Genomic DNA, 144,179 nt, shown 5'->3' with positions numbered 1-144,179 from the left:
TCAGGTGTGATTAAGTATACTTATTAACAGTCCTACGAGGAAATTCTTCACTTTCTTCATCAAGATAACAAATTGAATAATTTGTTTTAGATAGCTTTCAACCTTTTTTTTAAGTAATGAGCACTTTTATGATTTTCATAATTAAATTTAATAATGAGCATTTGCTGAAGAAAAAACCCTAAACAACAGAAAAAGTATCTTTCTGGTGCATTTCATGGATAATGCTAGAAATCATTGGCAACTCAAAAGAATAAATAGTAGTGTATTGATAAAACCCTTAACGTAATTTATGAATATATTAAAAAGGGTCATCCCTAAATTAACATTCTGCATCTGAAAAAAACCCTATTTTAAATGAAAGCCCTGCTTAAATATTTAAGTTTCATTGGATACTATGTAAGTTAAGTTACCCTCACAGATAGATGTAATTAATTTTTAGTAGGCAGTATTTTTCTTATTATGTAATAAGGGCTTATACTGCAGAGAGAGAGGAAGAACTGGGGGAGATTAATCTAGTTGTATTAATCAAGTTCTTTCCTTCATGTAGATAGAAGAGACTGCATGAACTGTACTCCATTTTATAGAATGCAGAGGGTGGTCCACATAAATATTTATTTTATCAGCTGTATAACAGATGTGAATGAGATCAACAATCTTGTATGGAAGCATGCTTGATTTGTTTTGTCTTGCTGGATAGCTCTTTTTAAATCCTGTTAGGATAAGATTTCAAGAAGGTATCATAAACTTTTCAGCAATCTGTTTAACCCATTTAACCCATGAAAAGTTTGAATAGTAGGTAAAAAATTAAATCTCTAAAGTGTAGCAACTTAAGTAAGTATATTAATGTTTCTAGCAGATCATATTGATCTTTCCAGCAAATGAATGACTGGGTTGCTTAATTGTGCTGTGATACGATTTGTATTAATGAGATACATGAACCAAGCTTTTTTCCCTAATTATTGTTCATTTAAGGATCTGAGAAGACATAAAATAACAATAAGTAAATGTTTATCTATTATTTTTCATCTGCATTTGTCTTATTCTGAGATTAGAGACAGGTGTGTCCATAATTTCTAAGGTTTTTCTCAGGAATTGGGTATTACCAAAGTTCTTTTGGGGGGAGGGGCCATAACATTAAGCGGCAGGCTTTAAAGGGTAAGCCAAGTGGAAACAGTTAATTAAATCAGGAGCATTAACGTGGCAAGCAGGCACCCATTCAGGATGAGGAAAGTGTTTCCAGCAGATCAGGTACTGGAAGGTGCCTCGAAGCTTCCGAGAATCAACTACCTCCTTGACTTCAAAGTGCTGTTGGCCGTCAATCATGATTGGAGCAGGAGGAGGAGGTTGGGGATGCCAGCGGGAAGAGTGGTGGACAGGCTTGAGCAGGCTGCAATGGAAAACAGAGTGCAAGCATTTCAAATTGTGAGGCAGGTCCAACTTAACAGTAACTGGATTGATAAGACCAACAATAGGGAAAGGACCAATGAACTTGGGAGCAAGTTTCTTAGAGGGCTGTGGGGACTTGATGAATGTGGTAGAAAGATATACTTGATCCCCAATTTTGAAATCGTGTTGCAAAGAATGATGTTTATTGACTTGAAACTTGTAAGCAGCCTGGGCATCAGCCAAAGCCTGTTGAATCACCGGCCAGGAATCAGCCAGCTTAACAGCCCAGTCAGAGGCAGAACAGGATTGGGGAGGGGTTTGTGGCAGCTCAGGGATGGGAACAAAGTCGTGACCAGAAACCACACGAAAAGGGGTTTGCCCGGTGCTTTGATGGACAGCATTGTTGTAAGCCACTTCAGCAAAAGGCAGCAAGTCCACCCAATTGTCCTGATGGTAATTTATGTATGCTCTAAGGAATTGTTCAAGGGCAGAGTTCAAAACCTCAGTAGATCCATCAGTCTCAGGATGCGACAATGTGGACAGCGCCTGTTTGGTGCCAATCAATTTTAAAAATGATTTCCAAAACTGGGAAGTGAACTGTGTCCTGTGGTCGCTGACCAAACAGGAGGGGCTACCGTGGAGACGGTAGATGTGGATGAGAAATAGGCGGGCCAATTGCGGGGCCGACGGGATGGACGCACATGGAATGAAATGGGCTTGTTTGGAGAAAAAGTCTTTTACAACCCAAATGACAGTTTTCTTCTGACGGGGAGCTAAGTCCACAATAAAATCCATAGAAATCTCATCCCAGGGACGGGATGGGCTGGCCACTGGCTGTAGAAGCCCCTGTGGTTTACCTCCTTTACGCTTTGACATGGCACAAACAGGACAGGAAGCAACATAGTCTTTTACATCACGCCTTAAGGTTGGCCACCAAAATTGATGGCGAACCAAATGCAAGGTTTTGACAACACCAAAGTGTCCAGCAAGTTTGTCAACATGGGAACCCTGCAAAACATCAGCTCTTAAAGTTTCAGGCACATAAAGGCGGTGTTCCACCCACGCCAGACCGTTTTCAAAAGAAACATTGTCTCTATTAGCTAGCAACCAAGTGTCAGATTTCAGCGCCTGGAGAAAGTCCTTCTGTAACTGACAAGGAACTTGCATTTTCCGCTTCCCAGACGGGGCTGGGGGTGGGGTTGCCTGCGCACGGGTCTGGCTCCGAGTGACGGCAACCAAGCCCAGTTGTGGTTCAGTGAGAACAGTCCCAACTATATCTGCCACGTGGTCAGAGTCCTGAGGTAAACGTGACAAAGCATCGGCCAGAAAGTTTTTCTTTCCTGGAATAAATTTTAACTGGAAGTTAAAGCGACTAAAAAAATGAGCCCAGTGAATTTGTTTAGGACTGAGACGCCGGGGGGTGCGGAGGGCTTCCAAATTCTGGTGATCAGTCCAAACCTCGAAAGGGCATTTAGCGCCTTACAGGAGGTGATGCCAGGCTTCCAAAGCGGCTTTTACAGCAAAAGCCTCTTTTTCCCAAACATGCCACCGGCGCTCAGTTTCAGAAAATTTTCTGGACAAATAAGCGCAGGGTTTCAAGTGATTTTCAGAATCTCTCTATAACAATATAGCCCCAACTGAGGAGTCAGAAGCATCAACTTGGACCACAAAGGGGCGTTCAGGATCGGGGTGCTGTAAAATAGGCTCAGCAGTGAGAGGGGTTTTAACTTCTTGAATGCTGCCTGGCATTCAGGTGTCCAATTCAGCACTGCGCCAGGGTTTTTTACCTTGCGTGTCTCCCCCAAACCCTTGGTACGTAGCAAGTCAGTAAGGGGCAAAGCAATCTCAGCAAACCCCTGGATAAATTGCCGATAATAATTACTGAACCCTAGGAAACTTTGCAATTGCCTCTGGGTGTGGGGACGTTCCCAACTTAAAATTGCCTGAATTTTTTCAGGGTCCATTTCAATGCCCTTGTCGGATACCCTATAGCCTAGATAGTCAAGTTGGGTTTTGTGAAACTCACATTTGGAAAGCTTGGCATAAAGCTTGGCATCTCTAAGCTTACTTAACACCTGTTTGAGAAGGCGTTTGTGTTCCTCCTCAGATTCAGTGTAAATGAAAACATCGTCTAAATAAACCAGGACCCCTTTAAACAAATGATCATGTAATACTTCATTAATCAATTGCATGAAGACTCCGGGCACCCCTGCTAACCCAAAAGGGAGGACTTTGTACTGAAATGAACCCAGTGGACAATTAAAAGCAGTTTTCCACTTGTCTCCAGCTCGTATGTGGATACGAAAATAGGCTTCACAAAGATCGAGCTTGGAGAAAATCTTCCCCTTTGACAAATAAGCTAACATGTCCTTCATGAGTGGCAGAGGGTATTTGTTGCAGATTGAGACGGAATTTAACCCCCGATAGTCCGTACAGAGTCTAAGCGTGCCATCTTTCTTTTCCCGGAATAGCACAGGGGCCCCAACTGGGGAATTTGCAGGTTCAGTAAACCCCCTTGACAGATTTTTGTCAATGAAGTCCCGTAATGCCCCAATTTCCTTCTGAGTCATTGGATAAATTTTTGGCTTGGGCAATTGAGCGTTAGGAATCAACTTTATGGCACAATCAGTTTTCCGATGGGGGGGTAGCTGATCTGCTTCCATTTCCCCAAAGATGTCTGCAAAATCTTGGTATCAATCGGGCAAGCCTTCTAAATGTGCCAAACTAGGGCGCAGCGTGGCAATTGCAGCCCTTCCAACCCCCGTGCTTGAAGCCCTCTCCGCGGTAGGGGCTTGGTAAAACCCATCCTTACAAGTCAGAGTTCTGTGTTCCCAATTTATATGTGGGCTTTGATAGGTCAACCAGGGAATCCCCAGAATTACCAAGGGGTTGCCAACAGGTGCTACTATAAATTTTAAAGTCTCACAGTGGCTGCCCATTTGCATTGCGACAGTTCCAGTGAAATGGGTCGCCGCCCCCCCCCCCCGCCGTTGAACCATCCAACTGTGTGAAGATCAAAGGCTGTTGGAGGGGAAAGCTAGGCAGGTCCAAAGCAGCAACCAGATCAGGGTGAATCAGACACCTGGAACACCCAGAGTCAACTAAAGCCCAGACCTCTGTAGTCTTTGTGCGGGAGCCCAATTTCACTTTCACTGCTAGAGTGGGACAGTCAGCACTCACCATAGCATCCTCGCACCCATCCTCCTCCACCTGCCCACAGGCGCTCTTCATGGCAGGTGGCTGGAGTTTCCCGCCAGCTCCTTAGAGTCGTCTTCAGCGTTGGCTGGTCCCTTGGCTGCTGTCATCCACCGCGAGGGGGGCGGCGATTTGGCCAGCAGCTTGCCCACTCAGTCTCCAGCCTTGGCTTTTGGGCAATCAGCTGCTCGATGCCCTTCCTTTCCGCATCGGAGACACTGACCCTTCACAAAGTGCCAATCTCTCTCCTCTTCCCAGGCTCTATAGCCTGGCCGGGTAGCAGTTGCGGCACTTCTGGGTCCCCTCATGGTGGCTGGTTGTTTTTCAGGTCGTTTGGTTTGCATGTAGGTATGCTGGGCATGCTCAGCTTTGCCGGCCAGACAGATCCATTCATACAATGTCTCTGGGTCGTCTCTACACAATGCCCACCGCAGGACGTCCCTGTTGAGTCCCTCTTTAAACCGTTCTATTAAGGTTGACTGAGACCAGTCAGGGATTTTCCCAGCTAAAGCCTTAAACTCCAGGGCGTAATCAGCTACAGACAGTTGGCCCTGGGTAAGATCCTTCAGTGCCTTTTTAGCTCTTGCCTTGGCTAGAGGATCCTCAAAATGCAGCTTTAACGCCCACATGAATTCCTGAAAATCCTTCAGCTCAGGGGAGTCAGCCTCACTTAATTGAACATACCAGTCAGCCGCTCGTCCCTTCAGCTTGGTGGTAATGGCAGTTATTTTAGCCTCTTCAGAAGGGAAGTATGGTCCAAACTGCCTCATATAACTTTTAGCATTAGTGAGAAAGAAAGACAACTTAGTTGGATCCCCATCAAACTTGCAGAAAAGTCTTTCACCCCCGCTCCTGTTGGAGCTGAATTAGCGGCTGCTTGAGTGGTTGGGCCCCAGGTTACAGTAGTTCTCCCTCCTCGGGGTGGGGACATTGATGGTTGAACTCTGCGGGGTGGAGATTCATCCCGGCACCGTCTCTGGCCCCGCTCCTCCGGCGGTCCGGGTGAGGGAATGGAGGATGATTGCGTGGAGCTGGAATCTCCTTCGCGCCTCGGCTGCCCCCCCCCCCATGACAGAGACAGGTTTTTTAGCACGTACTCCATTGATTCTAATTTGGCCTCTACCACTCTTAGCCTTTCAGGGGGTTGAGATTCCTCCCTCCCTTGCATGTTAGGCTGTCTCCCTGCTGATACCGTGGTAGATTCTACGTTTGGGGTCAGCGGGAACCGATACTTCCAGGACGCCTGGGACATCCCTGGCTGGGGTTCTCCCATTTCATCCCAAGTGATCAACTCTGCGTGTGATTCGCTGGCTGCCGGTTGCTCTGGTGCTCTCCCATCGTCGGATTCCTCTACCTCAGGGCTGGAACTCGAATCCTGCCCGAAACCTGAAGGTTCTGGGGTGAGGCTCAGTTCTCCGCTCCTGACCGTTGACTCGGGCATCAAGCCAGTCAGCTCCTCAAGTCTCTCGGTCGTGAGCTTGGATTCGGCCATCGTTAACTGTTTTCCCTCACAAGACACTAATCTTGGTAGGAGCTAATGGTACAACTTTGTTGATTTTCAGCTTTATGTAAGGATTGCCTATTCTAAAACACCATCAGACTCATAAGCAGATCACAAAGATATCTGATTTATTAAAGAATAGTATGCAGGATCACAAAGAAAGCTGAGAATGGAAAAAGCGCGCCAAATGCAAACTAAAAACCCTCGGTACAAATGACATCCCTCCCCCCGTAGAATCTTCCCAGGCTCACAATCCCAGGTGCTCCTAACGGCTTCTGATGGTCCGTGGGAAAAGTCCTTGAGCAGAGCACATAACCCAAACACATTCCATTGAAATGAACATAGATACAGAGCTTGGCACAAGGTTTCACAGCAGCTCCCTCCCAACAGAAACGCGCGTCAGCACCATGGCATGTGAAACGTTACGATGTACAGTGCACATTGAAACAGTGAACATGACAGTAGGATGTAGACATAAAATCAGTAAGGCACAATACACAAAAATGAGTAAAAGACAGGCGTAGGTTAATAATGCAACACATCTTCATGTAACAGAACATTTGGAATTTGAAACTTCAGTTGAATAAACAGCCATTTAAAGTCAGGTAAAGTAAAGGCTTGCTGCTTGGCCATAAATGCATCAAAATTATAAATGTTCTCTGAGAACAGAGGTTGTTAGAGTATTTTGATCCTGTGTTAAATGTAATAAATTGCAAATTACAAGCTTGGAAGGAACTTTGCTTTTTGTGGCATAATCACTTGTAGTCAAGGAGGTAGTTCTTCTGGCTTCCTGTTCTTGTTGATAGTGTAGTAAATAGCCTATAGGAAGGGTATGCTGGAAGACTATGATAACATCCAGATTCAGCAAGCACCCTAAAAACAATCTAAAACAAAGATAAAGGGCACTTGACTTGCCCAACCTTACGTTTTATTATGGGTTGATCTATTTAAAATAACTAGTATATATTATCAGAAATGTTGGTTAAGATCCCATGGGTTAATGTGGAGTTCAGTCCCCAGGTTTCCTCATCTATGGATACTTGTATTCAGATCGTTAAAACCAAACTTTTTTAGCCTTTATTAAAATTCATTCTTAAATGTACAGAAGGATTGCATAAAAACTTTGGAGTTGCCTGTGTCCCCTGTTCTGAAAACAAAGAACCAACAATTTGCTAAGATGGGGAAATTTTCAGAAATTATATGCATGTCTCACACCCTGCGGGTCACATATTACGAACATTCACTTGATTTCAGCCAGACTGAGGGGTTTCTCTGTTAAGGCACTCACTTGCCAGATGACTGCTCAGAAATAAAATATGACCAGTTTTATCAGGATTTAGGTTTGTGTTGAAGAGTTAGTAATTGTGAACTGATGATGGTGCTGTTGTACTGTTTATGGCTATGAATTTATTCTTTTTTTTTAGGGCTGGGTAAAGCATTCGAAAGGGGCATTTCATGAAGTACATTGGTGTAACTGAAGCAGCCCTCTTTAAAGCATTTAAGTTTGGTGTGGCTATTTTGAAGGCTTTTTCTGGTATCTCTACATGTGGTACATTTGCAACAGCTCACTGGCAGTATTGTCTGTTCATGCTTTGCACAGCCCTATTAATTTAGGTGTTTTATTGGGTACTATATTTTTACATTAAGTATTTTTAATTTTATAGTCTGAGAGTTCTAGTCCTGCCTTAGTCATGAAAGCCAGCTGGGTGACCTTGGGCCAGCCACTCTCTCTTAGCCCAACTCATCTCATAGGGTCGTTGTGGGGAAAATAGGAGGAGGATGGAGCATTAGGTATGTTTGCCGCCTTGAGTTATTTATAAAAACAATAAAGGCGGGATAGAAAATAAAATAAATAAATAGATATAGAAGATATAAAATATTTATTTTTGAATTTTTAATTTACTTTCTGATCTTAAAAAAATCTCATTCAAAAATGCTCGATTTTGTGGTATAACATTAATTATCTCAATAATTGTCAGAAATTGTACTATTTTATTCATGAAACCTTTAAATAAATTTGATTGTATTCTTCCCCCAACCAACAGTGTCAATACTGTTGCAAATTAAATATCATCTGTGCATCTTGAGTAACTCTGAAAAAAAATCTGATTATTATTTCTTTTACTGGGTATAGAATTAAAATCAAATCACGTATAACAACTGTTTTCCTATCTCTCTTTCCAAAATAGGTTTTCTCCCTACTTCCCCAGATGCACATAATCATCCAATTGCAAACCACATTTCCAACATGTGCAACATTTCCATAAATTTCATTAATTGTTTTTGGTGTCAAATAATAAACAATAAACCTGTAATTTACACCATCACCATCCACTATACTGCTTCATATGTTTTTTAAATTTTTTAAGCCATTGTTGCTCCCACCATATCCGTACCCCACTTCATACATTCCTTCTCAGTTTTTAAATCTCATCAAGTCCATCCAACTATAACTTTCTCATTCATCCTTTTCCCCTCAGTCCATTCACTTTTCATATTTTTTGTTTGATCCTTGTTCATTCTCTCTGTGTGATCAAATAACCTTAATCTCTTTTTTTGATACTGGTACTTACTTTTGTATTCAGTCCACATTCATACTTAAAACATTTACCAGGGACCCCATATCCACTGCATTCAGCTTACTTTTGTGGTTCTCCTGAGATAACTCAACTCTCATTTCCAAGTGGGAAAAAACAACACATTCATTCCTCACAACAGATCGCATTCTACCCATGACAGTTTTACCAGAATTTGTGTGTCTTAAAGTTTCTCCATCTATTTCCCATCCTTGGTATACATTCTATCAATGTGAAGAAATTCATCTATTTGCTTTAACTGTATGTATAACATGGTATTGTTCGCTCTGTTTCCGTTGTCAAATACAACTACATTTAAGGGAGACAGATTTAAGGGAGACAGACTGCGGAAGGGAAGTATTTTTCCTGTTCAATTTCATGGAAAAAAATTAAGGGTCTTCTTTAGATTATCCCTCTTCGTTTGATTGCTATTGCTACCTGTCTATGTCTACTATTTACTACCAGATCAAGGAAGGAATTTTATAATTGGCTATTTGATCCTCAGGATTGTTGCCTTTCTGTACTGGATGGAATTAATGTTCATTATATTTTTATCCAGTTTGTTTTCCAAGGCGCTAGAATGAAGGTTACTGGGGCTTGGAGACTCCACATCCAAACGCTGGCCGGGCTAATCTTATAAGGGATCAAGGTGGGAAGTTTATAAATTCGGCCAGGACAGGGGCTTACATTCTGGCACCTCCTGTTGGTAGGGAAGTTCCCATGATTGCCTCATGCGGAGATTGATTATTTAACAGCCATAATTACAAATCGTAATCTTTCATTGATTCTGCACATACAGAAAGATCTAATGTAATGTGGTATGTTTCTTTCTTTCTTTCTTTCTTTCTTTCTTTCTTTCTTTCTTTCTTTCTTTCTTTCTTTTTCTATCTATCTATCTATCTATCTATCTATCATCTATCTATCACATTATCCAGGAGCTGTGTCAGTGCCGACCTGGTGAAGGAAACTGTTCTTGCTGTAAAGAGTGCATGCTTTGTCTAGGCACACTTTGGGATGAATGCTGTGACTGTGTTGGTAAGTTCATTCTTTTTCGCCTATATTCAAAAAGCTACTTCCAGTGGTAATTTTCAATAGCTTAACAGCTTTTAAAGTTCATGCCAAAAGTAGCACTGAAGCTGGATAGAATAATGGCTATTTTGTATTTAATCCAGTGTATAAATGAGTTTAAGATTAACCATTTATTAGGGAGGAAGTGATTTATGAAGTAACTCTTGTTGGTGCTTTGAGCCAAAATTCATGAAATGTATACCTCATCCTACATAGGAGGAAGAAACTTTTGTTAGAAATGAGAAAAGAGTGTATGCTGCAAGTCTTTTTGAGAAACATTGTTTTGACTAGGCTTTTTCAGTTGGAAAAGTGGTTGTTCACAATATATAGCTTGGGTAAACACAACACACTTGACTAGACTCAAATGGGGTTGGTTGGTTTGCTATTCAACATGTAGGAACCCAATTGTTGTAGAATGTTGTATGAACAATGCAAACACCTTAAACTTTAATATGATTTATTTGTTTGGGTGTAATATACAGGGCCACAACTAGGGTCTGTGTCACCCGGGGCAAACATGGATTCCATGCCCATTTTGGTGCCCCCCCCCAGCACTCATTTTGGCACCCCACCAGTGTGGAGCCCAGGGCACATGCCCCGCTTGCCCCCCCCCCGGTTGTGGCCCTGGTAATATATTATGCAGACAGAGGAATTAATGTTTTGTTAACCCAACCATGGCATGTTGTGTGACCCCCAGCTATCATTGTAGTCTGAAGTTCTTAATGCATCTTTCTTCGATTTTCCAATGCTATTAAATGTTCATGAATGGCATGTGCACAGCTGTCTGCGTACGGGAATATACCCATAGCAGTGTACAACAACTTCAGAGCAAAGGTGGAGATTTAATAATGTTGATTTATGATTTCAGCTTGGTTCTTTCAGCTAATATGAAAAGCTAAATTCCCAACTGTAAAGAATTACATTGAGGCCTTAAGGGAAGCTAAGTCTTCATTTTCTAATGTTATTTGGGGGAAAGATGATGCTTTCCACATATTTTACGGTTGCATCACGCTGTGATAATGTTGACCTGCTTGATGTTGTGACCGAGCTCATTCTTGCTGTAATGCCAGGCTAATCTGAGAGAATTGAATTGTTTGTTTTATGAAGACTCATTGAGACAGAGTTGGGATTCATCACAAGCCAGATTTGTTTGGAAAGAGAATGAGGAATCTCTGTTTTTAAGTGTCTCTAGGCCAGTTCATAAATTTTGGGAGAAATTAGATTGCTGCTTTCCTATGATTTGAGGTATATGCCGTTCCAATAATTATCAGTAAGAAGGAACTATAGAATAAAGGGAAATGTTATAATTACTTGCCACATAAAAAACAGTTGCTCTCTAGGAAAGTAATGGTCAACACTGGTATGGAAAAAACTGTGCTAACCATCCCCCCTGTTGCTTGTAATTGATGTTAATATAAGGATTTAGCTGGAGTGAGTTATCCTGTTCCAATAATTACTGTAAGTGGATTCCTGCTTGGAAGAACTTGTTGGATAGGACAGCTTCCCTTCCTGTAAGAATTACATTGGAAGCCCGAGCTTCCCAGACAAAGAATGGAAGGTGCAAAAAAGAAGTGCCAGATTTAAACTGCAGTGAGAATTAAAGGGTATTGTACCGTCAGGTTGACAGAGGGCAGTCAACTGCTCAAAAAGCTAGTATGCAGTAACCAATTCTTATCTAGCCTCACTGTCTCAAGTGCTAGTGTAGATACTTCTGAGCTCAAGCAGGGAGCTTTAGATGACCCTGCTGACTTATAATTTCATTTTCAGTAGGTATAAGTTGCAGCGCTTATCATACTCCCACTTACCTCAAACTTATAACACAGGCTACACTGTGTTTACTAACAGTATTATTTTAGGTATTGTTACATTTTTGAGTCCTAGATTTACACAGCTGTTAGTTGTTCTGGCCAACTGTCTCTGTTAAGGAGAAAGAATTGTTTTTCTATTCATCTAAATTGTAGTGTTTTGTTTTGTTTTTAAATTGCAAAATCACAGTTGCTCTGAACCATCTTCCAAAAACAGGCTATGCATTTATGCAGATCAACAAAATAAAGTTGGTCTGGGTGTACAATTGTCTTCTGCTGTACAAAATGGGAAAGGGAAGGAGTGTACAACAATGCTGTAGCCATGATTAGCTAGGAACACCACAGGGAACAATGGATCGGAATGGTGTTTGCGTCTGATGTATTTTTCCTTTTAGATTGGTACTTTTTTCTGTTTATGCCAAAGTTCAATAGGTGATTATTTATTATAAAGTTCAGTGGTAGTTAATGTTATTTGAATCTTATGTTGCTGCTTACAGGTTATTAAAAGACATGTGGGAAACCATAGCAAACTGAACACATGCATTCTTAATGTATCTGTTAATGTTCAGTGTTTCTTTACTAACATAGTAGACCATTAGTGGACATAGTATAACAAAAGCAAAAAGATATTTGAACTCTGTAAAAGAATAAGTGTTTTCCCTGTATCCCAGGGAAAGTGTAATGCTAAATAAATCTCATGGTGCAAATTAAACATTCCATTATATACGATTATATGCTTAAGCCAGCTGGAACAAACAAAAGTAGATATGTACTGATATTTGTTTGTGTAGATACTATAAACAGGCATATATCTACAATATATTTTCAGTTCAGTTGACATTACTTAAGGTAATGATATGTTCTGTTGAAACTTTATTTTAGTGGGTGCATTTTATTTTTATAGTCAGCAGAATAGATTAGGGATTGTATTGAGTACTTCAGAAATCAAATGCAGTGAAGCAATTTTTCAGACTATAGTTTCATGTTTGATTACTTTTAAATTGTGCTAAATGATAATCCATATGCCCTTATTGTCTTTAGGGAAAAGTAAGATTCTGGTGTAGTAGCTCAGGTACTAGTGAATTAGCACATTCTTTTTTAAATATGCAAAATAAGAAGTTATAAATGCAAAATCTTCCAGGAATATAATAGGCAATTGCCATGAAATGGATGTACTGGCAAGTCTGAAAACATGAATGTGGGCTTGTCTTTGATTTGTGGTCCCAATCTTGTAATCTGGTAAAGGATTGCATTTATTGGTTGAAGCAAACGGCTCTTGAATTGTGATCAAATAAGGTGTTGTATGAATATTGTCTTAATATATTATGCTGTTAAATTCAAATTTTTATTTGGATAAAGGAGACTTAGAGCTGAGCCTTCTGTCATTAGAATTCAGACTTCAGTGTCTGTATGTTTGGAGCAGGAAGTACAGATATAGATTCTGAGGTTCACTCTATGCCATCTCCGTGACTTCCTATCCTTTTTTTTTCCTTTTTGGTCAGGTTATATTGGTAGTGTGGTATTATTTGTTGCAATTACTGTTTAAAAATGGATGGAAGATCCAGATAGTTATACAATATAAACAGGACTTATACTCTTTGGTCTTTTCTTCCCCCGCCTAATAAGTATCCCAGGAAACAGGATGAAAAGCTCCTTTGGTCTCACGGAAAGTCTCTTAACTCATTAAAATGCAGTTTGTGGAATATAGATTTCTGTGCATATTGCATAGGATAAATTTTATGGCATCACTAAAATGTTCTCTATTTTAAAAGAAGGAGAAAAAAGAGAAAACTTTTTTTTAATTTTTGTTACAGCAAAATTTCATCCCAGAAGCAGCTTTTTAAAATGCCTATAAAGTTGTTAATGTCAACAATTCTAATGTTGTTTCTCAAATATACTTAAGGGCCCCTGTTGTTGAACAACTTATCAAATTGTCTACAGGTATGTGTAATCCTCGGAATTATAGTGACACACCGCCCACTTCGAAAAGTACTGTGGAGGAGCTGCATGAACCAATCCCTTCCCTTTTCCGGGCACTTACAGAAGGTGAAACTCAGCTGAGCTGGAAAATTGTGTCCTTTCCCGTTGCAGAAGAACTGTCACATCATGAGAATTTAGTTTCAATTTTAGAAACAGTGAACCATCCCCAGCATCAGAATGTTTCTGTTTCAAACAACAACGTCCATGCTTCATATTCTAGTGAAAAAGGTAAAATATTGTGATTGAAAGATTGAAATTTTATGTTGTGTTTGCAAGTTTAAGCTTTTAAAACGAGGTATGGTGATTTTCATGTTTTTTTTTCCCCTGTTCAATTGTGTCCGATTCTTGGACACTGCCTGGACAAGTCCCTGCAGTTTTCTTGGCAAAGTTTTTCAGAAGTGGTTTGCCATTCCTAGGGCTGAGAGAAAGTGACTGGCCCAAGGTCACCCAGCTGGCTTTGTGCCTAAGGTGGGACTAGAACTCACGGTCTCCCGGTTTCTAGCCTAATGCCTTAACCACTACACCAAACTAGCTCTAAGATAAGCTCATCTTATTTTAAAATCAGATAAATATGGCCTCTATTCCAAAATATGGAAAACATACTAAATATGAGCAGTGATCCAAAATGTTGTTATAGGAAAAGAGAGATGGTGCATGAGAACAGTAATGCTATAGACTTAGGAGTTTAGCAAAAGCTTTATTTGAATGATCTATGATTTAGACTTCAGTCAAAAAACTAAAATCTGTCTTCTGGTTTGGTCACTTAGAACGCGTGTGTACGGTGGTTTACTTTGATGACTGCATGTCAATACACCAGTGCAAGATCTCTTGTGAATCTATGGGTGCTTCCAAATACCGATGGTTTCACAACGCCTGCTGTGAATGTATTGGACCTGAATGTGTCGACTACGGGAGTAAAACTGTAAGATGCGCAAATTGTATGTTCTGAAGTTAAACCATTCAGTTTTAATATTGCAGATGCCAAAGAATATGTGTGTGGGGGGAGGGGGATATATCTTGCATGTATTACTTTGGATGGTACAACTGCAGCACAACTGAAGGGACTAGAGATGTGTAATATTTTAAATGTGTTTTTTTACACTTTAAATCATTGGAACAATTAATTAATGTTTAGATTTTTTTTTTATTGGACAACGTAAGAAGTTTCATTAATTGAATTTTATGTCAGTTGTTGACTAATCTGCATGTATGACTTTGAGAAGATGATCATGAAGCTTCACCAGAATCATAATTTGGAGTTCTAAATTAAACATTGTTATATTTTTGAGCTTCTCACATGTCCCCGCTTTGAACTGTGAATTGCTTTTATGGACCACACAGATTATACATTAAAGAGCTCTCCAGCAATAGCCACTTGTTTGTAAGAAAGAAAAGAAATTTATACTGCTTTTTTGTTTTAAGAGCTTACTCTTCTTATGAATAGCCCTTTATAAAAAGATTTGATAAACTTAATTATGTCCTTTTCATTGCACCCTTCTTTTCTTTGCTTCCCTAATTCTTAACCTCAGCTAGGCTGTTTTGAACAAAATGGAAGCAGCTTTGGAAATTAAATTATAAATCATAGTAGATTCAGAAAATATAGATATATAAAAACAATATGGGGTTTAGATTAAATAGGAAATTATTTTTAAAGACATAGTCAATACTATCTACTAAAATTGACATACTTGACTGTCTGTTTTCCCATTTCCAATTATAGATTCTCATAATGCACTGTTTAATTGTTACTGTTAACAAATTGCCTAGTTTACTACTGTGATTTGCCATTTATGGAAACCATTCCTTTATACAAAGATATGGATGCATTTAGAAATGGATACATTTATGGTTTTTATAAGAAATTGCATCCAATATCTGGACTGAGATTGGCAGAGAAATGGTTACTGTTCTCAAAGATTAGAGCAGGGCTTTTCAAACTTTTTCAGGGTGTGGAACCTGTTAGTTAAGAGAAAAATTTCCCAGAAGCGCTGATCAAAATGCAAAGCACTCATGATTAAAAATTGGCTGGTTCAAGTGTACACACAATCAGTTTTTTTCCACGGAACAGAATTTAAATAAATTCTGGATTAGAGCACCAGTCAGTCACTAAATAGGGTCTTGTAATGCCTCTTCCCACCTCTAACAGATGTTGGAGATATAGTTAAAGTGGTTTCTACCACTATGCATTTATCAGGTGAGATAACATCATGCAGCATCAAATGCAACACTTGTGTTCTAGGAGTTCAGTGCCCAATTGAAAGTATTGCATATTTCTAAATATGAGCTACAGTTAACCTTTTGTATATTTTATCTAACTTAAGACAGTCTGGGTGGTAAACCTCAATACTTTTCATTCAGAACTAATATACAGTTGTAACACTGGATTTCCATTAAGAAAAGAAATATAACTGCTTAAAGGATGAATCTGTATATGAAATGTTTCTCCTGCCTTTGAATATTATAATTCATTTCTTTTGCAATAAATGGTCTTATAGACCATTGCTGGCTGGGGAATTCTGGGAGTTGAAGTCCATACATCTGAAAGTTGCCAAGGCTGAGAAACACTGTTATAAACCAAGATTCCATTGTATTATTTTTAATTTCTCCAGAAGTTCAGGGCAACCAGTTAGACCTTGTGGGCTGTGTCTTACAGAACTATAGTGAGAGATGGAAGTCAGGAACTTGTGCAAGCAATGCAAGTTCCTCCAAATTTGGAGGGAGTGGGGGTGAGATTTACTCTTCCCAACTACAGCTCCATTAAGACACAGGTGACCACATTCAGCAGCTCCCCCAGCTCCCTGTAGAATCCTTTGAAACACTGGAGCAGAGACAAGAGGAGAGGAAGGGAAACATCTATTGCATCCATATGCTGGTGATCCACTGAAGCATTGAACTACATGGTTTTCTGTTTAACTTAGTGACTTTATGTATTTTATAATACAGTATTCACAATGTATATCTTCTTACAGTCTTGCTTCCTGGTAACAATCCTATGTAATTTAAGTTGATCTATCTAGAACAGAAAATTACACCTTCAAAGGAGGACAAGTTTAACAAGTTCTGTAACCTGATAAGCATTTAGTCAATTGGCAATGTATTGCAATATGAATTCTGTTCTATGAAATGACATAGAAAATTGTTCAGTTAAACTAATTTAATACCTCTCAAGCACTCAAAAATCTTCATGATTTTGAATGCTCAGCCTGCAAAATGCATAATTCTGATTATTATTTTCTCATTCTGTTACCATGGATTTATAAGATTATCCTAATAGTTTAAAAACTATTGCAAGAAATAATTGGATTCAGAATGACTCTTTGTTGTTTATGATAGAAATTCTTTAACCTTGAAATATATATTAGCAAGAGTGTTTCTGTTAATCTGTAATATAATTCATAATACAGTTAAAAATCGTCTTCTGGATACTCATTATACATGCAGTTACAATAGTAGTTTACAGCAACATTAAGTATTTTCTTACTTTTTATATTGTTCAAGAATGTTTTAATAAACAACACCCTGTTTATCTATTTCATTCATAGTTTCTGTTTTAATACGAAGATGAATTAGTATTAGTTTGCTTCTAGGGGTTTTTTTGTATTGAACATGGCAAGTCTGTATCATTGCCAAGAAAACTACATGGATGTCTTAATGAAGTCATCAAGGGTAAAGTTGACTAAAAGGAAACTTTACCTTTAGCCAGTTTGAATGTCTTTAGTGCAGCAAACTGGGATAAAAATAATTTAAATAAATGGATACAGATTTAATAGAATTAGGTATAAGTAGATAAGAAGATTATATTCAGAGGTCAGGCCCAGGCATGGATGGAAACTGTATTGTTAATCTTGCTGATTATCATTGTCAGGACCTAGGCAGAGGAAGTGAGCCCTTTCTGTCTTCTTAAACCTCTCAGCAGCCTTTATTTTATTTTTATCCTGCCTTTTATCCTGAGAATCAATTGGGGCTTAGGCTAAGAGCCCCTAATCCAAATATATTTTCCCAGGGAAACTGTCCGCTTAGCCATGAAACATTTAGAAGGCCAAGGAATGCTGATAAGCTAGGAAAAGATACTGGGAGGTGAGCAGAGCTCTGGGAAAGCAAAAGAAAGTAACTCTCTAGAAAGAAACTATGTTTATAGAATAATCCCTCTCTATTATTTCAGAACCCCATTGTCTTTGTAATTCTGCCCATTACCATTTAGTTACATCCTAAATTCACTGACCTCACTAGGCACATGATGTGTTAATACCAAATCAAATACTTTGCTGCTGTATACAATCACATATATAATTTGCATAAGTCTGTAAAGATGGACTATAACCCCACGCTTCCTTAGGCCTGTTTTTGACTCTAGCACTGTCAAGAAAGCAATTTGTTCTTCAGTGTAATGTGTCCTGATCTTCAGTTCAGATGTACACCTGGGAAAGTAATAGTCTTATCTTTGTGCCTAGTGGCGATAAGGATCTGGCAGGAAAAAAGCAAGCTGAAGTTGATCCCCAGCTAGACCAATTTGCTCTTTGTTCATTGAGGCTGAACTTAAGGAACAGTTCTGTAACTTGTGGTCCTCCTGGTCTCATAGCTACTGTTGGAGGGCAAGTGGAAATTATAACTAGAAGGACCTTTGCCAAGCTCTGGCTGGTATGCTGGTTGTAACCAGACCCTACCTGGAGTAGGAGGACCTTGCAACATTAATGCACACTGTCACATGACACTTTCAAAGACCATTCAGAAGCTCGGCACAAAATACAATTGCATGCTTGTTAACTGGCACTGGCTGCAGTGACCACATTACATATATGCTGTGGTCCCTGCACTAGTTACCGGTCAGTTTATTAAATACTGTTTTTGACCTATTAAGCCCTATTTGGCCTGACAGGTATCTTCAGGACCACCTCCTCCAAGGAAAAATTGCTTGTGATCCTTCATTTCCATGAATTTGTGGGGGAGCAGAGGCTGAGACCAAAGAACATATTTGTCCATCATGGCTCCCTTTTGATTTTTTTCCCTGAAAGTCTGACTTCCCCCAACGCTGATGGCAGCTTATTTAACTTAATTAAGATAATGGAAGTTTGTAAATTTTCTTGTTGCTGTTCCATTTTCAGACTCTATGTTGGCTGTTCTTAGATTTTTATTATTTTTGTACCATGGACATTTTATTTTTGACATGGATGTTTTATACTTGTCTTTATATACCTCTGATGGTCTTTTGATTTCAGTGGTATAGATGTTTAGAAAATAACTACGTATAGATAAAAGAGACCAGTATTATACAGCAGCACCCACACTGATAAAGGAATTGTCAAATAACAATTGTAGAACACTACAGTCTTTCTTGATAACTTTCATTTTCTGTCTCTGAAAATCTGTCTTAGACCAGAAATCATCTATTGATACCACTCTGTTCACATAGATTTAATTTAGAATTAGGCTACAGATTCTAAGTAAATCTTTCTGAATATAAATGTTGAGTTGAAATTAATTGGACCTTCAAGTAAATGCATTTAAGATTAGGCATGAAAATAATTACACAATCACTGAGATCAGATCATTCTACTTTTTGTGCTACCAGGTATTACAGAAAATGTCAGAATACTGCTAAAATGAAATCCTATATAAATAAAAAATCAAGAATAATTTTTGAATAGTTACTAAAGCTCTTAAATTTTAATTGCTACTTTGTGTTTTTCAGTATTTAGATCTAAAACAAGTCTACTGCATTTATTTATCAAATTTGTATGCTGCCTGACTCCCGTCACAACAACTAAAACAGAAATACAGTTAATAACAAGTGAAATTAATAAAAGCTGGCAGGAACAACAAACCAGACAGGAACAAAGTAAAGGGTTTCACTTTCCCTCTCCAAAGACCCTTCTAAACAGCAGGGTGGGGTCCATCTGGATCTTTGGAAGAGCCTCATTCCAGAGGGCAGATGCTGCTACAGAGAAGGCAAGCTTCCAGGCAACCTGAATACTACTTAATCTATTTTTTTATTGGATTAACATCCCAGTTGGTAAATGTGGGGAAGGAATTGACAAACCCACGGTCTTCCCAGTCTGAGGTACCACAGGGCTCCACCCTCTTCCCTATGCTATTTAGTATCTACATGAAAACACTGGGAGAAGTCATCCTTTGTTTGGGGCATGATATTATCAGTATGCAGATAACATTAAGTTGTACATTGCCACCTCAGGCTAGACTGGGAATTTTGGGGAAATCTTGGTCTGGTGCTTGAAGGTTGTGAGGGCCTGAATGGGTTAAAATAAGCTCATTAAATCCCTGCAAGACAGAATTTCTGTTCTTGGTGATAGATCTGGCTCTATCCCAGTTACAACTTTGGTTTTGGACAGGGTTATACTTCCCCTAAAAGAGTAGCTCTACAGTTTGGTGGGATCCTCTTGGACTCCCAGTTCCTATCAGAACAGCAGGTGAAGGCTGGGGCTGGGGAGCCTTTGTCCAGCTTCACCTATGTACCACTTGTGGATCTTTTTGGACCAGGAAGCAACAGTGACTCATGTGCTCATCACCTTAAGTCTAAATTACAGCAACTCACTACACATGGAGCTGCCCTTGAAGGTGATTCAGAAGCTTCAGTTTATCTAAATAGCAGTGGTCCTGGAGGGGGTAGATTCAGGCCTGTAATACCAACGCTATAGTCATTATACTGGCTACCAATTTGTTTCTGGACTCAAAGTGCTGTTTATTACATTGGAGTCCTACATGGCTCTGCTCCTAGGCATTTACAGGACTCTTTCAGCAGGACTTTGTCTGTATCATGCATTCTTATACAGATGTTATGCTGGGGCATCCCACTCCATGTGAATTGAAGGGGATGGGGCACAACAGTGGAACAGTGTATTTGTAAACCAGTTTAATACAATTATTAAAATTAATGTATATCATTTCCACTAAGTCAGTACCCATAAGTACTTCTGTGATTTTATAGGATAAAAACTAGGTTAAAAAGCAACATCCTTTTTTAGGGTAATTTTAACTTTGTGGTAATAGCCTTTCATCTGAGCCCTGTATATGTGTGTTTGTGTTTATATTTACAGTACTGAGATATGAGATAGTGGAAAAGCACGAGCGAATTAAATGTAAAAACAAAATCTCATATACACACAGACACGTGCACAAGTTTCTGTGAATAAACACGGTGATTGTATAGTTAACAGCTTTATCACAGGGTTAGAAATTTCTGCACTTTTAAAAGACATGAAAATTACAGACAAAATACAGGCAACAATTATTTTATTTTAACATGATTTACATGCCCTGTAAACAAAGCACAGCTATTCAGAATAACATCTAGTGTGGAAGAAACACAGCAAAGTTTAAAAAGCAGTACATTGACTCTAATTATGTTAAACATAACAAATGGCAGAACTATTCCGAGTCCAAACATTCTACCCTTGTGCACAATCAAAAGAGTTAATAAAAATAACTAGCTAAGGAAGTTTGTAATGTTAATAAAACAAGATGGAACTAAATTGAGGGAAGTCTTCATACAGAATTTCTGAGGCTTCCAAAAAGCATTCCATCAGCTGGGTTACAGCATCTTCCTCTGGAGCAGGAGGCACAGTCCAATTTTGTAGATAGGTTCCAGGGAAGGCCTACCTGGCTCTCAGTGACCCCTAGTCTAGTCATCATGATGCAGGATTTTAATTCAGCTTTCCAGACATTGCTCTTCAATAATAATTCTGAAACATTCTAATAATTTAGAAAACATTAAGAGTGACTGCTGACTATCCACTGCTGAACATGGCAAGGAGCCCAGGAAGGGGCCTAGAGATGTATTGATTACCAGAGCCACATAAGGCCGCTAAAACAGCATTGGATTTTGCCTCACCTGCCAACAGACTGTATGCTCAGCGATCTGTTCCTTGGAGCAAGGGAGGAGGATGAAAAGCTACAGAGATAGGAGCTGCCCCACAGTGACAGCCCCAAATAAAAGGAGCAAAAGTGGCAGCCAAACAGAAGGAAGTTCTCAGTGCAAAATGGAAAACAACCAGCGCTGAATCCGATTGGTGAGCACTCATTGTTACTCAGCTGCATTCCTTCTCTTACCTCTCTGACTTCAGACCTGGGAGTAAGATGTGAAGAGCCAGTGTGATTTACAAGTGAGACTCAGGGTTCCAGGCTGTGTGAAATCAGTGACATAATCACTGCTTCAGTTGCAGTCTGAAGTTCATCTCAACCATCTTCTTATATATTTGTTTTTAAGTATTTTCTTGATTTATATATCTCACTTTTATGTGACTCTTGGTGGCTTACAATAAAACAAATAAAAACACAAAATACATAATATAAAACAAAAATAAAAGCACCTAGCAGCTGGGCTTGATCTAACCTATCATCCATACAACCCACGCTCAGGGCCCCAGGCTGGAGCACAAAGCCAAGTTTTCAAGGCTTATGAAAGGCCAACAGAGATGGGGCTAATCAGGGGGAATGATGTTCCAAAGGACGGGTGCCACAGCAGAAAAGGCTTTCCTTCTGGACCCTGCCAGCTGACACTCCCTAGCTGATGGTATCCGGAGCATGCCCTTCCTGCCTGATCAGATAGGACAGGTAGAAACAAATGGGGAGAGACGGTTGTGTAAGTAACCTGGTCCTTAACCATGAAGGGCTTTAAAGGTGACAACCAACACATTGAATTGCACCCGGAAGCACACCGGAAGCCAATGCAGCTCACAGAGCAGTGGTGTCACATGCGAGTAACTGGCATAAGTAACTGCACCACCACATTTTGCACCAGTTGAAGCTTCCAAATACCCCTCCAGGGCAGCCCCACATAAAGTGCATTGCAGTACTCCCATCTGGAGGTCGTGAGGGCATGAGTGACTGAGCAGGGCCCCCGGTCTAAGAATGGGTGCAATTGACACACAGCCCTAAGCTGTGCAAAGGCCCCCTTAGCCACAGCTGCCACCTGCTTTAAGCAGGAGCTGCAAGCCCAGGAGGACCTCCAGATTGTGCACCAGGTCTGTCTGGGGCAGTGCCACCCCATCCAGAACCAAAGATGGAAGGTCCCCAGAGCCAGGAGGTCCAAAAACCCAGAGCCACTCGATCTTGTTTGGATTGAGCTGAATATTAATCACAACTTAAACAACAAAAGACTAAAAGGATGGAAGTATTTATAAACATGAATAAATATGTGAGCAGGTTAATTAACTAATGATTCATCATTAACTTCTACAACTTTTCCTGCAACCTGTTCCCATAACAAATTTGTAAACATTGGCCGGGAGTCCATGTGTAGCAATATGAAGCTAGTTGAACATTCTGTGAATGTTCTGCTAGTTTAGCAATAACTGGGAAATAGGGAGGAGGATGGTTTTAGATCCAAATTAAAGAACACCTGAAAGGGAAAAAGAAACATCTCAACACATTGAATTGCAAAAGAAACCAGGTCAGATCAACATGTCCTCACCTGTTTTGCTTAGGTCATACGGAGAGGTGCCTTGCTGTATGTTTGCCAGTTAAAGGAACTACGGTACGACTGACTCCTACAAAAGGACTCCCATCCCCTGAAAATTAAACAAGGTCCAAGGAAATAACCTCTATGCACCTGAAGCATTGTACTTCCAGGACTCCCATTTGGAGGACTATCCAGAATTTTGGACTTCATATGCTGGTTTATAGGTTTAATTTCCCCTTTTTTTCTTTTGTTAAATAAACTGATATGAATATTAATAATGTATGTAATGTGATATGCATGTCTAGTTTTGTTGAATATGTTTCAGAAACATACGTTTCTGGGGCTTTTTTCTACACATATAATAAAAAATAGATTGAAAAGTTATTTACTGCTTTCCCTAAGAGGAAGCAGCTTCTCCTGAGTTGATTCAAGAGCGACCTCTTAGAGAAATACAGTTTTTAAAGTTGTCTTTCATATGCTTGCAGACATGGTGGGAAAAGTGCAACATACGATATCCATTTGGACCTGTTGGCATTCAATTTTTCTTGCCTTCAAACACAGCAAGTGAAATGGAAGTATATAATTATATAACATGCTGCAAAGATGAGGCCACTTATGAACACCAAGCTGAGTAGAAGAGTACAAATTCCCAGGATGAACTTTTTTCATTACCAGAATAATTACAACAAAGGACTCATTCTTTAAGAATTGAATAAAGCTGCTATCTGTCATGAATAGACAAAGCAGTTGGCCATCTGCCATACAAATAAAGTATTCAAAAGTTCAAGATAATGCTTGAATCCTGTGCGTGTGAATTAAAACACTTCTAACTGAATTGTATTCTCATGCTTATTAAGAAAATAGGGGAAAATAATAAACTAAGCAGCTATTGATTTTTTTTCCAAACTATTTTTTAACCAAAATGTGGTCAAAAGCAAGAAAAAACAGAGATCTAAAATAAGTGCAAGCTGTCTGAAATAATATGAGAGTGGGGTGAGAGAAGAAAGAGAAAGACAAACCCTGTTTAGAGTGACCCATTCCCTGCTGGGGGGAGATGGGCTACATAACCATCCACAGGATCATGGTGAGAAGTATTCATGCTATCTGGCAGATAAAGTCACTTGGATTCACTCAGACTTGAAATCTGACTGGGCAGGAGCAAGTGAGTTGCCTAGTTCAGACTATGAAATGGCCAGACAGAATTACTATTAAATTCTTTATTTACAATAACTATTTACAACAGTAAAAAGTCTTTAAATTAGGCAATGAAATTCATTCAAGTACACCCAGGCAGTAGAGGATGACCAGGCAAGGCTGCAGGTTCAGACTGTGGCAAGCAGCAAGGCAGAACTCAGCTAATTCTCTTATTAAAGCTGCAAGACTTGGTGAAGCTAGAGCGCGTGGCAAAGAGGAGGCTTGAGGCACAAGTCTGCAAACGGGTGCACAGGTTGGACTAGGCTGGAGCATCTAGGCAAGGCTCGGATCTGAAGACGTGGCTGGACTGGGCTGGAGCGTCTAAGCAAGGCTCTGAACTGGAAAAAAGGCTGGACTTGGCTGAAGTGTCAAGGCAAGACTCGGATCTGGAAACTGTGACTCAGTTATGATTTGGAAACAAGTGACTCAGCAGAGCAAGAGAAATTGCAGACGCTGCTTGGACAAACTCTGGAGGGAGATTTGAAGCCTCTTATCAGTGCTTGAGAGAGGAGAGGAGAGCAGAGAATCGCGCAAAAGAGAAAGAAGCCCGATTGGCTGCTAAAGAAAAATGGTGCGAAAAGGAGCGAATAAAAAGGCAGGCACCAAGAGCAAGCTGCCAGAGACAACCGATCCTTCAAGCTCACAGTACTGCAGAAGGTCCTTACTCGCATCAGAAGCTTTGCCTGTAGCCAGCGTGGAACCAGAGTCAACGCCTTCTGCCATTGTGGACCTGCTTCCTGCACAAGTCACTCCAGTTGAGCCTCTCTTTGCTGTCCCTGCTGAGCACAGCCTCGCATCCAGCTACAAGCCTTGCTGCATTGTTCCAGCACGATCTAGGTGTGCTTCCAGATCTCAGCCTTGCCTAGATGCTTCAGTCCAGCCTTGCCTCCAGATTCGAGCCTTGCTTAGATGCTCCAGTCCAGCCTTTCCTCCAGATCCGAGCCTTGCCTAGACTCTCCAGTCCAGTCCAGCCTTGCCTGCAGATCCGAGCCTTGCCTAGATGCTCCAGTCCAGTCCAGCCTTGCCTGCAGATCCGAGCCTTGCCTAGACGCTCCAGTCCAGTCCAGTCCAGCTTTGCCTGAAGATCCGAGCCTTGCCTAGACGCTCCAGTCCAGTCCAGCCTTGCCTCCACATCCGAGCCTTGCCTAGACGCTCCAGTCCAGTCCAGCCTTGCCTCCACATCCGAGCCTTGCCTAGACGCTCCAGTCCAGTCCAGCCTTGCCTCCAGATCCGAGCCTTGCCTAGACGCTCCAGTCCAGTCCAGTCTTATCTCCAGAACCAAGCCTTGCCTAGATTTTCCAGCCCAGTCTTGTCTAGCCTCCATGGCCAGGGCACAAATCTGAGTGTTCAGCCTCTCCTTTGCCATGCAGTCTAGCTCCTTCCAGTCTTGCAGCTTCAATCAGAGGATTAACCGAGTCCTGCCTCACTGTCTCTGGCCATGGTCTGACCCTGCAGTGTTGCCTGAGTGTCGCTTGCCACCTGGGTGGACTTGATTGATTTATACAGTCTAATCTACTGCAAGAACTTTTGCTATTGTAAATAGTTAATTCAGTGAAGAATTTTAGTAGTAAATCTGCTAGCCTGCCTTAGCTATTGTAAATAGTTAATTCAATAAAGAGTTTTATTAGTAAATCTGCTAGTCTGAACAGGACAGAAACAAGGCTGGACTTGGCTGGAGCGTCAAGGCAAGGCTCGGATCTGAAGACAAGGCTGGACTTGGCTGGGGCATCAAGGCAAGGCTCGGATCTGAAGACAAGGCTGGACTTGGCTGGAATGTCAAGGCAAGGTGTGGAGCTGAAAACAAAACCAGATTTGACTGGAGCAACAAGGCAAGGCTTGGAACTGGAAAGGAGGCCAGACTTGGCAGGAACTTCACAATGAAGCTTGAAGCTGGAGGCAATTGTGCTGGAGCAATGAGAGAGGCTTGGAACTGGATGCAAGGCTGTGCTCAGCAGGGATGGCAAGAAGAGGCTTGACAGGAGTGGTGTGTGCAGGAAGCAGGTCTGCGATGACAGAAAGGGCTGGCTCTGGTTCCACACTAGCTACAGGCAAGGCTTCTGACTTGGATAAGGAATCTTCCACAGATGCTGTGAGCTCAAAGGATTGGTTGTCTCTGGCAGCTTTCTCTTGGCACGCCTGCCTTTAAAACGATCCTTTCTGTGCCTTTTCTCATCTGCAGCCAATCGGGCTGCCTTTTGATTTGCGCACTTCTCTGCTCTTCTCTCGAGCGCTGATTGGAGGATTCAAACCTTCCTCCGAAGTTTGTCCAATCAGCGCCTCCGATTTCTCCCACTTTGTTGAGTCACTTCCCAGTTTTGATTCTCCAAATCCTGCCTGATAAGTTTCGTTTTCCCCTTCTGACTCAAGATAAGTTTTGTTTTCAGAGTCAGAAGCAGACTCAAACCTCGCACCTAATGCACAGTCTTGTGAGGTTATCTGGATTGATTTTGATTCTGTGACTCCTGAGGAAATGGACAAGGTCCTCTAAACTATCAGTTTGGCCACCTGCTTCTTAGACCCTGGCCCCTCCTGGGTTGTCAGGGCAGCCCAGGAAGTGACCAGAGAGGTCCATGTGATGGTATCATTCTCTTTGAGGTAGGGGGTGGCCTCTCTAGCCTTGAAGGAAGTGGTGATGCAGTCCCTTCTCAAAAGGGCATTGCTGGAACCCTTCATCCTGGATGTTTACCATCCAGTTTCCAATCTTTCCTTTGGGGGGAAGATTGTGGAGAAGGTGGTCAGATGGCAACTATAGAGGATTTTGGAGGAAACAGATTATTTGCACCTGTTTCAGTTGGCTTTCAAGTCAAGGCATAGTACGGAGACAGAGCTTGTTGCACTTGTTGATGACCTGTGGTGGAGCTGGGATGGGGGAGATACGTCCATCCTTGTTCTCCTTGATTTCATAATGGTTTTCAATACTGTCAACCACAGTATCCTACTGGGTTAGGAATAGGGGACAGCAGCTTGCCTCCTTCCTCAATGATTGTTTCAGGCCCATATTGAGGGGAGGGGTGTCACTTATGGAATACTGCAGGACTTGATGCTTCCCCCCCCTGTATAATATCTACATGAAGCCTTTGGGTGAAGACATCCATCAGTTTGGGGTTTGGGCTGCACAGTTGAAGTTGACAATGTATACTACTAACCCAATGTCTGGAGGCTGTTTGGGTTTGGCTGGAGAGGATCAGACTTTGGCTCAATCCTAACAAGACTGAGGGGCTGTGGCTGTTTGGGCCCCAGGTTAGGGCTGTTTTCACTGTTGGTTTTGGATGGGGTTGCCCTTCCCTATTTGAGAATGGTACTCAACCTGGGGATCCTCCTAAACTTGCGGCTACTGGTCAATGAGCAGGTGGCAGCTGTGGCCAGGAAGGCCTTTGCGCAGGTTCATCTTGTGGACCAGCTGTGCCCTTTCTTTGACCAAGAGATCCTTCAGATTGTTACTCACTCCCTGGTCACCTTGCAGCTGGACTACTGCAATGCAATCTACATAGAGTTGCCCTTGAAGATCACTCGGAAGCTACAGCTGGTCCAAAATGCAGTGGCATTAGCAGTAATGGGCACTTCTCATTGTGCCCATGTGCTACATGAGCTGCATTGACTTCCAGTTGGCTTCTGGGTGCAATTCAAGGTGCTGGTCATCACCTATAAAGCTCTTCATGGCATAGGACCTGGTTATCTGAGGGAACGTCTGTCTCTGATTGTTTCTGCCTGTCCAGTATGCTCAGGCAGAGTGGGTGCACTCCAAGTCCCCTTAATTAAAGGCTGTCATCTTGAGGGACTGAAGAAGTGTGCCCTCTCTGTCATGGCCCCTGCCCTCTGGGATAGCATCCCCTCAGAGATCTATATGGCACCCACTCTCCTAGAGTTCTAGAAGGCCCTTAAGACCTGACTCAGTTCCCAGGCCTGGGGTTAGTATGTTATTGGAGCCCGTATAGAGCTCTTTCACCTGTTTTCTTGACTGGGCTGTTATGTTTTGTTTTTACATTTTAAATTATTTTAATTGTATATTTGTTAAGCAGTAAGCTGCCCAGACTTTTTTGGTGGCTATGCTAACTCTTATTATTATTATTAATGATGATGTACGCATATATGTATATTTTGAGCTGTTTGGAAGACAAGGCAGGAAAAGGTATACTTCCTTCAGCACTTATCTTTTTACTCATAGGGGAAACAAGGACGTATTCATTTGTATGGAAGCTGTTGTAGCACTACTATTCCTGTGTATCACCAAGACAGTCTTTCCCAATTAATGCCATCCATATGTGCTGGACTACCACAGAGCTGACTGGAGATGATGCCAGGCTGTTTCACTGTTTATGGAGACTGCCCAGGACCTTGGCCAATGAAGAAAAACAACAATGTTAAAATTTTAATTTTGAAATACAAGTAGACTGTGTTCTGAATTCTGAGCCTTCTTATTTTGCATCAATTTCAGTCCCTACACTGAACATTTTGTTCATCATAGTGTGCTACTGCTGATTCACACCGAACATATTTATTTATTTATTTATTATTTTTATAATATGATACCAATGAGTTAGGTTTGCTAAACATATTTGATAGCCAGAATAAGAAATAGTGAAGCAAAAAGCGCATTACGTTTTTACTTCTAGCAGCCAAATTAGTTATTGCTAAAACAATGGAAATACCTCGATGATATTTCAATGTACTGCTGGAATAATAAGATTTAGTCTATAGCTCTACTTAAAAAAGTATCTGATGAAATCCATTGCATGACAAACCAAAGTAGTGAATTGTTGTTTTACAAGGAATGGTGGAATTTAATTGTTTATAAAAGAGATAAGCATCATGGAACAACCTGTAACAAACACTATGGACATGTTAAAATGAACCATTACTATGTAAATTGTTTTAAAAAATCAAATAAAAAAATAATTGTGAGTTCCACCCAACTAAAGTCACTCTAACCTCTTTTCCTAAATTGCAAAAATACAGAAACTAAAGGATTATGTTTCCTTCCTTCCTTCAGTAAGAGACAAGGAACGTATAGCAATTAGGCTCCTTCATGGATATGAAGCATGAGCTAAGGGACAAAATCATTTGGTGAAACTGAACTCTTTACAAAAGAAAAAAAAATTAAACCATTTGGGCTTAATGATGAAATACTGGTCTAGGACTACAGACATCTGGGTTCATATTCCCTTGGGCTGATCACCTTGGTCCTTAGGCTGATCACCTCTAACCTATTTTACAGATAACACTGGGTGATTGGCTCCATAAAGCAGAGAAAGATAACCTGTGGCCTTTCCCGAATAGCTAAGCTGCAGCTATCAGCATCGCTCTTATTTAGTCATGCCGACCAGGACTGTATTCTGCAATAACTACAGGCTGCCCACTCCTACCCTTGTAAGTAGTAGGTAGAAATTAATAAAAAGAGACAGGGTTAAGGTAAGAGGCCGGTGTTTTCTGAGGCCTTAGGCAGCTGAGTGTAGGGTTTTCTTGCATACTGAATTGTCCCTGTTCAATCTCAGGAGAGGAATGGCTGAAAGACCCCTCTCTTTCTGCGCTCCCAAGCAGCCACTGCCTGCAAAGGAGATAAATCGGAGTCAAACAGTCTGAGAGTTTCTTGGATTTTGCTGTATTCTGACCAAACCTATCATGCTGGCAACCAGGGCTGCAACTAGGGTCACCCGGGGCAAACATGGATTCCGCACCCATTTTGGCACCCCCCCCAGCACTCATTTTGGCGCCCCACCAGCATGGTGCCTGGGGCACATGCCCTGGTTGCCCCCTCTAGTTGCTGCCCTGCTGGCAACAACCTAGTAGGCTACTTCTGAATCAAAGCTCAGGCCGCTTTATTCTTTTTGGAGTGAAATGCTACTGCAGATTGGATATCGGTGCGTAGTATCTGGCTTAGGCACTGGCAGCAAGGATGAATGGGCCAACAGGGGATGCAGTAGTTTAAACCAGTGTTTTTCAAACATGGCAACTTTAAGACGTGTGGACTTCAACTCCCAGAATTCCTCAGCCAGCATCAAAATACTGCAACCATAAAATGGTAACATTCATAATTACAGCATCAGATGAAGAAATTTTTTTAAAAAGAAATAATTATATATCAAAAACCAGTTGGAACAGATAAGTTTTTCTAGCCTATCCGTGAAGAGAGAGAACTGCACTTTGGGAAGAGGGTGGCACCGTAGAGCCTTTAGTACAATCATTGAAAAGATTCAGTTTAATTATATTAGAACAGAAAGCAAGGCCTCTAAGACAAATAACAAGCTTCAGACAGGATTATGGAAGGCATAATTCCCAGCATGCTGTTTTAGGAATTCTGGGAGTTGAAATCCACACATTTTACAGTTGCCAAGTTTGAAAAACACCGGTTTAAATGCACGTTCAATCAGGAGTACTGCCCAATAAGGGAGCGCAGCACACCGCTTAACCACTAGGTAGGCGGGCCCAGGATGTGCGGCAGTATTCTGAACGAATCCTCGCCCTCCTCAAACGAGATTGCCACGCATAGATCTGGCGCACGAGTACTCCCAATTCAAAATTCCCTCGTCCCCCCTCCCTGGATTTAGAAGACTACATTTCCCGAAATGCATCACAAGCGGGAGGGCGCGAGCCTGACTTCAGGCTATTCTATAAACCAACACAGGGAGCGAGAATGAATGCGCAGGCGCAACCCTTCCGCCTTCATTCTTCGCTCCTCCAGAGAAGCTCGGTCGCTCAGCCACTATGACGGCCCCTCCCTGTGCGTCATGCGCGTGCGCGCTTAATTCCGACCTCTACCCTCCGTAGCCGATGGGCTGGAAGAAACAGAACCGAGAAAGACGGGGGAAAAGGGCGACCGCGCATGCGCCTCCATCTGTTTCCTATATCCGACCTTGCAAGCAGACAACGGCGGGCTGGGGGTGCAGAGCGGGGTGTGAATGATGCTGGGTAGAAGGTGAAGTTAGCGCAGCCGTCCTGCGAGCGGCAGGATACGTCTCCCCATTCCTCAGGTCAGTGTTAAGGGCGCGCACGGCCTTCCCATATTCCGGTTTCTCTTCCACCAAAGGTCCATTGCCGACAAGGGAGGCCGCCCCTCGGTGACCACGGTGGGGATGGGCAGTAGCTGACGCGTGCTGTGGAATGCGCATGCGTACTCAGATCCGTACAGCGCCCTGAGTTCTGGTTGGAACTTGCGCTGTCAGTTCCCGCGCACCCTGCTTGCTCAGGTGCTTGGCTGTCGTGGGGTGCCCTCCGGAGATGCGACGCGGCTGCCCTCAGTGCTTTCAGGTTGTATTCCTACTTGGGAATCAGACCTTTAATGAATGCGCTGCAGTCTGCCTGCCATTTACCATTGTTCACTCGGATTTCTCTGCCCATTGCTCGAAGACACGAGACTTCGACGCTGAATTCGTAGAAAGCCTTTTTGTGGCTCTGGTCAGAAGGGCCAGGTTGCCTCCAGATGCATGGGGACTGTAACTTCCAGAATCCCTTACTAGATGTGAATTTTGAGACTTGCCATCCCAACTAATCTGAAGAGTAGTAGGCTGGGGAAGTCTGGTGTGTGGTAATTAATTCATGGTCATCAGAGGTGGTTCATATGACCTGCTGAGCCCTGAGCAACAGTAAGGCTTGTTGGGTTGTAATCCAAAACATCTACAGTAGTTGCTTTCTCTGTTTACTGCTTCTGGTTGATTTCTGTGAATAACCAGGCATGCAAGCAGACTATGTCTGGATTGTTGGGAGAATTCCAGTGGCAACTTCAATTATTAGATATATTTAAAGATATATGTTTTGTAATTATACGTATCTCTGTTAAGATCTTTTGTATGCTATATTTAAGATAATTATATGTTCTAAACAAAAGGAATATTCTTAAACTGACCTTTGTAAATGTTCATGAGTATGCATTTACACTCACTGTGCCAGCAGCTGCTGTTAATTGAGAATTGGTATGGAAATGTGCAAAGCAAGCTGTATGTAGATGTATGAATATCAAGCTTCACAGGTGTGTGTGTGTGTGTGTTAGCGGCCTGCAAATTAGAACTGCTGGTTCCAAAATGTCTCCCCCCACAATGCAGCTTGTCCCACTCTTTTTCTCTCTGTCATGGAGTGTGCAATTGAAATAAATAATGTAGTCAATTCTGCCTAAACCAATCTTTGTGTTTATTATGAGGAAGAAGTCCTCTGGCTAGATTGAGAGGAAATCAATAGGCTGGGAAGAAATTAATAGGTAAAAATGCTGGTAATATGTACTAGTTAGCTTGTGAAATTTCATGATGTTACAATGGAGAATGCTTTGTTCTTCACTCTTTTCTTTTTAATCCTCTCTGTCCTTCCTACATCTTTTGCTTAAACCTTTCACTACTTTCCCAGCCTTTCCCACTTTATTGGTATATAAATATGTACCTCACCTGTGATCTTTGGTTCCTTTGATACACTCTGATACAACTGGCCATTTGTATTTATTATAGACCTACAGTCTCAGACAGATCATTTTTTTTGTGTTGAAGCTTCTATTAACATAAAAGTTTCATTTCGCAGTCTTCCCATTGTAATTTGCAGCAGATACGGAATAGTATATTTATCTGTCTTCTCCATTTGTTTTAGCATACAAAATGCCATCACTGTTCTCTGTGACCCTTAATATGATCAGTTGATAATAATCAACTGATATATCTTGTGCTTTCCCTGGATACATAAGCAGCTGTGGCCTGGATACTGTTTTTTTAAATTATTTTGACTGATTCATAAATATGTTGAACTTGGTTTCAATTACTCACTCTCTGACTATATCTAGGTTAGATTACTGCAAAACTCTTTTGAAAAAATTCAACATAAATTGGAAAAAATGTGGCTTGCCATATGTTGATTGGACCATATTGTCAGTCCTAAACACATTTGTCTGTTTAGCTTAGTTTAAAACTCTAAGTGGTCTAGAACAAGGTTATTTCAATAATAGTAATCTCTTCCTCAATCCTATCTGAAGCTTGTTATTTGTCTTAGAGGCTTTGCTTTCTGTTCTAATATAATTAGACAGAATCTTTTCAATGATTGTACTAAAGGCTCTGGGCTGCCATCCTCTTCCCAAAATGGAGTTCTCTCTCTTCACAGATAGGCTAGAAAAACATCTATTCCAACAGCTTTTTGATCTATAATTATTTCTTTTTTTAAAATTATCTTCATCTGATGCTGTAATTGCAATTATTACCATTTTATGGTTGCAGTATTTTTATAATTATTGTTTTATATTTGCTCTTTAGATTTTCCAATCTGCTAAATTTAAGTCCATTTAGAAAAATAAGATACAGATAAGTTGGGAAGTGTCCTGCAGGAGCAGTATTCTTTATAGATGGCTTTTAATACAGTATGTTTGGGTTTTCATTAAATTATGTAACCTTGTGATTTTTAATGGGTATTCTAGATTTTACCTATGCTAATTATCAGCAGCATAATACATGTAAAAGTCCACAGTATTTTTATTAAAACTGGAACTCATGCGAGGTCCAGAAAAGTTGCTAACATTACTTGTGCTACTTTAGACATATTGTTGTTTTAGCTTAGAATTAGTAAAGGTAAAGGTTTCCCTTGACATTAAGTCCAGTCGTGTCCGACTCTAGGGGGCGGTGCTCATCTCCGTTTCAAAGCCGAAGAGCCGGCATTTGTCCGTAGACGCTTCCGTGGTCATGTGGCCAGCATGACAGTCACAGAATGCCATTACCTGCCCGCCGAAGCAGTACCTATTAATCTACTCACATTTGCATGTTTTCGAACTGCTAGGTTGGCAGGAGCTGGGACTAGCAACGGGAGCTCACCCCGTCATGTGGATTCGAACTGCCGACCTTCCGATCGGCAAGCTCAGCAGCTCAGCGGTTTAACCTGCAGCGCCACCGCATCCCTTAGCTTAGAATTAGGCTGTTCCATATAGCCATTAATACCATGAAGAATTTGATAAGGAAAGGGAATTTTACATATGTTTATATTTATATAATTCTGCTTGATTTTGTTGTCAGCTGTCCCCTCCCTGGGAAATCATAATTGCTCTGGTTGCACTGAGTGAGCATATTCTAAGTAGCAGCAGCTTTCCTAAAGTTTTGTACATCAAACTTTAGCCTGGTTAATACATTATCAAAGTTTCCGGGTTGCTGCAGCCTCATGGTTGGATTTCTTTCTTACAGCTCTAATGATATCTGAATTTCAGTCAAGAAAGATCATTCCTATTCTAATACTGTTTAAATCAGGTTTCTACCTATATATAGTATGCGTTGTGCAAACACTTTGAATTGTTATACCCTATTGAGGGGGAACATATGCACGTTCAGTTTTACATGTAATTTTGGCTGCCATTAAAATACTTCTTACTCTTTCAAGCTGAAGCAGATGTGAAAGTTCTATGTTTAAAGTCCCATCCTACTTTTGTGTTGCGTGTCATGGTTAGAGTGATAGCTGCTGTTAAAACAGAGATATCAGAGCATGATTTTAAAATAAAATACAAAGAAAAATTTCTGTCAAGCATTTTCAGTTGTTTTGTGTGCCTTTGCTGAGTATTGGGCAAAATTAGCATGATTATTTCCATTTTCTTCAAGAGGAAAGGTTGCTGCTACATAGAACTTCACCTTAGCCAAGTGGGCAGGAAAAGGGCAGGAACAGGAACTTGGCAGTCACAATATGTGTCTTGGCTATGAAATAAAATAATACATATTTCCCTCTCCAGATACTGGCACAATCTACTTTTAGGTTTCATTGTGGTAGATATCTATGTGCCACACTTCCTATAGGATTACTTGAATCTTCAGAAGTACTGAACTGTGGCTGGTTGGGTCCTTTGGTATTCTCTGTCATAGATAGATTTATTATATCAAATTGTTTGTCTACCTAGATGTCATAAGAACAGCATTGTTGGATCAGTCCAAGGCACATCTCATTCCAACATTTTGTTTCTCTCAAAGGCCAACCAGCTGTTGCTGAAGTTAACACAAGCAGGATATAGAGTTATATCTTTTCTCATACACTGTTGTCCTGGAACTACTATTTGGAGGTACAGTATGCTTCCTCAGCCACGAGATAACTTGGTTCTTCAATACCAAAAGTCCTTGATAGACCTATTTTCTATTAATATATCTATTCCTCTTTTAAACCTATCCAAATCAGTAGCCATCATCACAGCTTGTGGAAATGAATTCCATAGATTAATTATGTGTAGAATAGAGGTAACATACTATCAAAAGCAAGCATCTCTGAATGCAAGGAATGGTTGAAGCTGAATAACTGGGAAAATTGAAAAGAGTAATAACGTTTCCAAACAGTTCAGCCCCAGAGAAGTAGAAAATGCAATATTTATTTATTTTTCTTCTGAAATAACATTTGAAGTAGACTTCTAATGATAAATTGAATTATCTGAAGCTTTGCTGGCAAACTGCATGAAAAGTAAATTGTTGGTAACCTTCTGAGTGTTACTGCAACTGTTTAATAACAAATTGGGAATGTGAAATAGGTCAGAGGAAGTTTTTGTGTGGAGGTGTGTATGTGTATGTATCTACAGTGAAACCTTTTATCGGGCCATTTGGGGGAAGGAGTGTGCGTTACTCCCAAATGTCCTAAATGTTAAAATATGATCTTGCAATGATTTATGTCATCTGCAACACTTTGCTAAAAATGTCATAATTTGTATCAGTTTACTATGCAAAATGACATCATTGGCATAATGATCTTATTATGCAAATGACATAAATTGCTGCCAGTGTCGTAACATTAAGGTAAATTAATAAAATTAACTCCCTTGTCTGGACTACTTCAGATGCAGGGGACTTGTCTGTTTTATCTGGGAGATATCTGATGAAAATTTGGTCTGTTACCTCCAAAATGCATTAAATAAGGATCCATTACATCAATATAATGGATCACTATTTAGCAGACTTGGACAAAATAAGTTCAGTCTGGTAGTGTATTTGTTTTTTAGTGTTTCAGGAATTTTTAGAGTATAAAATAGACGTGTTAAATCTTGCAATGCTTTAACATGGGGGCAGGGTCCTCATAGCAGTTGGCTCAGCCACCTGTGCCAAGTACCCATGCCTCTCCTGGTTGAACAAGGCCTTCCAGAATGTGTCATGTGATTGGGTCGAAGGGGTGGTTGATGCCTCTTTGTGGGAGGGGGTTGTACTGCCTGCCTTGAAGTAGACAGTTGTATGCCCCCTTCTCCAGAGACTATCCTTGGATCCAATAGACTTTTGTCCAGTCCCCAACCTTCCCTTTTTAGAGAAGGTTGTTAAGAGGGTGGCTGCCTTTCAACTGCAGATGGACTTACTTGAATCAGATTATCTGGACCCCTTCCAGTCTGGGTTCAAGCTGGGTTACAGTATGCAGATGGCATTAGTCATGCTTGTAGATGTCCTCTGGAGGGTTTTAGACAGAGGTGGTGCAACTGTCCTGACCCTCCTGGTTCTCTTGGTGGCTTTGGATACCACTGACAGTAGTATCCTTCTGGACCAGCTTCAGGGACTGGGAGGCACTGTTTTGCAGTGGTTTGTCTCCTTCCTTTGTGGCCAGTTCCATTTGGTGTTGTGGGGGAGAAGTCTAGCCTTAGGCCCCTGCGATGTGGGATGCCTCAGGGGTCTCACCATTCCTCTTTAAAATCTACATGAAACTGCTGGGGTGAGGTCACTTGATGGCATGAGATTCAATTGAAAGGATAAAATGTCTCAAGTGTACACTCTGTGCTGGTAGAACAAGTTTTCATTTCAAAAACCAGCATCATGGGATAAAGATTATCAGGGCAATTCATTGTTCCCACATGAATCACTCTACAATTACTTTTAGCAAAAGGATCTCTAATGAAGTTTCACAGGCAAAGCAAATACCAAGCCGCACATGATGCAAGAGGTATCTCTGTAATCCTCCTAGCCTCAGGGCTAGTGACAGCTTGTTAGAGAAATTCAGATGGGGAAAAAGTGTGAAGTAAATGTATTAAACTTTCCCTCCACTGGCACTACTATTCCAACCTATTCTGAAGACCTGTTTGGCTATTTTAAAATGAAATAAACAAAAACAGGAGGTCAAATCCAAATTTCTCCTGTATTTTATGCAGTCTCAAAGGTTTCTGCATTTCCAGCCCAGCCAGGCTGGACAGATTGCCAGACCCTCTCTTACTTCTAAGGTAGGTGCACTACCACCACTTGTCTTTATCATTACTAAACCTCAGCTGGACAACCCAAGAATCCAAGCCTAGAGTTACATGCCTAGAGCAGATGTTTTCCACACCTTTCCTTTTCTCTCTTTAAGATCTGGGTTAACATGTTCCCCCAGTAGTGTGGCACATGGAGAAGAGTCCCAGGCTGGGCAAAAGTGCTAAGATCAACTCCAGCTGAGTAAATGTCAGAGGTCAGTGAAGATCACAAGCAGCAGCCTCCTTCAATTTCATGACCCAAATATCACCACCACGTAGAGCTTTTTTTTTTTTTTTTTTTGCAACATTACTTTTTGTGGGGCTTTTTTTCTGATAAAAACATTCAAAACTTATTATGGTATATTTGTTTATTTAAAAGACTTATATGGCTACCCATCTAAGGAAACACAACTCTAGGTGGCTCATAACAATAATAAAAATCAAAAGACAGTAAAATCAAAAACCTGGAGCCTCAGCCAGTATTTTCTGGTACATCTAACAGGGCAATCCCCCTGAGTTCAAACTGACCCTGTTCCAACACTCGGGGGGGAAAGCCAGCTCTTTGTGGCTTTCCAGGAAGCTAAAATGGTAGGAGCCTACCAGATCCCTGGGGGTGCTCCACAGGGCAGTGGCTGCTATGGAAATGGCACCCTTCCTAGGTCCCGCTGGATGGCAACACTTAAGGGATGGAACCTGGAACATATCCACCCTCTAGCCTGGTGGGGAACAGGCAGATACCCTCAGAGGTGGTCCCACAAATAACCTGGCTCTGCACCATGTAGGACTTTAAAAGTGATACCAGTACCTTGAACTGCACCTGGAAAGAAAGAGCCAGTGCAGTTCGTGCAACAACAGTGTGATATGGGCAAACCAAGGGGCACCCAACAGTCTTCACGGCACCACATGCTGGACCAGATGTAACTTCTGGGTGGTCTCCAAGGGCAGCCCCATGTAGAACGCATTGCAGTAGTCCAAGTAAGAAGTGACAGAGGCATGAGTGACCATAAGCAAAGCCTCCTGGTCCAGGAATGGGGGTAAATTTCACACTATCCTGCATGGATATAAAGTAATTATAACCAAAGCAAGACCTTCCTATGTAAGTCATAGTTTGCCCTAAAACAAGCACCATATTCTGCAGTTCAAGTAAACAGGCTGAAAATTAAAGATCTACATTATAGTTGTGTATTATTATATTGCTTCATGAATCCCGCAACCCTGCCTTAAACTTGACATGCAGGGAAAGGATGGATTGGAGCGTAGGACAGTCTTTGAACTCTCTAGAAAAGTTAGTGAAAAAAATTGTTGAACATCTGCTGAGATTATTTTTGGCTTTAGCAGACATTTTGAAAGATGTTTTTAAGTAGATGTTCTGTCTTCTGCCAGTTGCAATAGTTGTACTGAATTTCAGATTCCTGTTTCGTAGATACAAGTTCTACCTACAAAATGGGGAAACTGGGAAGATAAATGTGGCCAGGATTTTGGCTGCCTGATGTGCACCATTACTAGTTTGCTGTGATGTCATTGTATGGGAATTAATTATCTAATATAAGCATTTGTACTCTGCTTTCCAGGTTTGCTAAAGGCAGCCTCCAACAATGCACATTCAAAATACATTTTAAAGTACCTATGAAGCTTTTACACAAATATTAAATGTACATTGAGGATATATTTTCTCAAGTAGATGTCACGGATCTGCTTTCAGAAGCAGTCGCTGCCTAGTATATTTGGTGTGCTGCACTACATTTCATAACGTTTTTAGATGCCTGGCATCAATTACATTTGGGGATATTGGATTTCATTTATTTATTATGTTTATTTATTTAAAAATCTGTATACAAATATTCATCCAGCTAAGGTATGACCACTGAAAAACACTTGGGAAGCGCCTCTGTTTCTTATCACACCAAAGAATCTCAGAAGAGGAAGGAGAGACATGGTGGTGAAGTGTTATTCTTTACATTAACATTTGTTCCTGAGATTTTACCAGTGGCTTAAATCCAGAGTAGAGATAAGGTAAAGAGGCAGGTCCTCATGTTTTCTCTTGCAGCTGCCCATACCTTCTGAAAAACTGCTATGGAGGGCTGGGAAACTTTCTGGGGCAGCAAGGCAATATAAGGAAGGGAAAACTACCAAGAAAATCCCTTCGATCGCTTTCTCCAACCCTTGCTGGATCCCGGTTCTGGCATCTTTGCTGGATTCTGTTAGAGCAGGACCAAGGTGGATCTGGCTTATTGTTTTCATTGTGGAAACAATTTGGAGAACTAGATGATGGTATTTTGGAGGGTGGAGGGAAGGATGATTGTATTTGGGAACTTGTGCCCATTAATTGCTTACCTACATACCAAAGGAACTGTAGAATTACCCCATACTCAACATAACATCTTGTTATTAGCGTAAAGAATAGCTCTGGGTTAAGAGGTCTTTAATTTCAAGACTATTTAAAGAAATTAACACAAGGGGATTGCCTGGAAAAGAATAAAATGCTTGGGAAATGGTGGAAGGATATATTTGGATTGTAGTAAGTACAGTACAAATAACCTTAACATATTTATCCTGTCAGTATCATCAGAAGTGCCATTATACTTTCCTTTTCTGATTAAAGCTGTTGATTAGGTTTAGTGTATTACGTAAACTGAGAATTTCCATGGATGAATCCTGAGAATCTGCCAGGAGGTAATTAAATTAAATTTATGAGCTGATGGAGTTAAGTTGTTTTCCCAGATGTGTCTTCCTGATATATTAAATAAAAAGTAGTGGGAAAAAAAGTCGTTGGAGTTTCTGCTCATTTTTGACAAACGGCAGCTTTTAGCTCACATGGTGAATGTGCCTTGTAAAGTCCAATTTTCTAGCCTGCTAACAAATCCCAAACTGGGTCTATTCCCATCAGGAAATCCTTCTGATTATAGTCATCCCACAGCAAAGCAAGGCCACTTTATGGCTTTCCATCATTATCACATGTTGTAAGCTCAGGATGGTGCTTGTCTTTGGTTGTGGTACAAGAAACAAATCTATGTCAAACCAAAACATGAAAAGACAATATTGCAGCACTTATACCAGTCAGGATGTTATACAAACCTGCTTTCTGCAAATTGAAAGTTTGTTGCTTAGGGTGGTAGTTAAATTACAGTTGTCTAAATTTGCAGCTTGATGCAAGTACTGTTGTCCTGTGTGGCACTGAAAACATCTATTTGTCCCTGAGAATATTTTTGGGGTTTCAGCTTGTGTTCTTGTTGCAGGAGTAATGGACAGGTAACAGGATACTGTTCTGCTGTGGTGCAAGAGAGTAAGAATGACAGAGTGCTTCCTGCCTCCTACAAGCAGTCCCAGCGAACACCGCAGGGTAGAGCATGGTGGAAGTCTGGCCAGGACCCCAAGCTCTGAAGAAATCAGCCCAACCAAATTCCCTGGCTTATATCGCACGGGTGAGGCTTCCCCACCTCATGACAGCCTCCACGAACCTCCTGATATTGTGTCTGATGATGAGAAAGAACATGGGAAGAAGAAAGGAAAATTTAAGAAAAAGGAGAAAAGAAGTAGGTAACTTTAAGAAAAGTTGTATACTACCAGTGTGTTGATTGTCTTTTCTTCATGACCCAGTTTCTTTGTCAAATGTTTTTTATTTATTTATTTGAAGTTTGAATGTTGATGATATCCATGTTTTAAAATAACCTTCATGCTCTTTAAGGCATGAAGAAATTCATAACATACCTTTTGGTTTTTTTTTTAACCATGAGAACCCCCATCATTCTGGAGCTGTCAGACATCTGGAAAATGGAAAAGTTTTCATAATTTCTGAATGAAGACTATAAAAGTATTTCCACGTGGTAATGCTAATATGATGTCTTCTTCCATTTTCAAAGTAATATCTATCATTCCTTTTTATGATAATGGCTAGTTTTATACATACCTATTTGACCAGTTAGTCTAATAACCTTTAAATAGCTACAGTACAATATCACTTTTATTAATGAGTACATTGTTAGCATTTTCTTAAGTATGAAAACAAATTTGAATATTAAAACAATGAAAAAGATTTAATTCTTAAATTATTTTTATTCTGGTTTCTGAAAATAAGTATACAGAATTTGAGATATGTAGAAAACAATTGTGTGTATCTTTATTTGGAACTAATAATCAGCTTCTAGGGAAATTTAATTAGTGTTGCATCCTGGGGTTGTACTTCTTTGTTGTTGTTATTGCCCCTTTTGGTTTCACACTTTGTAACTAGAGTCTGTTGTAGTTAGGCAGCTAAGAAATTCAAATAAATAAGAAAGAAGGTCCCAGTGAAAACAGCTGGCCAGCTTGGATGGAGGGTTGGAATTTATGTTGGAGCTGAACTTTTAAATTCACAGAGTATTATTTTCATCTGTCTTGGACAGCATGATCAGTAGTAAAAGATTCCAAGAGTTGTAGTCCAAGAATTTCTGGGGGTCCCGCTGTAGGAGAATATTTGGTAGCCAGAAGCAAGCTTAGTGGATCCATATAAAGCGGACAGAAGTATTTGTGAATCATGGGTTGGATTGAATTCAAGTAGAAGACAATTGGAAGTAGTTCCCAAGCCTATATGTGAAGGACTAGAACATTGGCAGGATCTTGGCACAACAATTTGAAAATCTGTATGTATTTAAAAATCATAATTTTTACTTTCATCCAGCTGTGCTTTCTGAACAGTGCTATCACTTCTCAGTCATGCTGTCATGAGTAAGGATGGCGAGCAGGGGGCTCCCACCCAGACTGTCAAGCGCATGCGTAGCACTGAGGAACTGTTCAGCCATTCAAAGAGACACAGATCGGGACCGCCTTAACCTTTGGGGTTTATATGGCTGGGTTTTCCCACGCCTTCTCAGTTTGTTAGGATTCTTGTTAAGTACTACTAATAAATATTAGAGACCAAGTCCTCGTCTCAGTGTGTTTCCTGGTAATCAGGACACATGCACTCAGTTCTTATTTCTAGGCTGGACTGTATCTATAGGACATACAGTTTTACTCAAGCTTCAGGAATACAGCAAAACCATGACTTAGTAGACTTTGGTACAACTTACCCAGGTGATCTAGGTAATTTGTGCAATGGTATAATCATTCAGATAATATGAATTGCTACATTGACATGCTGTTTGATTTAATCTCAGTCAGGAATAATGGACTCCTCCCCCCTGGTTAGTCCGCTAAATTGAGGTTTCACTGTACATCAACTGTATTGGAAATTCCACTGGCAGTCTAATTATTATCAAGTTTTGCTGCCTGAAAACTTTAATTGCATTCAGACTTTTCCTTGATCTTTCCTGATATCATAATATTTGTGTTGCAATTAATTATAGGTGTATGTGTTTATTTGCTTAAAACTGATTTTCCTATTCCTACCTACAGACTAGGCAGGGCTAGTTATGGAAGAGGTGTAGTTTATTAGATGCCTGTGCATATATTTCAAAGGCTGTAAAGAACTTGTAATTTGCAGTAAGAGCTAAATTCATTTTATGCCTGTGGAATTGAAATCACATGTGCAGCTTGTATAACCCACTTCAGCAGGAGTAGTTCATAAAGAGACAGGATGCTTGGAATGACTTTGCCAACTGAGTTGAAAAATAAGTTTTCTTTCTTTTTAGAAAATGGGCCTAAGGACATTAATACATCTATATTCTAGAATATCTGGTTTAGTGTTTTGAAAAAGAAAGAAAAATTAAGTGATTGAATGAGTCAGGTTGGGATTATATTCTTTGCCATTTTTAACAACTTTTTAAATGTACTTTTAAAGTACTGATTTAGGATCATGACAATTATTTACTGTGGGTACACAGAGTTTTGTTTAAAAACTACTTTCCGCATTCCCTGATTTCTGAAATAAACTAAGAACTGAAAAATAATCTGGCATTGTTTTTTTAAGGTTTTAAACTGAGATTATGTGCCATTTAAATTGGTTATGACTTTATAGATCAATTCTGTATTCACTTTGATACAAGATTTTGTTCTGTGATAGAGTTACAATTCTTAGCCTAATCCCATTAGACTCAGTGGGACATTTTCAGAATAATCATGTAAACAGTTGCATTGCTACTTGTAATGAATTCAGACTGCACATAGCAATAAAATTCCATGTTTAGTAGCCAGTAAGTAGTCAAGATCTGATTTTTCTAAGGAAGGAGAATATGTCCTGAAAAGCTCCTAATGTTTGGCCTATTTAGTTGTGCAAAACAAAGTGTGTGTTTTGAATAAGAGCACATTAGAGTTCAGCACTAGCTTTTTTCTTACATATAGATTAAACATTTTATTTTATTTCTGTTCTTCCTTTTTCCCCCAACAGCGGAAGGTTACGCAGCTTTTCAGGAAGATAGCTCAGGGGATGAAGCTGAAAGTCCTTCCAAGCTAAAACGCTCTAAAGGGATTCATGTTTTTAAGAAGCCAAGTTTTTCCAAAAAGAAGGAAAAGGACTTTAAGATAAAAGAAAAACCCAAAGATGAAAAGCATAAAGATGACAAGCACAAGGAAGAGAAGCATAAAGAGAAGAAATCAAAAGACTTGACAGCAGCAGATGTTGTTAAACAATGGAAAGAGAAGAAGAAAAAGAAAAAAACAGTTCAAGAGGTAGAAATGCCACCGGTGGATGTTCCCAGGCACAGGCCTGTGTTTGGAGTCCCTTTGAGTGATGCAGCAGAAAGGACCATGTTGTATGATGGCATCCGCCTACCAGCAGTTTTCCGGGAATGTATAGATTATGTAGAGAAATACGGCATGAAATGCGAAGGCATCTACAGAGTTTCAGGTACAGTGGCTCACCTGAAGGTAGATTTCATGTGCCTGATGAGGTTTTGTTGCCTCATGATTTTTTAAATTCAATCATATTTCTGTCTTCAGGATGCTTCCGTAAAATCTAAAGGGGTTAACACTTATCTGGAATGTATTATTAGTTCTGAATTAGTTGTGATTGGAAGAATCACAGACATGTTTGTATATTTTAAAAAGCTTCAGTGATTTATTTAATAGACGTGTTTTGAAAGTTAGTTTGGTTAACACAATGTCCTGCAGATGAGGGTAAAGAATTCTTTATTGCCAGGGATGCTTTTGATTTCCAAACAGTGTCCTTTGCCATCTGCCACCTCCTTGATAAGCCCAGTTCAGACTTTTAAATTGGCACAGGACACTTTGCAGCTGCACTGGGCACTTTGTTCTGGATGTCAATAGGACTGTGTTGGTGTAAAATGTTCAGAGTTGGCATGGTGATGTATTATTATCTGTAGTTCATGGAGAAGGACTGTAGCTCAATTATAATGTATGTTTTTTCTATGCAGAAAGTTCCATGCAAAACAGTATAAAGGCCAATAGTATAAATGTATAGAAGAAGCTTCCTATGTTTTTATGTAAGTTTTGCATCCTATGTCTGCTAGGTTCTGTCATTGCTGCTGTTTTCCTGGGGCCCTGTGTGAGTGAGGGAGCCCATCTCCTGGCTATGCTAATGGTTGTTATGGTTTTTCTTGGCTGCTGTGTATTTTTTAATTTTTATATATGAATCTGTTTTTATTTTCTTTTAATATTGTTAGCTGCCCAAAGTCATTTATTGAGCTGGGCGGCCATATAAATTGACTAAATAAATAAGTAATATTTTTATTTACTTTGGGTAAGAAGGTACAGTGCTAATAAGTAGTGATTTGTCAAAAAGTGCAGCAGGCAGGGAACATACATTAATTTGTTTCTTCTTCCCACACTTTCATTTTGGTTTTCTTCCAAAAGGAATTTAAATACCAAGTTCTCATTTGTAGGTGTCCTCAAACAGAGAAAGTGCCAAGCAGCAGTTAAAATTTTTAGCTTAGATCTGAAGAAAGCATGCTGATAGTAATGCCAAGATGATTAGCATTCATAGTACTTGTATAACTTTGACCCACTTAAAATTAACAATGATTTGAGTCATGTATTTAATTATACAGCCCTACTTTAAACTGTGAATGCCACCTGTGAAAGACATGATGCCAGCAATATTCATGTAATGCACAGACTGTTTTGACAAGGAATGCAAATTCAGAAGTAGAGATTAAAGACAAAACTGCACAGAAAATAAATATTTTGCAAGTAGAGTATCTTACATGCAGAGCTTTTACGCTTAAGTCCCACAAATTTGAAAGCCACTTCCACTGTGGCATCCTAGTACTTGGCAGAAGGATAGGAATGGTTGGGGGGGGCGGGGGAAGCTTGGTCTTCTGCTTTTAGGATAGCAGTTTATATGCTGCGTGAGCATAGCAGAAAGCACGTGTCTCTTAGTAACAGCTTAGGGTTGCTCTGTGTCTAGGCTTGAAGAAAAATCTATATAAGAATCAGGAAGTGCATAAGCAGAAGTCCAAATAACACAAGGAAGCCAATTTGTTTGTTTATCATAATCTTTCAGTTAAGTCCATACAAGTTAGTAGACTGCTAAGAGACTAAAGCCTTTGAGAAGGATTAGCGTGACCTATTCCCTCTCTGCCAGCCTACCATTTTACTATGCTGGTCATAGAGGAAGAGACTCTCTTCTTTGATAATCTGATAGGTGCAGAGAGTCTTTTTAGGCATAGTTTTTAATCTAAAGGAATGGAGAGAATGCCTAAATCTATAAATTATAATCCTGTCTCTCTTTATTTTCCTGCTGCCTCTTCTGTCATTGAGAGATGGCCAGATCTTTTCTTCTGTTGCATGTTTTCATTTGCCCTCATTTGCAATCCCTGTGTACTATTATTATTTCTGAGTTTGGGCCCAGTGATTTGTTACTGTACAGAAGGAAGATAGGATGGAAAACCAATGTGGAGTATTTTTCAGGAAGAGCTTTTAATAGCAACTAAAGATAGAATCCCATAAGTAAAGTAGTATTTCTGATTAAGTGTGTTTCTCTGAATTTTGGTAGGATTTAGGTTGGTTTTTCAGTTATTTGCCTTTCCTAAGGCTGTCACCAATCTTACGCTATCTTTTGCGGATAGAATAGCTGGTGAAATAGTCAGCTTCAAATTCCCATCTAACGACTTTTCTTAGGGAGAGATTCTGGTCCAGTCATTCTCTCGCATCTCAGCCCATCTCATAGATTGTTACTTAGAAGGACACATCCTGAATTCCTTGGAATTCTTAGGTGAAAGGTGAAATGAAACAAGTGAGTGATACTGTTCATTGAAGTGATAGAAAAATATTGTAACTATGATTCATTTTTATTTTCAAAGGGTTTAAAAATCATTCTAAATGTTTTTAAGGAATTAAATCAAAGGTGGATGAGCTAAAAGCTGCGTATGACCGAGAAGAATCCCCCAATCTAGAGGAGTATGAGCCCAATACAGTAGCTAGCTTGTTGAAACAGTACCTGCGTGAACTTCCTGAAAACTTGCTTACCAAAGAGCTGATGCCTCGCTTTGAAGATGCTTGTGGGAAGAGCCTGGAGGCTGAGAAACGGCAGGAGTGCCAGCGCCTCCTGAAAGAGCTACCAGAATGTAACTTCCTTTTGATTTCCTGGCTGATTGTGCACATGGACCACGTCATTGCAAAGGAGCTAGAAACAAAGATGAATATCCAGAACATTTCCATAGTGCTCAGCCCAACTGTCCAGGTATGTGTGCCAGCCAGCTGTTATTTCAAACTGTTTTTAAATATATTTCCAGAAGCAACCTTACTGCTTGTTCTGCACAGGGTCATGTAGTGTACATGTAATGAGTAATAGGCCGTATCAGTGGAAGAGTTGGTAGAACCCACAAGACAAATTTCAGTACTGTCCTAGCTTCTGATAATCCAAACCTCTGTGCTACCCTTTGAAGCAGAGCGCATGTCTGAAATGTAATTACAGAGCACATGCTCCAGATGGAACTAAGCAAGTGAGCTAAGCCATGAATACTCTTGTAGGAACTTCAAGATCTCTAAATTAGAGGACTGCTGCTTAGCCAAGCTGAGTCTAGTTCCATGCTTCCAGTTCTCTTGAGTTCTTAGAATTTAAAATGGCCTTTATTATATAGATTTAGCATTTTTAATATTTTAAGACAACTTTGATATTAGGACCACTGTGACTGGTATCTTACAACAGGTTTGGTTGGAAGTTTTAGTTTAGGTAATGCCTTCTCTTAATTTTTTTAAAGCATACAGGGATTTCACTGTTAAGTTACCTGACAAGGCATTGCTAAATAATTGACTCATAATTAAAATAGACTTTCAGTTGGCATTTGATTCAGTATTTGTGCTGAGGATTGAGGACATAACCAGTCTCCTGCTTTTCGTATGCCACCAGAAGTCCCAGTTTAAGTCATTTTGGAGTGTGATCAGATGTCTTTAGCACCAAACCAATATTGGACTGGCTATAGTATTCAAAAGCAGATGATCAGATTTTAAACATACTTAATTAAATGGTTTCTTATATGAGCTAGATGCATTATGTGTTAGGTGATTAGTACCAATAATATGCCATATAGGAAATACTGGTGTGTCACAAGTTTTATATGGTTTAATGAAACAAGCTATTAACTGAGTTCAGATATTATGGTCCTTCCATCTTTAATTAGCACTTCATTTAAGGTAAGGTAAGGTAATAAAAAATTCATTGCTCAATAAGTGAAAGTTTAGTTCAGTGGCAATCATTTCATATCCTACCTGGACTTAGGTTGGCATGAAGGAGTTCATCATTAGTACAAAAGGTGGTAAGTATCTCTCTCTGCAGGAATTTGAAGAGAAGGTGATTTATGGATTTGCTGTTTAAAAGAGCTGGAATATGGGAAGAAGGCAACCATGTAACGTAATCTTAAAGAGGGAGGAGGGTTAATAAGTTTGTTTGTAACTTAACTGCTGTAAAGAAAATTGGAAGTTGCTTCTTTATATTTCTTTTTCTATCTGTACTGCTTCCTGCACTTTTTCTTTTATCTTTTTTCTATTTCTTAATTTTTCTTTATATATTAAAATATATAAAAATCTCTAATAAAAATTAGATATAAAAAATGGAATTTGAAGAGAAAATGATTGGTGGTAGTTCCAAGTGCCCCTGAAAGTATGTATTTATTATTTGTAAGATTATATTCTAGATTATATTTCTAGATAAAAAGATATCCACAGGTTTTCCAACTCATGGTGCAATAAATCATGAGTTGGAAAACAAGGACATTGGACAGTTTAAAAACTTGTTTCTATAATTTGTTGGTAACATTTATTGTCACATTGTTCAAATCTGTTCCTGAAATTGAACATGCCAGAGATTCAAATAAAAGAATAAGAGTAATTCAAAACTTTTGAATCAAAGAGAAAGTCTGAATGAGCAAAGAAAAGGAGCATCCACAATATAATGAAGTTACTTGTGCGGATGTTTTACCGTAGTCATTGCAGCTAAGCACATCCTATTCTTATGTGAAATAGGCACAAGCCCTTGGCCTTGTTCCTGAGTGAGAAGTTGCAGCAATAATAGCCTACTTGTAATTTTATTACTTAAGTTATTACTAATGTTGTCAGACTAGTCGGTAGAGTCTCTGCAGTGTCTTCTAAATGAAATAGTTGTTTTATGCAAGTAGTGTTAATAATATAAAAATTAGGATAAAAAAATCAAATAATTTGAAAGTGATATTTTACTGATTTTATTTAAATATATTCCAAGAATTTAAATTATAACTAGATCAGGACTGGAGTCTAGGTATTGTATTTCTTTAATATGATTCATTAGTGGTGAGGTCTGCTCTGTGTGAGGATTAGTTAAATTGTTCGTGCCTTTGCTCTGCACTTAAACCCTACTCCACCTTTTTAACAGGAGCACCTTAAATGAGTGCAGTGTGGCCATATGCTCTTCAGTCTGTTTTTTTAGCTAGAGTTTCGAAATTGTGAAATTGAAGTCAGGCCTTTTTGGAATTTGGAGTTTTTCCAGATATTAATGTGACAACTTGTTAACAAAGTTGTTAATATTTAAGGACCTTTTGTCATGTTCCCCATTGCAAGGCATAAGTGCATCACAACGGGGAACATGCACATCAGGAAAGAGGAAGGGATAACCATTATCCTTTAAACACACACATCATCCCTTAAGCACCCAAACCCATAAAATCAATCACCAGGACAATAGGAGCGCACCTCGGACAGGACCTGGAAACCATTAACAGATTGGGGGAACTCCCACCCATTACCCTGGGGGACGCACCTGCACCGGACGAAGGCAAAGAGACAAAGGGGAACATCGGAGATCGCCCGAATCGCCCATCGTCAGACCCATACCAACTCTAATCACCCATCCGGACCCGGCTTGGGGGACAATGGGGGGTGGAGGAGGACAAGGTCCACCACCGGGGTATAAACAGGACACCCTGCTACCACACCCGCATTCCCGTCTTTTTTTCCGTATGCATTCTGCTTCAATAAACCCGGAAATCCTTAGACCCTCTAAGTGAGTCCGTGTCTTATTCGAAGTAAGGCTACCCCGACATAAAGACGGGAATCGAAAAAAAATTTTTTCCACTAGCACCAGTCCAGATCAAGTCGGTGAGGGAACCAAGCTAGTGATGGAAGATTTCATCTCACAGCGCGGAGGCTACCCGGTGACCGGCAACGGAACTCCCATCCCCACGAACGGAAGGTGCCCGAGGCCCCGACGGCGCAAGGTCCAGGAGAGCGCGGAATCGAGTTCGGAGGGGGAAGCAACGACGAATGCCACCCGTGAGTCCCAAGGCACATGGGCCACCATCGACGAGACGGGGGGATCCTCACCCGGATCGCCCAGAACCCCAGAAGAACCGTGGGATGTCCCATCATCCATGGTGTCAGGAACCGAAGGAGAGCGGAGGGGCAACCGCACCAAGAAGGGCTCACGAACGGCGGCAAGGCTGAGCGTGGTCGAGGAAAAGCTGGAGGCAATGCAGCAGCTGCTCCAGAGGTTAGCAGAGGCGTACGAATCCCACAGCTGGGGCGCGGAGGGACCAGGCACCAGATGCCCGATGCCCCTTACCCCCCCCCCTTGGAGACGCACCAGCTGGAGAGACGGAGGAGAGGTCCAGAGGACAATGCAGCACCAGGCAGAGTCTGCTTCCAGGAACCCGCCAGATGGGCTGCGCCCCCCCCTCCCACCCCGATGGCGAGACGACCGGAACGAAGCAGGAGCCGGCAAGAGATAGCACCAACGCCACCCGACGCCCGGCGGAGGGAATCCCCACGTCAAGACCAAGGAGCCCCGACTGCCCAAAGCACACCTAGACGCCCAGATGCGGCTTGGAGCCCACCGAGAGCGGCGATTAAGGACTTCGGCATTAAGTTCGATGGAGACCCCACAAAATTCTCCTTTTTCCTCACCAACGCGAGGAACTATATGGAGGAATGGGGTCCCTACTTCCGAACGGAAAAAGGCAAAGTAAATGCCTTAGCAATCAAATTAAAAGGACGGGCCGCCGACTGGTATGTCCAGTTATGCCAGGCAGGCGCCCCGGAACTCGAGGACTGCAATGAGTTCCTCGGGCAGTAGAACTGCACTTCAGGGACCCCCTGGAAAGGGAGAGGGCGAAAAGAGCCCTGAAAACCCTCAAACAAGGACAGCACTCCATGGCAGATTATGCCATGGAGTTCCAAGCCCTGGCCGGTAAGGTTGAAGTATGGTCCCAGTCCACCCTCATTGAACGGTTCAAGGAGGGTCTAAACCTGAACATACTCAGGTGGGCACTGTGCAAGAATAACCCCAACACTCTGGTGGAGTGGATCCGGCTGGCAGGAGAGGCAGAGGACGCCCAGGACACTTTCCTCCAAGCAAAGAGGGACGCGCAGCACGCCGAGGCAGTGAGAGGACCCCGTACAGCTGCAGGACCTGCGAAGTCGAGACCCCAGCCTTGGAAGGAAGGAAGAGACCGACGGTTCGCCAAGGGTCAGTGCCTTAGGTGCGGGAAGGAGGACCACAAGGCGGCGGCCTGCCCGAAAGCAAAGGCGAGGGACAGCTCGTGGAAGGCACCAACCAAGCCAACCCCAGCACCCAGGAAAATGCCAGTCGCGACGGGTGAAACCGCAGCAAAGGATTCCCCTTACTTCACCGAAGAAGAGGAAAGCGACAAAGACGAACCAGCAGGAAACGCCAGCCACCTGCCCTAAGGAGCGCCAGAGGACAGGTGGAAAGAAACAAGAGGCGCGACAACTTCGGGGTGAGTGAAAATTGTCCCACCCTGTATGTGAAAGTCACCCTAACCCACGGTGGAGAGATGGAAAAAGTCTGGGCACTAATTGACTCTGGCTGCTCGAAGTGCCTTATGCACCCGGACCTGGCGGCCGCGCTAAACCTCCGCTGCTATCCACTTCAGCACCATATTGTGCTTACACAGTTGGATGGATCAGCAGCGGGAGGGGGCCCGGTCACCCAATACACGGCCAAAGTTGAGCTGCAGCTCGGAAGCCACAAGGAAAGACTGCCATTCATCATGGCACCGGTGGGCCAACCCCTAATCATCCTAGGGATCCCGTGGCTAGTGCAACACAACCCACAAATAAACTGGACAACCAGGGAAATCACATTTTCGGATGGGCGCTATCAAGCACCCACAGGGGATCGGGTTCCCCGTGCTGCAATGGGGAGGGCGGCGACTACCTCAATGCACCTGGAGGCAGCAACCCTGGAGGGCCTGCCAGCCAGATATGCAGAGTTTGCCGATGTGTTTGGCGAAAAGGAGGCTGACAAACTCCCACCCCATAGAAAAACAGACTGCACCATAGAACTGGTCCCTGGCGCAACCCTACCAAAGCCCAAAATCTATGCGATGACCCAGAAGGAGCTGGCAGCATTAAGGGAGTTTGTCGATAAAAATTTAGCGCGGGGTTTTATTGAGCCCACAAACTCACCAGTCGGAGCCCCAGTCCTCTTTCCGGAAAAAAAGGACGAGTCACTGAGGCTCTGTACTGACTACCACGGTTTGAACGCCGCGTCCATCTCAAATAAATACCGCCTACCCATAATAAAGGACATTCTTGCCCACCTGGCAAAGGGCAAGATATTCTCAAAACTGGACCTGAGGGAAGCCTACTTCCGAATACGAATACGGGAGGGGGATGAATGGAAGATGGCTTTCAACTGCCCGCTGGGGTCGTTCCAATATAAAGTTTTACCATTTGGGTTGGCGGGGGCACCAGGAGTGTTTATGCAGTTAATTAATGAGGTGTTGCACGACCATTTATTTAAGGGGGTGCTTGTCTATCTCGACGATGTTTTAATATATTCAGAGACCGAAGAAGAGCACGAACGCTTAGTAAAGCAAGTGCTCAGGAAACTCCGCAAGGCAGAGCTATACGCCAAGCTCTCCAAGTGTGAGTTTCATAAAGAACAAATTGACTACCTGGGATATAGAATCTCGGCGAGGGGAATCGAGATGGACCAAAGTAAGGTCCAAGCCATACTAGTGTGGGAGCAGCCACGCACGAGGAGGCAACTCCAAAGTTTCCTCGGTTTCACGAATTTCTACAGGGGTTTTATCCAGGGGCTGGCAGAAATTGTGCTGCCTCTAACCAACCTACTCCGGACAAAGGGCCTGGGAGACACACGTAAATCATGGAACCCGGGGGCACTCCTGAACTGGACAGCTGATTGTCAAAGGGCTTTTGAATGCCTCAAAAGCCTCTTTACAGCAGAGCCAGTACTGCAACACCCCAACCCCACCAGACCCTTCGTCGTACAAGTCAACGCATCCGACTTCTCCATCGGGGCACTCCTGCTTCAGCGGGATTTTGACAATCAGCTGAAGCCCTGCGCGTACCTTTCCCGCAAGTTCTCCGAAACGGAACGGAGTTGGCACATGTGGGAAAAGGAGGCGTTCGCAGTCAAGGCAGTCCTAGAGACATGGAGGCACCTCCTGGAAGGGGCCTCCTGCCCTTTCGAGGTCTGGACAGACCACAAAAACCTAGAGGCCCTCAGCACTCCAAAACGGCTCAGCCCAAAGCAAGTACGCTGGGCACAATTCTTCAGCCGGTTTAACTTTAAATTAAAGTTCATACCGGGGAGGAAGAACTTCCTAGCAGATGCTCTTTCCCGACGGCCTCAGGATGCCAGCCAGGCATCGGACATTGTGGGTACTGTGTGGACCGACACACAGCTGGGCTGCCCTGCTGTCACGCGCAGCCAAACAAGAACCCAACGTACCCCAGCACAAACACCCGCGAACGGAGGGAGACACAAGTCAATTTCACCGAACTGGCAACAACGGCTCGTTCAAGCCCTCAAGACAGATACATGGTTGCAAACCAACCAACACCATGTATCTTTTACGGACGGTCTAGCCTGGAGACAGAAGAACCTGTACGTGCCAGAGACATTGTGAGCGGAAGTTTTAAACCGCTCCCACGATGACAAGACGGCCAGGCACTTTGGGTTCGTCAAAACATTACATTTAATCAGGCAACAATTCTGGTGGCCTACTCTCAGAAAGGACGTTAAAGAATATGTCGCTGCTTGCCCCACATGTGCCATGTCAAAACGAAAGGTGGGGAAGCCCCAAGGACTGCTGCAGCAAGTAGCAAGCCCCTCCCGTCCCTGGGAGGAAATTTCCATGGACTTCATTGTAGACCTACCACCCAGCCAAAGAAAAACAGTCATCTGGGTGGTAAAAGACTATTTTTCCAAGCAGGCACACTTCATGCCCTGCGCGTCCATCCCCTCCGCGCAACAGCTGGCACATCTATTCCTTAACCACATCTATAAACTCCACGCACCCCCTCCCATTTGGTGACTGATAGGGCACACAATTTACCTCCAGGTTCTGGAAAGAATTTTTAAAACTTATTGGTACCAAGCAGGCACTATCCATGGCTTGGCACCCCCACACAGATGGCTCTATGGAGATTCTTAAGTCCACCCTGGAGCAATTCCTACGATCATTCATAAACTATCAACAGGACAATTGGGTGGACCTGCTACCTTTTGCAGAGGTAGCCTACAACAATGCAGTGCACCAGAGCACAGGTCACACCCCATTCAAAGTGGTTTATGGCAGAGACTTCGTGCCAATCCTGGAACTGCCCCAACCAGACACCCCGCCCTGTTCCCCAGATGACTGGGCGGCACAACTGGCCACGGTTTGGCCCGTCATCCAGCTGGCTCTCGCAGACGCGCAAGCTACATACAAAAAGTTTGCAGACAACCACAGGGCAGCACAACCGAACTACAAAGTGGGAGATAGGGTCTACCTCTCCACTAAGTTCATCAAGTCCCCACAGCCCTCAAAGAAATTGGCACCCAAATTCATTGGACCGTTCCCAATCATAGAAATTATCAACCCAGTGACCTTCAAGTTGGAGCTACCCCACAATTTGCGACGCATACACCCAGTATTCCACTGTGCCCTACTGAAACCGGCCACCCTTTCAAAATGGCACAATGAAACCCCCCGCCCCCACCCATCATGATAGATGGGCACCAACATTTTGAAATTAAGGAGGTACTACACTCCAGGAGGCTAAGGGGCACCCTACAGTACCTCGTAAAATGGAGACATTTTCCACACCCGGAGTGGGTCCAAGCGCAAAATGTTTCAGCAAAACGGCTTGTCAAAAGCTTCCACGAAGCATACCCGGACAAACCGGCACCTTAGAATTCTCTTAGGGGGGCAGCATGTCATGTTCCCCGTTGCAAGGCATAAGTGCATCACAACGGGGAACATGCACATCAGGAAAGAGGAAGGGATAACCATTATCCTTTAAACACATCATCCCTTAAGCACCCAAACCCATAAAATCAATCACCAGGACAATAGGAGCGCACCTCGGACAGGACCTGGAAACCATTAACAGATCGGGGGAACTCCCACCCATTACCCCGGGGGACGCACCTGCACCGGACGAAGGCAAAGAGACAAAGGGGAACATCGGAGATCGCCCGAATCGCCCATCGTCAGACCCATACCAACTCTAATCACCCATCCGGACCCGGCTTGGGGGACAATGGGGGGTGGAGGAGGACAAGGTCCACCACCGGGGTATAAACAGGACACCCTGCTACCACACCCGCATTCCCGTCTTTTTCTCCGTATGCATTCTGCTTCAATAAACCCGGAAATCCTTAGACCCTCTAAGTGAGTCCGTGTCTTATTCGAAGTAAGGCTACCCCGACACCTTTGTGGCCAACTTCATTACATTTTAAAATTCCTGAGAAGTAAAGATAGCTGAGGATCATTGGAATATGTTTTGGTAGGGAAAGGATTAAAATATGTATTTGAAACAATTGCTATATTAATTTATAAATACATAATATAATACTTCTGGACTTTTTAAAGAAGATTGCATTGGATTAAAATGTTAACAGAAGATTTTGAAATGACTAAGATCAGTTTGCCAAACTGAAACACGTGACTGACCTTAACCAGATTTAGTTTGGGTCAGTCCGGCTTTGTTAATAATGATTTGAACCTGTCTCAGCCAGACTAGTCATAGTAAATATTAAGTAGTGTTTTTCCAAATTTGGGTGACATGGCAAGCTACACAGAAGCAAAATCAGGAACAGAACTCCATTCTGCTGGATAGAAGAGGCTTTTTTAGACTGCTATGGTGTTGCACACCACTCTAAGGAGCCTATTGCACAGTTTTCCTCAACTGGTATTCAGGGCCACATACCCAACAAGGCAGGAGTGTTGAGAAGATTGCTGCTCTAAATGAAAAAGGGCTGCTATGCAGAGACCAATCATTCAGTTCGTCTTTGATCATATCACAGACTCTTCCCACATCACGTGGACATTTCACATCTTCTCCATTACAAGATGGGAGAAAGTGTGCTGAGGAAAGGTGCGTGTAGGAGAGAGTATTGTATGTTGTTCTTACAGGTACAGTAGGTCAAGCTAAATAGCCTTTGTAAGGCTCACAAAAGCTGTCTCACAGCTTCAGAAGCTGTCTCCTCTTGTCTGTGGGCATAGATGCTTGCACACCCAGACATTTCTGCTTGGACTGCCACCAAGATGGCTGCGGTGCAGGACAGCTTTCTAAGCAGCTCTGGAAGCCTTGCAAAGGATCCAGTTGCTTTAATAATCTAAAGCAGTGTTTCCCAATCATGGCAACTTGAAAATACTATACTATAAGTGTGTTTAGAAAGCAATACGTTATTATTTTGCAAATATCTACACAATGAATAACAATTCTAAAGTGGTACCGTGTCTTCTCAGATCAGCAACCGTGTCCTTTATGTGTTTTTCACCCACGTACAAGAGTTCTTTGGAAGTGTGGTCCTCAAACCAGTAACAAAGCCTCTTCGCTGGTCTAACATGGCAACCATGCCAGCATTGCCAGAAACACAGGAAAACATTAAAGAAGAGATCCGAAGACAGGTTGGTCATCTTTGAATGGTTAGAACTTTCCCTGTCTAAAAACTTGACTGAGGCAATTGTTATTTCCAATCTTTTTATCACTGATTTATGGTCCTTTTAATTGAGCAAAGTGCTAGATTTATTATATGATGGTGAAGAAAAAAAACTTTCCAACCTTTATATTTAAAAGAAGAGCTGGAGTTCTTACAAGTTCACTTATACTTCAGGTAGCCTGGACATTTTAAGTTAAAGCTTAAATATATAATTTTGTCTTACATACTATCCTCATTTACAATTTAATTCTCCCTTGTCCATGTTTTTTCAGCCCCAGTTGTGTTCTTTTGTAGATTGAGGTCAGATCTCACAGTGTTGCAACAAATGGTCTAATTTTCAGATTTGGGGTCTAATGAAAAATATATATATTAACTAAGATACTTTTCCTGCACCTCCACTAATAATCAAATAGACAGAAGATGATCTTCAGGAAAATTGACTCAGTAGCTGAAATTAACATATTCCATTGGTGGAGATATAGTTAGACCTCACTTACCGACTGCCTTGTACAGTGGCTGTTCAAAGTTACGAAGGTGCTGAAAAAATAATTTTGCAACCAAGGTGTGCATTTACGACCCCTGCAGAGTCTCTCTCTCAGTCACATGTTTGCTATTATGGTCAGTTACTATGTGTTGTCCTGTGCCTGACCCTTTTTTTTTTTTTAATTTCCTTCCTCATCACTGAGTGGAAAGAGTGGAGAGGAAAGGATTACAAGAGAGTAAGCAGGCACACAGTGGGGAATACACATTGAAAGGAATGTGCTAGTGCTGGTTGTTTGCCTCGCATGATTGCGGTCCCTGAGTGCTCTAGGCAAACAGCCAGCACTAGCGTGTTCCTTCCAGTGTGTATTCCCAGTTGTGTGCCTGCTTACTCTCTTGTAATCCCTTCTTCTCCAATGAATGTAAATACAAACATTAATTCCCTTTTTGCTAATTATCCCAACACTGGGGTGAGCATTCCAAAGGGCAGGGGAGTGGGGAAAAAGGAAAGCTGAAGTAAAATCATAACCACAGTCGTGGTCATGTGATTTTTCCACTTAGCACCGAGTTGCCAGTCCCACTTGTGGTAGCTAAATGAGGACTACCTGTATATGTAAGAATGTGTTTGTTTTTTAAACCTAGGAGTTTCTTTTGAACTGTTTGCACCGAGACCTTCAGGTAGGGATTAAAGATTTATCCAAAGAAGAAAGATTATGGGAAGTGCAAAGGATTTTGACGGCTCTCAAAAGGAAGCTAAGAGAAGCTAAAAGACAAGTACGTTTGTGCTTTTCTCTTATAAGTCATGTGGATGGAATGTTGTCTGTCTAGTTTACATCAGTATAGTTAAATACCAGGCCCTGGCAAGATAAGTAGAACCACGAAGCTTTGCTTTCAGTCTTTTTCCTGAGCACAGTGCAGAATTGTGGGGCTTTTAATAGTTCTAATGCCGCTTTCTCTTTTATTAGATTCTCAGTTTCACTCTGGCAGTACAACAGTAGTGCTTTGATTGCATTAGAAAAAAATTGAAACAGCACTTTGGCAGGGCTTCTATGCCAGGACCAAAGTGACCCTACCTGTGATGTTCACATCATTTGTTGATGCTACTCTTTTTCACAAATGTTTAGTTTTCTGTTTAGAATAGATCTATTGCACTACTAACCGTTCTTCCTTTGAGGAAACATTAGATCTCTGGATTTGATTTCAGTGTCGGAGTTAGATTTTTTTGATCTTTGGCTATAGCTACCTTATAGCATTTACCTTTTATTTTATCAGGCATTGCCTAACTCTGCTTAATCAAATTATGTTCAGGTGTGCAAGAATCTAAATCTGCTGATGTGCCAGCAAAAATTCAAGGTCTGTCAGTTCTCGGAAAGTCAAAACAGCTGTTCTCATTCAACCACCGTTTGCCCTATAAGAATGAGTGATTTATCTGACTGACAAATACTGCTTTAGGATGATTGAAATAATATATGTATTTTCCCAATATTGCTGCAGGCAAAAACCCCGTAGAAACGGCAATTTAAATATTGTTGCATGTCAATGTATGATTCTGTGTAGCAAGAGCCATTAGTCAAGATTCTTCTCAATGCAGGAATGTGAAACAAAGATTGCACGAGAAATTGCTAGTCTTTCAAAGGAGGATGTTTCCAAAGAAGAAATGAATGAAAATGAAGAAGTTATAAATATTTTGCTGGCTCAGGTAGTGCCTGTTTTTTACCTTATTTTAATTTTATTCTCAACATTTAACCTGTACATTGTGAAAATAAGTTGGGGAGAAGTAACTCTCTGTATTCAAAAGAGATCATTTCTTTTTGCAGGCATAATGTATTTTATATGCTTCTTAATCGATAGCTGCAATTGTGTGGTGTTCCTTGAGTCAAATAAAAAACAGTGAAGTGATTAGAGAGCTACCAAGTATAATGCTAGTTCTAAGTGTCCAGGGGGACTTGATAAAGGTTTTGTGGTTGACTCAGAAAGTAGCTGATCTTTAGAGATCAGGCTTGGAAGAGGAAGACTCTAAAGAAGCTTGTGTGTTTCACCACTGGCGTATAACTGAAAAAGCTGATCCTTGTAAGTAAATCGGGACAATTGTCAATTCAGAATTTCAAGACCGTTTGAAATAATAAATTGGGTGCACTGATTGAATTCCTTACTGACTAGCATCATTTGCCAGCCCTGCTAGTTCTTCACCTCCCTGCAGCAAGTCCTTTCTGTTCCTCTGTTTACCATAGGTGTTCCAGTTACATGTCCTAACCCAAGTCCTGAAGTACTGCAGCAAGTAGCCACATCACCATTCATTCCCAGTTTTTCCAGCTGTAATAGATGAAACTATGTCACAGAGTTTCACCTACTGCCCCAAACTTCCTAATTAGGGTTCCCATGTGCTTCAGTTTTTGATAGACTCTGACAGCTTTCAAGAGATTGTTACTTTGGAAATGAAAATAAAACTATATGAGAAGGGTACCTGCAATATTATGGATTGATGCACTATATAACAGCTGGAAAAAGTTATTTCTGTGCCAATGTGCAATAAATGTCTCAGTCTAGAAAAATGTATTGAGAGGACATTGTATATACAGTGGGCATTATATTTCCCTCTATCCCTCCAGAGAGCAACCCAGTCTTCCTTTCTGCACTATTTTCTACTCAGGTACATAAGAAGCTACGTTTTACGATTATGCCAAGAAAGAAAATAACATCCTGAATGGTTTATCATTTCAGCAAAATTGCTCACATAATTTAATTATGTTTGATAGGAGAATGAGATTTTGACAGAACAGGAAGAGCTGCTAACAATGGAACAGTTCTTGCGTCGGCAAATTGCATCCGAAAAGGAGGAAATAGATCGTCTCCGAGCAGAAATAGCAGAAATTCAGAGGTAACCCAGCTTCTGCTTGAGGACTAACCAGTGGGTGGAAATTGCAAGGAAGATAATTCCAGCCAAACATTAGAAGAAAGTTCCTTACAGTGAATGTTCTGGTTGGTAGTGACTGCCTAGGGAAGTGGTGGGTTCTCCTTCCCTGAAGATATTAAAACTGAGCCTGAAAAGTTGTTTGTCAGGGAATGTTGCTGCACAGCCTTTCCCATCTTGGCACCTTTCAGATGCATTGGGATTGCAAGTTTGAGGCTAAATCTGTGTTGTGTGGAAGTTCTAAGAGTCATGGTAGTAGCAATGCATCTGGAGGACATCCAGTGGGAGAAAGCTGTTACAGTAGCCTATTGTGGATCCTGAAAGTGTAAGGAGTTGGACTAGATGGTCTTCATAGTCCTTTTCAGCCAAAGTTCTGTGATGCTAAACTTACTGAATTTAAGTAGTATTTTAAACGTCGTTGTTTCACCAGAACAGTTACAGTGGATAAACTTTTATGTTACATTGCAACTCTTCTCAGTGTGCATGTGAATTCATGAAATTGTGTTTTGGTGTATGTTCGTTGTGTGAGCGTGAACGTGCTTGAAAAATGTTGTATAGAAAACCAACCCAATAGTGATAAAGGTTCAGAAATCTTTACTTGCGTATCTAGTCGCCAGCATGGTCGCAGTGAGACCGAAGAGTATTCTTCTGAGAGTGAGAGTGAGAGTGAAGATGAAGAAGAGCTACAGATAATCTTAGAAGATTTGCAACGGCAGAATGAAGAATTAGAGGTGAGATGGCACTCTGTGCAGTAGACGTTCACTGAGTTTTTTATTCAGGCATGGGAAAATACGATGGAGCATATGACAAAAAGAAATTTCAATTAAATAGGAAGAACTTCCTAATACTAAAAGTTACTGAACTAGGGAGTAGCATATCTTAGAAGTAGCGGACCCTCCTTTGTTAGGAGTCATCTACCAGATGCTGTAACAGCAGCATCCCACTTTGTCGTTGGGTTGGATTAGATGAGTTTTGTGGTATTTTCCAGATTTATAGTTCTGTGACCAATGTGTGGTAGAGAACATAGTATTCTGTCTTAGATCAAGTCAGACCATTCATCTATCCTGCCTAGACCTAGCTCTGTATTTTGATACTAGCTAAACTTATCTAGAGCAGTGCTGGCTGGGGAATTCTGGGAGTTGAAGTCCAGACATCTTACAGTTCCTAAGGTTGAGAAAAATTAATCTAGAATGTAGATTGAACTTTCCCAGGCTTGGGAAATGAACTATTTGAGATGGCATCGCCTCCACCTGGATCTTGTGCATTCAAAACACACGCTCTGCCACTGAGCTTTGGCTGTCTGAGTGCAGTGTAGAAACGAACAGGGCTTCTTCCTGCAAACCTCTTTTACTCGTTCCTTTGGAGTAGAGCCCACTGAATTCCCTACCAGTTAAGTCTAAGTAGTCTTAATGCAGAATTGCATTGTTCTTGTCACCTCTGCTAATCCTTTTCTGGCTGATTAAAATCCTTAGGAAACAAGGATGAAAGAGTTAGAAGTTGAAGGAATATATAATACTTAGGGTAAACATTACAATCTTTTCTAAGCAGGCAAAGGTTTATTTTTATTAAAAATGTTACGAATAAATAGTTTGTGTTAAGAAATCTTCAGTGGGTACCACTCAATCTTATATTTGTAGATGTACTTATGTAGTGGAATTTATTTCCTGCCTCTCCCTCTATCAGAAGATTTGCAGGGGAGAAACAGCTGCAGCAGGAAGGGAAGGGAAACCAGTTTGGTTAGCAGATGCTTTTGTAAGCAGACTGTTAAATGCAAGCTAGGACCAAATCATTGTGGATAATTTTAAAGCAAAAAGAGAAAACAATAGTAAAAACTCCTCTATATGAGATTTTGTTATGACATAACAGCACTTAAACTGAATGAGCACCAGTAGTACAGCAAAGAGAGAAATGATATTTTAAAGTGTTGAGTAAGAAGTGATTTTTTTACATTTAATAAAACAGTGAAATAAGAAATTTTAAAATGGGGAAAGATGGTCAATTGAAACTAAAACACTGAATTGTATTATTTTTACATAAATGTAGCAAATTAATTACTCGCAATTTAGGCAGTCTTTATTATATTTGCCCTGATGCAATCATTTTATAAATAAAAAATTTATGAGTTAGTGTGAGTGTGACATCCTCATGATCCTCAATGATTTTTGGTAGAGATGTCATCTAGACACAGATGCTTCATGGAAAAGTTCACTGCTAGGACTAAGACTGGCCCCTGTAATATTTTCCATGCAATTTATCATTTTATTTAAGAACCAAAATATGTTTCTCAGCACTCTGGCTTTGAAGTTCACATTTTAAAAATAATACCAGAGCTGAGCTGTGTTTAACCCACCTCAGTCTTCCATGTAATAGAATTTTCTTTCACTGTAGTTTTTTTTTTTAAGGACATTTTGGGGGAAAATGCAACACTGATCCATGTCACCCCATCCAGGAAGTTTTACCAGTTTTCTGTGGGTTTCCTGGTTAACCCTCAGATTAAAGAAGCTTTCTTGTCTTTCCAATGAAGGCATTCCATGTTGCTTCTCTCCTGTTTAATAAACTCTCCCAATTAGATGAAATATAGAATATTGTAAGCTTCCTGTTTCAGTTAAAGCATGTTACTGAAATAGTTCTTTTCTTTGATTCTTAGAATGGATCAAGTGTCTCAGAAAATTGACCAATGTGAAGGGTTGCCCAAAAATATACTGTGCAATTTAACTCCTTAAAATTGGCAGTAAAATTAATACATAGCAATACATAATACACAAAACCACTGATACCACTTTGCAGAATGCTTAATTTATTTCAACAATCTTTACAACAGCCTGAAAAATTGGCCAATATTATTGCCCCCTCATTACAGCTGGAAAGAAAGCTAGGAGAGAGTGGTTTAATTAAGCCTATGTAGTCTGCTCTTGTGCCTTTCCTTCCATAAGAGTCAACCCCTCTGACCTCAGTAAACCTTGGGGTAGACAAGGATGCATCAGTGAAAGCTTCTGAGTTAATGGCCAGGGTGTGATATGAACTGGGGAGCCACTTCATATCCTATTAATCAGATCTCTCTTAACCTCTGTTGAGGGATAAATCCCCCAACTAAAGTGTAAATAAAGGAATTCCTTTTTAAGCATAATATTTCAAAAATGGGTATTTATGAATCGTTTTTAATATTTAACAATTCCCAAGATCTGTGAGGAAGGCTGGGGGGAGGAAGGAGTGTATCTTACATTGCTTTTGAATCTGCCATTGTAAATTGCTCGTTTTTGCTGGGGCTGGATTTTCCAAGTGCCTCCTTTCTTGTTTTGTTCTGTCCGATGAGACCCCGGTTGTCTCCCTTCCCAGAGAGAGCTGCAGTGAGGAATACCTTATTAATGATTCATTAGCTCCATCAGCAGCTGGCTGTGTAAAGCTCAAGTGACCCTTTTTCCCCTTTTGCTGGATCAAGGTTAAGAATAACCATCTGAACCAAGCAATTCATGAGGAGCGCGAGGCCATCATTGAACTGCGAGTGCAGCTTCGCCTGTTGCAGATACAGCGAGCCAAAACGGAGCAGCAGGTGCAGGAAGAGGAAGAGCCGGAGAAACGAGGGGGCCCAGTGCAGCAGCAGCAGCCGCCCCTGCCAAGAGACAGCGTCCTGGAGACAAAAGCTACGAAAGAGCAGCCAAAGGCAGTCCAGGAACCAATGAAGCCATCTCCCAGCAAGGACAGAAAGGAAACTCCAATTTAATTGGGTTTCTGAGCATTCGGATTCTTACCTGTGCAAAGCCAGGACTGTGCAACTTACTGTAAATCTGTGGCTTGTATATTCTGTAAATATTTTCTCTTTTACATTCTGGGGATATTTTGTCTCCGTCCTTTGTGTGGCTTCTGCCTATCAGGCTCAGGTTACTTGGAAAGATAAAGCAGTTAGAGAGAGAGACATGGCAGGAGAGGGCAGCTCCTTAGTTACTCAGCCTGTCAGACATCAGCTTTGGCTGATCTTTGTGAACTGAGGGGGTGATGGTGTATTTTAAAATGATTATGTACTCACTCTGGAGCAGACAGATTTCAGTTTCTCTCATGCATTATCTGTCCAAGGGCTACTTCATATGAGATACTTCATAGCACAGATGTAGGAAAAAGTGCATACACTGCTGGGCATTTAACAATGTATCTGATAGTTCTTGACCACCAGAAATTTCAGGTAGAGGTAGAGAAGGTTGGGATAGAGGGACATATTCCCTCCTCCCGTCTGTTCCTTTGGTCATCTTTCTGGACACACAATATGCAGAAGACCCTATTTCTCTCTGACCAGCACCAAAATCAACAGGTTGGCAGAAGGGGAGAGCACTCCATGGCCACTCTCTGTGCCATTTGGTGGTAATCTAATTTAAAAGGAAGTTTGGTAAGAAGCATTTCCTCTTTGGTTTGAAAAGGGACTTCCTCTTAGCATAGAAATGGCTTTTGTGAGGTTATTTACAAGGCTGATATACCTCTGTTGGTGCAGATGTCTGTTAAGTGTTTAAGAGAAGCTGCAGTTGGCACAGCAAAATAGATGTTTGCAAGGGTGTCCCACAATGGTCCATGCTTTTCTGTGTCAGGGTGAAGAAACTGTATGAAAAGTGGCTGTTGGCTAAGAACGGGGAGATCCATATCCCATTCATCTCCCTGCTTTGTAACTTTTTGCTCTCATTCCTCGTAATTGTTTTTATTCACTCTTACTTGTGCCTTTCAGTAACAAAGGAGCTTTACAAATAGATGTACCCAAACAGTGGAAGGTCTTCAAATGCAAAACTTTAGTATTATGTAACATGTTCTTTTCATCTGACTTTTTTAAAGCTTCATGAAAGTACATGTAAAACTAAGCTGAAAAGATTGATAAGCACATATCTGTAAGTCAGAGCTATCCACTAAGAACTCTCAAACCCTGTCAATGCACTTAAATATAGAGCTGATTAATGGGGAATGCCAATTAATTAGAAGTGAGAATGGAAGCAGTGTATAGGTTTATAGCAAACCTCATAATGCTGACATTTCCTTCTTTCAATAATTTAAAGAAATGAGTGAATATTGCTGATAGCCAGCTTAAAATCTTTAATTATCAAGGGCCTAGTTTAGGAAAAGGAGTTGGGGGTGATTTTTGTTGCACACTTTCTTGGATGGATTAAGAGCACTTTGAAGTACAGTGCAACGCAGAAGTACACCAGTCTCCATCTGGATCTTGGAACTGGAGTGAATGATAAGAAACCATCTTGACCATTTTAGTGAGCTTGAAAGAAACATTATATTCAGAAAGGGCTCCAAAATGGTTCTAGAACTTGTGCTGGTTTCTGGTACACTTTTGAAAGTGTGGCATAAGCGCTTTGGAGGTCCACTCAAGCACAGTGCAATGGAGGGGAGAAGGTCCATCTTCCAAGCTATCCCTTGTGTTTCCTAAAAGGCAGTAGGGGAGCATATTTGTGAACATTTGTGTGCTTAAAGAGGGTGATTCCCCCCCAAAATAAAATTGTCATCCTAAAGCTGGTAATATATATTCATAAATTTGTAATGGAAAGGTTTAGCTGCCTTATGCTTAATTAGAACCATTGCCAGCAGTGAATTTTAAATTGTGGCTTCTCAGAGCCACATCATTTAAAATCCCAATTCAATTTGAAATGGTTGATGTTAATTGAACTTCACAGGGTGCTTGTAGCTTATTTAGTTTCTGTCTGTAATATTTATTTTTTATGTGGTGGTTTTCTTTGCTTATTGCACTGTTGTGAATCATTGGCCATGATTTAATGTTTGTACAAATAACACTGAGATGCATTCTAAAGAACGGCTTATTTTTTTTAAAACTTAAAGTAAATTTATGGAAGTTGGTCAGATGACAGTTGTATGTGCATAATTTTTTTTGGTCTGTTACATACATTTTATATTTTCTGACAGTATTTAAACCTTTTTGTTTTCAATTCATAACTAATTTCTATTAAATTGTCAAACTTTTATAATCAATGTTCATCAAATACCTTGATATTGGTTAAGTTTTGTCTTTCAGGAACATGTTAATCAAGGAAATAAATTCAACAGCCATATGCCAATGGTTTTATTGAATTAAAAAATGGTAAGATGCACAAATAAATTGTTTCTCTGGCCCACTTTCAAAGCCCTGATGCAGTAATAACTGGCTGAATCTATAATGAAATATGTTTGTATTAAATAAATGCAATTCTACAAAACAAAGCTACAAGGAGCAGCAAAAGATTACTAGTTGTGGTTCTTTCTGGTCCATATTTCTGGATTGTAGTGTGGGATTCTTCAGTCTAATCAAAAATCAGTCACACACTCTGACAAAAAATGGTTAACTAATGAGGAAAGGCAGTTTGAAAGGATCCTTTTTGGATACAAAATACCTGTTTGCAAATTTGAAACTTGTTTTGAGTGCAAAGCATTTCTGGAATGGTCACAGAAACCTGATTTGAACTTGACTCAAAACGTTGAGAGCTCAAAATGTTCTGAATTCCAAGTGTTTTGTGCACCCCAATGAAGAGAAAGCTCAGCAATGAGCCTTAAATTTGTATTCATTCCCACTTCCATCTTTCATTTATGAATTTTCTGATGTAGATCAGTAGATGTGAAGTTTACCTTATCTACACTGCAAAATTGAGTTCCCTGCTAGTTTCTTCTGCTACCATAAACTGGTTTATGTTGTCCAAGGCTGACAGCAGAATCCCCGTTTTCCATATTTCAAATTTTGATGTGCTGCTTTTGTCATGGCAGAATCATCTGGAATAGAACAACAATCTTGTTGCTGTTTCTTCCAGTTTCTGAAGGTAGCCCCATGTTTTCATTAGGGACTTAATGTAGCATGGAAAATAATTATTTCCCCCATGTCATTCTTGTATACGGTGTTCTGTGTTCTAAACAGGTATGTATTAAATGAGCAAACAAGTTTACTATTTTTAAAGAAAGGAGTGATTTGCTCATCCAATTCCGCAGTATCTTTTCCCACTAAGGAAAGGAAATGAGTTTGATATGTTTCCTATATAATGCTGCACATGGAAAACACCAGCTCACACATAGGAATTACTTAAGTTTCATTAAGAAAGTTAAGAGTTCAATTCGTTCAAAAACAAAATTGAAAGCAAAGTTTAATGCATGTCATATGATTATTTAATACAGGTGTGATTAGCAATGCTGTACAATGTTCCAAATTAAGCTTATAACTTTCACATATTCACGCTTGCTGTTGGTCCTTCCGTTCCAACTTGAGATGAAGCTATGAAACTTGCAAACAATTTTTGCTTACACAATCCTTACCTTTTTTTGTTAAACCAAAAATAAATGCCAGCCCCTGCACTAGAAAACTGGGAAGAAACCTATGTTATGCTAACTTAAAAAAAAAAGCCACAGCAGGGAGGAGAAAAAATTTAAAAAGGCAGAATTTTAACACCAGTTTTGGTTGAATTGGTAAAAAATTGCCAAAATTGTAAGTTACATAGGAGGAAACCTGCTGCAGAAGAATCATGGTTTCTGCAGAGGAATTATTTTGCTAAAATGTTTTAAGGAAGTGGATGCGATGAGCTAGTAGAAAGTGTTTGCTTACAGTTTTAAGACACTTTTGAAAGTAAGGATTCCTGAGGACTAGGTATTCATGAGCTAAATTGTCTGATAAAGTAAATGTAATACATAATATAAAGCAGACTACATTCTCACAACAGGGATGTGCAATTATGGGGTCCAGTAAGACTCTATTATAAGGTGATGTTTCAGATTGTGTATAAAAGATGTATAGCAAAGAGCTCCAAAACAACAAAAATTAAACTCTGTTTGATGTAGGCTGACTCACATTTGGGGGGAAAAATCCCCAATTTAATTAATAAGCTGATAAAACTTGGATTGATAACCCCTGAGTGGAAACTGTTTCTGTCCATTGTGATTTAGCTTGAGAAAACTGCAAATTCCATGTTAGGAGGAGGGCTGTGCTAAGTATTCAACGGAGCTTCTTCATAAATCCATATCTGAAATGTTAAAATAGGCAGGCTCCTTGCCAAGCTTATCAGCTGCTTTAAAAGTGGTCTCTGCACATGCACAGCCTCTTTGCTTCACTAGTGGTCCCAGGGGAAGCATGGCCTGTGCATCCCCATGTAGACAGCTGGGGTCAGCCTTTGAAGCATGGCTTCTTCAACATACCAAAGAGAGGGGCTTCATTCATGCTGGCACTTAGGAACACCTGTTCAATTGCTTTGCACAGCCCTAATAAAACTATAGTGTACTTTGTGATAGTTAACAATAGGTTAACTCCAATAATGTAACATCAATTTAAAAGGAAACTTGGACCTATCACAAATTGACGGTATCTGAAGATAAACTACTGTAAAATAATGCCAAACAGTATTTCACAATGAACTAATTTGTACGTTGCTGGAATAGTGGAAATTCCTGGTGGGGGAGAAAATATATCCAAAGATCAATATATATCTCACCTTTCAACTTCATCACATTTGTTGAGTTTGCTGAATACAGAGCACTCATTTTAGTTGCCAGCCCTTTGAGTTCTCTTACAGACACACACTAGTCTACATTATACAGATTAAGGAATCATATGCTCAATGGCCAGTTTGCAATTTGAGAATGCTCTCTTGAGCTGTAGTCCAGCAGTGTGTGTGAAAAGCAGAACAGCCTCTTTCCAGATAGCACAACGCTGAGCATGTTTCTCTCTCCCCTACGTTATTGCCTCATCAACTGGAGAATGAAAGTAGAGAAAAGCTCACAGTGGGGGAAGGTAAAGAGCTCACCTTTCCACTCACCTGAGCATCTACTGAGAAAATGTGGCTTCTCCAGGGAGTGCCCCTTCAAAGCATGTCAGAGAGGTGGTTTCATCAAGAATGGCAGAGCCATTTTTTTCTTAGTCATTGCTCAGCTTTCTTCTAGAACTGAGGGGAGAATGTTTGAAGACAACACTTTTAACTTCTCCTTGCCCAATTGTCCAGTGAACTAGGAAACAGCAATGGTATGGGGAGTCCCAATGTAATATATTGAGTGAACATGCATCATATCTGTTTTCCCAAATCCCACTTTGACTTAAAAGGTCTATTACACCATTCATTTAAAAAAAAAGAAAAAGAAAAAGTGCTGAAACTGGTTGTTGGGGATGGATGTTAGAAGATGAGTAAAGCACTGGGCATGTATCTGGTATAAAGGAGAACAGCAATTGGGATGGGTTTTCCAACAATTATGCTGTCAGGCATGCAAAAAACCCTAATGTTTGTATCTAACATCTAATATTTATATATGATCAAATAACATATTTTCCCAAGAATTAGAACAAATTCCTAAAATTAACAGAATTGTGACAAGAATGTTGTAACAGAGCACTTAAATATGGTACAAGAATAAGCCATACATACAGCCAGGCTGACAGTTTTCTTAGGAGGGTGCTTAACATGAATATCAGCCATTCCGAGTGTATTTCAAACAAGTTGGATGCTTTTTTTAAGGCCCAGGTAATAACTAAAAAGGCTTTTCCCTTTCAGTCATTGACCTGATATGAAATATTTAATTGAACAGGTTGTGTTCAATTATATGCATGTCTATATGATTAAAATAAGCCCTATGAAAACCAGGAAAAACATACAATTACATTAACAAATTTTTTTTGAAAATGAACAAGGAGGGCCAAGCCATGGTTTAAAGGATTTACAGGAAGGCGTTTTTATGAATTCCTATCCCAGTGTTTTAGCTACTTTATAAACTAACCATAATCTCTTTATGCTGTGGTACTTGCATATCTACTGCAATCCTAGAAAGAGATGCTGGTGTATAGTCAGGGTTCAAAAGACCCTTATATAAGCTGATGCTAAGCCAGATTTCCCCCCCCCTTAAATACCTGCATTGCAATTTGAGGCTGTGAAAATGTAAACACAGACACTGATTGTACAAGTGTTTTCTCCAATGTCAAGTTCTCCAATTTCTCCAATGGAATCAGGACATTCAACTATTTTTTAGGAAAACATGGGAATCAAAACGAACTGACATAATCATGCTAATTTAAACCTGTATTTTAAGGCACATTTGATCACTGGAATAGGAAAAGGGGAGTCTTTATAAAAAGCAGTTCATACTTTCAAGCAATTACATGGCATTAAAAGAGAAAGAAATTTCATTCATTCTTATTAATAAATTTTTTATTCTGAGAAGGAAAGAACATGTTATCATAACAGTTTGAAATAGCATGATTAAAGACTGCAGCACTCCCACCAGTGGTCCAAGATATGTACAGTATATGAAGAAAAAGTTGCACCTCAGAACCGATCATGATCAAGTTAAAAATACCTGACTTGAAGTACATGTGCTATTAGATTTCCTTCAGGTCATGACCAGCATGAAAAAAAAATCAAACATCAAGACACAGGTACTCAGCATGGATTTCTGCTCACAGATACAGCAATATGCTGTGTTTAAGGATTAAAATCAGATTGTGGTTTAGTGTTGGCACTGAGTCCTTAAGGTGAGAAAAACAAAACACCAAATCTCTACTTTTCCCTCATTTACACACATCAAAACTATTCACACTTAAGGATGTGCCCAGCTGCACACAAATTAAGTCTTTTCAAAGATTAAAAACTTTAATAGCTAATACTGGAGACAGCTGCTTTGCTTCTCGGTACAAATCCACCAGCTATCGGTTCCTAAGGAAAAAAGAGCTTGCTAAGGTAACTCCATGAGAGAAAACAAATGACAGTCTCTGGAAATCACTCCCTTTCTACACTGAAAATGCTCAGACAATTCAAGTTTCACATATTCAGGAAGACAGAAGATTTAAGGCTCTGGTGGCAAATACAATCCTCTGAGCAAAGTTTTTCTAGAGTCAAGATTCAACACAATGTTTTTTTTCCTTGACTCCAAAATTCTTGATCTCAGGTTTAGATAACATCCAACTGAAGATAAGTCTGGAAAGATATTCTCTCCTCCGTGGAAAAGAGGTTTCAGTAATCCATGTTAGGAGCACTTGAGGATTGCCTACAATTTTGTAATGCTTGTTCTCTTTTATTAAAATTATACCAACATTCAGGAACTACTTTTAGTAAGTTGAAGAGGCTGTGCTCATAGCATCATCAGCAATTTTGGTACTGGCTGGGTGGATGCTTGCAAAATACTTGACATCATTGTCATTATCCATCTGGAGGGCCACGATTGTCTGCTCTACAGCTTCTTGATGGGAATTAACACACATCAGAAAGTATTCTGTATCGGGGGAAAAAAACAGGAAACAGGAGGGGAGTGAGTTAACAGTCATGTCCCAAATTAAGATGCAGGAAACAGCAACTACTGCTCATCAAAATCAAGGTGCTGCAGAAATGAAATTAAACTAAAACCTGTAGGAGCCAGGAGATTGTTGTATTCCCTTTCCCCCATTCAATGCTCATGTCCTCCTTCACCTTAATCCATATAATAAACAAAGCTGGATCTGCTTCTGAAATCAGTACTTTCAGTCTGGCTTCTGGGGGAGAAATAGTGGACTGACAACGTCTCTGAGAAAGCGGAGCCAACGACCACAGCAAAGACCAAGGAACCAGTGAGTAGACCAGCTCCTTGGAACTTCTCTGAATAAGGAGAGAATGGGAAATTGCCCACATGTGCTCCGGGTGGCTGCTCACCGCAAGGAGACCACAGGACAGCAGTCTCCCATGGGTGTGAGTGCTGGGAGATGACAGAAATAGCCATCTTGCTCACAACAGTGGTAGGTGCCTTTTAAAGGACACTAAGTTCGCTAACCTCACTTTCTAATCACTTTCAGAAAATTGCTTATTAACTAGTTTTAAGCTATTAGAGACCTTCGGAACAACAAGTTTGAAAACTCTGGGTAAGTTGGCCTTCAATCCTGAATAAAGCTTAAGAATTTGAAGGATATGAAGTAAACAGAAAAAAGCTAAATAAAATTTTGATCTTAAACAGGCCCGCAACTAGGGTCTGTGTCACCAGGGGCAAACATGGACTCCGCGCCCATTTTGGCACCCCCACAGCACTCATTTTGGCACCCCGGGCACATTCCCCGCTTGCTCCCCTCAGTTGCAGCCCTGATCTTAGAAAGTTATAAACAGACTAAGGATCCAGATAAATTTGGAATATAGAAACCTATTAAGATTTTGGCATTAATTATAAAGAACAAACAGCTTCTCGTGGGAAATAGATCTGTTTTGGTTTTTGCAAGACAAAACAAAGATAAATAATTTTATGATTTTAAAAACTGGACACTACTGGGGACTAAAGATTCTAGGCAAAGGGGAAAAAACACAAATTTACCATTTGTGTAAATTAACTGGTACCTACAAAATGATTCAAAACATTATAACACTGAAAATATTAAAGGAGACTTTTGAAGAACGGACCCAGAAATTAGTAGTCACAATATCAACAGTGTCAGTTATGATGTCTGCCTCTATGGACAGACTATGTCCAAAAGATGTTACTGAAGAAATGACAGATGTGGGACAAATTTTATCTGACTAGTTAGAGATGGTACTGAAAATGGATTTACAAATGACAGGCCAAAAGAACGATTTGAAAAAGGATGTCTCACTGGATCTACAAAAGAAACTGGCTGAGGTTTTAAAAATCAAAAGGGAAATACAAACGATAAACCAAGAAAGTGAGCTGGATAATTTTTTCTTATTGGATTTACAAAAGAGGCTTGTTAAAGACCTGAAGAACTCTGTGCAATGGGATGAAGAAGAAATGAAAAATCAATTCCTACAACAGTATTTGAATGAGCTAAAGAATAAGACTGTTGGAAGTAAAAGGATGGAATATAAAGTTGGTTTGTTTGATCAAAGTTAAAACAAGATATGTTGTTACTTCTGGCAACCCTTTTTGGACTTTCCACTGACACCAGGACTGAAAAGGTGATGTTTAATGGATTTGCCTATAGAAAAGGGATGGGCCATGGGATGAAGAGATCATTGTAACCTTAGAGGGGGTGAAGAGTCACTAAATTTGTTTATCCTTGTTGTGATGAAGGTCAGAAGTCACTTCTTTACAGTGGACTTTTTCTTTTCCCTCTATTATATTCTTACTTTTCTCTTGTTTCTTTATTTTTTTCCCTTTCCCTTGCACTTTTTACTTTTTTTTCCCTAGTCTCTTCTCTTTCTTTTAGTTTATATTAGATTTTAATATTATAATCAAAATTCTTAATAAAATTACATACTAAAAAATGAAATCAGTACTTTCATTCTGACCAGGAATTTATCCTACTGTGCATTCTAGCCCCTCTGCTAGCTACAGAAAGACAAGAAAGGGGAGGCAGCTTTCCATTCATCTCCTCCTGAATGAAGGTGATAGCAATGCCTAGAGTCCACCTGCCCAAGATGGTGGATAGGTGTGGCAGGGGGGCTTATAGAGGAAGGACTTAAAACCTCTAACCTGCTGCCTTCTTGTGCATGGATGTTCTCCATGACCCATCCATCGTGTCATCTGTCTTTTGGCCAGAAAGAGAATTCTCTGTTAAAGGAATGTCCTCCATGCACGATCCTTCTCAGCTTTGGAAGGTTCCCAAAGGAGACACTGTCATCACATCAGCCATGAGCAGTGTACTGATTAAGGTGCCTGAACCAAGGGAGTCCAACGCTCGAGTCCCCACTTATCACAGAGCTCACTGAGGATTTGGGCCAGTTCCTAACTCTCAACCTAACCTACTTCACATCTTTAATTAAAAAATGCTTGATTCTACCTCATGTATCCTTTCACCCTGCAGAATTCAGGATGAATTCTTTAGTTTTTTCATCTTTTCTTTATCTCAGACCCTCCCATGTTTACAGATTCTGTCTCACAATTTATGCTTCTGTCTCTTCCTTATTCAATTACCTTCTTGGCTCTTTTCTAAGCTATCAGCTTTGCCAATAAAGTCCCTTTATTGTGCAGTATTTTCTTTTCAACTATTTTTCAATTCGCATTCTTAATCCCACAAATACTTCTCCCCACTCTTTTCTCCATTCAGTCTGTCCTTTTTTTCCCCCCTACCCTGTTTCTAATTTTTTCAATGATCATTTATCAGATGCTTCTTATTTCTCAAACAGACTGTAGGAAAAGGAGAAAAAAATTGAAAGAAAAAGAGTCCTTCTTTCACTGGAATATATACAGCTCTGGAAGGAGTAAAAGGTGAAGTGCAATCTTATCAAAAGTATAACCAATCATGTTCAGCGGACTTACTCCCCATAAGTGTGTTCAGGATCACAGACTTGTTCATGAGCACATGCCAAGTATTTTCAACTGCGAGGTAATCACAGTCAGCTCACTCGCTAAAGCAGGAGTGGAGGCTAGGAGCTGCTCTTTTAATTTTGTTTTAAACCTGAGGGCTGCAGTGGGTATGGCAGAAGTGCAGTCATGAAGAACAAAGGTAAACTTTTTCAGCCATTTTGGGATGGTCATGAGGAGAATTAAAACAAAATGATGAGTTAAGACTCCCCAAGAATTCCCTTGGGGCCCACTCCTGTATTAAAGGAAGAATTTTTACATCTGAGACTTCAGACCTTGATCATTAACTACTTTAATTAAGCACCATCTTGAAAGAGACAGCCAAGTTAAGGATAGGAGAAGCAAATTCTGATACTTCCCTAGTATTTCTGCCTACCTATACTAATATCTCCATTTCTCCTTTGTTCAAATCTGACTCTTAGAAAATCCTGTATTTTGGTTAAAATACTATCTGCATTCTAATTTAGTTCAAATGTTACAATCCGATTTAAAATAAAAGATTCACCAGTGGCCTCTGTCACTCCCTTCCAGATAATACACACGTGGGGAACTATTTTCTAGATAAGAGGAGAGATACCAAGACTATTTGATCATTTTAGTACCACCAACCTTTTTCTAGAAGTGTTTGTCTTAAGGTTTTTGCAAGCAGGACTCTAACATTTGGAACTCTATCTGAGGCCAAGTGTAGCAAATGGGGCAGCAGATACTCAGCAAAGTGATCCATTGGCAGGCAGTCATCTTCTATAATAGTCTGAAAAAAGAATGATTATCTAAAAACACTGCTTCACTAAATTAAACCAATGTTTACTGGTGGACAGCAAGGTGAGGGTACTGAGGAAAAAGAGCAGCAAAGGCTTAAAATAACATGGAACAAGTGGGCCATCATAATTAGATTTGGTCTCTTCTTTTTTACTTTCTTTCTGGTTTTGATGCTCTCCTCCTATTCACCCTCTCCTTTCTCCCTCTTGTCACAAATACAGCCAGACATTTAGAAAGAAAGCTTCTTTTGGGTAATGAAATAAATAACAGCTTCATACATCACACTAAATCTTGGCTTGTTTAACCACAATTTGTTGAACAGACCACAAATGCTTGTGATCACATAATCTGCTAAGCAAATTATGCTAAACTACATCATGGTAATTAAACTACCATAATTAAATTAATTATTAAATAATTAAGTACTTGAGTTAATAATTAACTAATTAAATTAGGTTGAGAAAATGATCAGCACTTACACTCATCTAGAGCAAGCCTCTGGGAATATTTTTCCCTTTATGTAAGGAGCAGAGTAACAATAGTAATACAGTCAGCAGCTTGTACCTTATTCTTTTTGTGGCCATTTTCATATATTGTGTTTTAAAATGCAAAATAATCCACTATTGAAAATGGAGGAGGCACAGAAAATAGTGGTTATGAATATTTAAGTCAAGAGGTAGAAGAATAATTCTTACCTGGCAAATAAAGACAAATGCTTGTCGGCCAGACCACTTTGGGCATCTGCAGAATCTTTCAATCAGTTCATTCATAAGATCTATCACAAACGTTGGTGTTGGAGTATTATACAGCTTCTTTACCATTTCACTAACCTAGAAAACATGGTCCATTACATAAGTCAACTGCCAAAATAGTTGGTGTATTAAACTGTTCTGTTCAATGACTGCTTTTTAACTTATACCAGCTTGTAGGAAATCCATCGAACAGAAGAAACCTTGTCTGCACAAAGGTTGAGAGCAATAGGTCGCAGGTAATCATATATGTCTCTGGGACTATACAGCTCAAGAAGTAAAATCAGTTGCCTACAAGAATAGAAAAAACAAAACAACACAAAAGGTCATAACTAGTAAATCATGATAATGGTTTCATTACAATTAATGAAAACTGAATTGGTTTATATGGACTATATCCTGATTTCTTTATTCTTTGTAATTGTGTCTTAAAAAGATAACTAGCCCTTGGAGGTCACTATAATCCAAACACCTATGCAGTTTATCATTTACCTTGAGTGCCATTCTTCAGTACTGAAATGAGGTTGTTATGGGGGCCATCACTGAAATCTAATTATTGGGACAATAATTTAGAATCCTCACTGTCAGTCAGTCTCTGGAGGTGATTGAAACCATACAATGATGATGTGATTACCCAAATGCAGTGCATGGGGGTAGCAATATGCCTAAAGAAATATGCTAAGTTTTTGCAACGCTCTACTATTCCTACTCCTACTCCTACTCCTGCCATTTCTACTATTACTACCTCTACTAACATGCTGTTCCATACAATGAGAGCTATCACAGAAAAATATTGTTGCTAGGATTCAATCCCCTCATCTAATGGAAATGCAAGTTCCCTAATGGTTTCTCCTATGATGAATATACAGAATAGGTTGGTTCTGGTTGGTGGCCCTGAAGTTATGTCCATATAGGGTCCGATAGGTCATAAAGAGCACCTTCAATTGCACTTGGAAATTTACTGGTAAGCAAAGCAGAGCCTTGAACATGAGTGTAATGTGCTGCTGGCAGTTAACATGTTCCAGCAAAGTGTCCACAGCAGTTTGGTGCCAAAGGCAGCTTCTGGGTGGTCTCTAAAAGCAGTGGTGCATTTGTAGAGTGCAACTAATTACAGTTGCAAGGGTCTCATGACACAGAGAGGCTGCAAACTGCACAACTATCAGCTAGGAAAGGCCCCCCTGGTCACAGCTTCCATCTGCCAATCCAGCAGTAGTTGTGAGTCCAGGAGGTCCCACATGTTCTGGACTTGCTCCCTCAGGGAAATGCTTACCCATTGAGTTTCAATACCAGAACTGGAAAAAAGCATTGATATGCAAAAGCAACTCTGCTTGCTTGGGTTCAGCTTCAGACTGTTTTACCCATCTAGATCATGAGAGCTTTGAAGCACCAGGACAAGATTTCTACAGCATTATCGGTTTAGCCAGGGATGTAGAACTGGTTATTATGTAAACCTGGGTATCATCAGCACCTTAATAATACCACACCAAGAGATTCTCTCTCCCAGCAGCTTCGTGTAGGTGTTAAATGAATAAGAGGGAGGAAAGAATTAAGTCCTGCAGCACGCCACATGTGAACCGCCACTAGATAATCCACTTCTTCTAGAGTGCTCTATAGCTTGCTCTTCACCAACTTCTCCACAACCTTCTCAGAAGATGACAGTTGTCAAAATTAGTTGGCTCCAGGGAGGGCCTCTTGAAGATGGGGCAAATCACTGTTTCTTTCAAGGCTAATGAACCTGAGGTGTTGACCACTTGTTGAAATCAGCCAGTCACATTCCCACCTGTCCCCAAAAACATCTAGGTGGGGCGCAGATCCAGCCCGCATGTGGTGAAGGATATGCTAAATAGCATCCTGTTAACTTCATCAGAGTCCACAGATCAGGAGTTTCAGCTAACATTGCAGGACGTCATGCCAGTCACTGCTTCAAACAACTCCCATGAAGAGTTCAGACTGAGGTGAATCTGAGCGATTCTGTTGACAAAGTTCTAAGCAATACAGTCATAGTGGCCAGATGGGTGATTTATTTGTGCAGGTTTCCCTAAAAGGGAATTCATTAGCTTAAACAAGGCCAATGGCTGGCAGCCTGCCAAAGCAACAAGAGAGACGCTTCAACAAAAATAAAAAGGAAGCTGGCGTGCTACCAAGCAGGACACCAGCTTCCAGAATCATTTTCATTTTTCAAGATGCCTTTGGAGTCTACATCAGTCTCACAGGCATGCTGAGAAAATAAAAATGGAGAGTGGTTATAGCCAAACATTGCCCTCCCCCACCAAAAGAGGAAGTCACGGGAACACATAAGAAGTATCCTGAGGGAAATAGAAAGGAGTGTTGGAACAACCTTGTTTGCTTGGTGGTAAATTGGTGTTTTATGACCAGCCACAGCCACTTTGAAGCCAGTCTGTGAATGGGCATGTCCACAGCAGTCACTTTGTTTGACATTCATGACATGCTCTCAAAATAACAAATGCATTCACTGAACCAAAGATTTCCAGGTTTATTGCAGATCAGCTCACAGGGGTCTTGTTCTTCATAGGACATGCTTAGATTAAATGGCGGTTTTCCATATTTTCCATGCTAGCATTCTTTGCCATCATTTCTGGTACTCACTGAAAATGATGATGTATCACAAAGAACTGCAACCTCTCTCAGCATAGAACTTTACATCCTAATCTGATCTTGTACAACCTTTCTGCATGAAGCCATAAGACAGCAGGAACTATCTGCTCTACTGACATCCTGCTGATTCTGGAGCATTCTTTAGTATCTACAGAATACCCACTACCTTCATATCTTGTTCCAGACTCAGCAAGGAATGTTTTCCTGGGTATCTGACAGAGCAGGAAGATTGTTTCTTCTCTCAGAACTAAAACACTTGTGCACTACAATATTAGCTTAGTAGTAAACCCCTCTGAATTAAAACTCTATTCAGAATAAATGATTCTGAACCCATAAAGACCTACTTATGAGTAACCATGCATGGGCACTAGCTGTTAACTTCTCATCTGGCAAAAGAAAAGAAGCTGGTCTCCCTATTTTCTCAAAATTTCAACTGTGTTCATTTTGGAACAGCATAATAATGGCTATCTAAATAATCAGGTTTACTGTTTAAGAAGCCTTCTCCAATTTTCTTACTGTAAGCTTTTCTGAATACTTTAAAAATACAAGATATAATAGGATGGAGATGAGAAAAGATGAGAGAATCGATATAATTGCAACAAACTAGGACTTGTTTCCAAACATTGTGCAATGAGATTTTCCAACTGATTTCCTTCTTGCTTCAGTCCTTGCAAGCATCTTGATGATGCTTCTTGCCAAGATGTTATTTCCAAGGGTAGACAAAACCCTCCTGGATGGTTTGCAATGACAGCAAGGGAGTCTCTAGGCAGCACATTGGATGAGGTAAGAAGAAACATCCAATCAAAATAATCAATTTACAATATGAGCTCCTTGGATAACATTGTGGTTTAGGATACAGATTAAGAGAAAAATAAGACTGAACTTGGTTCAGATGTAACAAGCAACCAACATGCCCTTGCACATGTGCTCATATCTAATTATTGCAAAAACTTACTCAGAAAGCTCTGCTCGGAAACGCCAATTCCTGCTATTGTCTGTGACCAAGAATTCCTGAAGTTGGTAAAGATACTCCCGCCTTTTATCAGGATGAAGAAGCTGGAAAAAATAATTATGAACACTTTAAGAATCAAACAGAAAATAAAAACTGCTGACCGAATCTGAGTAAAATCACTGTATAAAAGTGAAGTTGTCTTAAAAAGCGCTTTTGAGATTGCCACAAGACAGCAATATGCAATATCTATCTATCTATCTATCTATCTATCTATCTATCTATCTATCTATCTATCTATCTATCTATCTATCTATCATCACATTTTTATCACCGCCCATCTCCCCCATATGGGGGACCCTGGGTGGTTCACAATAAAAACTATTAAAAATTCCATAAAATCATAAATACAGCCATTAATCAATCAGAATAATATGCAGTAAAACCAAGCCATGGCGGATCTAATTCAAACCGTAAGGGCATAAAACTGGTCCCCGCAGCACTAGGGAATCAGCCAGCCCCAAGAATGGCTCTTTTCTTCCCTATTCCAGGCAAGGCAGCAAAACCAGGTCTTCAGCTGTTTTTTGAAGTCCAGGAGGGAGGGGGCTAACCTCAGTTCTGGGGGAAGGGTGTTCCAAAGGTCGGGAGCTGTTGCAGAGAAGGCCTGCCTCCTGGATCCCGCCAGATGGAATTCTCTTGCAGACAGGGTCCGCAACATGCCCTGTCTGCACTATCGGGTGGGACGGGCTGATGTAATGGGGATAAGATGGTCCCTTAGGTAACCTGGACCCGTGCCATGTAGGGCTTTAAAGGTGGTAACCAACACCTAGAATTGGACCTGGAAGCATACTGGCAACCAATGCAGTTCACGCAGTAGGGGTGTTACGTGTGCTGATCTCGGAGCACTCATCACTGTTAACGCGGCCGCATTTTGAACCAACTGCAGCTTCTGGATAGTCTTCAAGGGTAGCCCCATGTAGAGTGCATTGCAGTACTCTATCTGGGAGATGACCAGGGTGTGAGTGACTGTTCGAAGGGCCTCTCGCTCCAGGAAGGGGCATAACTGGGGCACAACACGAAGTTGTGCAAAGGCCCTTCTGGCCACGACTGCCACCTGCTCTTCGAGCAGGAGTCGTGAGTCCAAGAGGACCCCCAAGTTATGCACTGAATCTGAATGGGGTAGTGCAACCCCATCCAGAACTAAAGAGGGCAAGTTCCTAGGTGCTGAGGGGCCGTTAACCCACAGCCACTCTGTCTTACTAGGGTTCAGCTGAAGCCTGTTGTTCCCCATCCAGACCCCAACAGCCCCCAGGCACCTGGAAAGGGCAGCCACAGCATCACTTACTTCCCCCAGAATGGAAAAGTATAGTTGAGTATCATCAGCATACTGATGATACCTCACCCCATGGGGATGGATGATCTCACCCAGCGGTTCATGTAGATGTTAACCTCTCCTCCCCTACTAACATCGACTGGGACTGGCCCTGGAGGAAGGAGCTGAACCAGCGTAAGACTACGCCACCCACCCCCAACTCCCTGAGCTGCCCCAAAAGGATACCATGGTTGATGGTATCGAAAGCCGCTGAGAGATCAAGGAGAGCTAGGATGGATGCACTGCCTCCATCCCGCTCCTGCCACAGATCATCCATAAGTGCTACCAATGCCATTTCTGTTCCATATCCGGACCTGAATCCTGACTGAAAGGGGTCCAGATAATCCATTTCCTCCAAGATCCTCTGGAGCTGCAATGCCACCACCTTCTCAACCACCTTCCCCATAAAGGGGAGGTGGGAGACTGGACAAAAATTATCCAGTATAGTAGGGTCCAGTGATGGCTTCTTGAGGAGGGGGCACACAGCAGAACTTAAATACAAATATAATAATCATTTCATAAATAAATATCATGACTGAAAACAGAACAATACAGGGAAAAAGAAAATATACTAATTTATTTTTGGATATATAAAAGGAGAATGTACCTTCAAAAAATCATGCAGGTGCTTAAGCACACCAATCCTAACTTCATCAAGATCTTTTAAGAATCCATTGAAGACTGGAACCAGATCACCTGCAGTAAGCTGGTCTCCAAGAATCACTGCAAGTTCATGTATGGAGAAAGCCAATGTTCTTCGAACTTTCCACTGAAAGGACACAAGCAATTATCAATTATAAAAATGGCTCCACTTAACTTAATTGCAAGTAAAATATTAAAGCAAAACAAGGGAAGTTCCTTCAGAATTTTACCAGAAGACAATTAGAAAAAACAAGGGCAAATAGGACAAACATGTTCAGGAGAAAACAAATGATACCCGCTTTTTTTCTCCTGGTTCGTTTAAAAATTATTTTGCAGCTTTGTCAACCCAGGAACAGTAAGCAACATCAAATACTTTTTATACCAGAAGCTTTCTTTTACACCAGGGTTGAATGCTTGATATGTAACTTAGCCTCTCTCTTGCTTCAAAGCAAAATACAGGATTGGTTCTTAAATCTCATTTAATTATTTTGTCTGCAACTTTATAACTAAATTCCACTCTCTTGGTAAGTCTGGCCTTTTAGAAATACTAGAGCAGTTTTGTAACAATTACTGAGCAGGGAGTAAAGACTTTTCTAATTCTTGTCAGAACCAAGCTTGCCTCTGACTTGGAAAGTGAAACTATTTCTGAGTCAGAAGAGGAATTGGAAACTTACCAGGCTGGAATTGGAGAAACAAAACTCCAGCATGACTCAGCAGAGCAGGAAGAATCCACAACGCTGATTGGGCAAGATCCAGAGGAGGAATTGAATACGCCAATCAGCACGCGCCAGAGATGGGCTGAAAAGTGCGCAAAGGAGAAGTCAGCCTGATTGGCTACAGGAGACTCCAAGCACGCCAAAGATCGGAATAAGAGCTGCGCAGAGAGCGAGCTGCTAGAGACAACCGATCCTCTAACCCTGCAGCTTTGGGAGAAGAGTCCTTACCAGTGTCGGAGTCACTGTTTGTGGCCAAAGAGGAACCAGCATTCGAGCTCCACTCTGAAGACGAACTGAATTCTGCATCTGCTGCCAGCGAGGAATCAGCATCAGCCGTGACCAGCAGCCTTTGCCTTGCTTCCAGCCATGAAACTCCGCGATCTCCTTAGCGTGGGCAAGCCTTGACTTTCCAGCGCCATTTGCCTTCAGTCCTGCACACCTACGCTTTGATGCTCCGTTGTGTTCAGGAATTTCACACCTATCATGTTCAGGATCGGGTTGCCAGATTAGCCCAGAGCTTCCAGCCAAATCCAGCCGAGTTTCAAGTTCCAAGCCTTGCTCCCAGCCTTCAACCCAGAGAATCCAGCCTATCCGGGGCTTCCAGCCGAGTCCAGCCTACTTCCAAGTCCCAAGCCTTGCTCCAAGTCTCTAGTCCAGAGAATCCAGTCTAGTTTGGGAATTCCAGCTGAGTCCAGCCTTGCTCCAGTTTCAAGCCTTATCTTCAAGTCTTCAGTTCAGGGTACCCAGCCTAGTCTAGAACCCCCAGCTGAGTCTAACCTTGCTCTGAGTTTGAGTCTTACTCCAAGTCTTCAAGTTAACCCCTGTCTTGTTTGTAGTCCTGATTCCAGATCCAGTGAGTCAGAGATTCAGTGTCAGTGTCGTTCCAGTACTGTTCCACTTTGAGAACTGTTGCCTCCAGCCTTCGTGTTCCAGTCAGATCAAGTTGGCCCAGTTGGGCTTGCTTAACCCAGTCTCGCATATCAAGGACTTCCTTATTGTAAATAGTTATTTAATAAAGAATATTCTTGGAGAACCTGTCTGGTGCTTAGTCTGAACAGGACAGATTGTCTTCAGCCCACTGGAGCAGCCAGCATGGCCACACGCAACTAGTACAGCAAGTCACGCTGCTGACTGCTGAAATAAATCAGATACAGAATTAGCAACCTCCTGCCACTGCAGTCGCAATTCCTTGTCACAGATGCCCTGTTGCTGCACCCAAGAAATTTGATGGAACTTTGAAAGACTTTCCAGTGTTCATGGCCCAAGCCCAGCTATATTTAAGCGTTAGAGCAGATTTCCCAACAGATCATCACAAGGTCGAGTTGATAATTAGTCATTTGTTGGGATCCACAGCCTAGTGGGCCACTCCCTTGCTTACTCAACCAAGCCCTCTGCTGGACAGTTTTGATGGGTTCTGCCAGCAGCTAAAACTGATGTATGAAGACCCAGTGAAGGTCCAAACTGCTAGTAGACAACTATGTGAATTAAGGCAGGGAAGGCGCCCAGTGGCTGAGTACATCAATGATTTTTGTATACTTGCTCAGGACCTTACATGGAACAATGATGTGCTTCTAGACCAATTCCAACATGGCCTATTGGCGGAAATTTTAGATGAACTCATGTGCAATGATTGCTCTTCTTCACTTCCTGCTCTCATGCAGCTATGTCTGAAAATCGACAGATGCCTTCCAGAGAGGAAGACTTTTTGACGTACTGGAGTGGGTCTTCCAATAGGTCCTCACCCGGCTCAGCATACTGCCACCGAAGAGCCTATGCAATTGTGGGGAGCTAGGTCTAAGCTGACTCCCTCCGAGGAGGATCAGAGAAGATGCGAAGATGTTTATATTGTGGCGAGCCTAGTCATCTACAGAAATTGCCCGGCCAAACAGAAAACTCCACCGTCGTTGGGAAAAGGACCCCGTCCAACTTAGAGGGACAGTTAGGTTGAACAAAGTCTGTTTCCAAAAAAGCACAGCTGCCTCAACTCCCTACTTCCCGGCATCTTGCAGTTGAAGTGTCCTTGCACCTACATCAGGTCACAGATATCCAAGCTCAGGCCATGATTGATTCAGGAGCCACCATGAATTTCATGGACCTCAAATTCGCCAGACAATGGGAAATGCCCCAGAAACCTGTTCATCCTCCCCTGCTCGTAGAAACCATAGATGGACATTTATTAAATTCCAGTCCTGTCTCCAATGCTACCACAGGTCTAGCTATGCGCATTGGAGATCATTCTGAAGAGACTGAATTTCTCCTTGCTGCTGCTGCCCAGTGCCCTATCGTGTTGGGAATGGAACGGCTGAAGGCTCATGAACCCCACATTGAGTGGGCTAAACCCGCAATCTCATTTCCAAGTTCTCAATGCTGTTCATATCTCCATGGCACCCTGGCGTCCAGTAGAATACAGCCTTAGAATCCCTTGATTCTGCCACAGTTGCAAGACTTTCTCATCTTCAATGAGAAAGAAGCTGACCAGTTACCACCCCATCGTCCTTACGACTGTGCCATTGATCTGTTGGAAGATGTTAAGCTTCCTACAGGAAGGATTTACTCCTTGTCCAAACCTGAATGGGCCGCTTTGTGAGAATTCCTAGATAAAAACCTTAAGAAGGGGTTCATCCGGCCCTCCATCTCTCCCTTGGCAGCTCCAGTTCTCCTTGTCAAAAAGAAATCTGGCGAACTATCTTTGTTGCAACTACCGCCATTTAAATGAAATCACTATCAAGAATCCGTATCTGCTGCCCTTAATTTCCGATTTGCTAGAAAGGATTAAGGGGGCACAAGTATTTACCAAGTTAGACTTACGAGAGGCCTATAACCCCATTCGAATTAAGAAGGGTGACGAATGGAAACCAGCATTCCATACCCAGTATGGACATTATGAGTATATGATCATGCCATTCAGATTGTCGAACGTTCCTGGCGTATTCATGCATTTTGTGAATAATGTATTTCAAGAACTGTTAGATCGGAATATAATAATCTAGCTCAATGACATCTTGCTCTTCTCTTCCATGTTGGATCATTATCAGCATGCACAAACAGTTTTGCAATGTCTTCGAGCCAACCGTTTATACAGCCAATTGGAAAAATGTCAGTTTGCCAAGGAAACAATAGACTTTTTAGGGCATTGAATATCCCATGCTAGGTTGACAATGGAACCTGAAAGGTCGAAGCCTTGCAATCTTGGCAGCCTCCCTGGTGAGCTAAGGATGTTCAGAGGCTGCTGGGGTTTGCAAATTATTATGGAACTTTTATACCTCCGTTTGCAAAGCTTACAACTCCGCTTTCGAACCTGCTTTGAAAAAAAATGTTTCATTGGGGTGAGGTCGAGGAGCGAGCCTTTCAGTGTCTCAAGGCTGCCCTCCTGACTCAGCCCATCCTTAGGCACATCCTGATCTAAATAGACCCTTCTTTGTAGAAACGGACACTTCCGAGGTGGCAATCGGGGCCATCCTCTTGCAAAAGGACAAGCAGACTGGCATCTTGTGCCGCTGTGCATACTATTCAAGGAAACTGTCACATGTGGAAAGGGCTTATACTATTTGGGAAAAAGAATTTACTCGCCATTAAGGTGGCTTTTGAAGTGTGGCGACATCACCTAGAAGGAACACGTCATGTAATCGAAGTAAGGATGGATCATTGGAATTTGGAGCATCTGAAGACAGCACAAAATCTGAATCAATGCCAAATTCGTTGGCCATTTTCTTTTCACACTTTAACTTCAAGGTCATGTATATTCCTTGCGGACAGAACCAGAGAGCTGATGCCCTCTCCAGGAAGCCCGAGTATGAGCGGGGTTCTCTTCCCTTACCACCTCAACCGGTAATTCCAGCAGAAAAATTTGCTGCAACTCAAGACAGTGGGGATTTACTCCTGCAACTTCATGAACAGCAACAGAGGGACCCCTTTGTGAAAAAGAAGAAAGAAGAACTGCCCAAGCTTCCAGCTGAGCAAGCAGCATTATGGAGGGGAAAAATGAATTACTATGCTTCGGAGGTCGATATCATGTTCCCCCTGGGGAACTTCGGGAAAGAATACTTTGTTGGTGCCATGATAACCCTGCCGCAGGTCATTTTGGATTTTTCAAGTCTTTGAACCTTTTGTCATGTGAATTTTGGTGGCCTCGCATGTTACATGAAGTGAAACAGTACATCCTTTCTTGTCTGGAATGTCGGAGGGCAAAGAATCAGATGGGTAAACCCTCTGGACTTCTCATGCTGCTCCCAATGCCAGAGAAACCTTCGGAGGGGGTATCAATGGATTTTATTACTGATCTACCCAGATCCCATGGAGCCACAGCTACCCTTGTTGTCATAGATACTTTAACCAAGATGGCACACTTTATCATCTGCCCAAGATTACCTACAGCTCAAGAAACTGCACTATTATATATACAGAACATCTTCCATCTACATGGACTAGACAAATGAATCATAACGGATTGTGGAGTGCAATTTACAGCAACATTTTGGAAGGTACTTCTTTGAAACCTTAAAATCCAAGGATTTTCATCTTCCCACCACCCTCAATCAGACAGAGAGACTGAACGGGTTAATGCCACCTTAGAGCAATACTTAAAGTGTTATGTTATCAGCAGGATGATTGGGTGGAGCTTTTGGCTCTTGCAGAATTCGCCTACAACAACTCAGTCCATTCATCAACTAAGACCACACCATTTATGGCCACTTATGGTCTCCATCCTCCTTTATTTCCATTAGTCAACACAGTCATCGGTTCCTGCTTCTGACCAATTCTTGGAGGAGCTTCAAGCCTGTCATCAGGTATTGTAGAATCAGTTGGAGCAAGCTAAAGACAATTACAAGAGGGTGGCCAACTGGCAGTTGGCGATTACATGTGGCTATCAACTCGGAATTTACCTTCAGCACAACCCTCCAAGGAGTTAGATCACCAGTTTGTGGGGCCATTTCCCACTGAAGCAATAGTCAATCCTGTGGCTTTTCACCTCATGTTACCTAGACACATGAAGATACACCGTTTTTCATTGATCTCTACTAGTTTCTGCCACTGCTCCGAGTCCATTGTGAAAATTCAAGTCGGTTCCGCCGCCCATGTGCATTAATGGGGAACCAGAGTACGAAGTTTCATGAATTCTAGATTCTTGGAGAGGCAAACTCCAATATCTTGTAGAATGGAAGGGATACGGCCCTGAGAACTCTCGTGTCATGTTCACTGATTTAATGTAATTTATACATCGTAACGTTTCACATGCCATGGCACTGATGCGCGTTTCTGTTTGGGAGGGAGCTGCTGTGAAACCTTGTGCCAAGCTCTGTATGTGAAATCAGTACAATGGAATGTGTTTGGGTTATGTTATCTGTTCAAGGCCTTTTCCCGCAGACCATCAGAAACCGTTAGGAGCACATGGGTTTGTGAACTTGAGAAGATATTACGGGGGGAGGGATTTCATTTGCACCGAGGGTTTTTAGTTTGAATTTGGCGCGCTTTCATCATTCTCAGCTTTCTTTGTGATCCTGCATACTATTCTTTAATAAATCAGATATCTTTGAATTCCTGCTCATGAGTCTGATAGTGTTTTAGAATAGGCAAACATTACAGAAAGCTGAGAATCACCAAAGTTGTACTGTTAGCTCCTACCGAGGTTAGTTAATGATGACTGAGTCCAAGCTCACGACCGGGGGACTTGAGGAGATGGCTAGCTTGATGCCCGAGTCAACGGTCAAAAGCGGAGAACTGAGCCTCACCCCAGAACCTTCAGATTCCCGAGATGAATCAAGTTCCAATTCTGATGGGGAGGAATCCGATGGGGAAGAGCCAGAGCAACCGGCACCCAGCGAATCGCTCACAGAGTTGATCACCTTGGATGAAGTAGGGGAACTCCAGCCAGGGATGTCCAGGGCGTCCTGGAAGTATCGGTTCCCGCTAACCCCGAAGAATCTATTACGGTGTCCACAGAAAGCCAAACACGTGAAGGAGAGAGGACTCTCAAACCCGAGAGACTAAGAGTGATGGAAGCCAAAATAGAATCGATAGAGTACATGCTAAGAAACCTGTCTCTGTCACTGGAGGGGCAGGGGAGGCGTGGAGAAGATCCCAGCTTCCAGCAACCATCCCCCATCCTCCCATCTGAGCTGCCGGTGGAGCAGGGCTGGAGACGGCTCCGGGATGAATCTCCACTCCACAGGGCTCGATCACCAGTGTCCCCACCCCGAAGAGGGAAAGCTAACGTAACCTGGGGCCCAACCACTCAAATAGCTGCCGATTCCGCTCCAACCGGAGTGGGGGTGAGAGACTTTTCTGTCAAGTTTGATGGAGATCCAATGAAGTTATCTTTCTTTTTAACTAATGCTAAAGTTACATGAGGCAGTTTGGAGCATACTTCCCTTCTGAAGAGGCTAAGATAACTGCCATTACCACCAAGTTGAAGGGTCAAGCGGCTGACTGGTATGTTCAGTTAAGTGATGCTGACTCCTCTGCACTTGATTATTTCAATGAATTCATGTGGGCATTAAAGCTGCATGTTGAGGATCCTCTGGCCAAGGCAAGAGCTAAGAAGGCGCTGAAAGATCTTACCCAGGGCCAAATGTCCATAGCTGATTACACCCTAGAGTTTAAGGCTCTAGCTGGGAAAATCCCTGACTGCTCTCAGTCAACCCTAATAGACGGTTTAAAGAGGGACTCAACTGGGACGTCCTACGGTGGGTGTTGTGTAGAGACGACTGTCATGTTCACCGTTCCGGTGTTTGTCTACATCGTAACGGTTCGCTTGCCAAGGTGCTGATACGTGTCCGGGCTGGGAGGGTGCTGCTGAGAGCCTTGTACAGGAGACGTGCTGATCTGTGCCCGGAGGAATGTGTTTAGGCTATCTCTGAAATGTCAAGGTCTTTTTGCCCATTGATCAGCAGAGCTCGTTAGGAGCACTTGGGAATGTGGGGAGAACTGTATGTGAGGGAGGGGGAGGGGTGCTGTTTGCAAAGACGCTATTTAGTTTGAGTTTAGACGGGCTTTTCTCATTCTCAGCTTTTTACCTGTTTGCACTCTTTTCTAAATAAATCCAGAACCTGAATTGACATTTTGAGTCTGAGAGTTTTATTTAGAATAAGGCAATCATCACATAAAGCTGAGAATCATTTTTCAAACCATCCTCGCTACTCTTTACTGGAAAATTTTCTTGTGAAAGAGGAATTAGCGATGGCTGAAGGGGGAAAGGATCCCATGGAGCTTGAGGAGCAGGCGGAACAACTCCCTGAGTCGACGTTCCCGAGCAGGGACCCAAGCCCTTTCCCAGCCCAAGCCACACCTCAGTCCAGGGACTCCTACTCTACAGCGGGGTCGAAGAAACCCCCGCCAGACGACATGGAGGCACAGGAACAATTTTTATGGGATGCCCTGGTTGACCCCCGACCAGGCATGTCCCACTCCACATGGAAGCTCCGCTGGCCCGACACTCCTAGAGAGGTGCGACCAGATGTATCAGGGAGCCCACCGCCGGAAGGTCCAGCGCTGGAGGACTCCGCTACACCTGACAGGATTAGGGTCCTGGAGTCCAAGATCGAATCCATGGAACACGTCTTACGTTCTATGTCGGCTGCCTTTGGGGACCTAGTAAGGATCGTCAGAGGTCCCAGGGCAATGAGGGAACCTAGCCTCCCACCTTCCCCATCGCCGGCTGCTGGAGGAGGAACCCCACCACGAGCTTTTCCATCGGGTCCGCGTGGATCCACTCCCATAGGGGTGGCTCCGAGGCAACAATCAGGTGGGGTCCTGCAGGTTGGGGGAACCCCCCGGGACTTCCCGGTAAAGTTTGATGGTGACCCCGCTAACCTGTCCTTTCTCACCAATGCCGCCAGCTTCATGAGACAGCATGGCCACCTCTTTCCTTCGGAGGAAGAGAAGATAGCTGCGGTGGCCACGAAGTTGAAAGGCAGGGCTGCTGACTGGTATGTACAACTGTCGGAGATTGGGGCCCCTGCCCTGGCCACATTCAATGCCTTTTTGGCTGTGCTGAAGCGCTACTTTGAAGATCCCTTGGCTAAAGAGATTGCTAAGGACGCTCTTAAGGAACTGGTTCAGGGACAGAAGCCTGTGGCTGACTATGCACTTGAATTCAAGGTTTTGGCAGGTAAAGTTCCTGAATGATCCGAGGCCACCTTAACTGATCGCTTTAAGGATGGACTCAATCACGAAGTCTTGCGCTGGGCACTTGGGCGGGATGATCCCAATTCATTACATGATTGGATTTGCCTCGCTGGTAAAGCAGAACATGCCCAGCGCACTTTTATGATGGCCACCAAGGAAGACAAGCCTGTCACCACTACCCGAGCTCCAGTTCTTCCGTCAACCTCTAGATGGGATGCGGAGAAGCAAAGCCGCTTTGTCCGCGGGCAATGCATCACCTGTGGAAAACTGGGTCACCGCGCTGTTGACTGCCCTAAAGCTAAGGTATTGGATCGTTCCGCAAAAGTGCCTCTAAAACCCACCAAGAAGCTGACCAACCCTCCTCGTCGGTTGACAGGGGTGCTGGCTACTGCGGACGATGATATCTACACCCCAGGAGATGAATTAGAGGCTTTGGAACAGCTGGCGGGAAACGACTTCCACCTGTCTTAACCGGCGCCTCGGGGCAGGTGGTTCGATCCTGGCGCAATCCTAACATGGTGAGTGCTGATTGCCCTATCCTCGCTGTCAAAATTGAATTGGGATTTCAATCTAAATCCCTCGAGGTCTGGGCTTTATTGGACTCAGGCTGTTCTCAATGTTTAATCCATCCTGACGTAGTCAAGGCATTGGATTTGCCCTGCTTCCCTCTCCCAAAGCCGCTGATTTTTCAACAGCTGGATGGCTCCACAGCGGGGGGGGGGGGCGGCTACCCAGTTTACTGGGGAAGTCGCTTTGCGTATGAGGTTCCATTTCAAACTCATTCAGTTCATCGTGACCCCCGTAGGGAATCCTTTGGTTGTGTTAGGGATTCGCTGGTTCACCTCGCATAACCTCTACATCAATTGGCGGTCCCGCTCCATTACCTTTGAGGATGGCTTCTATCAAGCTCCCCTTCTGGGGCGTGCCATGCCTCCGACGGTTGGGCGGGCAGAGGTTGTTGATTCTCTGCCTTCCCCACCCCCCTTGGAAGGTCTTCCGGCCACATACTCCAACTTTGCCGATGTTTTTGGGGAGGAGGAGGCCGACCAGTTACCCCATCGCAAGACTGACTGTTCCATTGAACTTCTTCTGGACGTCCCTTTGCTGAAGCCAAAGATTTGCCCTATGACTAAGAAAGAACTTGCCGCTTTGCGGGAGTTCATTGACAAGAACCTGGCTCGGGGCTTCATTGAACCGGCATACTCGCCGGTTGGTGCTCCTGTTTTGTTTCGGGAGAAAAAGGATGGCAGCCTGAGACTTTGCATGGACTACCGTGGATTAAATTCCGCCTCCCTTTCCAACAAGTACCCTCTGCCTCTCGTCAAAGACATGCTTGCACATCTGTCCACTGGCAGGGTTTTCTCAAAGTTGGATCTCTGCAAAGCCTACTACCGCATTCGCATTAGGGAGGGGGATGAATGGAAAACAGCCTTTAATTGCCCTTTGGGCTCTTTCCAGTATAACGTTCTCCCTTTTGGTCTGGTGGGTGCGCCGGGGGTATTTATGCAGCTGATCAATGAAGTTTTGCATGACCACTTATTTAAAGGGGTTTTGGTCTATTTGGATGATGTACTCATTTATGTTGTTGTTTATTCATTTAGTCGCTTCCAACTCTTCGTGACTTCATGGACCAGCGCACGCCAGAGCTTCCTGTCGGTCGTCAACACCCCCAGCTCCCCCAGGGACGAGTCCGTCACCTCTAGAATATGTACTCATTTATACTAAGACCTTAAAGGAACACGAACGACTGCTTAAACAGGTTCTTACCAAGCTTAGAGCTGCCAAGCTTTATGCTAAGCTGTCTAAATGTGAGTTCCATAAGTCTTGCTTGGATTACCTTGGTTAAAGGATTTCCGATAAGGGCAGTGAAATGGATCCTGTTAAGATTCAAGCTGTGCTTTCTTGGGAACGACCCAGGACCTGGTGACAGCTTCAAAGTTTCCTTGGTTTTGCCAATTTTTACAGATCCTTTGTCAGGGGTTTCGCTGAAATTGCCCTGCCCCTAACTGATTTGTTATGGACTAAGGGAGTGGGGGAGACTCGAAAAGTTAAGAACCCGGGGCCCGTGCTCAATTGGACTCCTGCCTGTCAGACTGCATTTGATCGGCTGATGGCTCTTTTTACTGAGGAGCCCATCCTCTCCCACCCTAACCCTGACCTTCCTTTTGTCGTTCATGTTGATGCTTCTGATTTTTCAATTGGAGCTATTTTGTTGCAAAAGGATTCTGCTGGGCTTTTGAAGCCCTGTGCATATCTGTCTCGAAAGTTTTCCGAGACAGAGAGACGCTGGCACGTTTGGGAAAAGGAGGCTTTTGCTGTTAAAGCTGCCTTGGAGGCTTGGCGGCATCTCTTGGAAGGTGCTTCCTCCCCTTTTGAAGTTTGGACTGATCACTGCAACCTCAAGGCACTCCGTACACCCAGGCGCCTCAGCCCAAAGCAGATTTGGTGGGCTCAATTTTTCAGCCGCTTTAATTTCCGGCTTAAATTTATACCTGGCAAGAAGAATTTTCTGGCTGATGCTCTTTCCAGGTTGCCACAAGATGAGAGCCTGGTTTCCGATGTAATTGGCACCGTCATATCGGGGCCTCAACTGGGTTTGGTGGCTATCACCCATAGCAGCGCTCGGGGCCAGCCCCTGCCTCCTTCCTCGCCAGTTCGCAAGCCTCCATTGTCTGCTGCATTGCGCTCTACTTTTGTTTCTGCGCTGCGTTCTGATCCCTGGCTGCTTGCTAATTATGACACGGTGTCCATGGAGCACGACCTCGCTTGGGCTAAGGGGCGGTTGTACGTGCCTGACTCTCAACGTCCTGCTATACTGGCTCGTTCTCATGACAGTAAGCAGGCTGGTCACTTTGGCTTTTTGAAGTCCCTACATTTGATCCGAAGGCAATTCTGGTGGCCCACCCTACGTAAGGATGTCAAAGCCTATGTGGTTTTTTGCCCTGTCTGTGCAATGTCCAAACGTTCTGTTGGTAAGCCACAGGGACTCCTACAGCCAGTGGCTGACCCTGCACACCCCTGGGACGTGATTTCCATGGATTTCATTGTGGACTTACCTCCCAGTCAGAAGAAAACTGTCATTCGGGTGGTCAAGGACTATTTTTCTAAGCAGGCTCATTTTGTACCCTGCGCTTCTATTTCCTTGGCGCAACAGCTTGCTAAACTTTTTTTGGTACACGTGTACCATTCTTATGGCTGCCCCTCTCGTTTGGTGACCGATAGGGGCACACAATTTACCTCGAAGTTTTGGCGGGCTTTTTTGAAATTGATTGGCACTGAGCAGGCTTTGTCCACCGCTTGGCACCCCCAGACTGATGGATCCACTGAGGTCCTTAATGCCACTTTGGAGCAATTCCTTCGCTCTTATATAAACTATCATCAGGATGATTGGGTTGACTTGCTCCCTTTCGCTGAAGTGACTTACAATAAAGCTGTTCACCAGAGCACGGGTCAGACCCCGTTTCGTATTGTTTCTGGTAGGGATTTTGTTCCCATTCCCGAGTTTCCCCAGCCTCCTGCTCCAGCTGTTGCCGCTTGCGATTGGGGCTCTAGGTTGGCTGATTCCTGGCCAGTTATTCGCACCGCTCTTTGTGAGGCTCAAAAGGCTTATAAACGGCATGCTGATTGGCACCGCCGCCGGCAGCCGGCTTTTCGAGTAGGGGATTTGGACTATCTCTCTACAAAGTTTATAAAGTCCCCTCAGCCCTCTAGGAAGCTGGCTCCTAAATTCATTGAGCCATTTCCAATTACTGCTGTGCTCAATCCTGTCACTGTTCGTTTGGATTTGCCTCATAATTTGAAGCATTTGCATCCTGTTTTTCACTGCAGTTTACTCAAGCCTGCTCAGGATTCGGCTCGCTGGCATCCCCGCTCGCCTCCCCCTCCACCAATCATGATTGATGGTCAGCAACATTTTGAGGTTAAAGAAGTGCTCGACTCTCGCCGACTGTGGGGGTCTCTGCAGTACCTCGTCCGCTGGAAACACTTTCCCCATCCTGAATGGGTTTCTGCATGCGATGTTCTTGCCCCTGATTTAACACGTGCTTTTCATATTGCCTACCCTTCCAAGCCCTCTGCTATTTGAATTTTTTTTAAGGGGGGCGGTATGTCACGTTCACCGTTCCGGTGTTTGTCTACATCGTAACGGTTCGCTTGCCAAGGTGCTGATACGTGTCTGGGCTGGAAGGGTGCTGCTGAGAGCCTTGTACAGGAGATGTGCTGATCTGTGCCCGGAGGAATGTGTTTAGGCTATCTCTGAAATGTCATGGTCTTTTTGCCCGTTGATCAGCAGAGCTCGTTAGGAGCACTTGGGAATGTGGGGCGAACTGTGAGGGAGGGGGAGGGGTGCTGTTTGCAAAGACGCTATTTAGAGTTTAGGTGCGCTTTTCTCATTCTCAGCTTTTTACCTGTTTGCACTCTTTTCTAAATAAATCCAGAACCTGAATTGACATTTTGAGTCTGAGAGGTTTATTTAGAATAAGGCAATCATCACAACGACCCAGAGTCATTGTACGACTGGATCTGTCTGGCAGGCAAGGCTGAGCATGCTCAGCACACCTTCACGTAAACTAGAAAATCTGAAAGACCACCCACCACGAGGGGACCCCGAAGTGCTGCGACGTCCGCCCGGCCAAGCTATAGAGCCTGGGATGAGGAAAGAGATCGGTGCTACGCGAGGGGCCAGTGTCTCCGATGCGGAAAGGAAAGGCATCAAGCAGCTGAATGCCCAAAAGCCAAGGCTGGAAATCGAGCGGGAAAGCCGCCGGCCAAATCACCCCCCGCCCTTGTGGTGGATGACAGCAGCCAAGGGTGCAGCCGACACTGAGGAAGTAATCTACTTCTTGGGAGAGGCTGAAGATGACTCTAAGGAGCTGGCGGGAAACACCAGGCACCTGCCATGAAGAGCGCCTGCGGGCAGGTGGAGGAGGATGGCTGCGAAGATGCTATGGTAAGTGCTGATTGTCTCTCTTTAGCAGTGAAAGTGAAATTGGGTTCCCGCACAAAAACTACAGAGGCATGGGCTTTAGTTGACTCTGGGTGTTATAGGTGTTTAATTCACCCTGATCTGGTTGCTGCTTTGGGCCTGCCTAGCTTCCCCCTCCAGCAGCCTTTGATCATCACACAGTTGGATGGTTCAATGGCAGGGGGGGGGGGCGGCGACCCATTTCACTGGAACTGTGGCAATGCAAATGGGCAGCCACCGTGAGACTTTGAAATTCGTGGTAGCACCTGTTGGCAACCCCCTGGTAATCCTGGGGATCCCCTGGTTGACCTATCGAAGCCCCTATATAAACTGGGAGCACAGAACTGTGACTTTTAAAGATGGATTTTACCAAGCTCCTACAGCGGAGATAGTTGCACATGCAGGGGTTGGAAGGGCTGCGATCGCCACGCCACACCCTAACTTGACATTTAGAAGGCTTGCCCGATCAATACCAAGACTTTGCAGACGTATTTGGGGAAATGTAAGCAGATCAACTACCCCCCCACCAGAAAACTGACTGTGCAATAGAGTTGGTTCCCAATGCTCAATTGCCCAAGCCAAAAATTTATCCGATGACTCAGAAGGAACTTGAGGCATTACGAGACTTCATTGACAAAAAACTGTCAAGGGGATTTATTGAACCTGCTAATTTCCCAGTTGGGGCCCCTGTGCTATTCCAGGAAAAGAAAGATGGCACGCTTCGACTCTGTACGGACTTTCGAGGGTTAAATTCCGTCTCTACTGTCAACAAGTACCCTCTCCCTCTCATGAAGGACATGTTAGCTCATTTGTCAAAGGGCAAGATTTTCTCCAAGTTTGATCTTCGCGAAGCCTATTTCTGCATTCGCATAAGAGCTGGGGATGAGTGGAAAACTGCTTTTAACTGCCCACTAGGATCGTTTCAGTACAAAGTCCTTCCTTTTGGTTTAGCAAGGGCACCCAGAATCTTCATGCAGTTGATTAATGAAGTTTTACATGCTCATTTGTTTAAAGGGGTCTTGGTTCACTTACATGATGTTCTCATTTACACTGAAGCCGAAGAGGAACACAAATGCCTCCTCAAACAGGTGTTACGCAAGCTTAGAGATGCCAAACTCTATGCCAAACCTTCCAAATGTGAATTTCACAAGACCCCACTTGACTATCTGGGCTATAGGGTGTCTGACAAGGGCATTGAAATGGACCCTGAAAAAATTCAGGCGATTCTATGTTGGGAACGTCCCTGCACCCAGAGGCAATTGCAAAGTTTCCTAGGGTTCAGTAATTATTATCGCCAATTTATCCAGGGGTTCGCTGAGATTGCCTTGCCCCTCACTGATTTACTCCGTACCAAGAGCTTGGGGGAGACACGCAAAGTAAAACACCCTGGAGCCGTGCTGAATTGGACGCCTGAATGCCAGGCAGCATTTGAAAAGCTGAAATCCCTTTTCACTGCTGAGCCCATCCTGAATGCCCCTTTGTGGTCCAAGTTGATGCTTCTGACTCCTCAGTTGGGGCTATTTTGTTACAGAGGGATTCTGAGAATCACTTAAAACCTTGTGCTTATCTGTCCAGGACATTTTCTGAAACCGAACGCCGTTGGCATGTTTGGGAAAAGGAGGAGTTTGCTGTAAAAGCCTCTTTGGAAACCTGGCGTCACCTCCTTGAAGGCGCTAAATGCCCTTTCGAGGTTTAGACCGATCACAGGAATTTGGAAGCCCTCCACACCCCACACACCCCCCGGCGTCTCAGTCCTAAATAAATTTGCTGGGCTCAGTTTTTCAGTCATTTCAATTTCCAGTTAAAATTTATCCCGGGAAAGAAAAACTTTCTGGCCGATGCTTTGTCGCGTTTACCTCAGAACTTTGACCAGGGGGCCGATGTGGTTGGGACTGTTCTCACTGACCCACAACTGGGCTTGGTTGCTGTCACTTGGAGCCAGACCCGTGCACAGGCAACCCCGCCCCCAGCTCAGTCTGAAAAGCAGAAAGTACAAGTTCCTTCTCAGTTACAGAGAGACTTCCTCCAGGCACTGAAATCTGACACTTGGTTGCTAGCTAATAGAGACAATGTTTCTTTTGAAAATGGTCTGGCATGGGTGGAACACCACCTTTATGTGCCTGAAACTTTAAGAGCTGATGTTTTGCAGCATTCCCATGATGATAAACTTGCTGGACACTTTGGTTTCGTCAAAACCTTACATTTGGTTCGCCGCCAATTTTGGTGGCCAACATTGAGACGTGATGTAAAAGACTATGTTGCTTCCTATCCTGTTTGTGCCATGTCAAAATGGAAAGGAGGGAAACCACAGGGGCTTTTACAGCCAGTGGCCAGTCCTACCTGTCCTTGGGACAAGATTTCTATGGATTTTATTGTGGATCTTCCTCCCAGTCAGAAAAAAACTGTTATTTGGGTTGTAAAAGATTTTTTCTCCAAGCAAGTGCATTTCATTCCGTGCCTCCATCCCGTCAGCCCAACTGGCGCGCCTATTTCTCCTCCATATCTACCGCCTCCACGGTAGCCCCTCCTGTTTGGTAGGTGACCGTGGGACACAGTTTACTTCCCAGTTTTGGAAATCATTTTTAAAATTGATTGGCACCAAACAAGCGCTGTCCACTTCTTCCCATCCTCAGACTGACGGTTCTACTGAGATTTTGAACTCCACTCTTGAACAATTTCTTAGAGCATACATTAACTACCATCAGGACGATTGGGTGGAGTTATTACCTTTTGCTGAAGTGGCTTACAACAATGCTGTCCATCGAAGTACCGGACAAACCCCTTTTCGCGTGGTTTCTGGTCACGACTTTGTCCTCATCTCTGAACTGCCACAGCCCCCTTCCCAAACATGTTCTGCATCTGACTGGGCTGTTAAGCTGTCTGATTCCTGGCCGGTAATTCAACAAGCTTTGGCTGATGCCCAAGCTGCTTACAAGTTGCAAGCTGATAAGCATCATTCCTTACAACACGACTTCAAAGTTGGGGATCAGGTGTATCTATCTACTAAATTTATCAAGTCGCCACAACCCTCTGAAAAACTTGCTCCCAAATTCATTGGTCCTTTTCCTATTGTTGGTCTTGTCAATCCAGTTACTGTTAAATTGGACCTGCCTCAGAATTTGAAATGCTTGCACCGTTTTCCATTGCAACTTGCTTAAGCCTGTGTACCATTCCTCACGCTGGCATCCTCAACCTCCTCCTCCTGCTCCGATCATGATTGACGGCCAACAACACTTTGAAGTCAAGGACATCCTTGATTCCCGCAAACTTCGAGGCACCCTACAGTATCTCGTCCGATGAAAACATTTCCCTCATCGGCTTCTGATGTCCATGCACCAAGAAAAGTAGCGCAATTTCATTCACGTTACCCCTTGAAACCAGGCCCCAAATCTATGAGGGAGGGGGATCCTGAGTGGGGGGGGGGATAATGTCAGAACCAAGCTTGCCTCTGACTTGGAAAGTGAAACTATTTCTGAGTCAGAAGAGGAATTGGAAACTTACCAGGCTGGAATTGGAGAAACAAAACTCCAGCATGACTCAGCAGAGCAGGAAGAATCCACAACGCTGATTGGGCAAGATCCAGAGGAGGAATTGAATACGCCAATCAGCACGCGCCAGAGATGGGCTGAAAAGTGCGCAAAGGAGAAGTCAGCCTGATTGGCTACAGGAGACTCCAAGCACGCCAAAGATCGGAATAAGAGCTGCGCAGAGAGCGAGCTGCTAGAGACAACCGATCCTCTAACCCTGCAGCTTTGGGAGAAGAGTCCTTACCAGTGTCGGAGTCACTGTTTGTGGCCAAAGAGGAACCAGCATTCGAGCTCCACTCTGAAGACGAACTGAATTCTGCATCTGCTGCCAGCGAGGAATCAGCATCAGCCGTGACCAGCAGCCTTTGCCTTGCTTCCAGCCATGAAACTCCGCGATCTCCTTAGCGTGGGCAAGCCTTGACTTTCCAGCGCCATTTGCCTTCAGTCCTGCACACCTACGCTTTGATGCTCCGTTGTGTTCAGGAATTTCACACCTATCATGTTCAGGATCGGGTTGCCAGATTAGCCCAGAGCTTCCAGCCAAATCCAGCCGAGTTTCAAGTTCCAAGCCTTGCTCCCAGCCTTCAACCCAGAGAATCCAGCCTATCCGGGGCTTCCAGCCGAGTCCAGCCTACTTCCAAGTCCCAAGCCTTGCTCCAAGTCTCTAGTCCAGAGAATCCAGTCTAGTTTGGGAATTCCAGCTGAGTCCAGCCTTGCTCCAGTTTCAAGCCTTATCTTCAAGTCTTCAGTTCAGGGTACCCAGCCTAGTCTAGAACCCCCAGCTGAGTCTAACCTTGCTCTGAGTTTGAGTCTTGCTCCAAGTCTTCAAGTTAACCCCTGTCAATTGTTTGTAGTCCTGATTCCAGATCCAGTGAGTCAGAGATTCAGTGTCAGTGTCGTTCCAGTACTGTTCCACTTTGAGAACTGTTGCCTCCAGCCTTCGTGTTCCAGTCAGATCAAGTTGGCCCAGTTGGGCTTGCTTAACCCAGTCTTGCATATCAAGGACTTCCTTATTGTAAATAGTTATTTAATAAAGAATATTCTTGGAGAACCTGTCTGGTGCTTAGTCTGAACAGGACAATTCTTGCTTTTCATTCTTTTACTAGATAACCAGATTTAGTTCTTAAACAGCAATTAAACAGGAAGAATGGTACTTTATAGAAATTACATCTCAGCAAGCAAATGCATTACAGTGTAATATATTGTAGAGTGAAATAAAATTCCATCAGTTATTTTACTGTCTAAAAAGAGACGTATAATCTACAAATTCACTTTCTCGCTTCTCCTAAAGCACTTTCTCATGAAAAAAAAATCCAAGAAGCACAAGAAGTGACCCAATGTTTGTTTTCCTATTACCTCTATTAGACAAATTAAGCTTATTTTGGGAAAAGTAGAGAAGCTGAAGCATTAATAAGTTCATACACCATCCAAGTACAATATGGATTTTTCATTACCTGCATATCAGAGGCTAGAGTCTCATAGGTGTCTTTCAGGCAGTGCCAGTTCTGTCTACCCAGGGTAAGTGCCACCCCTGGAAGGCTATAGGCACAGTGTTTAGCAATCTCAGTATCAACAGTCTGAGCTCGAGAGGGATCAGTCATGGATAAATACTGGTCTAGCAAGGCTTGAGGTACAATGTCCTAAAACAAAAAAGCAGAATTTAAAAGTATCATCTGAGAGAGCTACATCCCTCTGCAAAGTCACAAAAAAGGATTCATGGTTGTACCTTGAAAGGTGCAAAAACATGTCATGCATTTATGGTTGCATATCCAAATTAAATTATGAGCTGGCCAATTCAAACAGATCAACTTGGAGAGGGTCCTAAAATGAGCTGGGAAAATTTTTTTCACTCCTTTATTGATTTCTCTTCAACGTTCTACTTGCAGTTGCACAGTCAATTTGAAACACCTGATTTCTGAGTAGTTTATATTAAGAAGAAAACTGAATATTTAGGAATATTCCAATATAATCAATAAAATACCAGACTTCTATTCTGAAAAACTCCTTGGATTGAAAAACGTATATATAAGTTAAAACTCTTATCCAAATGTGGTGCTGTCTACTTCACTCTCTTCATCCCAAGATACAAAGAGCAGCATCTTAGAAATGAACAAAGATACAGGATTTGAGGTGAAAAACAATGAAAAGAAAGGCTACATGCATAGCTGCTTCCATTTCCAAACAACTTCATGGAAATATGATATGCCAGCAGCCAAAGTTAAGACTATGTATCTTCTTTCTAAAACATGAGGTTGCCAAAAAGCACAGGTGGGAAAGCAGTCCCTATCTCAGACTTTCAGTTATGAGGAACAGTAAGGGTTAAAATTAGAGAATAAAAAGAAAGTGGTGATCGGTAAGAACAGGATTGGCTACCACCATATAGAGCTATGACTGGAGTTTTCTTGGCCTTTCAGGGCTCACAAAGAGCTGGAACATTCAACTTCCAATACAATTCAGTAAGAGGAGAACAAAAATCAGAGTGGATAATTACTTATAAATATTATAGAGTAGAAGTGAAGATATAGCTTCTGTATGAACCTGAGAGGAACATTTAAAATATACCTGAATTTTAGATTTTTTTTCTTCTTCAGGGCTGAAACGACTATTAGTGTTCAAATCTGAATCATTGTGGAGATAATGAAGAGCAGATTCTACAAGGTCCTGAAGTGGGGGGAAACAACTATTTTTAGAAAGATTTTAATAATAACTGTGTACAGCAACATCCTGTGCATATTCACACAACACTTAACCACTAAACAGAATTTCATGTGACTGTTACATTAATTTACAAATTCTTAAATGATGGTTTTTACCTCAACAGCATCATTGATTAAAGGCACTGTGTCATCCTGGATTAATGTACAGTTTAATTGGTCTTTGATGCACACTTCATTTTGACAATTTGCTAACTTGTCTGTGTTTGCTGCAGGCTCCTCCTGAGGGTCTAGACGGGAAGCCCGGAGAGCAGCAGAGAGTACCTCCACTTGGGCTGTGTAGCAAGAAGAAATATGTATGGTAGATCAAGAATGGTTCTATACACAGCAGTAATACCCACAGGTCAGTAATACAGCATCGTTTCCCACAGATGTTCTGAAGATATAGATAGGGCAAGGGGCAAAAAGGGATATCCACTAACAACTTTGGGCAGATTCATTCATATCTTCATACTCAAGGCAGACATCCTCTCCAGAGTTTTCTCTGACCTCAGTGAAACCAAGTTAATTCATATGCCAAATAATTCATAAATACAACCTAATTTCCAATGAGTGTGTTTATTTAAGAACCGAGCAGAGCAACATTTGAGGAATCGTTAGTAGCTTTCAGAATGAATAATAGATGTAATGATTAGGACCCTCAACATTTTTTGAAAATATACAACAAGAAAGAAGACCGAAAGGGAGTCCAGTGTTATTTTTTAATCCTATTAGGCCTTTTCTGTTGGCTTTCTAAAGTCTTTCAAGGTTAAAAGTAAAACTTCAGAATTATACAGTAACCATGTTACCATATATCTGATTCAAAGATAAAGCATGTTCATTACAGATATATGCAAATTCTAAGTACACTTCAAAAATACGAAAATCATTGGTGAGTCTTCATAATATAACAGCAGGACACAGTTATTTTAATGGAGCAAACTGAAGGATCAGACTACAGGTACTAGAGGTTCTCAAGGCCTATTTTAAGTGTACTAGTAGTTGTTAAATTCACTACAGATGAAAGCAGCACAGGGGATAAGCAGTTAATTCTGGCTGTTTAACAGCTGAGGCAGATGTCACCTCACTGATGATATCAAGACTAGCTTTTTAGATTTCTTTTGAAAAGAAAAAACCTACCAAGGTTCCGTGTTCAATATGCAGCTAGGATTCCTTAGGCATTAGGAATTAATCACTGTTTAAAGGGGAGACTATGGAAATAAGGAAATTATGTTATGCCTGAGAGAGAGAGAGTAAAATATAAAGGTACTTGTAATTGCTTTTAAGACCAGAAGCGTTTTTCTTTTCTTTCTCTTCTCTATTTCTTTGTTGGTACTTTTTTTCACTTATTACTTTACTTACCTTACTTTTCTTTCAAAATTTGTATAGTTTTTATTCTTCTAAAAATTTAATAAAAATTATATGTATATAAAAAAGGAATTAATTGCTGTTTGTCCTGGACTTTGCTTAGCACAGTTGAGGAAGTCACGCTGACTTAACAGCTAAATATGTATTGTCTCCACAGAATAAGCAATAGGAACAGTTAAAGAGAACACTGAATGTTTAATGACTTTCCCAAATATTTATCAATCTTATAAAAGAATCCTTCAGGTAGTCAGAACTATTATTATACCCTGCAGAATGAAAAAAATGGAAAGCTGGTCAAAGTTGCCTTTTTGTAGGAATGACTGCAGATCTCTCACTTAGTAATTGCACATTATAATGGGTTATCTGCTCAATACTCTGCAAAAAAACTAGCCTCTTAATATAAATTACACTGAAGGAACATTTTCCATTCTACCTTAAAAAAAAGGGATTCTACTTTCTAGAACCATGCTTTAAAGGCACATCCCTATGAAATGGATTTGTTTTCATTGTTTCTGGATTTGTGATTTTATTTGCATGTTTAACATCTGGACTATATGCTGATCATAACTGTTTTAGTTATGATCAATAATCAATATACTAATTTTGGCTTCTGATCAGTATTATCAAGCTTTTTCCCAGTTCAGCTCGAGCTAACCCCACCTCCAGTACTCAGTTTTGACAAAACTGTTACTCTCTTTTACTACCTTAAAACTGCAGTATTTATCCAGCCACTGCATTTGAACAGGGTCTAATTTTCACTCTGATGTGACCTATTTTGTGCTTGCATCTTCTGCAGCTATCTGTTTCTTTGCAGTGCTGCCATAAAAAACACGGGCGATATTGGCAAAATCATGGTAGCTCCTCAGTAGCATAGACAAATTGATTAGTGGGCAAGGATGAAGGAAAAGGAAAGTGATATATACAATAATTAGAAAAACTAATTAATCATGGGAAGTTCTTTTGGATACTTGTGAAAACAAACACGAAAAGGGGTAAAGTAATCCATCTTGGATTTTATATTTTATGTTATATTTTACATTTTATGTTTTATTTATTATATTATATTGTACAATTAATTTTTGTTTTATTTATTGTAAGCTCCCCAGAGTCATCATTGAACGAGATTGGATAAATTAAATAAATAAATAAATTTCAGAGGGGCCTAGTTTGAACTGAAGTCATATATTACTATCCTTAACTAGGCAAAAAAAAGTTACTATTAAATGTAGTTCAAAGCAATGGAACAGGTTATGTGGGTCTGTATCCTGAAGTTGATAAGGAAAGAAAAAGGACAAATTATTTTTAAGATACGCCAACAGCCTATTTAGTTGAACTTATTTTTCCTCTTGTTCTAAGTCCCTCTAATCAGCTTTTTTATTACTTCATTTCAGTAATTTTATTCTTGTTTAGAGTTTTGTTTGTTACGTCTTCTTTCCGATATTGCTAAAATATAGCAATACAACATCCCTTCTGGGCTTTTCTCAAATTAGCAATTTCCTGCTTTCCTAAACTGTGCTTCCTTCCTTTCTCTCTGCTTCCTTCCTCCTGCTCAACAGAGCAGACACAACTAAAACATTTTTCCCACATATTTCATGAAGCATTTACCAATGGTAAATATTATGCTTTAAATCACATATTTCAGATGATTTCTAACATAGTTTTAAAACATTAATCAGGGCTTTTAAATATGCTTTTACTCATGATAGAAGGCAGTTTTAACTGAAAAATCATAACAAAGGCAGAAGTTCTGCATTCCTGATTTAGTGATTTAAAAAATGCACTAAATAATGAGCTACCTGGCTTTTATTTGATATCTAATACGAAAAACTGATCAAGTTTTGCATTTTGTAGGCTATGTTCTCCTATTATATTTAAACCACTGTTGTTGAGACTTTTAAAATAAAACAAATAAATCAAATAGGACAAAATTTTAAATAAAAGCAGTTTAAATAAGGTTGCCCAGATCTGGCTGCAAAGGTCCATGCAACCACTAGATGGAAGCAAAAACAACTGTAATAATCTATTATTACAAGAAGCTTTGCAGCCTAGATCTAGTAGTCTCAATTAAATTCATAGATTCAATTTACAAATTGTCACAATTAGCCATGGGGAAAAAAAAATACAGGACTCAAACAGCAATCAGTTTGGAAGGGATGACAGCACGTAATAAAACAGACAAGGTGATGCTTACTTTGGATAGAAGGGATTTTCTTCAGGAGAGGTATAATGGAACTCCTATACATTGCTGAAATCTTATATAAGCCCCACCCTCTACTGCATATTTTTAAACATAAGATTAAATGCAGAAATGCATTAACATATTTAATTTAGTCCTAACATATACTAAAGCTCTTACTTGGGAAATTTAAAGTCCAATTTCATTAAAATAAAAACTACCGGTAATTGGTTTCAATTAACCTGTTTCTTTTATGATAATCTAATTCAAAGCTCAACGTGTATAGTACTACAATATGTTAATACCTTTAACATCTGGATCATCCATATGAGGTTCCAAATTTTCTATCATTTCTTCCAACTCCTTTCTTGTAGCCATTATAATGTTTGAAGACGCACATGCCATAACCTCCGGTTCTCCTTTCAGATTTGCTAAATCACTTTTTTCTGCATTTTCCTGAAGCTCTAAATCAATATCTATCTTGGGAAGTGGAGTCCTCCAGAAATGGAATGAGTTATATAGTTCTTGCTCCACAAGTGAGTTTTCCTGTGAATACAGTGCAGGTTCTGGTAGCACTGCTAAAGTACAATGATCAAAATGGTGCTCATTCTCATCAGAAGGTTCTTTGCACGGTTCTAGAGACAAAGTGCTAGATAGCAATGCCTCATCCTGGAAATGAACCAAGTTACTTTCTCCTTTGCCATTTTCAGGGGTGGCTTCAGAATTGCATTGCTCAGCATCTAAAGACAACTCTGTCTGGCTTTGTACATCATGTGTTGATACATCTTCTGAATCCTTATTTTTTTCACTGCTGGATGAAAACAGATGTCAATATTAACGTATCTCATCTACTAAATATTTATCTATCTAACTATCTATATATGGTTGGTCAACCAGCAACTTATGGGTAACAAAAAGGAAAAGGAAATGAGGATCTTTAGGATGCCTGAACAGGAATAACAAAAACAAACAAACAAAAAAGGAGTAAAAACCAGACCAAAGTATAAAGAACAGTAGTCACACTGTAGTGTACAGGAAACTGATCTCAACTTCTGGCATATTTCCCTTGAAGATTAGTCACACTGATCTGTGTAACAACACATAAGTCTCACTGACTCACTCACAGATGGAAGCCTCAAAACTGTTAAAAGATTTTCTAGAATAAATAGAAATTTGGCACAAACATAGAAACATCTTTCAAAATATTTGGGAAAAAAATTGGAAATAGCATTTTATCACAATCTCTCAGAACTTGGATATTTCTTTCATAAAGAAAAATGACCAAACATGAAACTATGTGGTGAACATTTTATTTCAAAATTAATTTTAATGATGTTATTTTCATTATCCGTACCTGTGTTCTTCTACAAAGTTCTGACTTTCAGTGTTCTTACATTCTTCTTCTCTAAAAAACTGACCACTGCTGGATGGATTTGCAAATGTTGATATAAAAGGCCCCAGAGACTGAAAGGCAGCTTGGCGAACCTGGAGGAACATATTGCAGAGATAGCTATAGCTATTTGTACTGGGCATGACAGGGGAGGTGATATGCTCCCAAAAGGATACGGTGGGGAAAATTTGCATCTGGGAACAGGGCCCAAAAATGGGATAGGGGAACATACTGGCTGAACTGTCTAAAAACAAAGAAAAAGGGCTGCTTCCAATGTTACATCTAGTGAAGGGTATACACGTACAGCTATAACAGCATCAAGACAAAATACAAACGCATTGCAAAAGGAGTAGTACATCTAATTACACATTTTGCATCAATCACAGTTCTCTCTCTCTCAGATACACTTTGATTGAAAATGTTCAAATTACATTTATACTTCTAATCAGAACATTGCATAAATATTTTAAGCCAAAAAAAAAAAAAACACACATTCCCCAACCCTTTGACAAAGCTATTATTTTGTACAGCCTTGTTTAAATGTATTATTACAATGCATTTAAAAAGCCAAAGGAAGAACAGAAAAATGGATAGGGTAGTAAGTTACATACAAGGGTGTCAAGAGTTTGTATTCTCTCCCCTGCCCCCAAATTGTTGTTTTATTTGCCTTTTTCATATCTCTATTCTGTGCAGTCATTAAATCCCTTGTCAACCCATCTCATCAACATCCGTATTACGATTGTACTTCCAGTGTCTATGATTACATTTACTTTGATACGGCTCCTTATGGATAATATTTTATTTCACTGATAGGAAATAGCAGTTTTTAATCTCTATGCCATTTTTAATACTAAAAATCAGTAAAAGTAAACTATCTAGAAGATGGTTGTTTTAGATTTTTAGAGGTTTTTACTCTACAAGGAAAGCATGGATGGTATCAGCAGTAATCTCAGATGTCATAGATAGAGTTTCTGTGCATGGGTTGGGGGAGGCCTTGGAGGACCAGCGCAGACTGTGTGTAGGCAGGGGTGCTGTGGGAGGAAGAAAAACCAGCAGGAGTGACTTAACAAAGTGACTTGTGACCTTCCCTGCTGGCTTCCCCATTGACTTTGCTTGTGGGAAGCCGGCAGGGAAGGTCGCAAAAGGTGATCATGTGACCATGGTGGTGCTGCAATGGCCAGAACTTCAAGGATCAGTTGTATGTCCATTTTTTCAGCGCCATCATAACTGTGAATGGTCGCTGAACAAATGGATGTAAGCCAAGGACTACCTGTAATAGGGACAGAACTGGGAAAATCTCACCCCTCATTAAAAACTTCCCTAGTCTTCACAGTTATAATGATGTATTGGACAGATGTAACCAATGGGTTGCATTCAGATGGGACATCTGTGGATGGAAAGGTTTCTTTGAATCGCCAAAGGCACCAGGATCCAGTAAAGGCTCCGGAAGGAGGAACAGGTAGATATGATTTTTATCTCTTTCACTTTCCCCCACAGCTCCTTGTAACATTTTTCATGCTGTTCCAAAGGTCCCCTAATTCTGCGAAAACTTTTCAGGTAGCACACTGGAAATAAGCAAAGATTTCCTCTCTGAACCCTCCTCCTAGCTACATTTTAGATCTTACCACTGTCTACAGTACAAACCACTGTTTCCAAAAGGGCAGAAGATACAGTTTCAATAGTTTTCTTTATATAGTACATGACCCACCTTCATGTTAAGTGTACTGTCAATCATGTAATTCATTCTCAGAATAAGTGAATATACAAAGAAATTGAGAATTTAAAGGAGAATGAGAATTTAATAACAACTTCTTACCCATCGTGAAGGGTCACTGATAAGGTTAATAAAAAGCGTTGACAATTTTGTTCGACGGACCTCCTGTGATGTGGCACATGAAACAGCCATAAAGCATTCAGCACAAGCCTTCCGCACACCCCACACATTATCTGAACAAAGCTGGAAAAATCTAGGTAGCTGAGGAATATAAAACATGATATCAGATATAAATGATTTAACTTGGGTCTTCTTTTTTTATGTTTAACCAACTCCTCATGAACTTGAAAACATTTAAGAGAAAATTTCTAATGTAGGATATGGATAAGATTTAAAAAGTGTGGGACTGAGGCTTTACCTAGTATTTCTGGCTATTCTACTGTACTGCAGCCTTTAAAAATGGCCAATACTACCTTTGGAAACATAAAATATAGTAATTCCATCTTCTCACAAATAGAATAATCCATACTTGAGAAGGAAATATGACTTTTTGACAGTGATAATACAGATTAGATCTACAAACTACTCTTTTAAGGATGAGATTTCAAATTTGCTTTTGTCATAATCAATTCAATATTCCCAGAAAAGATGTTATTCCACAGAACTACATGTAGCACGTTTGCTTTATTAATTAAATAAAAATGATATTTGCAACATAGTTATGACACACACACACACTCAACAGTGAAATCTTATACTTGCTCATTCAAAAGTAAGTCACACAAAACTCAAAAAGGCTAATTCCCATGCAAATGAATATAAAACTGTAGCTTATGGTTGCAATATTTTACAGATTTATACAGCAGTAAAATAGTCTGCCAAGAAAGCGTTGCGAAAGTGGCATCCCCACAAAGGGTCAGACATGACTGGGTGCTTGCACAGGGGACCTTTTACCACCTTTCACAAATCCCATTAGGGCTTTATTCCAATGTATATGAACATTAATCATCTGACCAAATAAGCAGGTTTAATAGGAATGCATTCAAAGATAAAAAGCAATCGCATAATTCAGGAAACATCACACTAAGAACTATTTGCAAATGGGCCAAAAATGTACTTGTACCTTATAAAAATTGGGAAAAAAAACTGTCTTGTCGCGATAGTCTTGTTTCAGCTATGAAGCAGTATCTATTGACAACACAATGTATTTCAGAAGAAATGATTGTCAAAAATTAACCCTATCCTATCCATTTTTTTAAAGTTCCAAGATAATTATTTAAATGTCATTACTGAAATTCAACAGTTTTGTGATTAAGAATGAAACAGAGATGGAACTTTGGAACTCACCAGCATTTCTTCAGTGGCTTGCTGTCCAACTACACTACAAATGTCTCCAAAATTGGCTGCACACACCTGAACAAAAATAAGCAGTTTGGTTAGAATTGGAGATAAATGAACTGAGCAGAGTAATAGTTTATGGATTCAAAGATAATTCAAGAAAGCAGGACTGTAGTTCACTTGCTCTTTAAGTAGTGCTTTGTAATGAACAGCCAGTGTTTTACTTGATCACTATTACCCACTGCAGTTCTCATTTTGAAAGTCTGCACGTTTATATTTAGGATCTATGACATGATATGAACAAATTAAAACTAAAGTTTTTCAGATTCTAAGAATAACATTCTCCATATATCAGGTGTAGGACAAAATATATGCCCCAACATCTCTCTCTCTGGTGCCTCAGGGTCTCCAATTTACCATTCACGAAATGCCCAATGAGATGATGTGTGACTGATATGAGAGAAAGGAAATAGATATTTTTTTCACATTCTGCTAACCACCATATTTGGGTCAATGTCCCTCACAGATCAGATTGAATGAACTTAAATATTTTGCCTTCAACCACTGCACTTAGTCAAATCATCTGATGTTGCTTTGCTCTTCTGCTTTTGTCAATAAATCATGCACCATTTATGCATAAAGAACTTGTCTAAACTAGGTTAACTTTTATGACCTTTCTAATTCTTCCCAGCTCTCTGATACTAAAATTCTGGGAATACATCTCCACAGAATACTTTCCGTGTATGGTGGCCTTCCCTAGCTTGGTCATCCTACAAATATGTGGACTTCAACTCCCCAAATTTTCCATGAGAAATAGCATAATTCCTTATATCAACACTATTTTAAATTTACTTAGCTTTCAGATGCAATATATTTTTCTTTATTTGAACCTTTAGGTTAGAATGTAATTGAAATTCTAACATGAATGGTTTATTTTATAGCAGACTACAAATAGAGAGCCATAATGTCTAGCTTTTAGTTAACACTAAATGTTTTTTTTAAAGCTGCATAGATTTATAAAGAAAGTATACCTTCCGAACATGAAACATTCTACAATCACAGCACATTTCACAAAATCTAGGAAGAATGAGTCTCTCTGTGATATCCTTTCCAACCATGGAGGCCATTTTGCACATTATCTAAATATAAAGGAAAATTTAGTTATGCATCTAGCAATCTAATTAAGTTTCTAAAAATTATGCCTCTATATCCTATAAATATTTGTGTGTATGCATTTGCCTACATTCATAGAACACTGAAATATTTCAATAATATTAAATATTATCAATAATAATTGAAATAAAATTATTTACGAACATAAAGTTAAAGGGAGAAGACACATACAAAAGACTTGTGACAATGACTAAACAAAGAACTCCTGGTCAATTTACTGAAGCACTTTAATCTATCTCCACGAGCAGTACACAAACAGTTCAGAGAAATACAGATTTGATAGCATGTTTCTTCTGATCTTTAGTTGAAGGATATAAGCAACCTGTCTCATTGAATTACAATCCCCTCATCCTATGCCATCAGAGCCAATAGTGGGGTGATGGGACTGACCATTGTTCTTATAAATATACAAATCACATGGCTTGGGCAGAGAACAGGAAGTTATACCCATGCAGGTAAAGTCTCCTCAATTAAAAATTAAACTAGTGCTCAGGTTATTTTTTTAAATTCCAAATAAATAAAAAATCATTTGAAATGTAAGGGCTATGAGGCTAGAAATATAAAGATTTTCGTTCTCAGTGTTAAATAGTTTACTAAATTAGAAACATGGAATAAAAAAATAAAAAGCCAAACTTACTACTAGACAAAAAAAGTGCTTCGGGGCAGGCAGAAGTTTCAAGCTGTTGATGGTTAAGACCTCATTCTATCCATAACTTGGCACTAGATGAACAGGCAGACCTGATGTGTACTACTAAAGACCTGGCTGGGTGAGGGCAGGTGAGTCCTTGCTCTTTACAAAATCTGCCCTTTGAGGTTTTGGATCCTTCAGCAGCCTAGATGCTATGGATGAGGAGGAGGGATGCTACCTGGCTGCTATAACAAAGTGGCACAAAGCTTTGTTGAGAAGTCATTCAGTTTCACCAAAGTCTGGACTTTATGGGAAGAGTTTGTTGTGGTAACTGGGGTGATATTTTGACATGTTATCTGGGACTCCTTCTGGTTTGTGAACCCTGACGAAGTGGACAGGTGCTCCATCCAGCCTGTGTGTTTGTTCCTTGCTCCTCCTGACTCCTGAAGGGGCCTGGAGGGAGCATGACAAATTAGATCTGGAAGGTGGTCCACACCTTGCTTCACGAGGGGCTAGTGTCAGCAGCCTTGAAAGAGGCTGTGGTTTGCCCATTCCTTAAGAGACCTCCCTAAATCTGTGTGTGTTTGACAACTGTTATCCTGACTCTAGCCTCCCCTTTCTAGAGAAGATTATTGAGACTGTGGTCAGTGTATAACTACAGAGCACCTTAGAGGAAGCACATTATCCCAACTCTTTTCAGGCACGATTCACATCTGGGCATGGGATGCTTTTTAACATTTACATGAAACTGATAGGGGAGGTTGACTACCAGTCAGGGTTCAGATATACAGCCCTGGGCTGTACTGGAGATGCAGTCAATGTCTTAAGCTGGAGTCTGTAAAGTTCTGAATGAGACAAAACAGGCTGAAGTTGAATCCAAACAAGATGCTGCTGCTTTTTGCTCACTGAGGTTCCTTGATGTATCTAGTGGTGTTTCAGGACAGGGTGGCACTGGCCCTAAAGAAACAGATCTGAGACTTGAGAGTCCTCCTAGACTCATGGCTACTGTTAAATGGGCAAGTGTAGACCATGGTCAAGGGAGCCTTTGCCCAGCACTGGCTGGTATGCCAGCAGCAGTCTTACTTGGAATGAAAGGAATGTGTGACAGTAATTTATGCGCTCATTGCCATTTGCCTGGAAGCAATCTGCTTTACATGGGGCTGCCTTTGAAAACCACTTGGAAGCTTCCACTGGTCCAGAACGCAGTGGCCCAATTATTGGACAATACCTGCAGCATGAGCATATTAAACCTGTGCTTTGGATTCTGCATTGGCTCCCTATTCATTTCTGAGTGCAATTCAAAGGACTGGTTTTGACCTTTGAGGTCTACCTGGCTTGGCACTGGTGCACTTGCGAGAACACCTTCTTTCCTAATTTCAATCTAACCAATTTAGATATCCCAGGTAAAATACTTGTGACCCCCACTTTTGTGAATGAGGAGATAAAGGAGAGGGGAGGCTCATAGATGTGCCTTTCCTGTGGACATGACTACATGTTGGAAGTGTCTCCCATTGACCTGCCCCCACTTTATCACTGGCTTTGGGGAAATGAGCTGATACCAATCAGATTGACTGACCACTATATAATATAGTTTTCATTGATTTTATATTCTTTTACCATGGATGTTTTACTGTAGTTTACTGAAATGCTAGATCCACTGAAGTCTTTTTGATTTTGATGGAGTATAAATCTAAGAAACAAATAAATATCTAAATCAAATGTGTCTTTTCCTGAGACTGTGGAGCAGTTTGTGGCCTACATGCTTCAAAGCACCATTTTGCCTCTGAATAAAAAGTGCTGAAGGGCTGCATTGCATAAAAGGGCTAAAAAGCTGTCAAATATTTATTGTGTCAATGAAAACATCTCTGTTGCTGTGAGCTACATGCAGGTAATAAGTCAACACCAATTCCTGTAACATCATTCTTTCACTTACTGCCACCGCCTCTGTCTTCACATCATCATTGCTATCTGGAGCTGTCAGTTCTACTAGAACTGGGCATACTTTGGTCTCCACGTCATACCGTTCAATAAGTTCTTGTTCCAATAGAACAAGTAATGCTGCTTGACTTGTTTTTCTCACCTATGTAAAAACACAAAAAGCAGGAAAAGGAGACTTCCATTTGTTTCAATCCCTGCAGCAATGTTAGAGCTATTATTTATATTTATGGATTCTGCAATATATTTCTGAGCAACAGGTTGATCCCAGTGTTAAAGATTCTAGCAACTGGTTTTATTTGTATTACTGGAACAATGGAACATTTGCTTAGCACTACAAAGCATTAATGGGAGATGAAGAGTCAAGTAACCCTTTCACACAACTTTTTAGTGGTTTCACTCTGCTATGGAGTCCAAAAGTCCTTCTGAACCCTTATCTGGAAATGTTAACTTTAATTCAAAATAAAGGCCGCTTGACACTCAAAGAGAGATTTTATCATCACATTACAAAATCAGTCTCACGCAAAAACTCTTAAAGTGTATAGATTTATTCACAAGCTCTTCTATGGGCACAAAAGAATGGACACATCTTTGACATAAAGACTCAGAACAAGTAATACCAGAGTATTTTAACCTCCCAGAACATTGCGTTACAGATTTCAAAGTAGTTGCTTTGGAACATAAATATTTTACCAATGCAAAAAAGGGAGAGACTGCTGAACTTACGTACATCAAGTTTTCAGGCCATCTTAGAAGATCTCAACAAAGACAATGGGTTTTTAACACATTATAACTGATAAGGTACTTGTAATCTGTCTCACACATAACTTGCATCAGCATAACCACCCTGTTTTCCACTCCCTTCCCCCCTCATCTTCATTCTTATAGATCCCACATTTGTTCAGACACTTCATGCACCTGATGAAATGAGCCATAGTTCATGAAAGCTTATGCCTTTTAATAAAATTTGCTGATCTGAAAAGGTGCTACCAGAATCCTTCTGATTTTCAGAATAAAAAAAGAAAAATAACAAAAGCAATCAAAATAACTAGGTAAAACACTGGCTCACAAAAAATAATGAAATCTGATGAACCCTCATTTTCTAACCAGAAACCAATTTTACAAAGCTGTGTTAGCTCCTATGTGAAGATAAAACCAAAATTAATCTTCTAGAACAGACTACACAAGCTTTTAGCTGGCTAAGGGTTGCATGGAACAGCAGAGTTCCTATGCTGGCAATGTATAGGATAAGAGTTTTTGTCCCCTTTCTTTCTTCTACACATAGCACATTAAATAAAAGAATATATTTCTTGTATGCCACTCCTATAAATCCACCTCCCTGTGCTCCCTGGCCTCTCTCCTCTCAGGATTCCCTATTAGTTTGGAAGGAACACTTTGCTCTTTCCTGCCTTACCCCTGTTTTTCTCTTTCTATCTAAAATAAAATTCTGGAGCATATTCCTTCATTCTCTGAATAATTTCTCTGGGCACAGTTGCAATATTTAACTCTTTTGGGAGACTTGCTTTTAGTAGTAAGATGACAAGTGTAAAAGTTGATTCAGAGCAGGTTCAGCATGCAAAAAAGATTCTCATCTGGTGGCAGAAATTCAGGAGCATGTTCAGATTGCACACAAGCCATACACTGTCCCCATATGCCCAAATATAAAATTTACTCTTGCATCTTATATAGCAGCAGAAAGTTTTTCTTTGCCAGGGTCCTCACTTTCTTTCTGCAGCCTCTTAGGGCCGCAGGAGACACAGAAATGATCAGGTGATGTCATCAGAGGGGCACAGTTGCAATATTTAACTCTTTTGAGAGACTTGCTTTTAGTAGTAAGATGACAAGTGTAAAAGTTGATTAATACATTTTTTGGTTTTAAAAACCCTGGAAATACTGGTATTTTGTCACTGAGTTTTGACAATGCATCCCTAATAAACGTAGCTTCAGCTAGTGAGAATTATAATTCTAAAACCCTTAGGTCTTCCTTTTTTGAAAGAAAAAAGGAACCTGTAAAAATGTATTCAGCGTGATAAAGAACTGCTGTTGTTCAACACTGTTGAAACAGTGAAACTGTTGTGCAAAATAATGGTCTGCTCAGTTGTAAATTATATAAGGTATCAGTGAGAAACTTGACTAATTCAGTGGCTAAGTCATTTTTCCCCTTGATTTGTCTTTAAGCAATCTCTTGCCTAGATTTCAAGGTATGAGCTTTTCAGTAAGGCAAGGCAAGGTAAAGACATACTATGTTTACACTTCAAAGCACTATGAAAAATGATGAAGCTAGGTATGATGCAAAAGAATTGACATCATACAAATTGTAAATATTAAGTTTAATTCCACACAGGTAAAATATGTACATGATTTCAACGGCTTCAGAGTAATCTTACCTGATTATTTTGATCTGCTAGATATCTCACCACAATGGGCAATAAATATTTAGAAAAGGCATAAGGGATGGACGGCCTATTTTCTTGACAAAACATAGCAATATGAGGCACCTGTTCCATCAACTCAGCTCGTACTGTTGGCTCTATCAATAAAAGCGTAAAAAAGAAATCATATAATTTGTAAGTTGAATGCTTATGTTCATCTGAATCTGAATTACTACTACAGTGTGTTGCTAGTAAAGGGAATAAAATTAGCCTTATTTTTATTTATAGTTGACAATTCATAAATGTACAAGAAAAGTATTATTCTCTTATTTTCAAAGTAATGTACCATTTTTCCTTCTTCAAAACTCAAGCCACTCGTAAATAAAGGGTTCTGGTAAACCAAAGTATTACCAAGTTTTCCCATATCTACAAGCTGTATAAGCTCTCTACTAATCCTCTCATTGCCCTAAAATAAGAGTTAGGAAAAGAGGGATATGGAGCTAAGCCTGGGCACAAACGTCTCTCCACAGTGAAGTCAGTTTTGAAGTATTCAGGATGAAACTAAGATTGTTATTCAAAACTTAATCAGCAAAATAATCATAAATATTTTATGATACATCTGGTAATAATATTTCAAAATATACTGAAATTAATCAAACACTAATTTTCATGTCAGGAAAGAGTATCAATTTTACATCCAGCAAGAACAAACAAAGGGTTACCTAGAGAAAACATTCTCTGTCCTAAGAATTTTTTATGTAGCCTTCTATATCAACATTTCCAGAGCAACTTGCAAATATGGTAATAAACTTACATATCAACAGGCAGCACATAAAGTACTATAATATAATACGTCAAAATGGTGGTACCAAATGAAAGGGAGGAGCTTAGCAACATTCTCCAGGAAATGTACAGAATATCATTTCCAAGAAATCTCTTTCTTCTGTTCCATTTGCTTCATCTCAGATAGCAGGGAAGCAACTAGAGAAGTGTTTCTGATAACTGTCTCACTTGGAGGCTTGTGTTGGAAAAGGCAATCTTTTAAGTATTCAGCTTCCATTATGTTTAGACCTTTTAAGGCAAAATCTAGCATTTTATATTATACTCAGAAATGGACCACAAGCCAGTGTAGCTACTTAACCAAAGCACTGAATAATTATGTTCTTAGCCCCCATTTTTAGTTATTGGCCTAGTATTCATAATTCTGAAGGTCATTCAAAGCCAGCTACCCTTGATGCACCACAATTAATCTAATCTAGAAAGCAATGCCCAGGCTATCTCTGTTCAGCAAAGTTGAGTTAATGCATCTTGAGGAAAGAATTCCATGGCAGAGAGCCTTCTTTATCATCCATGATAATGGACCACCCCAAACTGCAAAATCTGCAAGGTGCAGTGAGGACAAGTTGAATCCTACCACCAGAAGAACTCCAACAAAAGCCTCCCTGACTTATCTGGATTTAATTTTAATTTATTAACCATCATCTAATTCATTACAGATTTAGATGTAATTCAGCACTCTCACTGCCTCATTCCACTCATAAAAAAAGAAATAGATCAGTATAACAGTAAACTGATGACAACTCACTCCAAATAATAGGTGACATTCCTCAGCAGCTTAATATAAATGCTCACAGCTTAGACAACCCCTCCACCCAATTTTATGGAATGCTAAAGTACAAGTGCCTCTGTGTCAAGTATTAAGTTTCCTATCACAAATCTTCTGGAATCGCTCTGCCAGGGAATAAAAGAACCATAGTTACACTGGGTGACCTACCCTAATATAGAAGAATGCCACACGTGATACCACATCGAACACTGTCAAATGGTCTAGGAGAATTAACAAAGTCACCTTTGCTTCTCTAGACATCCAAAAAATGCCCATAGTAGCTTCTGCATTAGAATTAGTCTTGAAATCTGTATTGCAATTGATATGAGTAATCAAATACTCAAACACGTCCTACAGGAAGAGGATACAATGGACTGACATTTGTTACATATTTTAGAAGCGGGGCAGGAGGGCTCTTCTCACAAGATCCCATGAGTAGCTTCATCAAAGCAGCCAGAAACCTACCGTCTTTCTACAGATATAGTCATTTCCTCTTGGCAACACCCAGCCAGTTCCTCTCTATTTTGATGTAATAAGAGTTAGACACAAGCACAGAGCTGACAGTTTTATTTTATCAAGCACCATGGACATAATGAATAGAAATCATCTATTAAAACTGGATAACTGATATTCTGGTTAAGTATATTATAGTGAGCATGCAATCATTTTAATAAAAGATCTTAACCAATGCCATTACATTATTAATTCTGTGGAGTCCTTGGGGCTCTGAGCTTGGTTGTTTGCTTGCAGACATTTCATTGCATCTTCTTTGCAGACTAGGTAACATCATCATTGCTGTTGAGTGTGGGGTTTGCTCCCTATTCATATACAGTAGCTTGCCCTGCAAGTGTTGGGGGGTGTGTGGTTTTCTCCTTGGTAGTCCCTTGATTAGGGTATTGTTTTCTGCTTTATTGTTTGTCTCATGTTAATCCCTGCTTCTCTGGGTGTTGGCTGCTGGAGGGGATGTGTTCTGGTCTTTTTGTTTCCTTCTTAGCTTTTTCATTGTCTCTTTTGAATGGTGTGTAAGTACAACATTCTGAATTTGACTTTACTTGTAGCATTTCTACCCCACATTTCAGCCAGAAAGGCTCTAGAAAGCTCCCATTCCCTGCATGGCTTCTTGATCAATAAAAAGAGACAACTCCAGCCTTCATTAAAGTTTTCTTACTCTCTCAACATCCTAGTCCTTCCTCTTACTATGCTGCTCTATAAAAATGGTTCATATTACATACCTGAATCATCTGCTAGCCTGCTGACTCTTTCCAATACAGCAATACAATCTTTCTCATCATCACTCACTTCTTTCAAAGTATCCAACAAACTTCGAGCCACCATTTGCCTAGAGCATGAAAAAGGAAGCTTATTGTAATTTCACTGCATGTTACATTGCAAGAAATTTATCTACCCCAATTTTTTTAAAAAAATCAAACATTTATAGATTGCCACCTGCTAAACATTTCAGTGTGATCTGCAATCTCATTTCTATCCTGGCCCTCTATATTCAAGTAAGTACATATTTCCTATCTTGTTCAAGCCTTCATAACAAATCTGAATTTAAGCTGACAAAGTATGGTAATGTTTTTGAACTAGATGTGCCTAGATGCCTTGGATTTCATCTCCTATAATTCACAGTCAACATGCCCATAGAAAACTAAAATCCAAGACTTCTGGAGTGAACAATCTGGGAACAGCTGTTCATGATCTGCCAAAAGGTTCACGGCTATTATTGCATATGATCCAGCTTTCTCTTCCTAAAAATTTTGAATGCAGCACACCAGAGCCAGAATGATGTATTGGTTAAGGTGTGCTAGGAACTGGGAGACCCAGGTTCTAGTACACCCTCAGCCATGGAAACTCACTGGATTGCTTTGGACTAATCACCTCTCTCAGCCCAACCCACTTCACATGGCTATTGTTGGAGGAAAAAATGGGAGGAGGATATGCTAGGCATGCTGCCTGGAGATCCTGGATGAAAAGGTGGGATATAAATTTAACAAATAGATAAATAAATAAACAAGGTCTGCTACTAACAGTATTACAACTGACCTGAATGAAGTAAGATATGTAGCATTATAACACAACAAAACAGAGAAAATACTAGCGCACTATTATTCTTCTGCTTACGAACAGTACATGTAAAAGTGTTCAGAACCTTCAGCTCAGAATTCATTACAGTAATTATGATCACTTTTATCATACATGCATATTTCAATATCAGATAGATAGCTATGAGCATTGCAGTTCCCCTTCTTTAATCATGTATTTTAAAAAGTATTTGAGCTATTGCGAAAATTTAGTTTTTCTGTGGCCATAGTAAAGGATTCTAATATATATCTTTTTATAAAATATTGTAACAGCCCTTAAAAAGGACATGCAATCCATAAAATACAAAAAGGCAGACTTGTGTATATATTGATATTTAATGTTCAGAATGATATAAAGAAGGATTAAATTTTGTCTTACACACATAAACACACACACACACATATAAATTTTAAATGGCGCAATAAAATATTTACTCTGTTCCTTAGGCTATATACCATACCTATTAAAAATATTCTCGCTTGCAGCGTACTTGTCCAATCTTCCCAAAGGCGTCAACATTTCATCTTGTGAGACAAAGTCCAGGGCTGAAGGTATAATAATCACATCAGATTCTGAGCTGTAGTCATCCACACCAACTATCAGAGAATCAGAAATATTTCTTATAATCACATTTTTATATTTTAAAACAGATGGATACCTAAAGTCTTATGCAATATTTCTTAAAACCTAATCTACTTTCACAATGGTTTCCCTTTCAAAAGAGGTTTTTGTGCAATGCTGCAACGACTTTTGAAATTTACACTTAGTTGCTTTACCCGGAAAAAATATGCTCATTTATTTCACCAAATAAATTACTTTTTAAATGGAAGGATCCTGCTATTTTAGAGAAACTGAGAACACAACAAAGGAGGCAGAGAAAAAAATTTTCTGTCTTCCTTTTGAACAGGGAATTATTACATTCAGGTTCATTTTCCTTTCATGTAAATACTGAACTTCATTCTAAAAAAACGTTCTCCAATATCTCAAATTTCAAATACTTCATAAAATTACAGAAATCATATAATCTTTCCATAAGGAAATATAAAAGCTAACTTTCAAAGGACTCTTTAGTCAAATGACAGTCTTCATTTATAATTCATGTCATACTGAATAAAAAAATCTACAGTGTCAATCTGTGTACATAAATATGTAAGAGCCACTAGACTGGTAGAAGATTCCAAAGGCTGGAATTTCAGCTTCATATTTAAACCAAAGCACTGCTTATATGCAAATGTATTTTTAAAAAAACCATATGACTTCCTTTATACATGAAAAATTATTGAGGAAATCTATGAAAGCATCAGCTACTGTGAAGCTCCATGCTTTACATAATAGATGTCATTGCTGTAGATATACTGGTGTTCTATAGGAAATGTGTAAAACAAAGATAATATACCAATATTTTAAACATTCTTTCAAACATGGTGAAAAATTCGAAAAAGTCTAGGGCTCACATTTTCAATATGTTATGAGAAAACATTAGCATAATATCAGTGAATCCACTGTAAAAATGTATGCTTTAAAATATGAAAGTATAATTAGATGCCTCAGTAAGAACACCAAATTTCCATGTAAAACCAGTTTTATCAACAAAATTAATCAATTCCTTTAAAATATTTTAAGGCTTATGGTCTTTCAAAGGAATAAAATAATAAAAATAATAAAACACATGAACTATAAGCAGTTAATAAAAAGACAAGATAAGTGGGGTTTTAAAGATCTTGTGCAGAAATATTTCTCAGAATCTATTTAGCTGAACAATAATAAAATCATATCTTATCAAAAAAGTTTCCAAATTGCCAATATCAGCTGGGCTAAACTTTTAATGTTAAAAGAAGACCTCAAAAGGCTCTTTGGGTTTATTTAAAATTCTAATTTGGCATTTATTTACATTTTGATTATCCATCGGGAAAATGGTTAAGGTTAAATGTGATATTTCATTTATAGTGTTCCAATAATGAAATATCAAATCTACACACTATGACAAGATTCATACACCCTAAGTCAAAGCCAAATAAACCATATTATAACTCAGGCAATTATGTTTTACTAATGAAAACACACTTAAAATAAACCATAGAATAAGTGAACCAAGCATGATATGCTTGACCAAGAATATATAATCAAGAATAAACTTGAAAGCTTCGTCAGAAAATGAGAAAATAATAACAAAGTATTCAGTGCTAAGCTGCACTAGGAGACTCAACAGCCAGTTGTACTGGCTTCAAGTGATAGGCCTTGATGTCTAACATGTGAGGAGGGCACAGGGTTGAAGATACTAGAGCTAAAGAAGTGAGGGTGGTGCAAGGCGCAAGCTAAGGAGAAATAGATAAAGCAACATGAACTGAACGGGGGACACAGGATCAGAGGGGCAAATTTTGGATAAGTGAGCAGATACTGTATAGTTATAAGGGCAGCTGGCAGAAACAGTCAAAGCATAAGATTATCAGAGTATGAACCAGAATTTTAGCTGAGGCATTAAAGGCATTTTTATACCACTGTATAAAGGTCCAACTTGCAAACTGACTGAATGTGAGAAGCAAAAATAATAATAATGAGAGATTAAAACAGGGTGATTAGCAACATCTTCACCCTAGGAAGAAAAGTAAATAGTTCTTTCTGTTTTGAGTATATCTGAGTTTCAAGCAGCAGTAAGATGTTCAAAGATTTATAAACAGGAAACTGCAGTATATGGGGTGGGGTGGGGGGGAAGAAGCCTGAGTTACAAAGGCAGAGTAAATCAGAGTCTCACCATATACTGTAAGTGGTAAAGAAAATGACAGTATCTGATAGTTAAGCTAGAAAAAAAGTATAAACCTAGACTGCCCTTAGATCAAGGCTACATTTAGTCTAAGCCACTCATACAGTCCTCAAGAATTCAATTCACCTCCTGCAAAAATTAACAGTATTATCCACACAATCTTTTGGAGAAAAACTGAATCAGCCATCATAGCACATGTAATCTATTTCTATTTAAATCTGTATCCTATGGGCTAAAAATTATAAAAAAGGAAGAATTATTCCCCCCCCCCAGTTTTACATTGGTAAATCATCCCATTCAACAGTTAGGCTATGCAGATTATTTAACCAGAAGCATTGCTTCTTTCTGCGTGAACCTGCTGTAGTCACTAAAAAACACAGCACGAAATTCCTAGCCCTTCCAGGATTTTCTGGACATCTGCGTATGAGCACAGAAGACAGTACTACTGCACCTTCACAACACAGACCCCAAGAGGGACTGTGTTTGCAAGCAAAGGGCCTCATCAAATAGGCTGCACAGAGCTCCTGTGTAATCCTTAATGCAGTGTGTAAAAAGCATAAAATCTTTGCTCATTAAATAAAAAGAAATGTCCTACTGGATCAGATCAAAGGCCTCTTTGGTTCCACATTCTGTTTCCCACAGTGGCTAACAGGTATGGGGAGAGTCTTTAAGCATGATATCAGCAGTCCTCTCTTCCTATTCCCTGGATTCTGGTAATAAAAGATTACAATTTCTAATACTGTATAGAGCACTGATAACCTTATCTCCATACAGATGTACCTTTATACTATTCTTTCTCAAAGCACAGAAAAGAGTTAAGTAATAGTAAGGAAAATAAATTAAAAGCATGAGATGAGAGAAAAAGAAATATATCTTAAAACTAGTTTACACAGAGTAAACAGCTGCGATCCTCATTATTTGCAAGGACACCATTCCTCATTTCTACCACATCAATACATCAATTCATACATTTCTCCATGAGTATTCCCAATCCCTTTTGAAGCATAAACTGATGGCTGACATCACATCTTTAGGAAACCAATTCCATAGTGAAGCATTATTTATGTGCTATGTGAAGCATTATTTCTTCTTGTCAGTTATGGATTACCCACCATTCAATAACCTCAGTTTCTAGAATGAGAAAAAAATTGTCCATAACTGCGTAACTATCATACTCCCACTTAATCTTCCTGAGCTAAAAAGCAAAAACATTGCCAGCTTCAGTTGCAATGATAAGCCAGAATTCTGAATTACGAGTTAATTAGCAGTGTGCTGCTATATACTGTCACTGCTTCTTGCCAATGGACAGCAATCTATGGGGGCTCTTTGCTGCATCAGATGACCCAGCAACTCTGGCAAAGAACAAATCATGGCAATGAGTTTTAAAGAATACTGATATCATTCCAACTGAAGTCTGCCACTGAAATCTAAGTTTATAGGGAAGTAGTTCCAGTACTGGATCACTTCATTTGTATTCTTCCACACCGGTTCCTACTCTACAATATAATTTGGTAAGAGAGGGGATCAACATTGTACAGAGTATTCCAAATGTAGTCATACCACAATTGTTAAAGGTAAGGATACTATTTATTTTCAATCTCTTTCCAAAAATGGAATTTGCTTTTACAGCTGTCACACATTATGCCAACATTTTCACTAAGTAGGAATCCCAAGGTATCTCTCCAAATCTAGTGATGTATAAAATTATGGTTATTTGCTTTGATGTGCATTATTTTAAAACTGTGGGTTACAACCAACACTAAGCAAGCATATTTGCACAGTGGGGCTTCCTGTTGCTCTCTGGGACAGATACAGAGGGCTATTAGGAAGAACATCACCCATTAACCGAATGACACCTTTTTATACACACTGAGCAGTGTTTGCGATACTGTTGACTAATTCCCTCAGTTCTAAGAGATTCTTCAGAGTTCTTCACAATCCCTTGTTTTCTAAGTTAATGCCTAATGCCTTTACCAGACACGGTGGCGCTGCGGGTTAAACCGCTGAGCTGCTGAGCTTGCCAATCAGAAGGTCAGCGGTTCAAATCCGTGTGACGGGGTGAGCTCCCGTTGCTAGTCCTAGCTCCTGCCAACCTAGCAGTTCGAAAACATGCAAATGTGAGTAGAATAATAGGTACCGCTTCGGCAGGCAGGTAACGGCGTTCCGTGTAGTCATGCCGGCCACATGACCACGGAACTGTCTACGGACAAGCGCCGGCTCTTCGGCTTTGAAACAGAGATGAGCACCGTCCCGTAGAGTTGGACACGACTGGACTTAATGTCAAGGGAAACCTTTACCTTTACCAGATCGCTAGTAATGACTGAGCTCTACCTTTGACTGGTCCATCCCATTAATATGGAGGGAAATTTTGCAATACAAGAAATGTTTCTTTTTGAAACTTTACAGAGCTTCCATGTTTCTGCTTCTTAAAAAATAAAGAATTAATTTATACCCAGTGTATCTCACAATGTTAGGTCTTCTTTGAGTTAACTTGATTCCTGGTGAAACCGTCTATGCTTTTTCTTGGCAACAATACAGAAATGGTATTTCTTTCTGGGCTATTTCTTTGAGAAGTGATTTGCAATTGCCTTCTTCCCAGTCAATTCTATAAAGATGTGGAATCCTGGTGGTCTTCTATTGAAGCACTAAGTAGGTCCCATTCTGTTTAGCCTTTTCAGGGTCATACCAGATCAACCAAGTACTGCCAGCTTCTGTGATTTTAAAGTACTTCCAATAATATTAATGAAAACAAATTCTAAATAAAACTTTGAATTTGTTTAAATTTGTATTTTAAATTACAGTAAGTCCTCATTTAAGTTTTTTATTTCAACTCAGTAATTTTGGGCTATTGTAAAAAAGGCCTTTTCAGATATTAATGCTGCATATAAAAATTAATGTGACTTCACTTATTTTTAATAAACAAAACTTAGCTAAGTCTTTTAACTCATGGTAAACTCATGATAAAAGAAATTAACTTACATCAGTGAGTGGGACATCATTACGTTTTAAACATGAGGCCATTTTTACCTGATTCTTTGAGATTTATAGATTCTTTGAGATTTATATCTATACAGAATATGAGAAAACCTGGCATCAGCTTCTCAGTTTCTACATATAAATCACAACTAAAGCTAAGAAATATTCTATGGAAAACTGAAGTGAACATATCAGTCTGTGTTTCATTCCTGTTAATATCTCCCACATCATTCTACACCTTTTATCATAGTTTGTTTTTGTTTTGGTACATAACTTCCTATAAAAATGTTGAGCCAAGAAGCATTGTACAGTAAAACTAAAACATTCCAAGATTATATGACTATTTGTGCCATGACTAATTCTGTTTTTACAGACTGCACCATTTCACTTGAAATGTGGTCCAATTTCTCCAGTGTCCCTATTATAAAATCACGAACGTATGCGCAATATTTTTCCGCATGCCTCCAAACTTCAGCCTATGGATGTAGTCCAGCACATTGTACAATACAGTACAGTATACAGTTAGCACAGTATATAGTTCTTAGATGTGTGTGTTTATTTAATGCATTCTCCTCTCCCCTGTCATTTCAGGATAGGAAAACAAAATGAGAAATGAGAGAATACTCATTAAATTATCTTTAAGCTTGCTACAAAATATCAGCATCAGTTCTTCTAAACCCGAATAACTGTCATGAGTAATGATGGCGAGCAGGAAGGGGCTCCCATCCAGGGTGGAAAACGCATGCGTAGTACTGAGGAATTAAGCAGCCATTCAAAGAGACACAGATCAGGCCCGCCTTAGCTTTTGGCGTTTATATGTCTGGGTTTTTCCCACGCTTATTCAGTTTGTTAGGATTCTGTTTATGTAGCAGTAATAAACACTAGAGAACTACTCCTCGTCTCAGTGTGCGTCTCACTGTTAGGACAATAACTGCTTTATAGAATTTTTAAACATTTTTGAAAATTCAGTTATAGACATAAAAATCTTGCCAAGTATCCGCTATTTCCAAAATAGTGGTTGAGTCTGATTCTTTCAGGTATATGCCATCAGTGGGATCCGCTTCAGCCATTTTGATTACACTACCAATCTAGCAAGGATTCTCTTAATATAGTCTCCTTGCAAGAGGAGTGTTTGTAGCATGTCAGAAAAAGCATTTCCATTATTGTATTCTTTTTGAGTGAACAATGGGAAGATGAAATTCCCAATATTAACTCTTTTCATACAGATAAGTATTCCAGTTGTCTCCACATGCTTTTTTATACTTCAGCTCTACAGAATAGATGTAAATCAGCTTTCTGTTACTGACTTAATGATAGATGCGTCACAATGGGGCCTCTAATGCAAGATTAGGGCTTTCTTGCATTATAATAAATTGCTAACAGTCTTCCCCGTCTATGTTTATAAAAATTGATAAAATATTTAAGTCTGTCTTGAAGCAAAAGGGAACACGCAAATTAATAAAGTACTTCTTTTAAGAAAAAATGATCATTTCATAAAATTATCATTTTGAAAGTTACAATACCAATCTGACTGAAACTATTAAAAGTTGTTAAGTAACTTTTTCAAGGGACTTTTCACAAAGCTGTAAATATTAATGCAGCAATTCAGGCATATTTTAATTAGCATATTATTATCCAGAATGTTTTTTCAGGTTTGCAGTTTATTTCAATACCTGATTTAAACTACTAATTTTCTGTTCAACTATTTCAGTTTAATACTTTGAATACAGGAACAGCTTTTGAGATATTTATATAGTATAACATATTACACTGCATACTTTTAAGGTTATTAAGTAGATAAGATGAATCTGATGCAAGTTCAGTTAAAGTACTGGAAATTTTCACACCACTATGTTAAACAGTAATTATTTCGTGACAATGATTCATAATTTTATAGTGATGAAAGCATGAAATAAAATAAGAAAGAATTATATGTGTCTTTTACTGAATGGTTTCTGATTACAGTTTCAGGAAAAACCATACATAAAATGCTGAGATTCTATTATATTGCTGCAATATGTCTGAAGGTCTTATCTACATTCATCTTTGCATATGTTCCATCATGACATGGTTCTAAGCTTTCTGGAAAAATCTAGCTGAGTATTGCTGGAGATATATTGCTGAACTAGACTGAACTTTTGGGCTACAGAGGGATCAGCTTTAAAATTGGAAGTCATTCAAGAGGCAGCATAGCTATTTACATAAATAACATTGAAAATACTTTAATTAAATCATTCAGTATCAGTTAAAGGAGAATCAAGACAATAGTCCACAAGAGTTCAAGACTAGATTTTGATTAAAACAGAATATGAGTTTTATGACTGTAGAGATAATGGGAAAATGCTAAACAAGGATTATAAAAAACACAGAAAAGCTTAACTATTTAAAAAGTTTTTAATACAAAAAAATGTAGTTGTAGTTTCCAAATTCAAATATTCTTTCAAAAATAGCTATGTTTTTAGCATTTGAGTATTGGCAAGTGAATGCAACACATCTACTGCAATTTGACATGCTATTACATTCAATTTGACATGCATATTACATCCCTGGGGAAGGTAATGGCAACCCACCCCGGTATTCTTGCCGTGAAAACTAAATGGATCAGTACAACCAGAGATATGTCGGTATACCATCGGAAGATGAGACCCCCAGGTTGGAAGATGGTCAAAATGCTACTGGGGAGGAACAGAGGATGAGTTCAACTAGCCCCAGACGTGATGACGCAGCTAGCTCAAAGCCGAAAGGACGGCTAGCAGCCGACGGTGCTGGTGGTGAACGGCGAATCCGATGTTCTAAGGATCAACGTACCACTGGAACCTGGAATGTAAGATCTATGAGCCAGGGCAAATTGGATGTGGCTATTGGTGAGATGTCAAGATTAAAGATAGACATTTTGGGCGTCAGTGAACTGAAATGGACTGGAATGGGCCACTTCACATCAAATGACCACCAGATCTACTACTGTGGACAAGAGGCCCACAGAAGAAATGGAGTAGCCTTCATAATTAATAGTAAAGTGGCTAAAGCAGTGCTTGGATACAATCCAAAAAACGATAGAATGATCTCAATTTGAATTCAGGGCAAGCCATCTAACATCACAGTGATCCAAATATACGCCCCAACCACAGATGCTGAAGAAGCTGAAGTACAGCAGTTCTATGAGGAACTGCAGCACCTACTGGACAACACGCCTAAAAGAGATGTTATTTTCATCACGGGAGACTGGAATGCTAAGGTGGGCAGTCAAATGACACCTGGAATTACAGGTAAGCATGGCCTGGGAGAACAAAACGAAGCAGGACATAGGCTGATAGAAATTTCCTAAGACAACTCACTCTGCATAACAAACACTCCCTTCCAACAACCTAAGAGATGGCTTTATACATGGACTTCACCAGATGGACAACACCGAAATCAGATTGACTACATCCTTTGCAGCCAAAGGTGGCGGACATCTATACAGTCGGTAAAAACAAGACCTAGAGCTGACTGTAGTTCAGATCACGAACTTCTTCTTGCACAATTTAGGATCAGACTAAAGAGATTAGGGAAGACCCACAGATCAGCTAGATATGAGCTCACTAATATCCCTAAGGAATATGCAGTGGAGGTGAAGAATAGATTTAAGGGACTGGACTTAGTAGATAGGGTACCAGAAGAACTATGGACAGAAGTTTGCAACAGTGTTCAGGAGGTGGCAACAAAATACATCCCAAAGAAAGAGAAAACCAAGAAGGCAAAATGGCTGTCTGCTGAGACACTAGAAGTAGCCCAAGAAAGAAGGAAAGCAAAAGGCAACAGTGATAGGGGGAGATATGCCCAATTAAATGCAAAATTCCAGAGGTTAGCCAGAAGAGAGGGAATTATTTTTAAACAAGCAACGCGTGGAAGTGGAAGAAGACAATAGAATAGGAAGGACAAGAGACCTCTTCCAGAAAATTAGAAACATTGGAGGTAAATTCCAGGCCAAAATGGGTATGATCAAAAACAAAGATGGCAAGGACCTAACAGAAGAAGAGATCAAGAAAAGGTGGCAGGAATATACAGAAGACCTGTATAGGAAGGATAACAATATCGGGGATAGTTTGACGGTGTGGTCAGTGAGCTAGAGCCAGACATCCTGAAGAGTGAGGTTGAATGGGCCTTAAGAAGCATTGCTAATAACAAGGCAGCAGGAGATGACGGCATCCCAGTTGAACTGTTCAAAATCTTGCAAGATGATGCTGTCAAGGTAATGCATGCTATATGCCAGCAAATTTGGAAAACACAAGAATGGCCATCAGACTGGAAAAAATCAACTTATATCCCCATACCAAAAAAGGGGAACACTAAAGAATGTTCAAACTATCGAACAGTGGCACTCATTTCACATGCCAGTAAGGTAATGCTCAAGATCCTGCAAGGTAGACTTCAGCAATTCACGGAGCGAGAATTGCCAGATGTACAAGCTGGGTTTAGAAAAGGCAGAGGAACTAGGGACCAAATTGCCAATATCCGCTGGATAATGGAAAAAGCCAGGGAGTTTCAGAAAAACATCGATTTCTGTTTTATTGACTATTCTAAAGCCTTTGACTGTGTGGACCATAACAAATTGTGGCAAGTTCTTAGTGGTATGGGGATACCAAGTCATCTTGTCTGCCTCCTGAAGAATCTGTATAACGACCAAGTAGCAACAGTAAGAACAGACCACGGAACAACGGACTGGTTTAAGATTGGGAAAGGAGTACGGCAGGGCTGTATACTCTCACCCTACCTATTCAACTTGTATGCAGAACACATCATGCGACAAGCTGGCCTTGAGGAATCCAAGGCTGGAGTTAAAATCGCTGGAAGAAACATTAACAATCTCAGATATGCAGATGATACCACTTTGATGGCTGAAAGCAAAGAGGAACTGAGGAGCCTTATGATGAAGGTGAAAGAAGAAAGTGCCAAAGCTGGCTTGCAGCTAAACCTGAAAAAAACCAAGATTATGGCAACCAGCTTGATTGATAACTGGCAAATAGAGGGAGAAAATGTAGAAGCAGTGGAAGACTTTGTATTTCTAGGTGCGAAGATTACTGCAGATGCTGAATGCAGATGCTGAATGCAGTCAGGAAATCAGAAGATGCTTAATCCTTGGGAGAAGAGCAATGACAAATCTCGATAAAATAGTTAAGAGCAGAGACATCACACTGACAACAAAGGTCCGCATAGTTAAAGCAATGGTGTTCCCCGTAGTAACATATGGCTGCGAGAGCTGGACCATAAGGAAGGCTGAGAGAAGGAAGATCGATGCTTTTGAACTGTGGTGTTGGAGGAAAATTCTGAGAGTGCCTTGGACTGCAAGGAGATCAAACCAGTCCATCCTCCAGGAAATAAAGCCAGACTGCTCACTTGAGGGAATGATATTCAAGGCAAAACTGAAATACTTTGGCCACATAATGAGAAGACAGGACACCCTGGAGAAGATGCTGATGCTAGGGAGAGTGGAGGGCAAAAGGAAGAGGGGCTGACCAAGGGCAAGGTGGATGGATGATATTCTAGAGGTGACAGACTCGTCCCTGGGGGAGCTGGGGGTGTTGACGACCGACAGAAAGCTCTGGCGTGGGCTGGTCCATGAAGTCACGAAGAGTCGGAAGCGACTAAACGAATAAACAACAAAAATTACATTCAAAATGCCAATTCTATTAACCTTGAAATTCAACTATTCCATTCAACTGCAGGAGTCTAGCATATTTCTTTTCAATGTGTTCCTTAACGATGAATGAACTGCATGCTTCCAATCTATCAACCCCTAATAATTTGGACTGGAAACACGGTAAGCAACTTTAGAATTGTCCAAGACAGACAATACAATTGTCAGTATCCAAACTGCTCAAGTACATATAGTACATAAGTATTTATAACCTATTTACAGGTAATAAGTTAATCTCCTTCCTGTCTTTATAACTACTATACAAAATCAGGAACTTCGTAAATACTATACAGCTATTCATCTGACAAATGTCAAATTCATCTGAATGATCAGGAAAGTTAATAAAATTAATGTACTTTGTCTCTGTAAAAAGTATAATAATGGAAAACATGACCTATCATTTTAATGTTCCAGTGGTTCCAGAACCCCAAGGGCAGATGCATTCATTAAAAAGAGTGCTCTGTAAAATGCTCTGTAATATTTTGACATAGTTAAAATGATAAAGATAGCAGACTGGTTCCCAGAAGAGGTCAGCTTTCAGGATTTAAAGTTTTTTATATATTCTGTCTAAATTAGACATTCTGCATCCAAAATATGTTATCTCATAATCTCTCTATTCCTCTCGCAGCCAATGTAAAAACTCTGGTAAAAGGCCATATGACTGCAGTTTCCTTAGAATGGCTGTTATCTAGCTTTGTCTGAAATTTATTGGCAATTGTTAATAAAGCCAGCCAAAATTAAAGTGCCCTTGATAGTTGTGATTATTAATGGAAGAATAGGGAGTGGAAAGAGGGCCCTCAAAAATTTGAATGGCACTCTCTTGAGTATGACACACTGGCATATACCCCCAAGTCCAATTAGACACCATACAGCAATTGGGCCACTGTTTTTGCCTGAAATAATTTTACAGTACAAAGTCCCAAATGAAAAAGTTAAGAATAGCTGAGCCTTCTTCCTTCCAATGCCTAGGAACACAAAAAGTTACAGATGGTCTGGAAAAAATATATACTATTCTCCCCCCTCGGAATGTTGTACTATGGCAGTTTACTGTATATCAGTTTATTTAAAGCACTCTTTTCCAAATCTAGTAATACAATTTAGTAACTTAATATCTTTCTTTATATGCAACATCTCATTATAATTCCTGAACTGTATTTATCTGCTAAATATTTTTGAAACACAGTGGTATTATGGAAGAGTAAAAAAATAAGACTGAGATGTGTGTATTTGAAATGAAAGCCAAAAGAACTAAACTGTGAATTGAAAATAATTTTTCCAACTTGGAGTACTTACTGCTTAAAGCCTATACACTCTTTATATATATTGCGTAAGCCTACAGCTATTGATGTTAAGAGTAGTGTATGCATTAATTACAAGAACCTGAATCTATCGCAAGAATAATTTTGCACCCTTTACTTAAACATGTCTCAACAATGTCGACTCTTAAGAAATTTCTTTTGCTATTGATCATATAAAGCAGCATCCAGTTGCTTGCTAAATAATAAAAACAGCTTTTTTCCTATTCTATGGAACTTGGATAATTAAAATCTATGGGGTGTGTGCATATGTATATGCACACGTGTGTACATATTAATGCAGCTACATATCTATATACACAAAACTAAACTACCTTACGCAAACATAGGTGATGTTAATTTAGAGTATGAGTGACTATTATTTGTACCCCACAGAACTTTCTTCTATGAAATAAAATACAAAATATATAGCAAAGGAAATCTTAATGGGTGCAGCTTCTTTACCACCATAGATTAACCTATTGCATTCATTTACTAAGATGCTTTTCAAATCATAATAAAGCAATTTTGTTTTCCACTTCTTTTGGAAGTGGCTGTGCTAAATTGTAGTAAACAAATTTTATTTTGTCCTCTCCATTTTCTCACAAAGAAGTTATTTATCCGCTTAAAACACTGAGAGTTCAAAACTATTTGATATAGTATATAGTTTTATACTATAGTTTACATTTAGTGTTATGCTTCTAACACACTCTATACTAGGTCTTACCCTATCAGAGTGTTAAGTTTAGTCTTATTTTTGTATGTATATTAGTCTTTGGAGCACAACAATAACATTTTGATTTGACCTCATTTTCATCAGTTTCTGCAGATACATTTCCAAATTTGCTCCCCAGTCTACTACAATAAATTTCTGGAGTCCACAGGGGTGTGTGTGTGTGCGCACACATGCATGTCAAGAATGTGTTCCACCAACAGAACAGTATCCATCATTAGAACGTCTTCTTGGGATATATCCCAAAATATATCTGTCTAGGGTTATAACTTTAGTGACCTTGCCAAACAAAAATATTTTGAAAAAAGCCACTTTAAAAATGGCACAGTATGACACAAATAATAAGTCTGAAACTCAACTATTTAAGGAGTCAGAAAAGCTTCCTAGAGTAAATTATCAGGGCCTTTTAAAGTTGAAATGTTACTTTCTCTTCATTTGGATAATAAAACTGAAGCATAAACTTCTCCTTGTCCCACTTAGTACTGTAAAATAAAAACATCCTTTCTTCCATGTATGAGCTGAACAACTACAGAACAAATGACTTCTACAGAGAGACATCCTAGTTAGAAATAAGTAATTTAATTTTATTGCTACAAGCCATAAATGTAGATGCTAAGAAAACCACCAGGCTCCTGGAATCTTCATCAGAGAACAAAAATGGTGTCTTGATTTTTTTTTTCTAGGTCATCTAGAAAGATGACCTATCATGTTGAAGCTTTATCTATGAATTAAAGTGTGGAAGTTAAGGATTTTAAAATATTATGCAGCAGATTTACATCTTAGCCTTCCCAAAACTGCTATCAAACAAAGTATTACCTGTTTTAGTAAAAAACTTGTACATAAACTTTACATTTTTGTCATGGATTTGTGAACATAAAGCTAAAATATCAGAGGAATTTATTATTTATGTAGTTTAATGGTAAAATAATATTGAATTCTAGATTAAAATATCCACCAACCAGTGTATTCTTGGAGATTAACTTAAAACATGAAATTCAACTTGCTGGCACTTATGGCCAGGTTAAGGCTCTACCTCTATCCATAAAGCTGAGTACAGATTAGGTATTTTGATTACCCTTTCCCTGTAGGGAGGGCCAAGACAGCTGCACTACTCCAGGAACACACAGGGTACAATGTTCAGGATATAAGAACAAGAAATAAAGCATTCTCAGTTGAAGAACTTTGGCACAAAGTGGACTCTTACAGGAAATGAAGCTAATATGGAATTCAAACACTCATTGTAAGATATTCCTCTTTGATAAAATTTTCCCACTGTATCCCTAATAATCAAGAAAGTAAAGGCATGAAAGCTCATACAACAAGTGCCACTTTCATGGGTTAGCAAAAGGGAGAGAGAAAACAACCCAATGAATATTAATGTGAATTCAGCTGTACAAGATGAATGCTAAAACATTTTGTTTACAATTAGAAAGCAACTTTACTTTCCCCTAAAATTGCCCTTACAAATTAGAAACTTTGCAAGATAACTTGTTTTATACAGTAATTCAGTCTAAGAGTTAATGGCCAGGAAATGCTTATATACAATGTATGTCTCCAGGCAGATGGCATTAGAATCACTCAAAAAAGATTTTATAAAGAACCGTATCAAACTGTTTTACATCCTTATTGGTGATTGATAGATAGATGATAGATATAAAAGTACAATCACTTTGGAATTTTTTCACTGTTATTATTTATAGTTCACTTTTCCATTACATCAGGGATCTCCAACAAAGTGCCTCTGGAGGCTAATATACTGTATCTATGCTTGCCAACCCCTGCACCTTTCATCCATTAAAACAATTTAAAAGCTTCTTTTCTTAAACAAAATAAAAGAAACTGATGTGCTGCACAGCAAATCATTATATTCCACATTTCCATATCCAAGAATCCTTTGCATTCCCTACAGGCAATCTTAGAGGGGGGAAAATGATAAGTGCCTACAACGTCTACTTTTTTAAATAAATGTCCACACTTGCCCAGAAAAAAATACAGGCAAACTGAGGGGATTATAATGAGTACCTGATGAACTACACAGGGTATCATAGGCCATCTTGCTGTTTTGTCTTCTGAGATTTCATTTTTGATTAGCCAGATTCAAAATGGTAGACAGTGCATCAATGGACAAGCCCTCCTGCATGGCAGCCATTTTTTAAAGCTTCCATATCATGGTATCAAAATGCTGAATGTGCAAATTGACTCAAAAAAGTTCAGGCCTCTGAGTCATAACATAATTTACAGACCTCTGAAACCTGATCATCATCATCATCATATATGTTGTATTGTGACTCCCAGAATTCCCTACCAGCATGAGTCCTAGCTCAGAATTATATGAGCTGTAGCCCAACGTATCGTGAAAATAATAGGGTGGAGAAGGCTACAATCAAAGTTGCTGCATGGACTGTTAGCACATTTGCTTCTTTTTAAAAGACACTCACACCTTACCAATAATTAACAGAATATGTCAAATTACAAACAGTGCAAATACAATCTATTCCAAACACAAATAAGTATACTAATTTTTAGGTAAATATATGTCTTGTATAAATATAGTAGTCATTCCAACTGGCAGCAAGTCTGAGAGAGAGATCCCTTCTGTCTCCTTAGCCAATTGCAGACCCATCACCAAATCTGTTTAATAGAAATTAACTCGCATTTTGTCTAAAACAGAAGGAGCAAAATATAATGCAATGCAAATAAATACCTATTTGCACTGCTGGACTTCCCACTCCTACCATCCCTGTACAGCCCCAGCTTTCCACCCACTCCAAATCTGTTAGTAAGGTTCCTGTATCTCTCCAGAGTAGATTCTGGGGACATGAAGAATCACTTCTGTCCTGGTGTGCTAGAAGCAGCTATTCTATCCAGAAGACTGTTTAGCTGAATATTATTCAAGGTCAAAGACACTGCCACATTTAAAAAAATTATTTACAGGAAGTAAAATATTCCTCACTGCATCAAGTTACCCAAAAATGAATACAGATAACCTCAGTCAATGGATAAATTAAACATGAAAACATTACAACCGGTAAGAAAATTAATTCCTGAATTTCCATATTAAACCAACTTCAGTGGCAGAAAATAAAAAACTCCCTTCAAAGAAAATATTTAAGCCTTATTTATCTCCTAATAGTAAGATACCATTGTTAAACTTGGAAGCACCACATGACCTAAATCACATTCATCAAAAGACTAGCAGCCACTCTACTAACACAACCAACCCATCCAATTCGTAGCATTCCCCATTTTCAGTTCATGGCCTCCAGGGAAGACAAGAAAGTAAAGACACCCACAGATAACTTCGCAAGCCATACACCTAAATGCCTGAAAATGGGAAAACCAGCCAGGACAGCTGAGCGTGGCTACTTCCTCCCACAATGCAACTTGGGCCGCCCCCACGATTTCAAACCCTTGATTCACGGAAGCAAAATTAAAGAGGTTTAGGAGGGCGCCGTCCTACTCTGCCCCTCCCGTATTTCATCGAAGGCACAAACCGCGCTTGAAAAGGGATGGGTTCCCTCTCCCCATTTCATTCAAGCCTCGGGGTACCCTGAGTTTCCGGGTGAGAAGGAAGTGGGACCGCCCCCGGCCCTCCCTAGTTAGCAGCAGGGCTGGGAGGGCGCTTCCATGTGCAAGGGGACGAAGAAGGGAGACGGCTGCTGCTGCTGTTGGGGATACTCACATCCGTCTATCTCCTCCTGAAGATCCTCCTGGAGCAGCGACAGATCTGGGCAGGCGGATTAAGACAAAACAAAAGACAACGTGAATTCTCGCCGAAGGACTCCGCGTGGCGCCGTCCCCCCACCCCCCGCCTCATTACGAGCTCTTTTCGCACCCCGAGCACACCTCGCCCTCGCCCCCTCCTCACATTCACACTCTGAGGGAAGAGAGAAGGAAGGGGGACGCCTCCCTCTGCCAACAAATCCCACAAGCCCTTCCTACCTCACTGTCACAGAGAAATGCGAGTGATCCACACACAAACTGATTTTTTTAAGGGAAAAAAACCCCTCACAAATCTCTTTCACCATAGTTGCTCCCGCACAGGCGCACACTCATGCACACGGGCGGAGAGGACCAGATACCCCACCCAAATTGGGGAGTTGCCCGGGGGTCTCTTTAAGGCGCGCTGCCTTTCCTTTTGGGACTTATTTGTTTCAAGGGAGGGGGCTCTCGCGCCGGGACGGTGGGGGTGGAAGGGAGGTGCTACCTACCCGCCATGTTCCTGCAAACCTCCCCGCCCGGTTCCAGGGGCTACATTTAACCGCAATGGCACCAAGACGCGAGGGCTGAGGGAAGGGACAGCTGGCTTGAGGCCTTTGGGCCCAGGCGCGTTTCCGGGCGTCCCCGGGAGAGTCTCACACCGAGCGAGCTAGCCAGAGAGGGAGGGGTCTGAGTCGGACACAAACGGCTGCCCCCGCCTCCGCCAGGGAGGGAAGCCAGGCAGGCAGGCAGGCGAGCCTGAAACAGACAAGCCGAACAGCTCAGCTTTTCACCTCTCCTCCTCCGACTGACTCACCGCAGCCTCGAGAGCCGCCTCGGCCGGGCGCAGCCCTGGAAGAGCGGTTTGGCCCAGACGGACAGGCCCAGCCGGAATCGGTAATGCGGAATGAATTGCTTTAGCTCGCTCGAAAAAAGCCACATGGCACGTTGGCGCGCCCCTCCCGGGGTCCAGCTTAGTCTTGGGAACGGCTTCCCTTGACTCGGACCCGATCTTGTCTCCCGCCCCCCCACTTCAAATTGGCCGAAAGACCTGAAATTTGAGATGTTTGTATCTCCGCCCTGGTGGGCAGTGGCACCGTTTCATAGTTACGCCTGAAGGTTGTTAGCTAGGTGTCCTTTATATGCTTTCTCTTTCTTGGAGCAAACGCTCTCGTCCTTCCTCCCTTGGTGAGCGGATGTTCTTGTGGCATTCTCCGGGTTGTCACTGGCTTCATCTTTCTCTTGAGGATACCTTTCACCCCTATCTAGGTTACCTTAGCAGCTTTTCATTATTTTGTACTACTTTCCTATGTAGAGTATTCTGCATTAAAGTTAACCAACAATAAACTGGAATGATAAAACTCAACTCACTATTTTAACTGTAGGTGACCCCGTTGGTTTATAAGATGGCAAATGGAGCTATTGAAGTCTGGCACAGCAATAAATAGATTAAACCATTATGATGTCATTCTATGAAGAACCACCTTCCAGAATTGGTGTCACAATACAGCAAATGCATGCTTTAGCTTATGATCTCTTGGCAATTTAAGAAATTGTACAAAAAAAATTAATTTGAAACTATGGTTTGGAATGCAAACTACTGTAGGAAGGAAACACATCCTAATAATAGGAATCCTTAGGCTCGTATACAAGCACACTGAGGTTTCAGAAAAAATGGTATTTTGACAGGAAAATAATAGCTGGCATAGCCTAACAGCTAAAAATATTGTTACATGAGAGATCCCTGGTTCAAATCTTAAAGGATCAAAGCATTCAGGCACCATCAGATGGCCATATTAAAGTGCTATTTCTCTGTCATTGAGCTGCAGAAAAGTTTGTTGGCATAAAATTTGCTGCTTCAGTTGCAGAGCTCTGTTCTGCCACAGTAATGAGTTGGTAACTATTGCTGTCCTTACTGTTTTAATGCAGAACACTTTAAGGAAAAAAGGTGGATTCCCCCACCATGCTTCATGTGCCAACAGGAAAATAACACCAATCACTCTAATATGAGGTGGGGCAGGGTTGGGTTAGTGTAGGCAGGTGCCTGGAATAGCATGCTTAGCTACCTATTAGATTGCCCAATTAATAAGTTGCAGACCCCAAAGTGCACTGTGCCTGTGTCAGGTTATTTCTCAACATGAGACTGGCATTCTTATGAAAGAGCTAAACCTGTGTCCAAAAATAGCTGGCAGATACTTTGGAGGCATGGAGGAGGGTTGGGGGTAAGCAGGAGAGAGTGATTAATAATGAGCAAGCTGGTAGTGCTGCAAGGGCATACCAGTGTTGGCAATGAGCAGCACCAGGAAGTGGACCAAAGTTATAAAAATAGTAAAAAGTACAGGCATACATATGTAGCAAAAAAGTCTAATGCATCCTGTGGTGGCAGAATCAGCCACAGACAGCTGGTAGAAACTGGCTGTCCCTTCCAGTTTCTATCAACCTTTGCAGCACAGGACTAGCCCTTTCTTAAGAAAGCATTACTTTTTTTAAACAGATTTAGTTCTTTTTCAACAGGGCATGAAACCCTTATTTAAAAAACAGGTTTAGCTCTCTTTAAAAAAGATGAAACTTGTTTTATAAGGAGGTTGCATTACTTGATAAGTGCACCAGAAAGCACCTGGCAGGCATCACTTGGGTAGATGCCTCTGTGAAGCCACAAACATGTTCTCCCCTTAGCCCATGACAAAATGACCATGGATGGTAATTCACAGAGACCAGAATGGAGGGGATGTGCCTTCAGAAGCTTAAATTGGCCAGTATGAGCTGGACAGACCCTACACCTGACTGTATCAGCAACCACATCATCAATGGAGAGTACTAGATTTGCCGTTTTCCCACTGGCAAAAAGTACATTGGGAGAAGAGAGAAAGCACCTCAGCTGTGACGTGGAAATGGGATGAAGGCAATGTTATGAATGGCATAAAGAAAATCAGTACTGAGATATGTTTGTCTTGCAGTTGTGGGACATAAGGATAAACCAAGGGTGGAGCTTAATGGAATTTTGAAGCTAACATGTAAAGAAAGGCTTATGCTATAGATCAGCCAATAGTCTCACCTGCCTCTAATCTATCATACAGTGACAGTAATATTGGATTACAATCTATAAAATGGAGATATTAATCTCGAATATAACAAAAAATATCTTAGTCTCAACAAGTGGCAACACTTGGCTGATCTCAGATAACTAAGCAGGATCAGTGCAGCTTAGTGTTTGCATGGGAGTCCTTAGCAAATTCCAAGACTAGAACGGCCTGAGAACTTGAAAGAAACATCCTGGAAGATGAAAGTAGCAGACCACTTCCATCATGATATGTAGATGTCTCCATGGACAGGAGTCAAGCTCAAGTGGTGTCTTTATATTATTCTAACTTTGAGGGAAAAAATACACAAAGTCACTTGTTTCTAGTGATTCTTGGATTCATGGCTGTACAGTTCATTAGATACAACATAATGTATATACAATTGTTTACCATTTGAGTTTCTTTAATGCACCAATCATAGCTTTTGTGTTAAAACATCCATCTGATAACAGCATTTCTTACATAGGTGTCTATTCCTAACCATGATGAGGCCAAAAGGATGAAACCTACATCATGATAGTGTGGTGCAAGTATGGTACAGAGTTTGTGCTGCAATGTACCTTCTTTCACTCCCCACCCCCGCCTTGGAAAAAGATGTTTCTTATAATTTTCCCTCGTTTAAACAACTTCTATCATTTATCAGTATAGCATAAAACATTAAATAATTAAATATTCAAGGGTGATAAAGGAGTCAACTTTTTCTCCTGACACTGTAAAGTCCCTGTATTCACAATAACTACAGCTACTGTGGCTAGTTAAGGCTCTCTAGTCCCCAAAAATGAAAACACAATTGTCTTTTTCTATGTATGGCTAACCCTCTCCATGTTGATTTCAGTAACTGAAATCTATGCTTATCTGACCACTGAGAATTTTTTCTTTCTCTGAATCTGTATACAGTATGAAAATACCTAATTGCTTACAAATATTAATAAAAAACAGATGTTCAACTATTGTTTCCTAGGAATATTTATACATTTGGAAAACATCCATATGATTTATATGGTAAGGCTTCCCAGAAGAAAGCCTTTCTATCTCTAGCAAGATAGAAATGCTTGAACTTTTGTTTTCTCATTTGAAGAAAGGGATCCATGTCTGTAAAACCATCTGAGCTGTCCAACACATTCTGAAGCTATAATTCAGATCTTCTGTATTTAGCTTTGTGCTGAGACCCCTAGTCTATTTTTTGTTGTTGAACAATTTACCGTATAACTGCTCTGTAGTACATTCGCTAATGAAATGTTTACTGTTTGAATAATCAGGAATGGAAAATAAAGCTAATAAAGGAGTTAGTTAAATACAGCTAAATACATCTGAAACAATAACAAAGACCCTCAACCTTCTGGTAAAGCTATCTGCTACTTCTCCTACAGTTTCTCTAACAGAAGGAAACCCCAGATTTATCTGGTGTAATCAGATATGGGTATGGTATATTAGACTTTCTGTATTATGATCTTACCATGGGCCATTTGCAAGGTTGTTCTATGTAGCAAGTAATCTGTAGTACCTATACTGGAGAAGAAGGGGGGATTTTGAGTTTAGGATAGGTATCACTAGAAACTACCTAGATTGTAATATTTTAAAGTGGAGCAAATGATTAAACTTCAAAAACTATATGATGAAAGTCTAAGAGCACTCTTGGATTAAAAAAATATAATTAAAACATTAATTAAGTTGGTCTGTCCTTATTTATTTAAAACATGTCTGCATGTTTGTATTCTTATATCAAGTATATGGCATGCAAATATAGTTAAAAACAGTTTAAAGTAAAGTGCTTTTTCGAAGCTGTGCCTGCCCACTGGATTAAGTTGGCCTGACTTTGCTCATTTTTTGGAAATTTTGAAGACCTGGCTATTTTCCCAGGCATGGGGGTTGTGAGACTAAATGAGCCCACACTGCTGGTATGTCATCTTCAGTTGGTTGTGGAATATATTCTTCATACTGTAGTTTTTAATTTTTGTCAGCCATCAAGAGTTGTATGCCAGCCATATAAATTGATTTAAATAAATACATAAATATGTAAAGTACAATATAAATAATAACATGTTACTATTTAAATAGTTAAAATCATGTAAAGGTTTAAGCTCATGCCCTTCCACTCCCAAACACGGGCTTGTTCACAAATCTCTCTAAACCATCAGAGAATTTATTAAAATTTATGTGAACTAGTTACTGTACTATGGCTTGTTCAATAGCCATGGTATTCTTTAATTTTTTTTATTTTTGCTTAATGCAGTACCACCGGCTGCAGACGCACTCAACATTCAGGTAAGGAAAATCTATGTGAAGAACAAGTGAACAGGGAAAGCAAACAGTTTGTCAGTGACCTCTATAAAATAAGTGGACATAGAATGAAAGGAAGGATCCACCAGAAAGCTACCAACAGAAGAGGAAGCAAAGGCCATTCTATTAATAGTGAGGAAACAGTATCTGCAGGCACTGAAGATGGTTGGACAAGAGTTTATGATGGTGACCTAAAGTGTAAGAAGCATATTTGTTCTTCTGGGTAAAGATAATATATTCTGCCTTTCTAGTAAATACAATTTGATTGGTGTCCAGAAGATGCATTAAGCAGTGGAATAATGAGTGGCCACACTTTGATGTATAAGTGATGAAGAGAACACAGAACAACTTATGAGCCTGAAGGAAAGTTGCATGAACATGAGTGTGCATAGCAAGAGATTTAGAAAGTATTTATATAACTGGAAATGCTTTCAGGTTTTGTTGGAAGAAACTGGCCTTGAGCCTTAATAGGAAGACATATAGCAAATCTTACTGTATAGGAAATAAATTGGAACCTTAAAGGACAGAGGGGAAGAAACTACTCCTGCCAGAAGGTAAGGAAAAGGATAGTGGTGATTTGCTGCTGAGACAAACAAAAATGGCTATGTGTCTGGATTCTTTGGCTCATGAAGAATGCTATTTCTCAGAAATATGGATTGCAATGAGATAGAAGACTATTAAGTCTTGAAGTCTAGAAGAGGTTCAGAAAGAGACAACAAAGATGGTATCACACAAAAACTAAGAATTAGAAGGAGAAATAGAAGAAATTAGGTATGTTTAACCCTAGTAAAAGAGTAAGTGGTGAATATAGCAGTACTCATCAAGTACCTGAGAGCTGTTACACACAAGAAAGCCACAAGCCATTGTCCTCCTAAATGCAGGATATGAAATAATGAATTTAAATTATAGGAAGACAATTTCAAGTTGAATAGGAGAAATTTTCTAACATAATTATTTCTAGGGAAGTAGAGAGCTTTTCATATGAAGGTGTATTTATTTAGACATCCACAACAGAGTGTCTGCATATTGCAAGGTGTTGCAGTTGGCATTTTCCAAATGACACAAAAAAGCATTTCATAGGCTGAACATTACGACAAATAAGGTCTCTCTGTTCATGTAACCAGATTATAATCCACAGGTTGCAATATAAACAATATTTAGTGATCCAAAGATTTTAGTGATCACCCAGATCTATAGTGGGAAAAGTTGTAACAGATAACCTGGTTCCATGTTTTCAGGATTTATATGCTAACAGCAAAATTCTGAATTTAGGATATAGCTAGTACAATTGCTTTGGAACCCAGCATCCTAGCTACAGCTATATGTAGGGCAGATGTAGAAAGTCCTAGGCTCAGACCCACCATCTTGAATTAAAAAGATTTCTGATAGGAAAGGGTATCTGCCTGAGACACTGGGAAGTTGTTCCTAGTCTATAATCTAGATGAAGCAATAAACTGACTTGGATATACTGTAATACATTTTACATATATTAATTGGACATGTAATGTAGTTGCTGACAAGCAAAGTTACTGCCAATAAGTGTACATGCATGTGTAAAAATGTCAGCATCCAAATTTAAAGCTCGGGTTGTCTTGTTTTCTAAATTCATTATGTTACTACCATATTTGTCCATAGGGGGAGAGAATATTCTCCAAAATAATTGCCCAAATGAATTGGGGAGATTTGTGTTCTGTAATGAGAATAGAAGAAGCGGTTGGAAATGAAGGATAATAAAGAATTGCAAATGGCTGAAGACACTGCTGCTGCACACCTTAAATACCTTTGAATATTAGCCTGAAGATCAGTTAATTAGCAGTTATTAATTCAGTTGATATAAGGCTGTTTTTGTCTTGGCCCTGTCCTATTGTCAGTGTGCACCTTCTGGGAGATACGGATACACAAATATATATATACGTAGTACATGTATATACATATGCAAATGTTTCTAGTGCATTCATTTATGGGAAGAAAAATCTGTAGGAGTTGGCAGCTATAACATGAAATGGTGAGAAATCTGTCAACATCCTGTGGGTATAAGGTTTTTACTGTTTATTCTCTTTTGAAGCGGAATTGTCCTAAATTCAGGATACTCTTCCTTTTCTGTAAATATAATAGTTTTATAAAAGAATTACCTACAAATGGAAAAATATGGGAAAAAGTAAAAGGGAAATTTCCATTGCACATCACTGCTTCAAATTAGAGGAATTAGATCTGCAGTTTATGTTCATGAAAACATTTTAAAAATGAATTACTGAATTAGTTTGATAATATTTTGATCCCAGTCCAACACTGCTAAGCATGCTTGAGTCCACACTGAAGTGTAACCATAATAAGTTACAAAAATATAAAAGTTCAGATGACTTGCTTTTTAGAATGTTTATTTTATGTGTAAAGCTGCGTCAGCTATTTGTTACATACTTGATTTGAAAAAGAAGGAAAGGTGGTAGAAAATGGCTGTGAAGAAAGAAAATTCTTCTACATTTTCTGTCATTCATGCAGGAAGTGGTCGCTGTGGATCTCCACTCCATATGAGTGAAGGGTGTGGGGGCCTGATGACCCTTCTTCTCTAAAGGCTGCCTCCGTATGCTGCAACATCTCACCTCTTGAGGTATGAAATATCCTAAACCTCATAGCCTTTAGGAGGGTGCTCAAGATAAGCCTATTCCACTGAGCCTTTGGTGTTAACAGTCTA

The 144,179-nt window shown here is 40.7% G+C and overlaps 3 protein-coding genes across 5 annotated transcripts in view; 2 read left to right on the top strand and 1 right to left on the bottom strand.

The window, feature by feature from the left end:
- TWSG1 (twisted gastrulation BMP signaling modulator 1) overlaps positions 1-14,632 on the top strand; it is a 19,703-nt gene extending 5,071 nt beyond the window's left edge. The window contains exons 3-5 of the mRNA XM_063300226.1: positions 9,594-9,693; positions 13,473-13,739; positions 14,279-14,632. Of these exons, the coding sequence (XP_063156296.1) occupies positions 9,594-9,693; positions 13,473-13,739; positions 14,279-14,460 (549 nt within the window). The 3' untranslated portion in view covers positions 14,461-14,632. The remainder of the gene's footprint in view (positions 1-9,593; positions 9,694-13,472; positions 13,740-14,278) is intronic.
- Positions 14,633-30,894: 16,262 nt separating this feature from the next.
- Positions 30,895-66,097, top strand: RALBP1 (ralA binding protein 1). Of its 2 annotated transcripts, none has more exons than XM_063299107.1 (10): positions 30,895-31,088; positions 40,474-40,770; positions 43,536-43,994; positions 46,438-46,787; positions 56,302-56,463; positions 57,618-57,749; positions 58,567-58,674; positions 59,732-59,853; positions 60,497-60,617; positions 63,326-66,097. In XM_063299107.1, exons 2-10 carry the CDS (start codon positions 40,527-40,529, stop codon positions 63,605-63,607), a joined length of 1,980 nt encoding a protein of 659 aa, XP_063155177.1. In that variant the 5' UTR covers positions 30,895-31,088; positions 40,474-40,526; the 3' UTR covers positions 63,608-66,097. The 2 variants fall into 2 exon arrangements, with proteins under 2 accessions (XP_063155177.1, XP_063155178.1); XM_063299108.1 differs by lacking the exon at positions 30,895-31,088 and adding an exon at positions 37,353-37,452.
- Positions 66,098-70,007: 3,910 nt separating this feature from the next.
- Positions 70,008-136,873, bottom strand: PPP4R1 (protein phosphatase 4 regulatory subunit 1). 2 transcript variants are annotated; one of them, XM_063299106.1, is made up of 20 exons: positions 136,640-136,873; positions 136,111-136,155; positions 119,447-119,582; positions 118,134-118,240; positions 115,311-115,453; positions 112,922-113,068; positions 110,219-110,326; positions 109,197-109,262; positions 107,952-108,110; positions 106,100-106,230; positions 105,051-105,553; positions 101,322-101,497; positions 101,071-101,169; positions 99,963-100,148; positions 81,144-81,305; positions 79,171-79,271; positions 75,770-75,890; positions 75,546-75,680; positions 74,701-74,842; positions 70,008-71,085 (listed from the first exon to the last, which is right to left on the bottom strand). In XM_063299106.1, the coding sequence occupies exons 1-20, from the start codon at positions 136,644-136,646 to the stop codon at positions 70,922-70,924; spliced, it is 2,838 nt and encodes a 945-aa protein (XP_063155176.1). In that variant the 5' UTR covers positions 136,647-136,873; the 3' UTR covers positions 70,008-70,921. The 2 variants fall into 2 exon arrangements, with proteins under 2 accessions (XP_063155176.1, XP_063155175.1); XM_063299105.1 differs by having other exon boundaries at positions 105,051-105,556; positions 136,640-136,872.
- Positions 136,874-144,179: the final 7,306 nt, after the last annotated feature.

This window comes from Candoia aspera, chromosome 3, assembly GCF_035149785.1.
Source record: "Candoia aspera isolate rCanAsp1 chromosome 3, rCanAsp1.hap2, whole genome shotgun sequence".
NCBI classification, from domain to species: Eukaryota; Metazoa; Chordata; class Lepidosauria; order Squamata; family Boidae; genus Candoia; species Candoia aspera.
This window is presented reverse-complemented; position numbering and strand designations above follow the sequence as displayed.

Bases quoted from the DNA above. Each gene is read 5' to 3' on its own strand.
- RALBP1 (XM_063299107.1), top strand. From the start codon at position 40,527: ATGACAGAGTGCTTCCTGCCTCCTACAAGCAGTCCCAGCGAACACCGC. The intron at 43,995-46,437 runs GTACAGTGGCTC...AATGTTTTTAAG, and splicing joins AGGCATCTACAGAGTTTCAG to GAATTAAATCAAAGGTGGAT. The intron at 57,750-58,566 runs GTACGTTTGTGC...TTCTCAATGCAG, and splicing joins TAAGAGAAGCTAAAAGACAA to GAATGTGAAACAAAGATTGC.
- PPP4R1 (XM_063299105.1), bottom strand. The intron at 106,231-107,951 runs GTAAGAAGTTGT...ATGTTCCTCCAG, and splicing joins TCAGTGACCCTTCACGATGG to GTTCGCCAAGCTGCCTTTCA. The intron at 74,843-75,545 runs GTAAGAATTATT...TTCTTTTTTCAG, and splicing joins CATTTGTCTTTATTTGCCAG to ACTATTATAGAAGATGACTG.